This window comes from Ixodes scapularis, unplaced genomic scaffold (genome assembly GCF_016920785.2).
Source record: "Ixodes scapularis isolate PalLabHiFi unplaced genomic scaffold, ASM1692078v2 PGA_scaffold1__304_contigs__length_218370807, whole genome shotgun sequence".
NCBI classification, from domain to species: domain Eukaryota; kingdom Metazoa; phylum Arthropoda; class Arachnida; order Ixodida; family Ixodidae; genus Ixodes; species Ixodes scapularis.
In genome coordinates, this window is record NW_024609846.1 from 153,763,221 (window position 1) to 153,907,399 (window position 144,179).

General features: G+C 45.6%; 1 protein-coding gene across 1 annotated transcript; it reads right to left on the minus strand.

Annotated features, from left to right (window-relative positions):
- Positions 1–11,714: 11,714 nt before the first annotated feature.
- On the minus strand, positions 11,715–114,474 carry LOC120847851 (hydroxyacid oxidase 1-like). Its single transcript, XM_040219764.1, has 9 exons — positions 114,314–114,474; positions 30,858–31,012; positions 28,400–28,625; positions 26,900–26,935; positions 22,406–22,560; positions 21,439–21,530; positions 19,066–19,224; positions 17,062–17,131; positions 11,715–11,803 (listed from the first exon to the last, which is right to left on the minus strand). Exons 1-9 carry the CDS (start codon positions 114,472–114,474, stop codon positions 11,715–11,717), a joined length of 1,143 nt encoding a protein of 380 aa, XP_040075698.1.
- Positions 114,475–144,179: the final 29,705 nt, after the last annotated feature.

Sequence of the window (144,179 nt, forward strand, 5' to 3'; positions counted from 1 at the left end):
AGCCCGCTCAGATTGCAGATCTAACCCAGTTGATCAGGGAGTTTCGAACGACCTTTTCAGATAGGCCAGGAAAAACGACCTTGGTGGTCCACGACATCGAGCTAACTGTCAATCAACCGGTTCGTTCTAGGCCGTACAGAGTATCTCCAAGGCAAAGAGATAATGGAAAGAGAGATCAAGCGCATGTTGGAGCTCGGGGTTATTGAACCCGGGGACAGTGACTTCACATCGCCCCTGATCCTTGTTGAAGCACCAGGAAAAGACCCTAGGCCCTGTATCGATTACAGAAAGCTAAATGCTATCGCCCGGGATCAAACCTACCCGATCCCGAACATTGAGGAGAGGGTAGAGGTAGTTAGCGCGGCTAGGTTTATATCGACGTTAGACCTAGTGCGGGGCTACTGGCAGGTCTCTCTCACCGAACGGGCTAGCCGGTACGCCGCGTTTATCTCTCCCATTGGCACCTTTCGGCCGGTCATGTTGAGTTTCGGCCTGAAAAACGCGCCGTTTTGTTTTTCTAGCCTTATGGATCGTGTCCTTGGAGACTTTCGCGACTTCGCCCTCCCCTATCTGGATGACGTGGCTATTTTTTCGGATTCCTGGGAAACCCACGTGGAAAACCTTCGCGCGGTTCTAGAACGGCTTCGCCAGGCGGGACTTAGCGTCAAGCCCGAAAAATGCCAGCTTGGGAGAGCTGAGGTCAGCTATTTGGGCCATGTGATCGGACAAGGTTGTCGCCGGCCCTCTGAGGTTAAGACTGCTGCAGTTGCAGAGCACCGGCGTCCCAAGACGAAAACAGAAATACGTGCATTTCTGGGGCTTTCTGGTTATTATCAGCACTACATAGAGAACTATTCGTACATAGCAAGCCCGCTCACCGACGCCCTCAGAAAATCCGAGCCGCAAATAGTTCAATGGGACGAAGCAAAGGAACGTGCGTTCAACTCGTTGAAGGAGGCGCTAACAAAGGGGCCGGTGCTGAGGGCACCAGATTACACGAGGGAATTTGTAGTGCAGTGTGACGCCAGCGATCGCGGGGTCGGAGCTATCCTGAGTCAGACCGATGATGAGGGGAACGAGCGGCCCGTACTCTACATTAGTCGAAAGCTCTCCACACGCGAAGAAGCTTATAGCGCCTCAGAGAAGGAATGTGCATGTCTCGTTTGGGCCGTTCAAAAGCTTTCATGTTATCTCTCAGGCACGAAGTTTGTCATTGAGACAGATCATTGTCCATTGCAGTGGCTACAAAACATGTCGCCCAAAAATGGCCGCCTGCTTCGGTGGAGCTTGATCCTTCAACAGTATAATTTTGAGGTAAAGTACAGAAAAGGACAGCTTAATGGAAACGCAGATGGGCTCAGCCGTAGCTTTTAGCGAAAAGGGCGAGCCTTGATGAATTGCGGCGAATTTTCGAAATTCTCCGGGGAAGCATTCTGTTGTGACTCGCAAGGCGTGTTCAGAGAAATGACTATCTCGGTGAGCCGGCTATAGTGGGGGCAATTAATTTGCTTTGTCGTTGTTGGTTTTTTTCACGGGTGTCCGTTGTATCCAGCTTTTCAGCTTACAGTATTTCTAAGCTCTCTAGTTTATCTTCGTAGCGCAATGGCTTTGAGGAGCATTGATGAGCTGCTTGTTTATTTTGTGATGGTCTGGCGGACTGAGGGAGGGGGCTGGGTGTTCATCGGCCCGGGGTTTGGTCTGGTGTGGTTGTTCCGTGTGTCTACCTCTTCCCAGGATGAACGAGTGCCCGAACTCCTGCCGAGAACCACAGAGCGAAACCGCGTCTCTCGGAAGAGCGGTTGCTAACTGCTCAACCTCAAAACGCTCTCCCGGTTGCCGGAGGAGCTATTGTGAAAGGCTACGACACACCCGTACCACGTTTACGAGAGCGGCGCGTGTCCCTGGCTCACATGGACCAAAGCACGCTCTCGCACCGACCGGCGACTCGTGCGGGAGCTTTGGAGAACTCGGCTCTCGAGGCAACCTTTGTACAAGCTGGGTGTCTGCGTGTGCGTGTGGATGACTCTTCAGCGAGCGAGCCACCACGCCGAGAGACCCGCCACGAACTTCTTCGGCATTGGCTGGCCGTTGGCACACGAACTTCTTCCGCATTGGCTGGCCGCTGGCACACGAACTTCTTCCACATTGGCTGCCGAGGACCACGTAGGTCCCTGCGATTGGACAAGCCAGTGGACGGCGAGATGGCGAGGCGGATATAAAAAGAAAGGACACCCGTGAAGTTGGTGTGGTACGAACACTGAAGCGTGTTCTTTTTTGCTGAGCTCGTCGCCTCCCGGCTCCTCCAGCCTGTCTCCTACCCGGCACAAGGTAGGGTCGCCGGGCTGGGAGCCTACGTCGGAACCCTCAATCACGACAATATATATATATGTATATATATGTCATTTCAACTCAAATCGTGCCAGCGAAAAGAATCGAATTTTTAATTTCGCTGAATAAAATATATGTTATGGCGTCGTCTTTAAAAACGCAGTAGCTACAAACAGCAAGTTCGTCGGATTTTTTGTTCTCGACTTACGAATTTTAAGAGGCCGCGGCGGAGAGCAGTGGTTTTTACATCCGTCGTGGGTTGGATGTTTCACTCAATCTCCCGCCGTGGATTTTGAGTCCACATTGTATTAACTTTTTTCAAGCACTCTGTGAGCACATTTAAAAGGCTCTAATACCATGAAATAACTTTAGGCGTTTCGCTTTTTTTTTTTGTAAAAATGTCAAAAACGGCTTCTCGGTTAATTCTTGACGAACTTTGACAATTAAACCCGTACGGAAATCTTATATCTGGGCCATATCTGTCCATATCAAACATTATATGATTATATACGGCCTATATACAGCCTTATCTGGCGTATATACAGACTTATCTGGCGTATATACAGCCTGATATGGCATATATACAGTCTTATCTGGCGTATATACATTCTTATCTGGCGGCCGGTTTTCAGTATACTAAAAAGCTAAAAAAGTAAAACAAAATTTTTTGTTATCAAACTCTGAATGACTCGCTGTTCGCGAGCTAAATATTATCACAAATAATCCCAAACTTGAGCTTTGACAAGTTTGAGATTGTTTGTGCTAGTTTTCACGAGGATTTCACTGTAGCTTAACTATTTCAAAGTGTTAACATTACACCCGAATAGAGAATTTGCTAAATCACCCAAGCGCCTCGGCCCGTACTCTAGGGATCATGGGGACGGTTTTTCTTCAGCTACCTAGTGATCGAAAATTTTGAGCAATTCTATGGTTACACAGATTTAAGTATAATTCGGAGTCACTCTGAACACGTACCGTGCAGAAGCCAAATACCTGCCATACCACTTTTAAAATGTCCCGCCAATGTCAGTACTGTGCATTCCGGCCAACCTTCAACCTGGATGAGCGGCAGACATATCTTTTACATTATTATCATTCTCGTACAGCTTGAAAAACGCCGATATTAAGTTAGAAACGCTAAACATGTCATAAACAGCTCCGCTGAATCCGAGCTGAATCCCGGTTTTGGTTGTTGTGATTTCTCGACTTTTAAGTAATTCCTGCTAAAACAACAATGACGAAAATTATAATATGGTAAGAGATTTCGGCTGCTCAGCGTGGTTGAAGGTTGGACAAAATGCACATTATCATAAACGCTGCCATTGACGAGAAAATTTAAAAGTGATAATACAGGAACTTTAGCCCCATGGGACGCTTATTCAGGGGGACTACGAATTACACTCGAAACTGTGTAACCATGGAATTGGTCAAAACTAGCTATCACTAAAGGAGCTGAAGGATCACCGTTTCCATAACTCCTCGAGTGCGAGTCGGGCAGTTTGGAGAATGTAGACAATAAAAATATATAAAGTGCTGATTCAGGCTTGTGTTTTTTTTTTTAAATGCCTGGCCAGATCTGGAATTTTCTTATTTAGCCAGATCTGGGGTTTCCATACATCAGGCTATATCTGACATTATGAGGCTATATCTGGCAGATATAGCCTCATATCAGGTTATATGTGGCCAATTTTTGATATGGCCATATCTGTAATCTTCAGATCTGGCCAGATATAAATTTTTGTAAGGGAATACTGGCGATCTACTTGGGGTTACATCAATATTTTTTATGTCTACGGAAAGCCCAAACAAGCTCTTGATATATATTATAAAGTGACGGTTGTATAAAATATCCTTTGATGGACGTTTACGTTAATGTTATGCGAATACCAAAAAGTGCCAATTTTGAAATAAATTTTCTAAAACAAGACATTTTTAATGTTTTTTTGTTAAAATGTAGATATGATCGCTGTCTACTCGAAACTCATGTCGAGAATGTGTGTATTTTGTATGTATGTTCTATATTTAAGCCTCAACATCGGAAAAAGACATGTTCGTTTTGCAAGACCTAAGTCAGACATAGCGACCCGTGCGTTTCTAGGAATTGTAAAAACGTTTTCTTGAATTTTCGTCTGCGTTTTCTAATCAATTATGAACGCATTTTGTGGTATTGAATAGTTATTTATGTTTTGATAAGAGCAGGAAACTACGAGAAACATATCTAACCAAATCGACAGGCCCAGTAGACATTCAATATCGAAGATGCACAGACATTGTATTGTTTCGATTTATAAAACTTTCACTGTAAACTAGCATGACCGGCTATTAGCTGTCATATTACTAAAACATAGAAAGTGACAACATCGTTGATATATTACATACAATTCTTTCCGAAACCAAACGGTAGGGTTTGTTCCCCTCACATCGCACAGATCACCAGGGAATGGACTTTCACTTCCGTAATACACAAAAGTGATGACAATGAGACGGTCCGAAAAACACGGAGAGACTGTCGCGGAGAGGGTTAGGGAATAAAAAATAAATAAATAAGAATAAAATTACCTAATTCCGATCTTCACGAAAATTGCGTTAAAAAAAATAAACGATTTAGGTTTTTGTTTTTAAATTGATTTCAAAATTGGTACTTTTTGGTTTTCGCATAACATTAACGTAAACGTCCCGCAAAGGATATTTTATACAGCCGAGTCATTTTATACTATATATAAAGAGCTTTTTTTTGGGCTCTCCGTAGACATAAAAAATATTGATGTAATTCAAGTAGATCGCCAGTATTTAGTTGTCAAAGTTAGTCAACAATTAACCGGTTTTTTTTTTTGACATTTCTGCCGAAAAAAAGTAAAACGCCTAAAATTATTTCGTGATATTAGGGCATTTTAAATGTACTCGAAAAGTGCTCGAAAATAGTTAATAAAATGTGGGCTCAAAATCCACGCCAGGAGATCGAGCGAAGCATCCGACCCACAACGTATGTGCAAAAACACTGCTTTCCGCCGCGGCCGCTTTTAAACTTCGTAAGTCGAGAACAAAAAATCCGACGAACTTGCGGTTTGTGGCTACTGCGTGTTTAGAGACGACGGCATAACATATATTTTTATCGGCGAAATTAAAAATTCTACCCATTTTGCATGCCCGATTTTATATGAAATCACCCACATATATATATATATATATATATATATATATATATATATATATATATATATATATATATATATATATATATATATATATATCAGTGTGTCGAACCGAAAAAAAATACGGGTTCGGTTACGATTCAGGTTCAGGTAAATTTATTTTGCTCCGGTTCAGTTCCGGTTCGGGGCGCTGAACCGGTTCGCGAACCGGTTCGGAAATTATAAATGACAAATTGCAACATCAAAATAAATTACAAATAAAACATCTGAAATCGGCACATACCGAACGGGATGCATCGTAGTGTAAGGCTCAGGGATTTCTACCAGGAATGGTTTCTTTATGTGCACTCAAAGGTTACCTCACCGACCTTTACGCATTCGGACTTCATCTAATTGGGTCCAACGCAGTAGCTGTAAAATCCGCGACCTCCTTACAAACCCCCTTACAAGTAGAACTCGCTAACTATCCCGCCACCTCGGCGTGTAAGCAATTGAAGGAACAGTGGGGAGAAAATACAGCTTTCTTTATTTGAACTAGCCTTCGGTGACTCAAATTAGACCCTTAAAGGAGTTTTCATTAAACAAGATACGGAATATGAAAAACACTTCACCGAACGCAGCGCCAGAAGGACGTAATAGGAGAAATATTAAAATAGAAGAGTTCGCTGTCTCAGAAATATGTTAGCTTCTAAGTGCCTATACGAAACCGGATGCATTATTATCAAACTCCACAGCCTTTTCTTTTCTCATTCCGATGGAAGTAAGCTTCAAGAACTCGCGCGTTCTAGAAACGTGTTATGAAATGAGCACACAGCAGCATTTAGGATTGACGAGATTGTAAAAAAATTAAATCCCATGACGCGATTTTTTTTTTCTTTTTTTTTTTTTTTTTGCACAGCCTTCCAATTCTCTTTCTTCTGTGTAAGCCGCGACCAGTGCAATACTGGTTCCTATGTCAAGATTCATGGATGCAGCGTTTGTCAAGATACATGGATGCAGCGTTTATATTCCTAAGACTGAGTGGAGAAGAAAGATGTGTAAGCGAGGTGTGTGTCAGTTGACGGCACTCAAAAAACAAATGGCATTGATAGCACATTCATTGTCAACAGCGCGTGGCCGAACCGTTTTGACATGAGCCGGTAACCGTTATTTTTTTCCGGTTCAGTTCCGGTTAGGGTTCATCGCGATAACAATATAACGGTTCGGGTTCGGATTCAGTTCCGGAAAAAATACCGGTTCGGTTCCGGTTTTCGGTTCGGTTCGGTTCCGGTTCGACACCCTGATATATATATATATATATTGGGGCTTTCCCGATTGCTCTCGTGAGCGCGGCGGGTATGGACCAACAGGGTCGGGAAACCTAACTAAAATATTTTACTCTGCAAAGAACCAGAGGCTGGGCATAAGCAGTCAGCCGGAACTTGCAGTGCGGTCTCTTCACCGCCAGGCCGGTCGTTCTTCTATATCTCGCGCAGGGCTGCCTCGAGCTCGGGTCCTTCATCGTCTTCTCTTCCTTTTGAAGAACGCATACACTTCAGAGCATGGTGTCTTGGTATGCCCTGGTGGTCCTACAGGGACGCACCGCCACAATGTATTTCTCTCTCAAATTTCTTACCCCGGTTATATCACAAAAGCGGTAAACCTCAAGAGCTGCGCTCTAATCCCGCATTACAAAGAAGCGTTACCGTTTGTAATTTTTTAGTGATTCAAAACGTGCTCCGGCGGGGGCGGGCTGTATCCCTACTGAAAAAAACCATTTGGCGCCCATATGAAAATAAACGGGTCCATACCGGTAACAGTTTAACCATACCGGTCACCAGTTTGTCAAAGGGGTCCCCCGTATGAGCCATAACGGTCACCTATTTGGACAAACAGGTCACTTCTCTGGCAAACGGGTCGCTCGTCTGGGCAAATGGGCGACTCGTTTGGGCAAAGTTGTCGCACGTTTGCTCAAACCGGTGACCATGTTGCAAACTGTACCGGTTTAATCAAACGGCTCTCCGGAGCCCGTTTGATATTGAACGTACAGATCGGCGGCGTGGGCACGCCTAGCACTTCAGAAGTGGCAGCCAATGTTTCCGGAAGGCTGGGAGCGGCGGTTCATCGATTTCAGATCGTCCGCGTATTGCAAGTAATTATATTTATATTTCAATTGCGCTGATTTTCGATTATTCTGCAACAAAAACTAGCACTTTTTTTTACGTAAACGCGCGACGTTGGTGAGCTGATATTTTTGACAGAACTTCAAAACTTTGTCCATCTTTGTTGCCTGCCTCAATTTACTTATTCAGCTCGAATCTCTCTCGCAGAAGACGCGACCGGGTGAAAGAATGTAGTCTAGACTCCGTTTCACTTGAATTACGAACGCAGCGAAGGTAGCACGCGTACACGAAGCTGCAAGAACATCTAGCATTGCGAGAGCAAGCCCGCCGTTGCAGCACTCAAACTACGAGCTCGCGCTGAGTACTTTCTTCGCTCGGGCGCAAGCCGAGCTTCTGGCCGCCTCGCCGCCATTTCCAAGGTTCGAGCGTGCTAAAATGTGCGCGCGCGCGCGTGTTTGTTTTTCGAGGCTACAAAAACACATCTCACTGGAATGCCTGGGGAGAGGGAGAGGTTCTGACCCGGTGGTCCCAGCGCCTTGACCTCGCCCCCTCCCTCCTCTCTTGTCACCCCTATCACGTGACCCACAGCAGCGCGCGAGCTGCACGCTGATAAGCATCGAGATCCGGAAGGGCGCTCCTTGCAGCCGCTTTTTAGAGCGCAGCTCTTAGGGGCCCGTTCCCGGCTCGAGCGGCGTCGGCGTCGCCGTCGGCGGCGGCGTCGGCGTAACCAAGGTCATCCCAAGGTCACGTGGCCCCCAAGGTCATCCCAAGGTCACGTGACCCCCAAGGTCACCCCAAGGTCACGTGACCCAAAGTCACGTGACCCCCCGAGGTCACGTGACCCCCCCCCCCGGGCACGTGACACCCCCAATTCACGTGACCACCCCCAGGGTCACGTGACCCCCGCCGAGGTCACGTGACCTCCCCGATGACGCCATCGGCATCCGCATTCTCATCGTTATCATCACTGATGACGATGACGATGCGGATGCCGGTGACGTCACTGATGACGTCATCAGTGATTATGACAATGACGATGCGGATGCCGGTGACGTCATCAGTGACGATGACGTCATCGGGGAGGTCACGTGACCTCGGCGGGGGTCTCGTGACCTGGGGGTGTCACGTGACTTCGGGGGGCATCCGCATCGTCATCGTCATCATCACAGATGACGTCATCAGTGACGTCACATGACGTCATCAGTGATGATGACGATGACGATGCGGATGCCGGTGACGTCATCAGTAACGATGACGTCATCGGGGAGGTCACGTGACCTCGGCGGGGGTCACGTGACCTGGGGGTGTGACGTGACTTCGGGGGGGGGCATCCGCATCGTCATCGTCATCATCACAGATGACGACATCAAAAACATCACTGATGACGTCATCAGTGATGATGACGATGACGATGCGGATGCCGGTGAGGTCATCAGTGACGTCACATGACGTCATCAGTGATGATGACGATGCGGATGCCGGTGACGTCATCAGTGACGATGACGTCATCGGGGAGGTCACGTGACCTCGGCGGGGGTCTCGTGACCTGGGGGTGTCACGTGACTTCGGGGGGGGGCATCCGCATCGTCGTCATCACAGATGACGTCATCAGTGACGTCACTGATGACGTCACCGACATCCGCATCGTCATCGTCATCATCGCTGATGACGTCATCGGAGTCCGCATCGTCATCGTCACTGATGACGTCATCAGTGACGTCACTGATGACATCATCGGCATGGTCACGTGACTCCCCAAGGTCACGTGACCCCCCCAGGTCACTTCACCCCCCAATACCCTTCCCTCCTCCTCCTCAAGAGCTGCGCTCTAATTCGTTGTTACAGGGAGTTGTAAACGGCTTTCACTTTTTTTACAGACCCTTCCTACCATTAAAAAACGAAAAGTCATTTTGGAGGGCTTATGTCATTGGATAAAGGTGAGTTGCTTTTTAGAGCGCAGCTCTTAGGGGCCCGTTCCCGGCTTGAGCGGCGTCGGCGTCGCCGTCGGCGTCGCCGTTGGCGTCGCCGTTGGCGTCGCCGTTGGCGTCGCTGTTTTATGTATGCCGATAATCTCCCGAAAGAAAACTTCCCAGCCGGTTTTACCAAACTCTGGGGGAAACCGGAATCAGAACTCTCGTTCAATGGGAAAATAGCCAAGCTTCGCGGCGTAAAATTTCTGCCTATACCTTCATTTTGTGCTGACACAGAACACAGTGCAACGCGATAATATTTCGAAAGGTTGCTTCTTTCTTTGAAAACCAGGCACCCATAGACCCTTTCCGAAATGGTGAAATGACGCAAAAGTGGCCGCAGCCGACATTAATTGGCCTCGTCGCTTTTCGCATGACGTCCTCCTGATTGGTTCCGAGTTGGCGCCGAGCATTGACGCAGCACTCGTGTGGAATGTTCTTCTAGCCGAGTGCATTCCGAATGTCGCCAAACGGCTCGTGTGCAATGCGTGCTCACAGCGCACGACCAACTAGAGGCGTCCGCACATATTCTACGCAACTTTTCGAAATTTCGAAAAGGCTAATGTTCACGAAACTAGCATGTTATTAGGAAGTTGAGGAATCCCGTACCATTGTGCTATTTTATTCTACGTAACCCCCCGAGAAACACGGGTTTCTTCTTCAATACCGGACATTAACACCAAGGAAAAAAAGAGATCTAAAAGAAAAATTCACCAACAAATTAAAAAACATAAACCCCGAAAACACGAAACCCTAGTTATAACTTAGATGGAAGTTTGAAGTGCGAAGCGGCCCTATAATATCAATGCATTTAAAACGCCTTTGGGAACCGGCAAACAAACAGCACATTTTCATATCTTATTCGTACTCAGACACCAATACACAGCTGGCAATTTATATCAAAATGATCTAAGGAATATGTTGTACGAGCTCGCAGTATTTTGATGCACCAACAGTTTAGCCTCAATAAAAATATCTTATACGCCACTGTGGGCTGATTTGTGCGATATCGTTATACACTTGTATGCAACACAATGCGGAAGGTGTTTTCTTTGTGGCTTTGTATCTAACGCGTGGACACCAAGTGGCTCAACGTTTTGAGCAACTTTTGTTGTTCATAACATCCTCCAATCATAATGGGATCTAGTTTCTTAAAGAATTTTTGGCTTGAAAGAGAATCACTGTATATATGTAAGTTAGGCATGAAGAAAAAAAAAAAACGATGCGTGCTTTGCTGTACATCAAAGTGCTTCCCCCAGTGACACAAAAGAGGCTCTGAAAGAGGGGCCGAAAGTTGGTTCCGCTTCGGTTTTGTAAGTCGGCTTTGGAATTAGCCCCCTCAGGTGGGGCCCAATTAAGAATTCGACACGGGCTGCCCTCGGGGGAATCACAAAGGGCCTACCTGGACAGCCCACGGGGGCTCCCGTCGTAGAAATAACATTGTCTTCTTGGGTAGTCCATACGGGCTCCGTTTCTATCCCGCCCATACATCAAAAGTGCTTGGAAAACGTTAACTAACGACGCCACACGTGCCGGCCTGTCATGCTGTCAGACGTTGCGGTCGGAACGGTTAATGCTATACGTTTCGGCAAAATGTGCGAGCAGACACGGGTGTCGCTGTCATCGCGGTTTCCCAACTCTTGCCTGCCGAAGTTGCTGTGGGCTGTCAAGACCGAGAGAGGTCAGCAGACAAACATGCTTCATTCGCATCCACACCGCTGCCTGTGACACGGCCATGCTCACGGCTGGCGAAAACATGATACAGTACTTCTATTACGCCAAAAGGCGGAAATAGAGGGAGCCACTGTTTAAGCGCAGTAAGCACAGAAAGCCGGAGTCGCTTGCCATAACCATGTAAAAGAAAAAGAAAAAAAAAAGCTTTTTGAACGGAGGGTTAGGGCGCAAGCGAGCTGGTGATAGTTCAACAATTTCAGAGAACCGCTTTTACCTTATTAATGAAATGTTCTGATTACCTTGTTAGAAAAAACAAAATATCGCATGAGCACTGGCGGTAAACAAACTTTGAGACATGAGACCCAGAAAAAGATACATTCTTTATTTCAAAACTTGATTGAGCCCTCCTTGTTGAAAGGTTCATTTGCCCACGAGTAAGTTTGCAAGCAGAGAAGCCGGAAGTGATTGCGGCATTAATGGAAGACGTTTTAAGTCAGTACCTCGGTTTTCGGCAGCCTGTAGAAATAATTTTGATGAACAACCATTTCGGGTCGCAGTTGGTCGACGGAAGAGCATCCTGCATGGTGTAACAGAAGAAAGAGTAACAAAATATTTTGCGCATGTTTTGATTTAGAACTATCGCCATGAACTAATTTCCCAGCTTTTACGAAATCGTGAGCGGATATAATCTTGAACGTTTAGATCCCAAGTAAAGAATCTATCTTCTTCTCAGTTCCTCAAATTTTAAATGAAAAAAAATGTGGCAACCCGAGCGGGCGTGTCTCATCTCGTTTCACCTGCACACTAAAGTGTAATGTGCATCGCGCCAGACGCACAGTTATGGTCGGCTCCTTGCAGCCGCTTTTTTTCTTTGTCTGCTTGTTGTCAGTTGCTGCTCGAAGTTCGCTCGTCCTACCTGCTTCAATCTGTCGCCTAACCCTGCGGTCTTATTGGGATGTCTCTCGACAACGTATTGGAACTGCACCAAAGCTATCAGTGTTCGAAAAGTCCCACGTGTATATCGGCAACGAGCGATTCTTCAAAGAAGTCGCAAATTCTTGCGGTTTGGCTGGGTTCGGCAAATGACAGCTTGTGCGCCGCATCGTGTTGAAACTTCCAAGGAGCCGTTTCCTCTCGTTTGTGTTTGTGGGGTTGTCCTGCTTTGACCGTGTCGACAAATATCACGGATTACATCTTTCGAGTCCGCTATTGTTATGGTAAGTGCACTGCAACCTACGTGTTGGCAACGATTGACCGTCCTTCTACGCGTACTCTTCAAGATTATCTATAGAATTATGCAGCGCCTATTCGCGCGGCAGCCGGGAGAACAATTTCCCCGAAAGTCTACCTGTATAGTCTTCACAGATCGCTTGCACGTTTGTACTTGTCTACAGAAGAGGTAATAAACTTCGAGGAGAATTGAAAACAATCTTTTGTGTCGGTTTTCCTGTCCATTTACAAGCACCTACGCGAGCGCATTTGTTTTACGCGTTTTCTCCATGTTATAAATACGTTTATGAGTTTCGGGACGTCTTAAATATGTTTAAGATAACCAACCTCCCAGACAATACCCATTTAGGGCTAGCGCATAATTTGTTAATTCGAATGGCACGTTCGAACGTGTGGTCACGTGGCAGGTCGAACGGGTACTGGTATCATACGGGCACCCGCATCAAACGGGCACCTGTATCAAACGGGTACCCGTATCCCATAATCACGTTTGATCCAAACGGATCGACAAGTTTGATTCCAACGGGCGACCAGTTTGCCACCCGCTTGAATTTCCAATGTTTTTTTTTCAGTAGGGATGCCCGAAGGGGACTATATAGGCCTTTGAAAAAGTCGCCCTCTGAGCGCTACCATGAGCATGCGCTGTTGATCTGCTGTGCGGTATATCGGACGCTCAGCACAGGTCCACAGCTCAGTGACTCAACATTTTTTGCCCGGGTGATAAGTGATGATCGCTTCATATTATTCCCGTGTTTCAAAGCTGCGTGCACAGATAAGCCTCAGTCCCACTACTCATATAAAAACACGGTATTATATCGAGCCATAGACGACCTTGTAATCTTCGGACGCGGCATGTTACAAATATGTTTGCTTTGTACTTGTATTGCCTTCGAACATGTGTGAAGGCACTTTTTTATGTCCAACGTGACGGGGCCGTCATCCGGGGAAGAAGGACGCCCCAAGCAGTGTGAAAGCCGTATCTGTTTTCTTTTTCTTTTTTTTTTATTTAGTAGCGGTGTGCTTGCACCCTTACAAACATCTTGAGCAGTATCTGACGCACAAAATGTTCAAAGGGACAGAGGTGGAACTGTACAATCGTTAAACTAGACATATGTAATGTTAAAGTGCCCCTACAACGACTTTTTGACTGGTTTTTAATTTGCGCCGAACCTGAGCGTAGTGACTTAGTGAAACTTCTTTTCTCGAATTTTGCTTTATTTTAAAAGTTATAGGCAAATTAAAAGTATAAAATCAAGCAAAAACAATAACTTTCTTTATGACGTCCCTGGTCCTGGCTTGGGTGGCCGTGAACTAGAGGAGGGGTAGTGAGCTCAGCGAGCGCTCACGGCTGCCGCACTCCTTGTCGACGGGTCGAAAGGGCGCCTCTAAAGCATGTGCTGGATAGTCTGTACGAAGCGGGCTGCCAGGATGCAAGCATTGCATCTGCTTGCGGCCCTGCATTTGCTTGCCGCCCTGGCATTGGCGACAAATGACAGCAAACACGGGGTAAATATCAGTTCAGAGGAGCAAACACTTCGCGCTGCCAAACCGCCAAACCGCAAGCCGAACCTGCTCGCCGAAGACCTTCAAAACCCTCGGATCCGGTCGGATCCTCCAGACCATACGATCACAGCGCCGCCGCGTATATCCGGGACCTTTCTATGCCCATCCCTTCACAGCAATGCGTGGCACGCGTCGGCGCCTGATCCACCGTGGCCTGACTCCACTACCACTTTCCAGTATGCGCCGCCTTTTCCATCGCTTGGTGGCAGGTAGGTCGACGGGTCATTTCTTGTTTGCGTACTTTCTAAACTGCTTAGAATGGATGCTTGGGCGAGTTGGATATTTATATTGTAGGAAATAGCGCAAAAGCGAACTCAGTCACATTGAAAATACACACACACCAGAAAAAAGGTCACTCACGTTACGCTAACGTACAACTCAGTATGTATTTTCGTCTTCTTTCTTTTTCTTTTACCCGTATAAGGGCTCATTCACACTGGAAGCGGATCCGCGTTCGCAAAGCGGTTGCGAACGCGGTTGTATAAGGATTCAGTACAATTGCACGCGCACACGATGACATCAAATGCGCGTGCAATTGCACTGGATCTTTATACAACCGCTTTCGCAACCGCTTCGCGAACGCGGATCCGCTTCCAGTGTGAATGTGGGGTAAAAGTCGCCATATATCACTTTGTTGTCTCCTGTACAAAACAAGTACTAATGTCTATCACACATTATCCTTTGAGTGTCATGGTATAGCTCTTTATTTTCAGTAAGCGTAATGGATGGACTACTAAAACAAGTGTCACTCCTTTTCATGATGTTAGGTGCCTCAATTATCTCACGTGTTAAGTGGTGATAGTTCTTTCCAATTACGGTGCTATTTTTGAAGTCCGCAGTGCACCCACAGCCACGGCAGTGAGTTCCTAAAAGTCCTGAGTTTGCTATTCAGGTGTTCTTTTGTTATGATTCCTTAATCTGTCATTTATACATCTTCCAGTTTGTCCTATGTACTGACCGCTGCATGAAAGCGGAAAGGAATAAATCACTCCTTTTGAGCAAGGTATGTATGGGGTTTTATGCTTTTTAGTGCAGCAGGTAAGTGTTTTTGGTAAGGCGTTAACGTTTTTACATAAGCCTGAGATTTTGTTGAGGGCGGAAAAGACTACATCGATATTTGCGCGATTCCCAATCATCTTTAGGTTATGAGAAATATTATGAAAGGGGGGGGGGGGGTGACTACCGGTCTTTGGTTACTGTATCTGTCGCGTGACTTTTCTAAACTGCATGTGTTTCTTTTATGAACTAAAATACTAAACAGAAGCTGTGTTCACAGATAAGTGAGACGGTTTAATCCACTTATATTTTGTATTTCGACTAAAAAGAAGCTTTTAGCGGCTCTGACCAGTCGTAAGGCAGGAGCTGGCCAGGACCGACACCATCACGATTGCGTCACATGCCACGAGGCGCCCCCGTAGATGGGGGAGGCTTCCATGACGTCCAGTTAAAATATGACGCACTGATATTTAGTTACTCTCTCCGTGCTCGCTGGGTTGCCCGAAATACAAGAGATGTAGAAACCGCAAAAAGAATGAAAGCCGTTTACAACTCCCTGTAACGCCGAATTCGAGCGCAGCTCTTGAGAAGGAAGGAAGGGTGCTGAGGGCCACGTGTTCTCGGGGGAGGGGAGTTCACGTGACCTCGGGGGGGGGGGGGTGTCACGTGACCTGGAGGTGTGGTTCAAGGTCACGTGACCCCCTCCCCAAGGTCACGTGGGGGTCACGTTTTCGGCTTGAGCAGCGTCGCCGTCGGCGTAACCGCGCGGTGCATTATGGGTTAATTTTCCCGCTAAATCTAGTGGAAAAATCTCTCCGCTAAACCTAGCGGAAAAATTTCCCCGCTAGATCTAGCTTAAAAATTTCCCCGCTAAATCTAGCGGAAAAATTTCCCCGCTAAATCGAGCGGAATATTTCCCCACTAAATCTAGCGGAAAATTTCCCCGCTAAATCTAGCGCAAAATTTTCCCTACTATCTAGCGGAAAAATTTCCCCGCTAAATCTAGCGGAAATATTTCTATGGGGCGTCACGTGACCTCAGGCGTCACGTGACCCCCCGAGGTCACGTAACACTCCCAGATTACGTGACACCCCCAGGTCACGTGACCCCCTAAGGTCGCGCCCCCCCCCCCCCCCCCCCCGCCTTGGTCACGTGACCCCCTCCCCAAGGTCCCGGGGGGGTCACGTGACCGTGGAAATTTTTCCGCTAGATTTAGCGGGGAAATTTTTTCGCTAGATTTAGCGGGGAAATTTACTCATACTGCACCGCGCGGTTACGCCGACGGCGACGGCGACGCCGCTGGAGCCGGAAACGGGCGCCTAAGAGCTGCGCTCTAAAAGGTAGACGCTTAAATAGGATAAAACCGCAAAGCTTTTTTTTTCTTTTCTTGTCAATTTGTTGGGCCTGGTGACAGACCATATCACCAAACACTCACTTCATGCGCGCGCATAAAACTCAATTGTTTAACATTTCCTTTGCGTTTATTAAAGGTTACCATCAGGGGCGGATTTGCGAAACGCTGCCCAGATTTGCTTTGTTGACTCAATAGTAGTCATCTCACCAAAAACTAATATTTCTTCGTAAAAAAAGATTTTTGGATCAGTTTTTTTATTAAAATAAAGTTGACCTTGGGGACGTTAGGAGAGGGGGGGGCAGCAGTCACCCTCTTTCCCCCCTTGAATCCGCTTACGGTGACCGTTTGGTTCACAATATAAACGTTCTGTGCATACGCGCCACTACGGAAGCTTACTTGTTATGGCGGAAAGAAAGCAAAAGCTTACCTTGTTTTGCCGGTGAATAAAATCGGTGTTTGTTCTGATAGTCAGGATATAGTCACTTAGAAGGTGAGAACGGCAGGAAAGAGCTTCGAGCACTTGTGCATCTCGAGCTCGCGCGCGCAACAGAAGCACCACGGAAGGCATTAAGAGCCTGTTGAAGGGTGTTTCTTCAAGAGACACTCACTTCCATTTTCACTTTATCACTGAGTATAGGCCCCTAAGCGCACACATTGTTTTATATCTCTCTCGAATAAGACCTCCGACTTACCCATCAATGCGAGAGCCCGGTCTAGCTCCTCCCTTAAGATTTCGAGAGTCTGGCGCACGCCTGCTTTACCCTGCGGGTATCAGTACACACATTAGAAATTCTGCTCTCCCCAGGCGATGGCAAATATACGTATATATTATAGGCAGCCCAGAAATGAGCGTGATTCCTCACTTAAAATTAACGTCATATAAAACGATTGGGGAAGAAGAGCATAGCTACAAAGGAGTCGAGTATGAAATGTTACAGATGCCTGACCAACACCTCCTAGACGGCTTTAAAGCCTGCGCGTTACGTCTCATGACGTGACGTCCGGGGGTCCCGCACGGGTGCTGATTGGATGGGAGTGCCGCGTCAGCGTTTGCGTGGGACTATGATAGGAAACGAGCCCCACGCGAACGCTGACGCGGCACTCGCATCCAATCATCGCCCGTGCGGGACCTCCTAACGTCGCGTCATGAGAAGTAAAACGCAGGCTTTGCTGTCTAGGTGGTGTTAGCCTGAGAGACAAGATAATGGGGAGGCTTATACATTCAATTCCAATCCAAGTGATAGAATACTAAAATAGTATAATTTTTAACATGACGCAGAGAGAATAGAACAAACTCCAGACAACGGAGGAAGAGCATGTCCTTCACTCGCAACAACAATCACATTGTTGCGAGCGGTAAACGTGTTCGCGCCCCATTTCCCGAGTTTGTTTTGATCTTTCTGTGTCAAGTAGAACACGCCTCTGCAGTTAATTTAGAATTGTTCATCTTTGTGGCGGAACTGATTATATTTTCTTGAGAGACTCTGTTTTGTCTTTTTTCCGTCTCGAACAGTTTCGCCAATTTTAATTAAACAATGATGGCGTATGCGAACTGGTGTAGATGTGCTACTTTCCTAAACTACATAAAAAGGGGTTGAGAATACAAAGAAAAGTGAAAGAAATGAACAAAACGACAGAAGACAACAACACAATTGCAAATACTAGGTGTTTTACAACGGAGAATTATTCACTTTTTCCTCTATGTTCCATTCTATTCTCCTTAGGATTATTCTCGTACTCCACCCAGCCTCGGTGATTTAAGAAAATGGTAAACCAATATCATTTACTGCAACAAAGTAGTGACATTTTATTAACTATATCATTGTCAGTCGTGTCATGGAAACAACAGACGCTTACTTTCGAACAATGGTATTACTTACTTAACTCACTTATACCCGTGTTACGAGGGCACCCTTAACCGCAGTTAACTCACCTTTAACTGCTGTTACACGCTTCCACAGTCACCGCACTATACTCCCGGATAGCTATATTAAAAGTAGTGAAGACTGCACGCGTGCAAGCCTCTGATGAGTGTTCAAGACGCCCAGGCGCACATCTGCCCATGGCTTCGACTGCATTGCTTCAGAATGTTGTCCGCAAGTATCGTGTTGTACTGTGGGCTAGCGTAACTGTGGTTAATCGAGCCCGTGTAACAAAGGTATTAGAAAGACTGCGCCCATAAGAAGATATGTTCGATGTTTAATTGGGAGCAAATCCATCTGAGAGTAAGAAAACTTTTTTTTCTTTTAAGTATCTTTAAGAAGAACCAGACTCCTGATCCAGACAAAAAATTAAACCAGTTAAAGTTCAATAAAGATTTTGTAGGCTAAGGCTAAATTGAGTCTGATAAGCTTTTGCTCTTGGAAGCGGATAACTTTATCAGAGCTAATCTTTCGACTTCCTAATTAAAACGAATAATGATTCAATTAAGCGTTGAAAGCTAAACACTCTTCGCCACAAGGTTTAGGTGAATGGTAATAGGGTGATGTTGCCAAAATAATCATCCAATGCAATAATGAACCACCGAACTCCTCTCCAAAAGAAAACAAAGCTACTCAACATTTGATTGAAGGCGTAATTTTCTTACTGCTCTTTTATTTAGGTGAAAATCGCTGTGTCACTTTTATTGTGACTACAAGAACGTCTGATTTTGGAAGCCTTGAGTTTATGAAGCAAAAGAAAATGCGACGTCTTACGTTGTACGCCAGACCCCAGAGTGCTGGGCGTCCAATAAACACGGCCTTGGCTCCGAGTGCCAGCGCCTTGACCACGTCAGTGCCTCGACGAACTCCGCCGTCGAGGTAGACCTCGACGCGGCCACGGACAGCCCTCACTATATCGGGGAGGACTTCAATCTACAAGCAGAGCGAGAAAAGGGTGGATTTCACATTCCACAGTTAGTGTGCTGCGTGGACGTTTAGACGGCGTGAAGTTAGTAAGTTAGTAAGTCCAAGTGGGCATCTCGCGACTCCTTTGTAGATGAAAAATTTGACCAGTGCAGAATTACTCAAAGCGCAAAGTTTATAACCTGCATCACGAAATAGTAATTGTGCACAGCCGCACCAGATACAGTGCTTATTCTGATCTGATTGAAACGGACAGGGGTGGTAAGCGTATCCCAATACCCTTCGGTTCCGCAGTACGCGCTTACGTCCACGTGTAGCGAGCATGGGTAGGTAAGCGCACCCTGCCACCAATTGTTAACTTTAATGAAACAAACTGCACACCTCAAACATTGATCACATTACAAGTTCATTAGTTTCCTTGTACACAGCTCAGAAAGGTAATATTCTTACGCAACACAAAGAATAGAGAGCTCAAAAAAGCGTCCACAATACGTTCAATAACTCGAAACTGCGCAAATGATCCAATATTGGCAGCAATAAGAACCTGTGGCTTCAGTAATTTGTAATTTTGTTCTAATTTCTAACGTGCTAAATTTGTGTCATCTTCCCATTACGGAGGGTTTATAAATGCAAGCATATACAACATGGAGGTGTGGAGCACCAAAAGGGAAATTGACGACCAGCATTGCTTTGTTAACATTTAACATTCTGCCTGTATATAAACGAAAACTCCATTGACGATAAAGGCTAAATTGGGGTTTGTCATGCTAACGGTACTGTGGTTGGTAGAACATTCCAGGGATATGCATGCGTCGACGACGGTTTTTACAGGTTATAAAAATTGCCCGGGAGTCATTTGTGATGTTGACAGTTTCAGATGAAAGATAAAATACAGCACATTTCAAGCAATCAGGAGCTGCGCTTCTGCTCTTAATTATTACGCATGTGGGCAAAGTGTGACTGAATGCATTAAGCACACGCCGCACACCGTTAAAAATCCTAACTGGCCTTAGTGTGGCACTCCTATGGGCCTACCTTGGGTCTAATTGGGATTTTCTCTAAGGTGTTAATTATGGCAAAAGTATTTTTTTTTTGCCAGATAGCCAGTGAAATTTCATATGTAGCTTTTGTGTTGAACACCACAAAATTGCCAAAATGACAGATATATAAGCCAGAAATGCCATGCGATAACCCAACAACCAGAAGTGAAACCTGATGTTCATATTTTCTCGAGAGTTGTAGCCTGAAAATTCCAGATGGCAACAATTAAAACCAACTGAAAAGTAAAGCCTCACTCTTGCACGCGTTTGGCAATTTAGGCACAAAGATTCCAGGTTACGTTTCTGAACAACCAAAAGTGAAGCCTAACTATGGCGCTTCGGCAGCTCGGGACCAATATATAAAAATTCCAACATAAGAGTACCAAGTTTGGCTATCCTTTGTCTCATTCCCTCAGAACCCTAAATTGCCAAACACAAAACAAATTTCGGTCCACAGAACACAGCGACCTGGGACATTATTCAGATTGCTCCTCAATCCTAAAAAAAAGCAAAAGGGCATTTTGCAAGATTTTTTTTTTGTTATGATATTAAATTGTACCGATCACCGATATAGGTTCTCCAAAGATTTAGAAAACGTGCACTGTTTTAAGACATGCCGACCTGTAATTCTGTTGTAGAGGGACGATATATGATTAATGAAATCCGACGATTCATTTCTGCCTTCCACTGCATGCGTTTGTCTGGCGTGAACCCTTAAGCAGGGGTCACAATGCTCATGCATCATAGATATGACAGCCTGCAAACACAAGCAACCGTAATATCTGTGGTTCGAATGCCGCTTCCCATGTTTTCTGCTTGAACTCATTGCCAAGGGGCATTCGAAGCACGGATCTCGCGGTGACTCGCGTTTGAATCTGTATGCAGGCTATTTTGTATCATGTGTAAGCAGTGTGACCCGGCTTTAGCTCCCATTGAACGCGTAAGACATTTTCTTTAAAAAAAAACGTAATATGTACGCGATTACTTTTATTTAACATTTTGTTTAAATGTCTCTTCAATAAGACCTAAATACGTCGAGCTAGGCGCATTATATATAACCTTCGTTGCTGCTGCGCCGCTAAACCTCGCAACATCATTACCACTTCTACTCTACAGACCCGAAACTAACCAACAGCTTAATTAAAAGCTTAGCCTATAAAAAAGAAAGCGAGCACAAACGTACTGTCGAAGGTAATCCATCCAGGTGTCTTGCTCCATGATTAGAGACCAATATGGCAGAAACTCCGCAGTGAATGGCTTCCTCAGCATCTTCGGCTGTATTAGAAAACAAGATTTCTCAAATATACAAAAGCATTTACAAAATAGTTTATAAGTAATAAAGACGTTCTAATGGAGCAAATTAATTACTTTCATCTTTAAAAGTACTCTCTTAACTAAATATTTCTATCTGACAATAAAAAGTGCCGGCAAAGGGCCAGTCATTGCCTGCCTTCTACTGTGTATTTAGAGGTAAAAATAAGGGGGGTATAGAAGGTTAATGCTGTCATCTCGCAAAATCAGGTAGAATTTGTTCCATCCCTAGCATCTAATAAAAGTAAGACCATTATAATATTATATTTATTATGACAACTCGGAGCGGATTCACTGTTTTTTATTTCCTAACAGGAGACTTTGTGAAATCCCCGGGGTTTGTTGGCAGCCGGCTTCTCCGGAGTGGATTACCTGCCAATGCACTCTAGAAACCACGTGTAAGTTCACTTTTCTACAAAACTTGAAGACATCCAATCACGACGAGCAATTACAAGGATACAAGCGAATTACAAAGCTCAGGATACGAGGAGACAAAATTCAAGGTTCCGTGCGCAAGGACAAGGAACACGATGTTTCACTTCCGCCTATATAGCATTCTTTTTGGTCTAATATTATTTTGAGAATTTTCATTCACTGAAATTTTTGATTGGTATTCTCCGACGTAATTGTCCGTTTCCGTGTTCTGCAAGGAGGTAAACAAACATATTGCTTTATTTGGTTCATCCCCAATATTCCATATATTTAGACATCCTAACTCATGCACCTCTGTCACTTTGCCAACTCTCATTATGTACTACCTGCCGTTCGGTGACTCATTCCTAATAACAGCCTGGCGTGTGGATCATCTACAATGACAGTTGTGTGCAGAAGCAACGAACCTGTACAAATTCCTTTGGCTACCACAGGCAGCTTCGTGATGCCTCTCAGCCAGATGACGTCCGCCCAGGTGAGGGAAGCATCGCAGATGTCGTCACACACTGCAGCACTTGGGAATGCATCTTCGTGCCGGGAGGTTCCCAAAAAGTTGCCATATCTGCAATTTAAAAAAAAGTAGAGTTCCTGAAGCGACACTCATGGACGTTTTTCATGCTGCTTCTCGGTTTCCAGGACTTGATAGCGAACTTTAACTGGCGGACAAAGAAGTGCAGTACCCGAGTCTGCAATGGTTTAAGTAAAAGTGAGCATTATGAAAGAAGCTAAGGCTAGTTCACACACTTGCGTTTGGTTGCAACCAATTGCGTTGCGTAGCATTCTGCTCCCTTCTGACAAGAGAACATACCGACACCATCTATCGATTAGCTCTAGTATATTGGCGATTTTCGTATATTTCCGAATATTTTGCACCTTATCTTTCCCACCGGCTTAAAAAAAAAAGTTCCGCCAATGTTATAAATGGCCTATTGTCATATATCGTCCGTACATGTGATCTCGCAAATACAACAAACCCTTCATTATATCGTTTAAATACCGTTTCAGGGCTATATCACAGTTGGTGCCAGCGGGGCTTCGCATTCTTTCGTCGAAAGGGAGTAGAAGGCTGCACAACGCACTCGGCTACAACAAAACAGAAGTTCATAAACCAGCCTTTAAATGGATCCCGGTTTGTGAGTGTGATTGGCAGTCAACATTTGACTCATCAGAGAATCTGAGTTCCTTGGATGATGGCTACGTGTGGCGTAGTCATCATCTTAGTCATCCTATGTCCCATCTCATTTGTATGTTTTCCTAGTCTCGGCGCACTGCCGAATTTCGGCACGACTTAGCGTTCGTTCAGTGTTTAGAGCGCAGCTCTTAGGCCCCCGTTTCCGGCTTGAGCGGCGTCGCCGTCGGCCCAATCCCGCGGTGCATTATGGGCAAGTTTACCCGCTAAATTTAGCGGAAAAACTTCCTCGCTATATTTAGCGGAAAAAATTCCCGCTAAATTTAGTGGAGAAATATTCACGCAAATTCAGCGGAAAACTTTTCCCCGCTCGATTTAGCACAAAAAATTTCTCCGCTATATTTAGTGAACTAAATTTTCTCGCTAAATTTAGGGGAAGTATTTCCCCGCTAAATTTATCTGAAAAAATTCCCCGCTAGATTTACCGGAAAAACTTCCCCGCTGTATTTAACCGAAAATTTTCCCGCTGAATTAAGCAAAAACTTTCCCCGCTAAATTTGCCAGAATGAGCGTGAAAAATTATCCGCTAATTTAGCAGAAAAAATCTTCCCGACAAATTTAGCCAGAACGTTTCCCGCTAAATTTAGCAGAAAATATTCCCCACCAAATTTAGCAGAAAAAAAATTAACCTCTAAATTTAGCAAAAAATTTTCCCGGCAAAATTTAGCGGAAACTTTTCTCTGCCAAGTTTAGCGAAAAAACAATTCCCGCGCTAATTATACCAGAAAAAATATTTCCCCACTAAATTTAGCGGGAAAACCTTCCCCGCTAAAATTAGCTGAAACAATGCCCCGCTATCTTTAGCGGAAAAAATTCCCCGCTAAATTTAGCGAGAAAACTTTCCCGCTGAATTTAGCAGAAAAGTTTCACCGCAAAATTTAGCGGAAAAATGTCCCGCTAAATTTAGCGGACAATATTTCCCCGCTAAATTTAGCGGAAAAATTCCCTACTATTAGCGGAAAAATTTCCCCGCTAATTTTAGCGGAAAAATTTCCCCATTAAATTTAGCAGAAAAAATTCCCCGCTTAATTTAGCGGACACAATGCCCCGCTAAATTTAGCGGAAATATTTGCCCGCTGAATTTAGCAAAAAATTAACCGCTAACTTTAGCGGAAATTATTCCCCGCTAAATTCAGCGAAAAAAAATTTCCCGCAAAATGTAGTGGAAAATTTTCCCCTAATGGGAGGCGAGCAGGAGCGGAGCGGCATATCGTCCTCTCCGTACCTTCCGCTCGTCCTCCTCAAGAGCTGCGCTCTAATCCGGTGTTACAGGAGATTGTAAACGTCTTTCCTTTTATGTGAACTGATCAAAGTTAACTTCGACGTAAGCGGACAGCACTCCATGCCACAAAACAAATTTACAATCCTGGGAGAGAAAGATATGCAGGTGCGTAGCCCGCTAAGAAAAAGCTCCGTCCCGCTTTATTTTTTTATTGGATAGGCAGCGTGCCCCCCGCGGAAGTGTATATTACTACGCCTCCTGTTCACGTTCACTTAATTTAAGAACGCACTTTTTCAGCATATGGCAGCGTGCGCCGAGCAACAAGATTGTTTTCAAAACCATCAATATGCAGCCAATTTCTTTTTTTTCAGTTTAATATGGTTTTTGCTTGCCTCGGATAATTCGCTAACCCGATCCAGCCTTTACGTCCAGTGATTAATCTAGTTTTCTAAAATAGCCTTGATGAATTATTGCATGATCGGGATTGTGGGCTTTGTTTTCTACTGGCTCCTGTCTCAAGTTATCTCACACGATTTTATAGAATCAGGTTTTATTTGCACCGGCCTATGTGAAGTGAAGTGAACACGATAAAAGCAGTACGCTGCTTATGATTTATCGAGTGAGACCTCCACGGCCATATTGGTTCACTGAAAAGTACTGTGTTTGTACTAAGTGCAGAAATGAAGGCTGGATACTGAAATGACGCATTCAAAGTAGACTTCGTTTATCTGAAAAACGCGATAATTTATCCTAGTAGTGATCAGTCGATTGGCGTGTCAGAAAAGCTTATCACTTGCCTGCACTACCTCACAAGCAGGCGCCATGTGACGATGTCTACACCTTGGGCCAGATTCACCTACCTCTCGTCGAGCTCGAAAACATGGAAGGACGAAATTATGGTCTCGCTGAATCATCATCGAAATATACGCCTTTTGCTCCCACATGAAGCGGAATTTGCTCGTCGGACTGAGTACTATTTCTTCAGAAGTGGAAGGAGCTGAAGCACCCACGTTAGTCTTGTGGGCACTTGCCTGCACTACCTCGTTGTTTTACCTTGCAGGGGAGTTTAATATTGAACAACGCTAATCTGGCTCAAGGAAATATGACACTCTTAATCTATCGCACTAATTAAAAATTCTTAACTACCTTACTCACTTGCCAGGTTGTTAAATATTAAGAACAAATTACAAGTTCACGATTTTCTCCACTTCGACAAATGTGTCAAGCAAATTTTCTGTAATATCGAAAAAATTCTACGGATAATTTAACATTGAAACGCGCAGAACTATCAATGGGGGTATTCAGTATGTATTGTAGAACTGCGATTGTTCCAGACGAGGTTTTATTTTTTTTGCTTCAAAGTTTTGACAGCAGAATGTTCCTCTGAATATTTTACTTGTGCTGTTGAATAACTTGTTGAGGCACTGGGCTCCCTTTTATTGTTTTACACATTATATCGCCCTAAATCTATTCATGATTCCAGCTATTGCTCAATGCGCAGGAGAACGCTGGCGACGTGAGGGAGAATTCAGCTTAGGCTAGCGGTCAGCATGAACGTTTTCCTTCACAATAACAAGATGGCTCCCGAAACGCCATTTTCCATACTGCTGCAGAATATCGGGTAGTGTTTGGACCGGCACAACTCTACAAGGGGAACTTATGAGGCTAAGCGGGTAGACGACAATTGTGGCACTGCAGTCGACAGGACAGCAAAGAGCCATATATAGAGTGAGTTTGGTCAATGGGAAGAGCGGTCGCATCCAGGGCGTGAATAAGGCGCAAAAACCAGAACCAACCAGAAGCCGAAAACAATCACCTAGTGGTTGCAGCGTGAAACTTTTTTAATAAGTGCGTAAGAGTTAACCGCAGTAACTCTTCAGAGTTGGAAATAATGTACACATGATGTTTCAATTATGATTATGCAAAAACATGTGAGAGACGAATTCGCCGCTCGAACACTGTTCGGACGAAATCTGACCGCTTGGACGGCAGATTCCCGTCCCTCGGCACCTGGGGTACGGATTACGTCGATAGTTTTGCTAGAGTCTTATTGTGCATGGCCGTGATCAAAATATCACGTGCATCATATATTCAATAACCGAGAGTAACTCCCACGCACTTATTGACTTCGTTTCTCGCGACCACCGCATGGGTATTATTTCCCGCTTCTGGCTGGCCCCATTCGAATATGTGAAGGCGCCCTGGAACACGTCCAGCCCGTTTTCGGCCAATGGTCTCTCCTTATTTGCCTCCATTACTTCCCAATGAGTGGCCAAACTCTCTCAATATGCGGCTCTGGGGCAGAAGAAAGTCGCTGCAGTCCGCACGTCCCGCCGCACGTGCGCGTGCACGCGGTGCACGCGCACAATCACCACTATACTGACCCTACTGCCGATGCGCCGGTGTCGACACCTATCGTGATCTCCATCACACGCCTCACGTGAGCCGCTCAATCGCAACACTACCCCGCATTCTAGTACACTGTAGTACTTCCTCGTTATCAATTTATTTCTGAATTTTCCACAACTTCCGCGTAACGTTTCACAATGCTGACATCGTTTTGAGTTCAGAGCAAAAAAAGAAAAAAGACGAAAAAAAAGATCATACTGAGTTGACTATTTCCTTTCATGCCGTCTTTCACATTAAAAATATGAAAGACGTATACAATTCCCTGTAATGCTGAATTAAAGCGCAGCTCTTGAGGAGGAGGAGGGAAGGGTATGAAAAGGAGGGTACGCCCCTTTTCCTCCCCTCCTCCTCCTCTCCTTCTTCTTTCTCCCCCTCCTCCCTACTCCTTTTACTCTCCTCCCCTCCTCCTCCCTCGTGACATCACTCGTGAAGGTCGTGACCTTTACGTTACCTTTACTGTGAAGGTCGTGACCTTCGTCGTGAACTTCACGAGTGACCTTTGTAACGTCACGTGACCCTCGTGAAGGTCGTGACCTCCACGAGGGACCGTGACGTCACTCGTCACCCCAGTGATTCTCGTGACGTCACTCGTGACCCTAGTGACGTCACACGTGACGTCACGTGTGACGTCAATATAAGAAACGTCCCATAATGCAATGCGCGATTACGCCCACGGCGACGCCGACGCCGACGGCGACGGCAACGCCACTCAAGCCGAAAACGGGCGCCTAAGAGCTGCGCTCTAAAATATTCCTTTCAGCAAACTTGTCATTCTTCTTTTTTGTTGAAAGAAACCTTTTGAGAGACTTAGAGCGGCAGCCCACGTTTCAAATCCTTTTCGAGGCGCTGAAGAAGGCTCAGCGCAATGTTTAGGGCCCTATACTCGGCGGACACAAAGTTTGGACAGAAGTTTACGAAGCGCAGCGATCAGACGCTGGCGACAATGACGCCGCGCTTTTGTCGCCGAAGTCATATCGACGTGTTTCACAAAGTTTCGGTTCCAACTTTGTGTCTGTCGAGTCCAGAGACCCAGGTGTCATTCCGTGCATTCAGTGAAGTTCCTTTTGAAGTTCTTCCTGCGAACTTCAACTTACTCTGTCTCAAAACGAAACTAAGTATTATTTTAAGGCATCATCATCTTCTGTAGTTAGACTAGTTTTAGACCTTTGCTTCGATTTCACCTTGATCGCGACCGAGACAACGAGTTGATGGGCTGATGAAGCAGCGTGACAGGTGCAATGACAAGGCGTTTGCTTCCATTTTGTCCGACTGGCACGATTGACTGTGTCAATCAAGCGATGTGTGTACACCGTGGCTTTGCCCTTTTACTATGTTCGCCTGCGTTTGGGTTTTTTCAAACTTCGGCTGGGCTTTGAATTGTAGTCGATTGAAGTATATACCACATTTAACACGTCCCCCTTGTCGGTTGTTTTCCCATTGTGCAATGATACGTGCCTTTCAGGAGTGAAAAGTCACTTTGGAAAGAAATCTCCAAAGCTTGGTAAGTTTAAGAAGTGGCGCGCTCCACATAGTTTGAAGAATTTTAAACACCTTAGGTGCTCCGGTATGCGGAAGTCGGACATCTTGTCAAAGTTTTTCTGTCCTTCCACGGGCATATCGACGGTGAGCACGAGGGCGCGGTAGCCGGACCTCTCGGCGCGTTCCACGAGGTTCCTGGTGAACTCTCTGTCCCTGAACACGTACAGCTGGAACCAGCGGAGCCCTTCTGGAGCTCCCCGCTGCACGTCTTCGAGGCAGTCGTTGCTGAAGCTGCTCAGCGTCATGACTGTTCCAGCAGCCTGTGCAGCTGCGACAAGACGACGTGAGAAAGACAGCTGGCCTGAGCACACATCGCACTGTGACCTCTCAACTACACTCCTCAAAAGTGTTCAGGCTTTTTGTTTCCTCTCTACTTACTCGGGCGGTCACAGTAGCACTTCCAAGAGAGCAGGACCAACGTATAGCGTACCTTAATTTTCACCTCAAACATAAAGTAGGCATCGCCAAACGCTCAGCTTGTGCCCAAATATATCGCTAGTGGACCGGACCGGATGAAAAACCTTTAAAGCTTTTTAGTTATTGGTTCCAAAATTACCAATCATATTCGAAACTTTTCAAAGCAAAAAAAAAAAAAAAGAGAAAAAAAACAACGTGGCGGCGAACGAATTTCACTAACACACGAAGATGAATGGCACGTCGGATGCCGGAAACGCACTCAATATTGTACTTGGAAATGTACCAAATTTTCTTGTCACTTTTGAATGAGACCACGGTGAGTTTTGAAAGCTTGGCATTTGGCAGGAACCGTCAGCGCTACATTTGGGCAGAGAATGAACATCCAGCGGTGTACAGACCAACTCAAATCTCTGACGTCACGCCCTTTTGGTGGCGCTTCTGCCGTCACTGCGTATGCGCATACGCATTACTTGACGCGAACCTGTTTTCTGCACAGGCAGAGTGCTCAGACCCGATTTTGGCAAACACTGGCTTGTTTGTAGACAGTGTATTGGTGTTTAGTTGATGTCTGAAAGAAAACACAATTGTATATGTTTTTGTTTTTGTTTTCTACAGACCCCTGGTATACAACGACCTGACAGTCTCTGACAAGGACGTTCTTTTCAAGGTTCACATCCCCGACGAGAGAAAAGAAGCGCACAAACTAACAGGATACATCGTCATTCCAGCTCACGAACCATTACAGTAGAGCCACGAAATCAGCTGCGTTTATAGTATCGGAATTCAATTCCTCCAATTTCTTCTGGGCGCTGCCATAGCAGTGTTCAGCCTAAAACAGATGCAATGAGAGATTGTTGCGATTATAAAAAAAAGAACGGAGGTCCTGCGTTGTATGCAAGTTGACAGGAGCTTTAGGCGATAACGTTTCGTTCCGTCACGGAGTATTTTAACATTTCTGGACAACGAAAAGCCGTTACCTGCGATTTCATTTAAAACTCTAGATTAGTGGCAACAAATGTTTTCGGCTTCATTATGGCTAAAGTGACATCACTTTCCTCCAGGCAGCTTCGATGCCTGGAGCGCGTCTCCGACTGGTGTGCTTATCGTTCTGTCGCGCCTATGCATCAAATACCATCCCGAAGTTGCCACAAATTACGTCACGGAAGCCGGTGTGACATGCTGTCGGATCTCGCGATCCTGGCGGTTGGTCGTAGAAGGGCTGGCAAAAAGCACGTGCTAGCGCGAGTGTCGCTGTCGTCGCGGCGTTCCGAGCCCCGGCTGAAAGCTACCGTGCAATGTCAAACTTAAGAAATACCTGCATCAGAACAGGCGTCTGCCACACCCACCGCTGCTGCTGGGACAGCGTCAGGATCGCAGCAGGCGACAGCACGAAAATTCTTTAACCTCACCAGGCGGAAATCGAGGGTCCACTTTTTTGGACACAGCGAAACACACCAGTCGGAGACAGGTTAGAGGCACCGTGGCGTATAGCTTATACAGAATCTTTTGGTGCCCCAGGTTTCACCAGGTGAATTGCTCACAATTCGAATGCTTTTTCTCAAAGGCAATGCGGACAAAGGCACAGGCACATGAGCCTAGCTGAGTTAAACGCTGTGTTAGAGAACTCGCATACAGAATGCACTTGACAAAACCAAACGCTTGTCCCCGTGCGTTTGTCAGCACTGTATATAGGTATTTGTCAATTGGATGTGCCTCACAAGCCTTTACAGTTGTAAAGTGTCTGTCTAAAAAGAAAGGTCTAGTTGTTGTTCTTTTGTAGCGCCTGTATTAGAAGTGCATCGCACAGTGTTGGTCGTGAAGGTTGCAACCTAGGACCTTTCGTAAAAACAAATATTTAAAATAAAATAAATATACGCCATGTATTTCGTTAGAATGTCACCACAAGCCACAAGAGGTCGGGAAAAGTTCATATTTCATTATTTAATTAATTATTTAAGAACGTCTCCCGAGGAGGGTATTGAGGCATTTTAGTTGACACGAGTTTTGGACAAGAATAACGTCTTAAGTCACCCACTCCGGCGTGTGATTGAATCGCGTAGCAGATACCGCCTTTTTTACTCACCCTTCGCTACGGCGATTTCTCCCTCCGGATGTGCCATTTTTTGGAAAGCTGTTGGAGAGATACCAACCGGCATGGACAGCTTCTGGTCTCCCAGCAGGGTTACTTCTATCCGTCTTTCAGCTACGTTGCGGAGCACTCTCGGCCGCAGGCGTAGCCTGTGTAAAAATTTGTACAGCCTTAAAAACTGGCTTTTGCTTACGCGTTTGCACGTGACAGACAGCGTTGTAACTCGCTTGTGATAGCTTACGGCGAGAGACCACACTAGAGCGCTTTCACCATCTGGGAGTTAATCCTGAGATACTCCTGATCTTTGTATGACTGTAAGTTTTCATATAAACCATTCCCCGGCACGTGAGTCGCGCTCGTTCATAAACGGCAGTTTTAATACAAAAGTTGGTATGCTATTAAGTTGTACCTTAAGGCGGCGGTCCCACGGCCCCAACCATAATACCGATGGCAGCTGTGCTAACGCTCCTAATTGTGGTGCAAATGTCGCGTCTGTGCGCGTGCGACGTATTTTGTTCGTTTTGCAAATAAATTGCCAATTCTTCATCACTGTTTTAGTGTAAAATGTGATATGCATTTTTCAAAACTTAGCGAACCACAAAAAAAAAAAAACACGCAAGTTTTGATATTTTCAAACACATACCTCTATGCATTCCAAGTTTCTAGACTTTTAATTAATTTAAGACGCATTCTTATTTTTCCAATGAATAGAAAAAAGACTCGTCTGGTTCCGTTAATACGTGTTTTTCCTAATTGGTACACTCACTGTCATAGGTCGGCATTTCCGAACCCACTCACTCACCATCACATCACTAATTACAGCAACATCCAAAAGTCACAGCCCTTCACATCACAAAGTACATCGACGTCCAAAAGTCACAGCTTTTCACATCACAGAGTACACCGACGTCTAAAAGTCACGGCCTTTCACATCACAAAGTACACCGACGTCCCAACATCACAGCCCTTCACATCACAGAGTACACCGATGTCTAATATTCACGGCCCTTCACATCACAAAGTACACCGACGTCCAAAAGTCACGGCCGTTCACATCACGGAGTTCAACCGGACAACAAACTCATCCCCATCACGTCACCACAATCTCTGAACTCACAAAGTCATTCACCGTCATTTCACGAATCCGTCAAGTTCACGAAGTACTTCACCGTCACATCACGAATCCTATAGAGTTCATGAAGCATTCCCCATCCCATCACCGCCAGCTCTGAATTCACAAAGTCGCTCACCGTCACATCACGAATCCGACAGAGTTCATGAAGCATTCCCCATCCCATCACCGCCAACTCTGAATTCACGAAGTCGCTCACCGTCCCATCACGAGCTCATCGAGTTCAGCAAGTCGTTCCCCTCACGTCCGTGAACTGATCCCGTTCATGAAGTCGTTCGACCGGTTCGACTTCACGGCCCTTCACCGAGTCACAGTCATTCACCGAGTCACAGCCATTCACCTAGTCACCGAGGTCACGGAAAGCGGCGTCGGCCCCTGCAGCCGCGGCCACCGCCACTGCCTCCGGCTCTCAGCCATCCTCGAAGTTCTTTCGCAGCGGCGCTGACGGCTCCAGATGTGTGTGTCCACAGTTTATCATACACAGTTTGCCCACTGTAGAATAAGCCTGTGGTAATCGCAAACCACGTGATCGAGGGCCTTGTGTGAATGAAAGTACATTGTAGAACTTAACTCATGACATGTTATTCACACAATATAAATTATATTGATAACCAATTAATTCAAAAAGAGCGAAAGTTCCTCAAACAATTATTTAAACTCGTAAAAGCGCCCTCTCACCACGGATGGGGTAACTAACCACATTTTATGTTTCGTTTTTATTGTTTTGGTTTTCAAGATGGCGGCCCCCATGGCATTTTGTTTACCCGCTTTACTCGTCCGCTTGCGTTGCGTTTTCGCTATATTGTGACGTGCCCGCCGGACGACAATCACAGGTATTTTATTCACACAAGAGTTATTTCAAGCAGGCAAATGTTTATTTTCGCTCTACATAGTACAATTTATACGAAAACGTTACAAACAGCACATGCAATGATGCGGTTGCTGACGGGTATTATCGAACAGACACGGTAGTACAAACAGTTTGAATGTTAGCCTTCAAGCTTTGTGCATAAAAAATGATAAACCTAAGATCAACAAACATAGTCTAGGCAGGTAGAAATAAAGTCGCGGTAAAGGTATTTCAAAACAGCTATTCATAAACCATGCAAAAAAAAAAATAACTGCACAGACGCGTCAGTTTTACATAACGAGTGTGATTACAAACCAGTTGCTTTAAGAGTAACTACAGGCTAATGTGGAAAAGAATAAAGCTGTGTTTGGAGGTGCATTTGACCTGCCCGTCCTTTTCCCCGCCAAGATGAATGTTCAATACACCTGGGGGGCTATGTTCGACAAATATTTCGTTTCTCCTAAAAAGTAACGGAAGTGATCGAAGTGAGGATATTGCATCTGATCGGTTTGAGGCTCAAACGATGGAAGTTCCCTCTTTCGTCATATGAGCCTCTAACCAATCAGAAGCAATATCGTCACTTCCATCTCTTCCGTTTCTTGTCAGGAGAAACAAGACATTTGTCGAACATTGCCCCCCTGGCCAGTTTTCTATGAGATATGTTGGATCTAGCCAGTCAATTTCTTCAGCACAATGTTTAGCTGTTAGGTTTGATGACAGCGCGCCTCTACAACCCTCCGTCTCCTGATCTGCCTAACGGGGCTACTGGCCCTTCGATAGAAATATCACCTATCATCGACAAACTGTAAGCACCTAGAATGCCACTTTCTGACTAGCATCACCATCGAACATTGTCGTCCATGGAAGCAAGCTCCTGGTTGAGCATTCTTCACTCGTCGCCCTCGCCAACAACCTCACCTAATCCCGTTATTGCTGATCACTGGTTATGTACACCTGCCGGCAATATGAAGGTGAACACCTTACCTGGATTCTTGCCTGTTTTACGGCTCCCTAAAGCTATATTAACTCTCAGCGTCTCAAATGGTACGTGGCTTGGGGTCTGAACTTTGCGTTCTAGCCCTCTTTTGGAACAGAGATTGTTCCAAAACTTGCAGGAGCGTCAAAAACAAGAGGGCTGTTCACCTTCATATCGCTCACGGGTGTACCTTCAAACTCCGGCTCACGCCCAACCTGCCCCTGGTGTTCCCGGTCTGTGTTCGACAATGTCGCCACTCTCCAATGCAAATACGAAGATGTATCTCTCGCTTCTGTATCAATGCCTCTCTTCATTATCAACCGAGTGGCTCTGTGTGACGTGCCAGCTCCCACCCCTGGCCAATGAACTCTTCCCATCCCCTAAGCAGCACAGAGCCCCTGCGTACCCCACCATCATCGCCAGATCTACCAAGTAGTTCTCTGACCCGCCTCCGGCGAGCGACAACATTGGCAGCGTTCACCGTTCGCACGACAACTTCGCGTTTGGCATAGTTGTTGTGCGAAAAGTGCGCGATCGGAGTCTACAGACTCCAATCACGTTTGGTTTTCCAACATTTGCTTCCTAAAGAACAACCTTCCTGACTTTAAAGCACTGAAGTAATCTTTCCCGAATACAGTATTCGCTGTGTGCGAGACATGGCTGGACGCCCGTCTTCGGTGGGTAATTAATGGGCAATTAATCAATCTCACACAGTTCTCTTTATTCCAGCAAGACCGTACCTCCTTGGGGCGAAGGCGTCCGTCCTCGCCATGCCAAAACACCTGCCCTGCCAACGTTTCGACTACCTCACCCCTCCGGGTCTAGAAGCCATCTTTGTCGCGGTATTTTGCAAACATGGCAAGCTTCTTCTGGTGTCTACCTACTGCCCACCCTCCCTCCGTGAACAATCGTACGCCCTCCTCCAAGAGAGCCTACAGCGCGTCGACCCCAGCAAGTTCTCTGCACTGTTCATCTGATCCACTCGATGACATGCTGTTAGACGTATCGAAAACTGCTGGCCTCACCCAACTTCATGACGCCTCATTCTACATTTCTCGAAACAGTAATGCTACATTCCTCTACCTCTTCCGCACCAATAATCCCACCTTATCCTACTGCTGCACAGTGAAATCCAGCCTACCAGACAGTGATCGCAGTGCTCTCCTCACCAATATTCATTGCTCAGCCCCTAAGCGAGGTCATCAAGCTAAGAAGTTCCAGCAGTTCTAAAAAACCGATTCCCCTCATCTCAATCAGCTCATCCACCCCGCTCCCCGGTTCATCGTGTTTGATCACCCATTGGCTGACGATGCTGACAACCTCTCGCTCAACATATCAGCAATTGAGCACAAATGTGTTCAACAGGGGGCACGGCAGCCTTCCATGGATGACAAAGGAGATTGCAGTCTTAATCAGACGTAAACACCGGCTATTCAAAAAAGCACCTCTAAATCCCACTCATCTCAACCAAGCCCACCAGGCACGTACCGAAGTCAAGCATCTCATCCATATCTCCCATAACGATTACCTACAGCAACTAGGAGCAAAAGCAACCTGCCAGTTCAAACTCTTGGGCATGTTTTCACTATAAAAAAAAAAAAATGTTCCATGCGCTGGTCTTCACACATCACGGCAGGCCCTATTCTAATCTTGACGACATAGCACGAGCTCTTCTCTTGCCACTTTTCTCAGGCTGCAGCATTACTTGACCCAACCGCACCTAACCTTTGTCCCACCCAACCCACAACTCTGCCAGTCATGGCCACACCAGCAACCACACTCTTCCATAGTCATTCTTCAGTGTGAAACCTACGAAGCCCTTGCCTGTGTCAACTCCTCTCAACGCCCTGGACCAGACAGCCTCCACCCTGCATTGCTTAAATCCTGTGCTGGCCATATCTCCCCCGTCCTCACTCGCCTCTTCAACGATTTTCTCTCCCACAGCTGTTCCTAAATCCTGGAAAGTTGCGTCACTAGCGCCTCTCAAAAAGGGACACGGTGCCCCCTCAAGTCTAACATCCATTCATACTGACCAATCTCCATAACCTCCATCGTTTGCCTAACAATGGAGCCCCCACCAATACGGTTTCCGCCCGGCAGGAGCTGCGAATCGGCCCTAGCAGCCTTCACCGATGCACTCAGCACCAGCCTCGACAACCGAACACCGTGCGAGATCGTCCAGTTAAACTTCAGAAAGGCTTTTAACAGCGCAGACGACAGCTTGCTCCTATCCAAACTCCAACAGATGGGAATCTCCGGAATGAGGAATTAAAAATTTACTTTTTCTCAACACTACCTTATTCTTCAAGGGCTCTTTTCGTGATCTAGCACAAACTGGAAACACTACTAATAGGTAGGGTGTTCACTCAGCTAGGTTATGCGTGCCATTGCGTGTCAAAGGGGCCTTGAGCAAACTAATTGAAGAACACTTTGTCCAAGCTCAAGAGAAAAAAATCTTGTTCTTGACCACTGGCTAACACAACATGATGGCAGCAACTGGTTAGTTGTTTTCTTCCGGTGACTTCAGAACGAGGTCTACTGGCACGACAACCAGCTGTGGTTGTCGTGCTGATGGGAACAGTTCCAGTATTCAGGAGCTTGAAGTTCCAATTGCCAGAACTGCTCCATAGCTTGCATGCCCAATGCTGAGACCACTCGTAAAATACAGGACTTGATCTAAGTCGTCCTCACAGTTTGCAACCTGGTTCGCAGCTTGCAACTGCATAAGGTTTTCCTTCTCAAGTGCCTCATAGATGCCGGAAACTACTATGCGTCAGCGGTATCCCAGAAACTCTTTTTCAGACTAATGACTTGAAAGGGGTTTTCAAGACAGCCCTCCCTAAGACAGATCATGATGAGGAAGAGCTAGAGCCCTCCCAGCCAATATTTTTTCCCAGATATGCAGAACTGCCGTTAGTGCACTTACCCAACCATTTACGCAGTTTGTCATATGACGAGTTGCAGAATATTGTCAAGTGATCACTTGTGGCTGCGACATTCATAATTGCATAAGAGATCATAGAATAGATGCCAGAACCCTCATGGGGAATGTTATGCCGCAATGTCAATTTCGGTGGCCACATTACAGCTATAATCTGTTTCAGCCCAATTTGACAAAGAAAAAACACTGCCGCCCTTTGGAGCTAATCAGAGCAACGAAGCAAGTTTTGTGAGAGCTCTCCGTAGGAGGAGTATACTCCCACAATATGTTGTCCCGTCTCTCAGCTAAATGTTGCAATTGTCTCGTTTGTGCCATAGCTTTGGTAACGCCCTGTAAGCTGCAGAAGGATGAGTCAACCTAGTTCCAGTAACAGTTCACCTCAAGTACGAATATGAACAGCAAATATTCATGCCACCCAAGGACGAGGGTCGACAAATTTCCCAGCGTACGGTCTCTGATTTTCTTCTTGTGGCCCAGATGATGAGCTGCCTCTTGAGTTTTCTCACTTCATCCCCCCTGGTTACTGATGGTCCTTGTCTCTGGTGTCCGGCCCTTGCAACTTGCCTCCACACGTTTGTCGCCCTCGTGGTATTCCCTTTGATTCTCCGAGGAACCATCGTACTGGAACAGGAAAGTAACAGCATACAGTGAATGGACGAAGTGAGACGCACCTTATACTCAGGGGCAGATTCAGAACTCCGTTTTGGGAGGGGGAGGGGGGGGGGGGGGGGCAGACAATTTGTAAGGGTTACTATTCTCCCCTTCTTTTGTTTGCACCGGGGGGTCCAACCATGTCAAATTGCCCTCTGAGAAGGGGGAGGGGCATGACTTTGGAGCAAAGGGGCGGCCAAGGGGCCGCCCCGTCGCCCCTTGGCCGCCCCGTCGGAAGAGAACCAAGGGGGGGCGACGGGGGGCGGCCGCCCTCATCGCCCCCTTGGATCCGTCCTTGCTTATACTTCTAAATTAGATAAGTACTGTGGGTCTTACTGCATGACGTGCCAAGCGGAGATAAATTATGTCTGGAGCCTGACAGGGGGAGGGGGGGTCTCGACGCATGCTGAACGACAGGTGCCACATTGCTGCCATACCCACAGGGTATCCTGAGGAGAGAGAGAAGACAGGTGTGAGTCCAGGAAATTGGCATGTTTGAGCAACACTTTTTTTAGAGGCGCCTTCCCGTTGATTCCCTTCAAGGGACATCCATCTGACTAGTTAATTCAGAATTATGTTCAATGTTCAATGTACCCAGTCAACTAGCTTAGCCTGTTTGCAAATATGTAACTGGTAAATTCACTTTTTATAATGTTGCGTGTTTTTTTGTTTCGTTTTTTTATATGTTATACTATGATGCCAACTTCTCTTTTATGATTTTACAGATTAGCGAATCCCAGGTTCGGTCCTGATCCGCGTCATTTGCCACGATATTTATATTTTTCCAGTAAAGTGGTGTGAAAGCTCCGGTACGGGGAGGTTGCGCGTGAAGCAATTCATTACGTTCGACCGTTCTACATGTCACGTCCGACGTACATACGCCTCAGAAATTAACAGTCACATACACTGCGTTGGAGAAAAGACGATCGCGCCATGACCTGACGCGAAGGATAGCACGAGCACTTTTAAATGTTTGCACTCACCGGCAACGAACTTGAAGCGGAATCCCGGAATCTCGAACGGAGAAGAGAGCCCCCGGCTTTTTGGCTTCTTGCCTGAGCAGGCCCATTTAGAACACATTCATAGCGTGATTCGATAACTCACGTGACATTAAAACGCCAAGCGAGGATCCAACCGAAAGAAAAATGTACTAGAAAAGAGAAATTCGCAGAACAGCAACGCCGACAACGCGACCGGCGACGTTTAAAAACATGGCCAGACATGGCTTCGGCAGCTTCGGTTAGGGCAATGAACTTTTAAAGGTAACGGTAACTGCTCGATTTTTTCTTTTCATATTGGTTTATTATTATAACCTAGCTTATTATGTTTTCTAAAAATATTAACATTAACGCACTCAATTTAGTCAATTGCGATTCTTTTTGACTGTTTTTTTGTTTGTTTTTGTTTGACACCATCAGTTGTCGCCATCCGGCTTGAGGAGCGCTGTGTATGCGCGATTACCGGAAGTGGCCTTGAGTGGGACCACTGGTTATGATTTCACTGTGTGTGTGTCAGTGTGTGTGTGTGTGTGTGTGTGGGGGGGGGGGGGGGGGGGGGGTTATTGGGCTGGGCCGGGCGACGCACCCTGCACTTGTCATTTTCTTTGCTTATACCCCTGTCAGACGGCAGCTAAAATGGCATTTACGCCAAATGACATTCAGTGTAAATGTCATTTAGGCACTGCCACACGGCAACTCGAATGGCATTTAACTTAAATGCCATTTCGGGTAAACAGAGTTCCCCAAACTCATTTACGGCTCGCAAAGCGTACTCTCGATGGCAGCGCTCGACACATATTACGGGATTGTTTTAAAAACAGAAGGCATATATTGCGGAAACAATTTTTACATCGTTTTAATTACGAAAATAATTTCTTTAACGCGTATTTCGCACGCACTTTACGTTCCTAATTGTTTAACCTACTCACGACTCCAGTTATCCGGTAGGCCTAATGGCTCTGAACCGCTGAACCTGTCGCGCGCTCGCCTCGGTCGGCTCTCGGTTCGTTGGTTCCACTTGCGATGCGCTCCTCATTTACGTGTTTTTACGATGTGGGAAGGAGCGCCTGCCGACAAAAAAAGGCGACCTGTCCCGCGAGACGTCGGTACTCAAACTATGTGAGACGAGCACCTCGAATGTCTTCGGTAGCAGAAGCGGAACGGCGGGTTCTGCACCGGCCTACGGGCGATTTTAGAAGCCCTCCGTTTCCTCAAGATATACGTCGCACTCCATCACAATACCGAAACCTCAAGGAACATTTTTGGGTAAGATATAACTTTCACGGTGGGCATAACCAACAGGAGCACGCGAAACAATTAGCGGAGCGGACGGCCGTGTAGTATTCGTATTGTGTGTGTGGGTCGTCGCAGCACTGCGTACCTCGAACGAGTTCATATCACGACCGGCTTGGTCGTGGTTTATACTAGCTGACTTCGCCTAGCAGCGCTTTAAATTTCGCGTTTGTTGCTCTGGCAACAGCTCGCGAAGTTAGCTGAATCTTTACTTGGCTGCCGCGAAGTAGAGATTCTGGGAAGAATGCAAGACGACAAAAAGTGGTTACTTTTCTTTAAGTGGTACAAATCTTGTAAATGCCTTGTTGTAATAAACGTAGTGTAGGTATTCGCCACCATGACTTCTTACCGGCTTTTACATTCCCATTGACATTCTCCAAAAAGAAATAAAAAGAAATGCTGCGTGGAGCCAGTCTCTCAATGTTTACATTTCTAGCTTTCTTTGATGTTGGATAATCCCATACTGTTTCAAAGCGAGATATGTACGTGTGTTTACATGATACGTGCACAATTTTATTCCAAAACACCCTAAAAATTGCTTTAATAAGGTATTGCATCTATACATTGAATACAGTTGCTGCACAGTTGCTACTTAAGATATTTACGTGTTCCAGAAAACATCTGCTGCTGGGGGCCACCATAGAAGTAGGCAAAGTGAGCTGGCTACATTACAGAGGAATCTACAAGTTCCCGGGATCACTGTCTCTAAATAAGTGGCAGTTTCTTGCAGCCATTGCCACTTTTGTGACATTCTCCTTACTTGTTTTCAGACGTGCAGTGTGAAAGCATCGCAGAAAGCAACCTGTGTGAGGTACCTTCTAGAAGAGCAGCAATAAAATAATTGTGTGAGGCTGACGATGACAGTGCAATAGCCAGCATCAAGGCTGCCACTGGTATTGACCCCAAGATACCCGAGACTAGTGGCAATGTCAGTGATGATGCCACGAGTTCCAGAACAGGCCGATGAAGCAGTGGTATAAGGGCCGGCACAAGCAGTAATGTGCAGCTGAGCTGACAAGAGTGAAGAGGAAAAGGCCACATAGCCATAGAAGCTGCTTCGGCTTGTTGTTGAAGCAGCCCGACATGCCCCACTAGAGCACTCGGAAGATGCGAGTCGCAGTAGCAGTGCCACGAAATGTTGGAGAAGCAACTGCTCGCATTGCGCAGAAGGTCGAGTGGCTAACTACGTTCAATAAAGAAGGTGGTCATCGTCTTAAAGATGAAAATCGATTTCGTCGCTGCAAATCTTATGGAGGCGAAGGAATTGTGAGAAGGGAATAGAGTTGATTTGGGATCTAGGATGGATCAAGGAGTAAAGGAGGTAGCTATGGCTGTCAGTGGGTTTATAGTGCACAGAGGTGTGTCACCAGTGACTTTTAAGTCTAGGAAGTTGACAGCGCATTTCGATATCAGTGAGGTAAACTTGAGGGAGGGGTAGGCGTTACATAGTGCAGACCACCACGTTTCCACCCTTATCGGCTGGCTTGGTTACGAGGTTAGTGCGGTTTCGAAGGGATTTTAGAGCGGTAACTTCTTGTGGGGTTGCGTTCAGGTATTTAGAGATTAGTTTGCTAGAGGAGTTGGCAATGATGCTACGACATGCTTTGATTGAACTGTCAGTTTCAGGGTGTTTGGCGGGAAGCGGGGTCCGGATACTAGTCTTTGGGTTAATGGTGTCGAACATGGTGCGATTAAAGTTAGACGGATGCTGGGTGAAGTGGGCATCTAAAAGTAGGCATCGGAAGAATTGTTCGCTGCCCACATGTAAAAACAAAAGAAGGGTAAGGTCGGCTTTGAAGTGCAGGGACGAAGGACAGGCCCTTCGATAATATAACGTGTTCAGGGGCAGTGTGGGGTAAATCGTCTCGTATGGTGACATTATCATTGCGTTGGACGGCAGCCTCATCATTTAGGGGCAAGAGAGTGTCTAGTTTCCTTGATTTACAAGTGAGACCATAGGCATAGAGATACGAGTTGAATTCCAGAATTTTGTCAACAAGTTTGCATGAGTGTAAATGGAAAGATGAGTCAAGGGACTTGAGGAGTCTTAGCGACGCTGAGCGTTTGGCATAACTGGGCACAGTGGTCATTATCATATCTCAGATGTGCCTTCACTAGGTGGGGAGCAGCTTTATCTAATATTTGTGACACTTGTGAAGGGCCGGAGGAATTCTCACTGGCAGGTTGGAAGGAGGGCCGGTGTGTTTGCACGCAAGACATGTCGGAGTGCCGCACGGCGTGGTACCAGGGAGCAAAGTCTGAGGCTTTGTGGACTAATTGCTGCATACTGGAAGGGATCGTAAGTTGGGCTGCGATAGGAAGTTAGGGTGGGTGCTTTAGAAATAACTGTAGAGTCTATGAGGTGGGAAGTGGTCTCCATGATTGGTTTGCCGAGCCTGGGTACGGAGGGATGGAACGTAAAGATGAGGGGGTTTCGGAGTGGTTGCTGCATACTGGAAGCGATCATAAGTTGGGCTTCGATAGGAAGTTAGGGTGGGTTCATTAGAAATAACTGTAGAGTCTATAAGTTGGGAAGTGGTCTCCATTAGTTTGCCGAATCTGGGTACGGAAAGATGGAACACAAAGATTAGGGGGTTTCGGAGTGGTTGCTGCATACTGGAAGGGATCGTAAGTTGGGCTTTGATAGGAAGTTAGGGTGGGTGCTTTAGAAATAACTGTAGAGTCAACGAGGTGGGAAGTGGTTTTCATGATTAGTTTGCCGAGCCTGGGTACGGAGGGATGGAACGTAAAGATGAGGGGGTTTCGGAGTGGTTGCTGCATACTGGAAGGGATCGTAAGTTGTGCTTCGATAGGACGTTAGGGCGGGTGCTTTAGAGATACCTGTAGAGTCTACCAGGTGGAAAGTGGTCTCCATGATTAGTCTGCTGAGCCTGGGTATGGAGGGATGGAATGTGATGATGAGGGTGTTGCATGGTGGTTTAGATCTTGGTTGGGCAAATAGAGCGTCGTGTCGCTTTCAATAAAGAAGCTACTTTCAATAAAGAAGGCGGTAATCGTCTTAAAGGGGCACTCAGGTGGATTCTGAGATCGTCTATTTTTTGTCATAACTCAATCTATGGACTCTAAGCATCCTAAAAAACCCGAAATTACATACAAGGGTAGTCAATCTCGCTATTTAAAATTCTATTAAAAATTGTGGCATGCCCACCTTTCTGCGCCGTGTCGCAGAACGCCAGAGGGTGCCATCGAACGGGAAGGCAACAGGGGAGGGCACATGACAGCCAATTACGAATAATGGCTTCCCGGCACACTAACTTTTCAAACATGTGCGCCTTTGAAAAATCAGTCCGCCGAGAAGCCGTCACTCGTGACTGGCTGTCGCGTGCCCTCCCATGCTGCCTTCCCGTCCGGTGGCACCCCCTGGTGTTCTGCGCTACGGCACAGAAAGGGTGGCGTGCCACAATCTTAAATTGGATTTTTACTATGAAAATCGGCTGCCCTTGGACGCTATCTTGGGTTTTTTAGGATGCTTAAAGCCCATAGATTGAGTTATGCCAATAAATAGACGATCTCAGAATCCACTTGAGTGCTAATTTAAGCAGTTGACGGAAATCAATGTCGTTGCTGCAAATCCTGCAAAGGCAAAGGATCTGCAGCCTCAAACGCCTTTTTGAGCTCCAGCACTGGTTTGCCCAGGGGACGACGCTGCACCCTTTTGTCCAGGACACCACACACCAGACGGTCCCATAGCATGGCTGACAAGGTCTCACCAGAGTTGCAGTGTTCGGAGAAGCGGCGCGGGGCGGGGACGAAATTCGAGATGCTTTCTCCAGGCTGTTGGCTGCACTTATGAAACGCAAAGCACTGAACAATCACTGACAGGCACGGTGTGAAGTGGGCGGTGAGCTCCAACACAGTGTCCGCATAGGGAGTCCACTGGCACACACAACGAGCATACGACGGAGTAGATTGTCGGTCCACAAACGCTACACAGGACTGCGCATATTGGGGACTCCTCGGGGATGTTGAGCACAATGAAGAAAAAGTTTAGTCGCTCCTGGTACAGGGGCCACGTTTCAATCTTTTTGGGTCAAACTCTTCGAGATGTCTCAGCCGCCCCATGATAACAACGTTAGGCTCGTCCTTTTTCGCCATATGCTCTCGTCGTTGCCAAGTTGCCACGAAGCTGTCGTTGCTCAAAAAAGTGTGGTTGCGTGCCTCGGAGTTTGAATTTCTTCATTCTCGTTGTTGCCCAAAGCTTTATTCAGGCGGCCGACTTGGCCGTGCAGAAAAGAGGAGTTAGACAAGAGACACGTGGTTTACGACGAGTCCCCAGAATGACAAACGGTTCAGTAAAACCAGCTTGACTCGCCTTGGCTTGACTTCTGCCGACTCGCCGATGTTGCCAGATGCACACACACAACACTCACGACGCAAGATTCCGTTTCATTTTAAGTGCAAGATCCAGGCTTTCAATGTCGCTACCAAGCATGCACGATCATGTAGTGGTAGCATCGTTCAGGGCAACATGCTCATGCTCATAGCTTCAGCTTCACTCGCGCATGAAGTAAATGAAACCATAGCCCCTGTATCCACTCTAATTCTCCAAGTCAGTAGTAGGCTGAAATTTATCCATCACTACAAGAAGTTGGGAGTGATGCTGAGAAGTCTGGGAGGGTCGTCGCATGTACGGAATTGACTGAACGACGTGCCGTTCCCTGCAAGATGATGTCCTGGGTTGGGCAAGGTTCGAGCATGTTGGATGTTATCAGGGACACATGGTTACACAGGATCCGTGGGGACACGGCGGTCCCATTGACTGTGGCCATATGTGCCTGGGGCGTCACTGCTTCCCGAGTGCTAGCCAGTGCCAACCTCTGGAAGATGGTCACGAAACTGCCTCAGCATCCCAACATTGAGATACTGGAACTGGTAGCAGTGGTCTAGGAGAGCCAGAGGAATCACTGTAGTTGGATAGAAACATTGTAACAGATGCATCAGTCCTCTAGGCATAAAATATCTTACACCTTAGACATATTATTCTCGAAATTGTACATTCAATGGGGAAGCAGAGCAGTCAAAATTTCACCACACAGCTAGCTTGGAACATTTCTTGGAAACTTCACAGAATGACAAACATTCTATAGCTTATAAACATAGTATTTACAATGCTAGAAGCTGGCACTCTTGTCTCGTATTTAGAAACAGTTATTCAGTCATTTTCACCTCATCAAGGATGCACAATTGGGAAGATGATCAATCCAGTTGTTTTATTCACATTAAAACGAGTTAATGAATAACTTTAGAATGCTGAGAGGAGCTATATCAGTTAGTTTTGAGTGACATTCAGTAAAAGGAAGACAAGTAAATTTTTTTTTCTTTTTAATTTTGTGAGTTTCAAACAAGATTGCCTGCATTTTCTAAGGGCTAAAAAAACATGTAGGGATATTATTTCTACTAGTTCAAACATTTTTTTTCTTGTTTTTGTTTTTTTTTTTTTTGCAAAAAAGGGTACTTACTATTTTTATTGTGCTTTGGTAGCCGCTGGTGCTGAAACTTGATGTCCCAAGTGGCATTCCTACAGCGATTCCCTATGACCTGAGGGAGTCCTGGGGCAGTTCGGTTATCCCGTGTGTGTTTAACCGTTCAGCGGTCGCGGCGGCGCTCACGATCTCCGGCCAGTCGCGTCGGAGGGATGCGATCACTTGGCAGTGGTTTGCCTCACGACGAGCAAGTTGGCGATGGTTCTGTCCTCCGCAGAAGAGTATGGCTTTGCAGCGCCGACTCACTTTGTCACTGGGGTGGTTAGGTGCACGCAAGTCACCTGGCGAACCAAGCACTCTATGTAACACCGACACAGATTCACAAGGTGCCTGATCACGTCGCCGGCATCAGCCAAACGCCTGCTTGAAGACGCAGTAAGTTAGTAATTACGGTAGCCTGTCTTCAAACCGAAGCTCGCGGAATGCGTCTACGACGATGATGATGGACGGCCTTCTCAACAGCCGGAGACGCTCGAACCAAGATCAATCCATACCGCCGTGATAGTGACGGCGGAAGCGCAATACGGCATCCAGGATCCCTCGCAGACGTAGAAGTGAACACGGCAGCCGAAGATCGAGCGTGAGGGACAACCAGAGCAAGCAAGCACTACCGAAATTAACGAAAGAATTGTGCGAGCAAGCTGTCAGCTGTAGTGGCGGAGCGCGGGAGGCTCGGCTTACGGATCGGCTTATGACGACCTTAGGTTGGCTAATGGATTTCGCCCCACGCTTCGCTTAATTTTTTTGTCAGAAACTAGTGAGCGCAACTTTCTATCCCAGTTTTTTGTTATATTTTCTTGTCCCAGCAGACAACACAGACAAAAACAAGTGTTTTGCCGTGTTAAAATTGTTTATTGACGAAAACGTGTTCTATGTGCACGAGACGAATTTGCGATCGCAATCGTCATAGACATCACCTAAATGTCATTTTAGTTGTCGTCTGGCAGGTCCCATCGTGAATGTCATTTGAAAACCTGAATGTCATTTGGCGTAAATGCCATTTTAGCTGCCGTCTGACAGGGGTATTAGCTTGTTCCCTCTGGTTTTAGTTTTGTTGTCCCGTTTCTTTTATTTTCGTTTTGTTTCGCGCTTTCTTCATCGAGCGCGCATGCTGTGGAGAGCGAGCGGCTTCTTGACTTCCCTGCTCCGAACTTGGGAGATAAGGTGCTTGTTTCCGGGAGAGTTATTAGCCCCACGGATGCCCAGAACCAAAATGGCTGCTGGTTTGTGGGCGAGCGGTATTACAAAGGGTGGCATCACTCTAGCAAAGCGCACATGAAGGCTCCCTAGACTTCGCCTGGTTGTCGGCGTTGTGACTGTGGAGGGGACCCCACCTCAAAACCTTCTTACCTGTCCTTTTTTTTTTTTTACCTTTTGTTGCGGACGGTTTTTTCTACGAAAAAAAAAGAAGGCGCTTATATTTTTGCCAACGACCGCTCGCCGAGGGGGCAAAAAGGAGAGACAGACACGAACCTGCGTGCACGATTTTTGTGAAACATCTCACAAACATTAATACGAGTCCATATTATATGAACGAAGACGTTTTAGCGCATTAGAGTTTAGCGAATAGAGATCACATACGCGAGTCACCGTTTAGGCATTTGTAGGGGCGGCAAACTGGGCATCCAAACAGACCGCGCCAGGCGGTCTGTTCGGAACGATAGCAAGGGGTGCTTTGCTATAGTTTGGGGGAAATAATATGAACTGAAGTTCGAGCGTCCATCGCCAAAGGTTCGGCAAGCTCGAAAACAGGACAGCGGCGGCCTTCATTTTATCTATTCGGTCAAATGAACGCCGCCATTCGCTAAAGTGGCATTCGATGAAACGCCGTGGGCCAGGTTTCGCTCGCTAAACCGTCGTTCGATCAGTACAAAATTGTTCTGTGTATTTTATCTTAATAATTATGATCCATGGCAACCAGACTATCGTTGCCTACCTCACTTTACGTCGTAAAATAGCGCGTTGATGTCACTTTCATAAGAGATACCATAATAACGCAGTACTTCACAGCCGACCGCTGAATTACCCGTCTAATATTTTGTCACGGATTTCATCATATATATATATATATGAAGTAGACATTCCAAAAGAAGAGTCATCCATTCCCAAAAATTTCAGTGGACTGGAACTACCTTCCCACATCTTTTGCCACAATTGCCACTTACTATATGTTTAAAAATTGCCGTAAATAATCTATACAGCTCAGACTGAGCTCCAAAGTGTACAGCTTTGTTCTGTTCTCTTCTAACTCCCGCTCACCTCTGTAATGCTGATGGCCCTGAGGGTATGTCGGTTAAACAAATAAATAAAAAAAGTAAGTGCCTCGCCTGAAAAGCCTCTTAAAGAGGTCGCCTCTTTAAGAGGTTTGCAGCTTGCCGAAGCAATGAAATCTGTGTTTTATTCGAACCCGTTGGTCAGAGTACACCTCATCATTAATTAAACCACTCATTGGATCATTCACCTCAAAGCAATATGTTTACTTCTGAGCGTGTTCGTGTCGCTCAACCTACTTTGAGCGAAATGCAGTCGAGATAACTAATGATGGCGCTCGACTCCACTTTTCTCAGCTTTAAACCGAGGCGAGGCGCGCGACTCACGCGCGCCTCGCGCTCGTTGTTTTACGCCGGGGTTTGGCTGCGCATAGACTCGTATTAGATGTAGCGTACTGTGTTTTCGGAGTTCATGTTTGAATAGAATCGGAGCGTGTTTTTAGGAGTTTATTTTGTAGCGTAGTCTACACTGGCCGAGGCTGAGCAGTTTCGCGTGGCTTCTGGCGAGCCGTGCTGCGTATGCGCGAGGAGCAGTGACGTCACACGTGTCAGCACCGACTGGCCTACCTTCAAACTTTACCACAGTTCGACTAAACATCTGTTGGACAAAGAGTCAATCATTTGCTAAAGTCCGACGGGGCGGTGTTCGCGAATATAATAGACTCGGAAACTTGATGGGACGCAAGTTCTTGAAGCGGGAATCTCTACGAAGCGTTTTATTAAAGGACAGGGTCTTCTAGTTTCACCCCTTGATATTGCTTTCAGTCAGGATGGCACGCGCTGTGCGATTGATTGGGAGCTAGTGCGCCACTTTCCGCGAGAACACCAGTAATGCAGGCGGCTGCTACCAACGGAGAAAACTGCGAATGACAAGGTCTAAAGTATCTAGACTTAAAGGGGCGGTGCAACGATATTCAATTGGAATGTTTTTCACTTTACACGAGCTTACTGGCACTAGTGGTTCTCAAGGATACTCACACGCAACACCACTGGCCAAGAAACTCCTTTGTTGCGCTGTAATTTCAAGGACAAAACCGAGCGTTTTCATTCAATCTCTCCTTCGCAAAACCTGGTAACGTAGCTGGGCGGTAGCAGTACCGTGACGATATGTGAATGCGGCTCATAGATTGGACCCGAGCATGGCGTGGACACTCAATTTGGGCTCGTGATAATCGATAGCTCGAGAAGCATTCGGGTATGTCCGGTGTCCAAGCGCTGCAATGACGAAAACAGCCGAACCATAACAATGTCTGGAACGCAGCGCGTGTCCTGTGCTTTGCCAACCCCAGCGCGTGGCTATGATCAACACTGGCGGCATATAATCGGCTCCAGATCACGTGGCCGCTTGTTCTGGCTGCGAGTTGAGGGGTGAACTTTGCTCGTTTTTCTTTATTTTTTTCTACCACTTCGATTGTGTGTGGTGAAAAACGAACGGGTAATTTACAGGTCATTATCGTCAGGGATCCGTCCTAAGCGGTATTTGCGCAAAATACAAAAATCCTTGCATTGCCCCTTTAAAAATGAATTTCCTAACGTTATACTCACATGACGTGACGTGAGCATGTAAAACGTGGTGCTCAATGGCACCTCATTTCACATCATTTTTCCACTATATTTTATTCACCAACTCATGTTTACAAACAAACTGGAGCGCTCCTAGCCGACGCCACCGGCGCCGCGCATGCGCGATGGGGTGTGGGCAAGAAGCTCGCCGCGTCGCCGATAAACAAACCATTGAATTTATTTATTTATTTATTTATTTATTTATTTACCCTTAAGGTACAGAGTACATTTTAGAGGGGAGTGAGCAAACAATAAATAAACGTAATTAATCAACCAAGGGTGCTGTTAATAAGTGATTGCTTAAAGAGTGAAATATCATTAATATCTGCAATAGAAACGGGAAGGTGGTTCCAGTCAGTCGATGTGCGAGGTATGAACGAGGTGCTGAATTTGAAGGTGTTAAAATTAGGTATGCCTACCTTGTGAATATGGTCGAGACGGGATGAACGGTAAGAGGGCTCGAGCATTAGTTTCAAACGGAGAGATGGGATGTGATGATAAATTTTGTGAAACAGGCATAAACGAGCTGTTTTGCGCCGAGACGACAAACTGGGAAGTGACAAAGTTAATTTCATTGATGTTACACTGGCTGTACGATGATAGTTAGATAAGATGAAACGAACGGCTCGGTTTTGTGTAGCTTCTAATCTGCTGATAAGACCTTGGTGACCAGGGTCCCATATGGATGACGCATATTCTAATTTAGGACGGACTAAGGACTTGTATAAGGTTAGTTTAAGAGAAGAAGGGGCTTGAAAAAAGTTTCGTTTTATGTAACCCAACGTGCGGTTAGCATTACTTACAACATATTCGACGTGTGTATTCCAGGTAAGGTCAGAGGTTATATGGACTCCAAGGTATTTATAACATGTAACAGACTCAAGGGATTTATTGTTAATGCTATAAGTAGGACATAAACTGTTAGAGCGGGATACTCTCATTGACTTACATTTATTAGTGTTAAGTTCCATTTGCCAAGAGCTGCACCAGAGAGCTATGACGTCAAGATCAGATTGCAAATGAATTACATCAGAATGGTCAGTTATATTGCGGAAAAGGACACAGTCGTCAGCGAACAAGCAGATCGGCGAGGAAATATTAGTTACAAGATCATTAATATAAATTAGAAACAACAGGGGACCAATTACAGAACCTTGCGGTACACCGGAATCGACAGGCACCAAATGAGAATTATTATTATTTACGTTGACGAACTGGACCCGATGAGATAGAAAGGTGATAATCCAATCAAGCACATAAGGATCAATGTTTAGAGTGCGAAGCTTATGGATTAGTAGCTTATGGGATTCTTTATCGAAGGCTTTTGAAAAATCTAAGAAAACACAGTCAGTGCTAGAGCCGTTATCAAGGGAGGAGTGGAGCTCATGAGTGAAAGACAATAATTGAGTATCGCATGAAAATGGCCTTCTGAAGCCATGTTGAGCGGACGAGAAGAAACTATTTGATTCAAGGAAAGACACTAAATGGGAGCAGATGATATGTTCGAGGACTTTACAAGGAACACTCGTTAGAGAGATGGGACGGTAGTTGAATGGGTCATGGCTGTCACCTGATTTATGCAACGGTACCACCTTCCCTGTCTTCCAATCATCAGGTATGGACCCTGACTCAAGTGATTGGGAGAATAGTTTAGAAATAATGATGGCCGAATACATTTTAGTGCTTTTTAGAAATTTAGAGTTAATACCGTCAACACCTGCGGCTGATGAACACTTCAACACATCTATTACCTTAGATACTCCTATGACATCAATGAAAATAGGGTCCATTGGTAAAAAATTCCGAGAAGTTAGAGGAGGCACATAAGTGTTACTAAGAGCTGAGAATGATCTAACAAAGACATCATTCAACACAGAAGCACACTGGGCAGGTTCCACAATTATCCCATCAGAAGAAGTAAGAGATATATTTTTGGTTACGCTATTGCTGACAATATTCCAAAATCGTTTAGGGTTATTAAGAAGCATGGATGGAAGCGTATGGTTCAAGAAAATTTGTTTTGCATTTTTTACTGTTTTGGCATACTCGTCAGCAATATCGTGATAGGCCTGCCAACGCAATTCAGATGAAACGTGTTTAGCGGCACGGAACAATCTTCTCTTTTTGTTGGACAGTCTTTTCAGCTTTCTATTGTACCAGGGTGCGTCAGCATGGTGGCGAATATTAACAGATGGAATATAGTTTACAGTCAAAGAATCTACAATAGTTTTAAACAGACTCCAATTCGTCTCGAGAGAGCGATTCTGAAACCCTTCTAAATATTCATCAAGAAATTTACACAGCCAACCGCCGACAACAATTGCATTGTTGTCGGCGGTGGTGTGAGTCCCCGTGCACTTTTCTGCGTTGGAATTGTTGATTCTATGTCTTCCTGGCAATGCCTGACTATTTGAGCAGCCTCAGCAAAATTACCGAGGCTCGCTATACACCACAAAACTTCGCGTGAATAATGTGACATGCGGCGATTCATTCCGCGTGGACGCCGCAGAGGGTACGCTAAAGCCTGATTCGCATGATGAAATTTCGGTCGCAATTTTCAGTCATGACGTCGCTCGGGTTACAACAGCGTGAACCGTAGCTGAGATGTTCAACATCGATACTGAAAATCGAAAGCAGAATCGGACCAAGTGAATGAGGCATAACAAGTCGTTGATGGTCACTGGCAACAACGATCAACATCTCCTTGTATCCACTCTTTACATCGAGCCTGCTTACCAATTTTCAAACTTGAGTATTTTGAGGCCTGCACTCACTTCTTATCGCAAGTACCGGACCAACATTTGGTCCACGGGCCGGTGTCGTCTAAAATAGCAGACGACGAGCAGAAGCGTTTGAAAGAGCAGACAACAGTTTCAAGCGATCAGGCGGCCGTTCGATCTTGAAGACGCACTGAACGTCCGCATGCAGGCGGTCCCAACAACTTGGCGGTATTCCCGCTTTCATGACGGAAGAAAACAAATAAATCAGATGACAACAAGTATCCGTGAATTTAACCCAAACTGCTTCCCGCCCAAGCAATCGTGGTCCGACGGCGACTGGTTTTCCATTTTCACGGCACATATCCACGTTCTCGGGCGAACCGAGCACATGAAAACTGATCTTCAAACCTTTCTCGACTCTCTTGGTGCAGCCTCAGTCGCGGCGTTTTGACGAGAAGGCAAGTTTTTGTCAGGTTTTTTTTGTAATACAACCCTAGAATACACGTCTCACATAGGGACTTCCGCCTTCAGCCCCAGACAAGAAGTGCGCCCGACGCGCGACCACCGCGCCGTGATGTAACAGAGATGAGTTCGTTGGTTCGTTATAGCCAGAACATAATTTCGGCGACATATTCACCTATGCATGAACTCATCTCTGTTACGTTACGGCGCGGTGGTAGCGCGTCGGGCGTAACAGAGATGCACCTTAAAACAAAAACCAAAAGGCTCCTTAAAACCAAAACCGACAGACTCCACACGTAACCCGTAACAAAAAAGAACAGGTCACAACGGGTCGACAAAGGACGTAAAAGGAAAAACCTGAACAGCGAACTTTTCCCTACACTTGGCAAGGTCAAACTTTGTACCTACAGGTTGCCTCAAGCTTGAAACACAAAAGCTTACCCCAAGCTTGAAACACAAAAGCACTAATCACAAACGAGCGTGTTGGGGACGAATTAGGTAAGTGCTTATACTTCCTGTTTACACCTCTAAGAAACTAGGGAGTTTTGTGTATTGTTCCAATAATCCCTGTAAGGATACCCGATACTCCTCTGTCGTCTTTGTGCATGCATAGTATCGTTATGGGGTATCGTTACCGAGCACAAAAACCTTCTACAAGAACTCCCTACCGTTTATCGTTTTTCTAGTGAAATTAAAGACGACGTTGGCAAGGAGAAGCAAGCTAACTAATCTCGAAGGGAAGGGAAACATAGGTCGTCTTCGCTCCTTCAGCTCCCCTTGATAACCGGTGATTTCTTCAAGAGACAGAGTCAGTGAGGACGCCTTCAGCGAGCTTCAAACATAGTCTTTGAGATGAATAGAGGCAGGTTCTTAATTTTGTTTTTTTTACAAAAGAAGGGTCATTTTGGAACAAGGTCTGGTGGGATGCAAGATGGGAGGACGGGTAAGCAGCTCGTCCACACTTTTAGACGGGGAACACAGCCTGTCAGAAAAACTGGACATCACCGGCTCATCTGACAAAAAGGTCCAATGTCAGGCTCTAAAGAGCGTGGGAAAGTAAAAGCTCTTTGAGTGAACCGACGATACGTGCGTCAGAACAGCACGGCGACGTGCATGGAGAAAGTTAAAAAAAAACGCGGCCAGCCCGGTTCAGTAGTTTTCCATGTTTAAAAAATAACAGGCTTATTCAGCTCTTTGCGCACCTCGTGTGTTTGTTTACTCCTCAGACGCTCTGACGTACCGCTATTTACACCTCGTTTTGACCAATGATGGCACGCGCTTTTCTGTCTCGTCTTCGCGCGTTCTGTGCGCGCCCTTTATGTTTGCCGCTGACTGTTGTGCCATTCTTCGTATTTACTTCTTTTCAATGGGTCACGATAACGTTCGCAAGCGCGGAAGACACGTTTTGGTACCCCTACTTGCACGTCGTATAAACACTTACTTCGAATTTGACTTCGACCTCGACCGCGCACCTTGTTTTTCACTGGTAGCCTGCTTGCAACAGCAGGATGACGGTGATGACAACGCAATCGCGGTCTGCTTGTGGTCCTGTGTGATGGGCTCTCACTTTCGATCGAAGTGAGAGCCATTCGTATCGCTCCGACGCTGTTGAAAAAACCCAGCAGATCTTTGATTGAGTCACTTGCTCAGGAAAATAACGAGAAGACGAATGTCTAAGCACTTATGTAAGAAGTGTGGTCTCGATTTTAAATGAAAAGCACTCCAGCGAAATGTGGCCGATATTGTTCGTATGCAAAACCAGCTAGCATAAAAAAAAGATAAATTCAGAAATGGGGACGGCCTATCTGTCTCCTCCCTTGGAAAATATTTATATCATTTTATCAAGAATCTTTGAACACTCGTACTCCGCCTTCGCGTTCGAAGCGCTGTTCACGGAGTAAGGCTAGGCTGCTTAGTGGATTGAGCTTCGCCACGTGTTCGTCGCATAATTTCTGATGGGGCCCGGCTTTTACACACAAGTATCGTGCCAGTAGCTGACTTTCGCTCAAATAAACAGAAACAAAAACCTCTTCAGTCAATATTCACGTTCAAGGGAAATCGAAGAACTCTGTTCGTATTCCTAGAATTCAAGAACTCAGGAATATGCACGACTGTGATGAACACTATTATCGGCAACATCAAGCGAAGCCCCCACCTAAAAGGGGCACTGACACATCAAAATCATATTTTTTTTTATTATCCGAAACGATTGAAAACGATGCCGGGACATTACCCTCAAAATTTGAAATTTGGGAATTCAGTATTCGTAAAGTAAAAAAACAATTTCCAAATGCCGAATTCGAAGTTCCCGCGCGATCGGCGCCGGTGCCTTGACGTCAAAAATTGCGGAGACCTGAGAGTCCCCTTTCTTTCACCCCTCCCTGCTGTTGCCATGGCGACCCAAAGCGAGGGGGAAAGGAGCCAGCGCCGGCGTTCCGGCGGACCGGTTTTGAGCGGTCTCGCCTGTTTCCCGTTGGAGGATACAAATCCAGGAGACGGCACCACAACGAGCTCCCGATTTTTGGTATTTCAAAAAGAAGGGCCGTAGTGCGTTCGCAATTGCGTTAAAAAACATGTTTTAGGATTGCCGTAATTAAATGTTATAGAGATGTCGCCTACAAAGCTTCTAAATTTCATGATTCTTGACGTCACCGATCAAAAGAAGCGAGGAGGCGAGAGGCGGGAAAATCAAACGCCAAAAACAAAAAGGCGCGCGCGCGCGCGGGAAAATTTTTTTTCGCGATGCGGTTTTTTTTGCGTGTCTATGACTGCAACTTGCATCGTTTTAGACAATAAAAATAAATACGACCTTTGGGGTGTCAGTGCCCCTTAAACGCCTGAGAGCACGTACAATCCTCTCCACCTGTTATTGCAACGGACATGTCCGCGCGCTTGTTAGGAAACGTGGGCTACAAACCGTGATGCCAATCGGCTGCTTCCTCACATTTTAAAAATTATCATAATTCTCTGGCATATGGATAAAGCCCGTAAAGTTCCGTGATTTTTCTAGAATAGCGTCAAGCCTTCCCGAGATCTTAGATGCTAAACAGCGTTTGAAAAAATCCGGAAGCGGCCGAGACAGATCAAATCCAGCGCACGCTTTTTCGTGTGGACGGATAAAAACGAGCGTATGTCGCATATTACCAGCATCATAGAATATATGTAAGCATTATTAAGCGAGAGCGAGAAAACAAACATTGTATAGTCCAGTTAGGGTCACACCAGTACTCGCGTAAAAGCTCCGGGAAGACGATTTTATTTGTGTTTCCTTGAGGGGTGCGCGCACGCACGCGCTTACAAAAGACAAAAACATGCGCGCACGGACGCACGCAGATGCAATCAACGCGAAGAGAAACCCTCCCGTGGCAGAATAGCACAGTGGCAAGACGACACCTTCCCCTGCCCCCCACACACAATGACACACACAGACACACACACCGAAAGGAGGAGCCGCCAAGCCGCGCCGCGTAAACGGAACCCCACGGCCATGCAGGAGGCTCAAACGTCTGCCGCGCACAGGCAAAGCCCCCCTAACGTTCGCTAAGCTGCACATGTACTACGCGACGCGGGTACGCACGCCCGCAGTATCTGGGCAGAGGAGCGGAGGCCCGCCAAACTCGTTGGAGTCGCCGCTGAGTCTGTGCCGGTCCAAACATCCCCCCCCCCCCCCCCCCCAATCCCCATCTGGGAAGCGCTGGTGCCGCTTCGTCTGCAATACACAGTCCCCTCCCCATTTTCAATTTCTTAAGCCGCGCACAGTCGCACACGCAAAATGTCACATCCTCTCTCAAAGTCCTCCAAAGCAAACGCCCCCTGCAGTTGCTTCCCCCAAACGTTACCAGACCACCCCTACGAATCTCGTTCTGGGCTCTAACAGAAATTCCTTCCAAGTTCCTGCTCCGTCTGCACTCCAGTCCATACTAACCGCCACAGCATGTTTGTGCGTGTAAGGGCAGCAACATGCTGCAGACACTACCAAATGTCAAGTCGGCTGTCAGTCGAGAAGGGTACGCACACGCAAGCAAATTCATACGGACATCTGAGTCCTGACTCCTAGTTCACGAACTCAGTCCCCATCACATCACAAATTCAGTTCACGAATTCATTCACCATCACATCACGTATACACCAGAGTCACGAAGTCCTTCACCACTGCATCACGGGTGCGTCAGAGTTCACGAGGTCACTCCCCGTCACATCACGACTCCTTCCGACTTCATGAAGTCACTCCCCTTCGCATCACGACTCGTTCCGCGTTCACGAAGTCACATCCACTTCACATCACGGCTTCTTCCGAGTTCACGGAGTCACGCCTGTTCACATCACGACTCCTTCCGCGTTCACGAAGTCACATCCCCTTCACATCACGGATTCTTTCGCGTTCACGGAGTCACGCCCGTTCACATCACGACTCCTTCCGCGTTCACGAAGTCACATCCCCTTCACATCACGACTTCGTCCGAGTTCACGAAGTCATTCACAGCCCTTCACCATGACGCTGTGAGCGTGAGTGAGTGTGAGTGAGCCAGTTCGTGAGTGACTTCGCCGAGGTATGCTCACTGTTTGTAATAATCTTTCAAAAAATGCTTTTTTCATGCTATTTTTAAATGTCGTAACTCAGTTTCAAGTGATAGGGCAACCACGACATTTAAGGGAATGCTCCTGGTACACTTAGGAACTCAACATAAAAAATAATAAAGTGCAACTCTAGCATAATAAAGTGCAACTCTTCACGCGTTCTTGGTTTTCTCAGTAAGCGTTCAAGCATCTCATCTCTTTTTTTTTTTATTTGTATGCTAGAGGAACTGGGCTATTTCTCTGTAAAACTAGTTTTTGTTTTTTGTATCTCCATTTAGATTTGTTTAAACAAATTTTAAATCGTGGGACCATTTTCAAGCTCGACTCTGTATACAAGAAACCGGTTTCAGGCAAGAGTTATGTTGGTGAGAGTGCACAAGTGCACAGTATAGTTGGCGCTTAAGCCATGTTGGTAGTAAAAGTCTTAGTTTATGTAATATGACGATTGATCGTGAGAGAGTCAAGCATATTTTAAATACATGAATTGGCGAGTGCAAATTCTCGTGAAACCATACTCCCAAGAACTTCGTGGACTCAACCTTCACTAATTTGTTTGAATTAAATTTTATATTAATGTCATAATTAAGTGCATTGTTTTTCCCCCTGAAAATACTATATTTAGTTTTAGAAATCTTCAATTCAATCTGGTTTGTCACTAGCCACGTGGATAGTTCTTTAAAATAAATATTTTGTGTTCAAGAGTGACACCGCTGGGCGAAAAATGTAGTGCAGCTCAATTAGGCGAGGGTTACCTAGGGTTACCGCGGAGTCGGTGATGGTTTCGATGAGTTGAGTTTAGCAGACGAGAAGCTCGTAGGCTCTGCTAAGCGCAATTCGCTCACTCCCGAAAAGCCGCTGTCGAGATGAAACTTATTTGTCATTCATAACTTCTGAGCTTCCCCAAGAACGGTGTCATTAACGGCAATTTTCCTTTGTTTACTCCACTACGAGAGAAAGCTTGCCAGGTCAGCCGTAGGTGCCCCGGGTACGTTTCGTATTTTTTCTATTTGGCGTTCGAACGTTTGGCAAATACCGATTCGATCTCCGAACATCCAACATAAGGATCGCAGCACACCATAAGATACTGGCCCCCGATCATAGCGTATATTCTTCAATATTTTTACTTTTGTGCGTTTCTCCCATAGACTTGCGTGTATTGCCTGGTGTCAAGCAATGGCCGCCGGTGTCGACACCGACAGGCTCCGAATCCGCGATCCAGCCTACTAGAATAGAGATCAGTGGTTATGTCCAAACCGCAATGACTGGGCCTCACGTTAAGGCAACAAACAGCTGGTCATCGTGGCTCAAATCTAAGACTCAGGAAAAGGGCCTAATAAACCCCTTTCCCATAAAGTGTGCAATCAAAAGCGTTGCACATGGGTGAAACCCTCCCTAGGTCGTCTTCCTTTCGATTATTTTTTATTTCATTTATTGGAATAAGAATAATGCCAGACCATCAACTTTCACTTTGTTGGTTTAATAATGACCCGACTCCAAGCTTCCACTTTGCGCCTTACACCAACCATGACTCTGCCCTTTGCAACTAATGATAAGCAGCCAGGGCCGACTTGCTGGAAACAGCGTCTCAGTTGAGACTGGGAGAAAGAAGGCTTTGGCAAAGCCAGCGCAAGAGCGTAGGGGGTCTCAAGCTGCGTCTCAAGACAGTCGCGCGCCCCACCCTTTCCAGTGCTTTCTTTCGCTCAGTGTCACCTGAGACGCTGTTTTAGCAAGCCGGTCTAGGATCACAACTTATAAAGTTTCCTCGCGCTTTCGTTTCGTTCTTGGGAGTCCCACAATCAGTGTTGCGAAATAAAATCAAGCGAGATGCTCAGTGCTGTCTTGCCATATTCTTCGATCACCGCGCTAGAGAGCGGTTTGCGACCGTATGCCATGCCCAACGCCGCCTGAGCCATCCTGAACAACCGTTTTCTTACCACTGCGATTCAAAATGTGTGCAATTATACTTGCTTAAAATAACTGCAGTTAGCCAATTGGATATGTTTGGACTTACGATAATTAAATGCTTGTCAATAGAAATACGTTCCTTGAGGAGGCAAAGAAAAAAAGGAGGTCCGCATAAATCCCTGCAGGCAGACGCCCTCATAGCCTGTGGGTCTAATTACTCTAGAAACTTCTACTCAGCCCCAGAGAAAAGAGGACAACACGGTAAGGAGGAAGAGCTTTTCAGAAGGAATTAAAGCGCTGTAGGTGCGGTAGGTGTTCGGAACGTTCGGAACGGACGACTGCCAAGTGACAGCAGCCCAGCTCGTGACCAAAACCGAAAAGCCATTTTATTTTCACGCGCCGCTCCTTATATAAGCCCTCTATAAATTATGGTGTCCTCTGGCAAGCAATAAAAACAACACCATCACCTCGGTAGTGCCCACTAGATCTCCCCTTTTAAGATCTACAAGTCCAATTGCCTTGGCGGTCGAATCACACGACCACAACCTCTGCGTCTCAGCCGAAGCCCTCTTTGCTGAGGCTCTGGCGATGATACTGGTTGACCATCAACAGGCGTAGAATGCTGTGAACTGGCTGATGGTTCCTCTGCTGACTGGCCGTTTGAGAAGGAGGCAAGATGCCGACGGTTTCGCTGCAGAGTTCCCCTGGGCGGTTCCACCAAATATGACCGTGGTCGCTGAGCGGGGCTGAGTATACGGCCTCGGGAATTAACGTCCTTAACCCGCACGTCCTCCCCCAACTTCTACGGAGTCAGAAGACTTTAACTATGCCGGCGATTGCAGTTTTTTGGCTGCTGGGAATTGTTTGTGGCATCTCTGGACTTGAAGTTCTGATGGCTGGGCGATGCTGGCTCAAGCCGTTCGGGTAAACTAGGAAGTCGAGTTAGGAGTTTTGTTCCCATTAACAACTGTACAGGAAACACGCCTTTGACACCAGGTGTGTCTCGGTACGATAGGAGAGCCAGGTACGGATCAGAACTTTTTGCAAAGAAGTCATTTACGGTACGCCCCACACGCTCTACTTTGCCGATACCCTAAGGGTACCGCGGGCTGCTAGTCTCGTCTCAAAATCCGTACACCTGAGCGAAGTTTGCAAACTCGTGAGATACGAACTGTGGGCCGTAATCTGACCGCACGACGTCCGGGATCCCATGGCGAGCCATACAACTATTGACAGGCGAGATGACCGCTTGCGCAGATGTAGGTCCGAGAGAGACTATTTCAGGAAACCTTGAGTAGTAGTGTACAATCAGAACGCATTCACGTCCTTTTAGCTGGAAAATGTCTACCCTGAGGCGCTGCCTTGGTCTTTTTGCCTTTGGAGTCGGTATCATCTGCTCGTAGTGTACCAGACGAGTCTCGGCGCGCTTGGCACAGTCTGCTATAAGATGTCCGATGTGTAAATTGCAGTGAGGCCACCAAACGCTTTCTCTGGCGCGTTCTCGACAGTGACGAACCTCCTGGTGCCCTTCATGCCGTAAGGGCAGGATGCTCTTTCGGAGAGCAGACTGAATGACGATGCGGCGATCCAGGTGTAGTACGCCTTTGTAGACGGTCAATCGTTCTCTTTTTTTCCATTACGGAGCAATATAAACTGGCACTTTGTTTTTACTGTACCAACCTCTTCCACAGTAGGTTACTACCAAGGAACACTCTCGATCGCGCGTTTAGCGCTGGCGGACGTCTTCCAGCCGACTTGCCACCGCTGGCGGCCGGTCTTTGAAGACTTCGCCAATGAAGAGTTCCACACTTCCTACTTCTTGCGAAGCTGGTGCGTCACAAGCTGCTCGTGAAAGAGTGTCTGCAGTCGCCAAAAGCTTCCCCGGTACATACTTCACGTTGTACTGACAACGCATCAGCTTGATTCGCATGCGTCGCACCCGTGGTGGCAGAAGCTCCAGCTTTTTTCCCCCTGCTTCTTTCACCCGGGGTGGCAGAAGCTCCAGCTTTTTTCCCCCAAGAAGGGCGACAAGAGGAAGGTGATTTGTCTCGACCTCGAATATACTTATCGAACCGTAATACGGCCCACGTTACGGCTAGAAACGCCTCCTCCGTCTGACTGTAGCGACCCTCCATGGGAGTGAGGGATCTGGAAGCGAAGGCGACAGCACGCCGAGTACCCCAAGGCTGATCTTAAAACAGCACGGCTCCCAAACCATAAGAAATGGCATCCGCAGACACCGCGGTCGGCTAGCGCGGGTGGTACTTCGCCATGCATGTTTCAGAGCTAAGCAGTGACTTGAGGCGGGCGAACGCCTCCTCTTCGCTAGGACCCCACATCCAGACGCTGTTCTTGTTTAACAGAGAGCGAATGGGTGCGGTAACGTCAGCAAGGTGTGGAATACAACGTCCGATGTGATTGGCCATCCCGAGCAACCGGCGTACACCGCTGACATCTAGTGGTGGCAACAAATCATTGATGGCTTTGATCTTGTCTGGATCTGGCGAAATTCCTTTGGAATCCACGACAACGCCTAGGAACTTGACAGGGGTGACGCAGAATTTATACTCTTTCTCGTTAAGTGTGACCCCAGCTTTTTTCAGGCGACTCAAGACATCGGCCAGATGTTGATCATGTTTGGGACGATCCCTCCCAAAGATAAGAATGTCGTCAATCATGTTGACGACACCCAAGAGACCTTCGAGAAGTCTTGACATCAGGCGTTGAAAGTAGTCCTGTGCCGATGCGATGCCAAATGGAAGACGCTGGTAGCAATAACAGCCAAAAAGAGTGATGAATGCCGTGAGCTCTCACTGTCACGACTAAGTTTCACTTGATAGAAGTTGGACCTAGCATCGAGCTCAGAAAAAATCTGAGCTTCACCCAACTGACCCAGGATGTATTTCGCAGTGGGCAAGACGTAACGTTCTTGCTGAATAACTTAATTCAGTTTCATTAAGTCCACGCACAGTCTGTGCCCACCTGATTGCTTGGGAACAACGACTAGACCAGGACACCACTGAGTTGGCGTGTCAATTTGCCGAATGATACCTTGGGCCTTCATGTCATCCAGTTCCTTTTTCACATCTAGCAGAGAGACCGGATTCCGCCTCGGAACGCTCAGAAACAATGGACGAACATTTGGCTGGAGACGGATGCTATACTCCTCTTGGAGTTCCCCCAGGCCTTGAAAAATCTTGGCTTGAGTTAATGGAACGCATTCCGTCAAGTCCAGGAACTGAATAACGCCCAGAGCATTAAAGGGATACTGAAGCGAAACTTGAAATACACCTATTATGGTCAGAAATAGGTTCAATATGATCAATGATATTCATAAATCATAATCGCGCGTTTGTATTTTGAACAGATGGCTATATTTTTCACCCTAAGAGGCCCGATTGGGCGCGCGCTCAAAAATCGGCCATCGGAGAGCGCGATGCGTCTTGGGATATTGGGCGCATTCGTGACGTCACTTGTGCCAGACGGGAAAGGCTACGGCGTGAATGTTGTGGTTACGAGCGTTGCCACTTGGTGGCGCGTCGACGATTTACGACCTACGATTTACGATATTCTAAGCTTAAATGGTAAAACAAAATGGCTAGGTGGCGTAAGCTACCGCCCGATCCAAAGGGCTCAGCCGTATTCATCCATCCATCCATCCATCCATCCACCTGTGACTACGTGACCGTTTGAGATGTGCAACGGCTGCACGCGCGCTGCACCACGGCAAGTCGGCAACCACGGCAGCACTGACAAAACCAGCTCTGAGGCCGGATTCTCAAAGCGAACTCACGACGAAAAAAGTGCGTACGACAAATTTGAGAAAAAACCCGTACTCTCGAAACGAAATTGTCGTAACTTTTGCGCAGGTTACGACAGAATCCTACGACAGCTCCGAAGCTGTCTTACGCACTTTTTACGATCAAATCAACAAGGCCGACAGCGTCGCTCAGTTACTTGGTAGAGGCCACCAACGGACATTTATTTTTCTACGTGCTCTTCTCGTGCGTCCCGACTTCAAGCAGCAAGAAAAAAGGAAGGAGTACTTAAAACAGACCACGACGATCAAGAACGCAGGATCCACAAACACACGAGAAGAGCTACAACTGCTACAACGGCCACGATTCTGCCGACCGAGCGAGCTCGGCAGAATATAGTAGGCCGAGAAGCAACATCGACTCGGCGCACCGTTGCTCCGGCGGTCCTTCGCCAAGACCGTCTGTCCATGACCGGCTGGCCTGCTGAATGGAATATGCCCGCGCGACCCTTGTGGACCCTTCCCGGATGAGTAGTTTGATCCCTGAACTAAATTTCAGAGGTCAATATTTTCCCCTTGTCATCTCGATCGCCTTGTTTTCCGAGACAGCGGTGACGAACGCTGTCGTCGAAAAAGGACTCTCACTGATTCGATCTCCTTGTTTTGTGTGATATAGAGCTCAAATAAACGCCATACGGATTACCTTCGCAACTCGGTATGTACACTCTGTTATTAGTAGGCTATTTTTATTCTGACACGACGCTACGTCACTGTCGAGCTATAGCAGTTCGTGGGAGCTACGCGATGTCGGTCTAACCTTTCTTTGCCGAGTCTCATGTCAGTATCGAGTTGCAATCGTAAAAGATCGGTCCAGAAGCGCTTACCGAAACGCGGTCTAACAGAGCGAATCCAGCACTTCGATCAAACGCGCGTGTCCGCTCCGAGTGTGAACAGGTATTTGCGTGGCTCTTGCTGACACCTTCGTAGTTCAAACATATCCTTTTTAACGTCGGCTCGCAGCTCGTGACTCCCAGCAACTAATACCGGCCGTGCCAGAAGTATGCTCGGGTCGCGTCGTGCAAAGAGCCGCAACGAGAACGAGCTCACTGTGGCCAACTACGCTTTGGCTTTCTCCGCCAAGGCTTTGCAAACGCGTTCAGGCCTAGGCGAATTCTGCCGGCACGCCGTATTGCCGCAGAACGGCGCTGCTCGTATGCCACAAGTGATGTCACGAGAACTTCCCCCCATCCCCCAGATGAGAATTTGAAATCGCTTAATTATGTTTAAAATTAGTTCTCCTGTGTTTTACAGCGCGATAATTATATTTCCGAGGTGGTGCCTGTCCCTAGCCCATATTTATGCAACACGATCGGCGCTAAAATTTCGTTTCACTACCCCTTTAATGGCAGGCAGTCCCAGAAGAGACGTGTGTTGATTTTTCACGACGGAGAGACGCTGGACCGCGAACTTGCCACGCCACTCCAAGGTAGCCTTGAAAGTCCTCAGGACGTGCAGACCTAGGTTGCCGGGACCCGACACCTCGCCTCCGGCTTCTTCCAGGACAAGAGGAGGCCCCTGGAAAGAGGATGAAACAGCGGTGACCTCCGCACCTGAGTCAATTTTGAACTTGGAAAGATGACCATTCACGCGCACCTTGGTGTATCTTGCATGCCGTGTGCTGACTGCGTGAAGCTCCACGGAGCCAATAAGTCCTTTTCGCTTCTTACCTTTGCAAACTTCTGCGAAATGGCCCTGCATTTTTCAGAAATGTAAGACGATTTCCGCGCTGCACAATCTTTCCGCAGGTGAGGCTTGTAGGGTTCTCGTCCGATTCCCCGGGCCTCTGTCTCCGGATGAACGTGGCACAGCAACACATAGCTCTCGGCAGTAGGGGTTTATTCCAGTCACATTCTGCTGGGTGGTTTCGGAATCGGTACAGGTGCTCGAGGAAGCCTGGAAGGGGTGCGCCGCCACTGTATGCTGCATGCCGATCGTCCGTGCGGTGCTAGTCCACACCGCATCCTGTGGACGTCGCCGTCGAGGGTCAAATCCGGGGTCTGAGTCTGGACCATGTCACCGGGCTGTCGCCCGAGCCGGCGGCGCGATCGCCCCCAGCGCGAACGTTCATCGTGGCCCGTTTCCCGCGCAAGAGTCCCTTCCTCTCTCCCGTCGTCCGTCGTCCCAGCTTCCCTCTTTCCTGCGGTCGCCGCGCACCAGACGGGCGAGAGCCTCCCGTCTCCCATCGTGGGCGGTCTCTCGTTGGAGCTCCCCGTCCGGCTCTGCCGTAGCACGTGCAGGTTTTCGGCCGCCAACGCTGTCCGGGAGAAGGGTCCTTGGAGGTCCACCGCCGACACCGCCAACGCCTTCAAGATGGATCCCGAGAAAGGAGGAACTCGCGCACCAAGCTTCAAAGGCGCTGTCTTCGCCATGGCAGCATCCGAAAAGGAGTCCCCCGGCGCCGGCGTCCGGTTGTCGACCAGATGGGGGCTGAAGGGACCTCACACCATCCCCCCTCAAACCAAGGCCTGGGGGTCATGAAGTTCAGAAGTCGAGGTGACGCAGATGACCCAAATACCGCACGGTAGCTCAGCTGAGTGACGCCTATAATGACGATCACCTTTGATGATCGCGGCGAGGATGCCAAACGAGGCAAGCCCATGGGGACCGTTCATTCGCCGGGAAGCCCGACCAGGTAGCGCACAGTCCAGAAGCGGGCCCAGAGCACCACCGATCACAACGCGCACGGGCACTAAGTCGCACACAATAAACCAAAATTAAAAGTTCCTTCCACCCCAGTGTTTCAGACAGAAAAACAAACGCTAACAAATCGCGGCACTGAATATCGTACAGCGTGACGAAACCAAATCATCAGCTCAGTGGGCATGCCACAAGATACAAACGAAGCTCTTCGTTCTAAAACTAAGCATACACTCATCAAGGTCGTCACGCTACATGTTCAAACGGTGTACCCCAAAATAAAACTAATCATCGATTCAGGAAGCATGCAACAACACTAAACAATTGTCAAAATATTTAATCATTAGACAAGCATTGTTCTTACACAAGACAACGCAATCGCTCTCTAGTAAAATGTTAAAAATCTGCGAGAGCGCTAGAGAATCGCTTCTCCGACAACAGAGTTCGCCTTACTCACAGCTTAAATCACTTGTGATGAAAACACAAAACATCAACATAACAGATTACCATCTGCACGTCACAAGCAGCTATAACTCCTACACCGATCGCGAGGTGCGATACACAATAACCATATGAACAAAACCTACCACTAACAGTACCAATTAACATTACGCACATTCACGTAGACATCGTTCGCGACTCTTGTGCCCTAAGCAAGCCACTGCTACGCTACGCAGCATGCCGTCATCGGGTTGGATAACCACCACACCGAGAGGCCCGTGTCCCGCGGTACCGGCCATTGAGGCCAGCGCAAGGGGACAACGTCTTGATACGCCGGATGGTGCGCCCAGCAAGTCTAATGGACGTCCTTCTTACAAGGCTTTGTCCGCAACTTCTGGCCGTGTGCCAGAGATTGCCGCGTCACTGATCGGAGATAATCTCCAAACAAGAGCGATGAGCGTGCAGCGGGGGTACGCACAGAAGTGTAGTGGAGTAACCACTGGGAGTCCTGGCCCTGCGCAAGCTCAAAAGTTGCGATCAACGCATTGACGCATATTCAAGTTCTCCCTCGGCCAATCCACAAATACCACATGACTGAAACGTCTTCTTGCGACTGTCAAGGTCGGCCAGAATCGACCAATGAAGGTACCTCATCTACGCGTCTTTCTACTCTTCTATTCTCAATCCAAGCAACGATCCCTTGGATGAACACAGCAGGCTAGGCACAAAGCCCGCCCCAGACCAAGTCAAAACAACGCATATCTCAAAAGTTTTCTTGCGTCTGGAAAGACTGGCCAGGTTCGAACAATGCAAGCACCCCGCACGCGCCTCTCCTCTTCCGCGCTATAAGCACGACACCGAAGTGCCATATAATCTAACCGGCCGATCTTGGAAATGGACGAGTCAATAAACTAAAGTTGCTTTGCATAAACCGTTTCCGCAGCATCGAAGTGTTTACCGCATTTACAGCTGGATTCCAAGACCCGCTGGTCATTCATGCAAAGGCTGCAGTTTGCACAGCGACGGGCTGACCTAACGCACAACAGTTATAGGCTGCCGACGGCCATGCCGCTACCATGATTTCTATGCTTCCCGACCACCTGCCGGCGTGAACCGTACGGTTTCCCGGGCCTCCCGCGCAGCTGTACAGGATAAAACTATGAACAACTCGTCCCATTCTCGCAAGTTTGCCATCTCCCCCGTGCGGTTTCTCGCTACGCGAGAACGGCTCCTTCCCCACCTAGCCGTCTTTCCGCCTTTAACTCTAACCCGTTATCCCTCCGCACGCCTCGCGTCCCAACGCGTACCAAACACGGTGGAGGACCGGTACCATACCCAGCGGCAACGCAGGGCACGCACTCCCCCGCCCCCTCTCCGGGCATGGGGACAACAACTCGAGAGTAATCCCCGCCCGAAGCGCAAACCCCGATATGGCGGTGTGATGGCCCGGCAAAAACTGCACGCAATTAAGCGGGATCACCCTCACGACTCTACAGCCAGGGACCAACAGAACATGACGATCGCGTCGACCTGGACCGCGTGCAGTTTTTGCGTGCGATACGCAGGCCCCGCTACGAGGCACCGCTGAAACTCGGCCCTCCGGGAGGTGCGTGCTGCAGTGTTTCCAGATGGAGTCGTCGTAAGCACAGAGTAGGTCGTGCTCTAGGGCGTCACTAGAATTCCTGTATAAGCTCCCTACGAGAGCAAGAGTTGCGCGTCGGTTTTCCACGTGCCGCCGCGCCGCTAATCGCCGAGATCCGATCACGCGAAGAGCCGGATCACGTGCCGTGCAGGAAAGTAGACGTTGCACATGTCCCGCCTTACGTACCCCTGTTTTTTATAGCGCCGCGCGCCTCCAACGCGCGGCGCCGCTATTCGCCGAATTCAGTCACCTGAGCAGCAGGATCAACATGCTGTGCAGGAAAGACGGCGCTACGGGGATGAACGAGAAACTCTGGCTCCCATAGGAAGCCTATAGACGCTTTACACACGCGCCAAATTACAGCCGCCATTGCTGACCATCTCTTGTCTTACCGAGATGCCGAGCAACTGAAACGGTAGTTGACGATCCTCTACAAAGGCCGATGCTTTAGAAAAGGACACAGTTGAATCTAATATGGCAATAACCTGGCCTGCTATAGTAATGATGAAATGAAATAAACGAAATAAGAGGAAACAAAAACTAAAGGTCAGTTATGGCGGCGTCCATGCACAGCTGTGTCAAAGCGTCTATACAGGAACTCTAGGTCACATGAATGAGTGCCGCCATCTAGTGGTTGAACTAATGGCTTGTTCAAGATGGCCGCCGTGGGACCGCCACCTTAATGTAAGTCGCACATAGTTGTGGGGCAATGCGGAGGATAGCGCGTGGAGTCACAGCGGCTGGGGAACTATGCTTCAACTGGAAATACCGCCCAAATTGCGAAGACGAGGAGGCTGTAGACGGGACAAGCGCTCAAGAACAGGCAGGAGACGCGAAGAAGAACAGGCTATCGGCGGATGATCCACCTGTTTCGAATGACCGGTTTGAGCTGAGCTGGTTTGTACATGTCTATGAGGAAACAGCTTGAACACAAAACACTTACACACAGACAGGACAGGACGTACACAGTGCTGACAATCAACCATTTAATACTTCTTCCTCCACCTCCTCTCCTTCTCAGTCCCTTCGAGCATTCAACGATTGCGAGATAAGATGCACTTATTAGGTTTATAAAAAAAAAGAATAAAAAGAAGTGTATATAAACAAAATCATAGACGAAAAAAAACGAAAAACAGAAAGGTGAAAAATACACTACATGAACAAAATTGAAAAAAAATTATCTGCAAATGCCCAAGTAACCCCATACATTTCCAGCTCGAGTCACTGACATCAGTATAACGTGTATATTGTTTTGACATAGCCCCCTCTATACTGACTAATGACAAAATCTGGCAGATCGTCGCGTGGCGCGGCCGCCGAAAGTGAAAAGGTAGAGCGGCAGACAAGAGTCTAAAGCCCCTTCATGTTTCAAAAGTTGCACAAAGTGATTCGATGTACAAGGCACGTGCAACGTGCAGCCCTTGGGAAGATCATGGCGGCACAGCGCAGCACTGAGCTGGATTTCAGGCGCCATGAATTTCCCAGAATTGGAGCGCGGCACGTGCCTCGAGTGTGTCTACAACAATGAATGGCGCCACTTTTCCCAGGATAGAGGGGCTTTACAAGAGTCTTGTAACGAGCGTCCCGCTGCGGCGAGACGCCGAAACATACTTGTCCCGAGCGATGGAATGTCCGGTCGTGCTTCTCGCTTTCCTCGCGCTACCGCTTCTTTTCTCGTCGGGTTTGAAAACCACGTTTCGGGTCCTCGCCACTGCAAACGCTGTGCGCTGAATACTAAACTCGCCGATAAATTCTCTGAGCTACCAGATCCTCGCACACCAAATCTGCGACGGGGCAATCTATGGTTTCATCACCGAGCTGCCAGGCTTTCTGAGTATAAAGGAGGCTATGGTTTTGAGAACTTCTTCCCAAGACTGTCCTCATAAGTCACTGACCCAAAACCGTAACACACCGGGGCTATTGTTTTCTTTATTGTGCAGCGTGATGGACGGACAGCTGACACACTCCTCTCAACTCTCTTGCAAGGCTAGTGCCTCGAGCATCTTTCGCATGTGTGGATTTTTGTTTTTTTTGCAAGAACGCTCACGGTGGTAAAGGCTGGTTTACACTCACATGTCCTTCAGTGGGCTGACAGATGGCCTGCTGATGTGCACTTCACTGCCACTGCATGTTTTCATGTTCTATTCTTGATACACCGGCCCCTTAGGCCAATGTAACACGTCCCGCAAGATAAAGGAATGCTGTAAACAACACCCGGTTCCGTTTTCACTGCTATTGTGAGCGTCTCGCTATATTTTGATTTCAATCAAATTTCTCACTTCTCGAGCCAGGGAAAAATCGCACGTCATCTATTTTGACGCATCGCTCACCGATTATGGCCGCCGAGGACCTTCCTTCCTTCCGGCCAAGCCCCCACACAAACCGAATTGGAACAGGATTCAACGGGTATGTCGAGCTCCTCAAGCACCATATCCTACTACGAAAGTATCTCTGATGATCATGATATGAATTCAGAGCCATATCAAATAGTCCGGGCCGAAAGAGAAGCAAACCATCTACTAGCTCAGACTGCAGCAGAAAGACAGTCAAAACCATGAGCCAGGCTCATCCCGGCCTTACAGCGATAATCAAGCCCAAAGATCCAGCAAGCACGATTGCAACAATTAACCCGATGAAGATTACAGAGAAACTTGAAATGACTGCTTCAGGTGGGGTCATCTTAATTAGGCAAAATCGAAGACTCGACGTGGTGGTGATTGACACAAGAAACACTGAGGCCACGAAAGCGCTTCTTCGACTCACCTTATTATGTCGAATTCCTGTCATCGCTTACGGACCACGTCCACGGGAATTGGCGGCCAGGGTGATCTAACAGGTACCAGCAGACATTACCGAAGCCGAGCTACAATCGGCAGTCAGTGCAACTGCACCCGTCATCTACATTTCTCGACTGGGTAAATCTGAGTATGTCAAAGTCGTCCTCAGCTTGGACACACTACCGGAATATGTCACCGTGGGATACGCAAGGTTTAAGTTGCAGCCGTACATAGAGAATTACCACGTCAATGCTGGAAATGCGGTTGTTTTCGACATGTCCAAACCGCCTGCACAAAGGACGTGCTCTGCACTTGTTGTGGAAGAGCACACTACCGCATGATGTGTGAAGCGGTGGACCTGCTCTGCACAAATTACGGAAAAGAACATGACTCGACATTCCATCTGTGCCCTGTGTACCAAAGGGGGAAGAAACTATACCACCACCAGAGTGAAGCTAAAGTTGGGTACACGACAGCAAAAGCGGCCCTACTGTCACTGAAGGTGTCACTGAAGGAGAAAGTGTTCCAAGGTCGCTCTAAAACAGATGGTACAAAAACGAAACAAGATCTGGGAGCTCAACAACCTCTACAGAATGGGATTCACGATCCACAACCGCTTTCGTCAACAAAGCTGTCAAACGTTAGACAGGTCCAAACACATGTGAAGCCAAGAGACGCCCAAGTCTCCACCATGGAGTTGAAGAATGAAAACAAATTTCCCAGACTCCACAGTTCAGCTTTGAATTCTGATGTAGAAGTCAAAGAAAACAGGCAATCCAGGCAGGACAAATCAAAGGCATTAGCCAAAGATACAACCGTCTATTTCTGGAGACAAGTTTCAAATAATCGTCAATGTCATTCCTAGTATCCTTTGTACATGGGAGCCTCCCCTATCTTAAGCACTGCAAACTGTGATCGATGCAATACTTCCACATTTTAGTGAAAACGCGAGACTGAGGTATTGACAGACGACGACAAGGAAGAGAAAGAGAATGTCTCAAACACAGCTAAAGCTTTATTCAGGTAAGAACCCTTTATATAGGGTTGAAAAAGAAGGAAAGAAAGGGAACCCTTTTTCTCATCACCTCTCTCCACAAAAGACACGACACCGGACCTCTAACAATGGTGTCAAACCAACAAAAAAACTGACAGCACAAGAGTTGACACATCATTAAAAAACCGCTAGGAAAACTACTGATTGCACTGGACTTTCTACTGAGAAAACCAGCTACAAAACTCCACACATCCAAAAAAAAGGAAGTAATGTTAACAATACCATTAGAGATTTAGGAATCGCTTCCTATCCGCATCTAAAGACAAAGAATGCTTGTTCACTGCATTCGCGTGCTTCGTTATTGCGATTCACTCTTTCAGCAGGCGCTTAAGGTCGTTTTGTTCTGTTACAATTGTGGTTGTGGAGTTCCATAAAGGCACGCAATTCCTACACTCCTGAATATGCTTGGATACCTCAGAATATGGATCCTTTGTTTTGACACATCGTTTATGTTCGGCTAGTCTATCATAAAGACAACGCTTCGTATGACCTATATATAGCACAAACCACAATCAAAAGGGAGCTTGTAGACTATAGCTGAAATACATGTAACACACTTTTCCCTGCGTTTTTTTAAACAACCTTTCTGGGCGGAAGCGAACGGAGTCAACCGTTCCAAACTGCTACCTGTGCTAAACGCCATGCATAAACCAAACCTATCACCGACTGATTCTAAATTGTGTGAAGTCTTAGGGAAAAACGGTACGACTACAAACTTTTTGTGCTAGGGCATTTTTTTAATTTTTGTGTCTTTTGCAACAATGCATACAAAAGCTGCTTGAAAATAAATTTTTGAGGATACTTTGCAACATTTAGCCGGGAAAACACAACTTCAATTGGCATCATAACGGAGTGCCAACATGACTTCTGAACCGCGTTGTCAATCATGTTTCCTACCAATCCTGCCTTGACATGCTTTAAATAGCAAGTATCAAAGAGAAGTACTGGTTTAGTTGATGATGATGATGATTAACGGTTTAATGGCGCAAGAGCGACGAAGGCCATGCTGCGCCGGACTACAAGACTAATGCGACTCACAGTAACGGCAATTGAGAGCACACATGAAGCTGATGTTTTATATATTTATGGTGAACAGAAAATGCAGTACTTAAATTTTGCGAAGAAGGTCACTTGCTTGCAAAAAGTTGAGGACCCGATTGAATGGAATGATGGGATTCTCGCTTAAAAAAGTGATTGATGGAAAGGAATCTGATATCTTAAAAGCTCTGGAAAAAAGGCAAGCCGGTTCTGCTCAAAGCCTGGACAGGCACACAAAATATGCAAAATTGTCAAAGGTTCACCGCAATTCTCGCAGCTTGGAGCGTCTTCTCCACAAAAAAGATGTCCGTGAGTCAGGAAGGTGTGGCTAATTCTAAGACGGCACAAGAGAACCTCATGAAAACGGTTTTTAGAAGATGAATCCTCCCACAACCCCAAAACTGGCTTAATAACATGCAGCTTATTTGCACTCTCTAGGTTCCACTCAGATTTCCAAGCATCGAGGAGAGCTTTCCTAAGGAGGGGTTTGATATCTTAAAAAGGTATGCCCCGTCGGGTTTCTAGTAGATTGCTCGCGGAGGTAGCCAGCTTGTCTGCTTTCTCATTTCCTTTGATCCCAACATGGCTTGGGATCCAGCAGAATTTGATAACGAACCCATGCTCTAAGCAGCGTATGATTTTATAGCGTATTAGCTTAGCGAGCATGTTTTTTTTATCTCTTAGAGAGCAGAGGGCAACGATGACACTTTGGGAGTCTACAAACAGAATTGCCTTCATTGTTTTTCTGGTGGTGATATACTCGATCGCAAGGAGAACACCGTATAGCTCCGCAGTAAAAATACTAGCCATGCAGTTAAGCCGCTGGGCTTGTATGAAACCTTCAGAATAAACAGCCGATCCCACTGCTGAAAAAGTCTTGGAGCCATCTGTATAAAATTGAGTATAGTCGTCATATTTATTTTGTACGTCAAGAAATTCTTGTTGAATAAGCAGAGGGGAGACATTATGCTTGCTATACCGTGTGAATGACCAGTCGCATGATACTGGAAGCATTTACCAAGGAGGAATACTCTCGGCCTTTTGGAGAAGGTTAATGACATGAAGGTCTAGACCGAGAGATGACTGATCACTGTGAACACGAAAACTCAATGGCCGCACAATGCTTGGTTTTTTTTTCAAAAAGACGAGCAAATTGAGATTGCTGGAGAGCAAAAAAGGTTGGATGGTGAGGATCAGACAAAATCCTGGAAGTATAGCTCAAGCCCAGGTACTGCCGTCACTTGGAAAGGGGCATCTGGTGAGAGTCTGCGTACACGCTTAAAACAGGTGATGTACGAAATGCACCAGTAGCAAGGTGCAAGCCAAGGTGGTGTACCGGGTTCAACATCTTCAGGGAGGATGGTCGCGCTGAGTTGTACACGACGGCACCATAATCAAGACGGGATCGTACCAAAGCGTCATACAAGCGCACCGGACATAGTCTGTCAGAGCCCCAAGTTTTATGTGACAAAAGTTTTAGGATGTTTAGGGATTTCAGGCACTTTTGTTTCAGTTCCTTTAAGTGAGAGATAAAATTCAACCTCTTATCAAATATGACTTCCAGAAACATATGCTCGGCTTTAACTGGTATAGGTGCTCTGTTCAATTCCAACACTGAATCAAGGGACAGCCATCGTCGAAGAGAAAATAGAACGCACACCGTTTTTCCGGATGAAAACCTGAAGCCATTTCCGTCGGCCCACTTACTGATCTTATTAATTGCTAGCTGCAGCTGGCGTTCACAGCTGGACAGATTACAAAAGGAAAATGATGTCTGTAGGTCGTCGACATGCAATGGATGTTCAATGGAAGGTTGGTAGTATTTGAGCTAGGGTGTTAATCTTTAAAACAAATAATGTGACACTCAGGTTGCCCCCCTGAGGAACCCCATTTTCTTGAACAAATGTGTCGAATAATCTGGTGCCTAATCGAGCCTGAAAGGTGCGCCCAGTCAGAAAAAGCTGTTATACAACGCAACATGCGGCCCTGAACTCCGCAGGCATAAAGGTCTCGCGTGATTCCATATCTCCAGGTCGTGTCGTACGCCTTCTCCAGGTCAAAAAACACAGACATACAGTGCTGCCTCTTTACAAAAGCCTCCCGGATCCTCGTTTCGAGGCGCACGAGGTAATCTAGAGTATACCGACCTCGGCGGAAACCACACTGATTGTTATCAAATAGGTTTTGTTCTTCAAGAAAAAACACCAGCCGTTTGTTGATAAGTTTTGGTACGTCTTACCAAGACAGCTCGTAACGGCAATTGGGCGGTTGCTCGAGGAAAGAGAGGGTCTTTGCCAGCTCTCGAGAGGGGTATAACATGTGCTCTTTTCCAAAATTCAGGGAATTAAGCTCTTTCCCAGAGAAGGTTAAAAAAACTAAGCAGATGTTGTAGGGGCAGCTTACAAAGCATCTCATAGTGGATGAAATCAGGACCTGGGGCAGACTGTTTCCTGATGTCAAGAGCCAACTCTAGTTCACGGAGCGTAAAGGGCCGGTTGTATGGTGTAGAGGTTGCCCCCGACATAACTATTCGCTCGCATTCTGCTTTCATTATGAACTGTTTAAAAGTGGCACTGTAGTTTTCAGAACTCGAAACGCTTTGGAAGTGAACGCCAAGAGTATTGCCCAACTCTTTCAGTGATGTGGGAACAGTCTTGAACAATGGAGGGATAATAAAACAGCGGTAATCCCCCTTGATTTTGCGATAACGGCCCACACCTCCCTTGCGGGGACAAAGCTGTTCAGTGAGGAGACATATTTCGTTCACGATTTCGTTTTTGCTTGCCTTCTAGTCCAGCGGGCTTGAGCTTTTCGCCTTTTGAATTCGATCTTGTTATCTACAGTGGGGTACCGTCGAAATATGCCCCAAGCTTTGTCTTGTTTCTTCATTGTCATGGAATATTCTCCACCATGTCCTGCACTTGCTTGGTAATTTCCCAGAGGTGCGAGGAATAGATTGTTCTGCAGCCTCAATTATCTTCTCAGTAACATAAGCTGTAGCATCATCCTGAGACAAGACTGATAATAAAGAAATATCAAATGTTGCAGATGAGCAAAACAGTTCCAAATCCGCTTTCTCAAGGCGCCATCTTGGCGCACATTCTAAAAGAGTACTAACAGCAGCAAGGCTCTCTACGACAATCCGGAAGTGGTCGCTCCCGAATCGGTTTTCTAAAACCTTCCAAGAAAAACAATGAAGCAGAGATGGCGATGATAAAGATAAATCGATGCAGGTGAAGGAGTTATGTGCGTCACTAAAAAAGGTTGGAGATTTCGTGTTTAAAAGACAAAGATTCGATGACAATAAAAGTCGTTCCATGAGTTCTCCACGCGAATCAACTCGAGCACTGCCCCACATGGTGTGATGAGAATTAAAATCCCCTAATATTAAAAAGGGTCGTGGTAGTTGGGCAATGAGCTTTTGAAGCTCACGTATGTGCACTGTGATATGTGGCGGAAGGTACAATAAAACAACGGTGGTTAAACGGTCTGTCAGAACCCTCACAGCCACTGCCACGAGCGGAGTGTCCAGGGGCACCTCGGCACATGCCACCCGTCTCTGCACGACAACTGCCACACCACCGGCTGAATGAGATGGTGGGCGGTCTTTACGAAAAGTGTGATTGGACCGTAAAACATTTGAATGACTGGAAGTCAAATGAGTCTCCTGCAAAGCCAGAGCTATCCCATGCAGCACCGAGTTCTGGGCCAAAACTTGGCTTGCGTCTGGCAGTTTAGGGCATTAAAAAGCCCGAAGAAGCCAAAGTAGTGCCAAACCTGACCTCCCTTGGCAACAGTCTGGGTATCTTGGCCCTAATTCGCCAAACAAGTGCCAAACTTAGGCTTCGCTGCCGGGTAGTTCGGCTGTCGTCTGGCATCTTCGGGCCTAAATCGCCTAAAAAATGCCAGATTTAGGCTTACTGCCCGGTAGTTCGGCAGACCTTTGGCATTTTTAGGCCAAAATCGCCAAACTAATGCCAAAGTTAGGCTTCACTTTTTGATAGTTCGGCTATCACCTGGCACATTCGGGCCAAAATCGCCACAGATGTGCCAGAGTTAGGCTTACTACCTTGTAGTTCGGCAGAGCTTTGGCATTTTGGGGCCAAAATCGCCGAACTAATGCCAAAGTTAGGCTTCACTTTTTGACAGTTCGGCTGTCACCTGGCACATTCGGGCCAAAATCGCCAGAGATGTGCCAGAGTTAGGCTTACTACCTTGTAGTTCGGCAGAGCTTTGGCATTTTCGGGCCAAAATCGCCAAACTTATGCCAAAGTTAGGCTTCACGTTTTGACAGTTCGGCTGTCACCTGGCACATTCGGGCCAAAATCGCCACAAATGTGCCAGAGTTAGGCTTACTACCTTGTAGTTCGGTTGAGATCTGGCATCTTTGGGCCCAAGTCGCCAAACGAGAGCCCAAGTTAGGCTTCGCTTCCCGATAGTTTGGCTGTGATCCGGCAGCTGCGGGCCAAAGTTGCCAAACAAGTGCCAGAACTAGGCTTACTGCCTTGGAGTTCGGCTGATGAAATATTTGATGTACGCGGGTGGTCTTCATCTTAATTAAATAGAAATCAAGTTTTATTCGGCTGGCAACTTTATCCTATTTTGGGTGTCTCTTGATTTCTGCAGTCCAAAGGTTGGCTGAATGTTTTGACGCGGCTGGAGCAGGCTTTGCAAACGCAAATAAATTGTGCCAGAGGTTGCACTCGCGCGTAGGTAAACAAGCCAATATCGGGGCGCGCCGTGAGACTGGTTCGACATTATGGCGCGTTCACACCGGCGATGCGATCTAGTCGCGCCATAACTTTCATCGCAAAAGCGACCATCGCGGGCAAAAAGTGACGGGTTTTGAGCAGTCGCTTGCTGACCCGACTTTTTACGATGCACTCTAGTCGCGGAAAGGCCGAGCCAACCAACGGCGTTCGGAGCGAGAGTTTTTGAGAAGCGACTCGCCAACGAAGGCGTTGGACTCGCTCATCGCGCACGCCAAATTGACCAACCAATTACTTTTATTTATTTTCTTTTTTTTTTTTTTGCGATGCGATTTAGTTGGATCGCGCGACTGCTTACATCCCCGGTGTGAATCCGCCTTTACAGAAAGTGCTGCCATTGAGCTAACACTGCGCAAGACGGATGTACGCACGTTTCCACAAGAGATATCATTATTAGGCGGCGCATTGCAAAAGCGAGCGTGGCTCTGTGCGTGTCTTGCATTGTGATTGAGCACTGTCAAATCCTAGCGATAACAAAGAGCGGAAACGACCGGGGCTCCGTGGCGCGGCTCCCGCATCACACTTGGGGAATGAAAATGTAATCCCGGAAATTGTACTATTTTAGCGTGTTGATACTTTTTCAACATTAAAAAGTGGAGACACAAAAGGGACGATACAGACAGGACAATCTGAACTTTAAAGGCCGCTGTACAAACGGGACGTTCTACGGAGAACAACCTTCTCTCCCGAAGCTAGGGGACGGGGAGGGAAAGGGCCATCGTTGGGTGGAAAGAGCGTCTAGAGAATGGGATTAGCCTCGGGGCGAGCCATCCTCTCGAGAGGGAGTGGGGACGGAACAAAGCTGCCGTGGGGATTCCGGCTAAAAGGGGGAAGAAAGTTAAGCTTGTCAAACGGCGACCTCAGATCCGAGGACGGGCAGGTTAGAGAATTTGAAAAAAGCTGCTTGATTAGCCGGACGACCCAGTGCGGTCTACTGGTTCTAGAAGGTGACTCGGATGAAGAAAACTCGTTTTGCTCAAAAACTCTAAAAGCATTCTGGACGTGAACTCTTGCCACAAATAAAAATAACATATGCATGAAAAACTACGAAGGCAACTAAGCTTTCTCCTATGATGGGAGAATGCGTGAGCATTACAGGCAGAGTTATGTTGGCGCAACTTGCAATAAAGAAAGAAAAAAAAAGTTATGTTGGCGCAACGGACAGCGCGCTAGTTTCACGATCAAGCGGGCCTAGCTTCGAAACCGGGATGGTTTTTTTTCTCGTGTTCTTTTTTTTTATTTCGTTTATTTTTTTTATTTTTTTTTGTTTGGTCACGTAACAAGAACAATCACCAGAACAGAATTTTTTTTTGGCCACGTCACCAGATTTTTTTTTTTATTTCTCCTTTCCTTCAGTCTTTCTTTTTTCTTTCCTTTTTTTTGGTTCACGCTTCCTATCGCAAAACTCTTTGCATCTATTTCGCGTTAAATTGGCGTTAGCCAAATCATTTTATTTATGGCAGGGAATTCTGCCGTACGTACCTTATGTTACTATTACCAACCCTGGCTTGCAATTTCTGCTATCCAAAGGACTGGACTATGCCCTTGCTCCACGGTACGTTCCAAAACCTGACTTCATAATTGAAATTGAAGAGAAACTCAGACATGTGCACGATGTCACCGGGGTAAATCTCGCGAGAAGCCGCGTTGTCAGTGTTTCGAACAATGTGAAACCGGCCGGGTCAAATTTAGATCAACAAGAACGCATTGCTCTTAATGAGTTGAAGTCAGACAGCTCCATCATGATTTTAAAGGCCGACAAAGGAAAAGGAACCGTTGTGCTTGGTAGGGATGACTACATGAAGATGTATGAAGTTATAAATGACAGTCGCTATTTCGTGAGGCTATCAAGAGATCCCGCTGCTAAGTCCGGAAGAGAGTTAGCTTCGGGAGCTGAAAAAGAAAGGACGCATCAGTGACGACCTATACCGTCGTCTCTTCTCCTTTGACGCCGCGACACCCAAGATGTATGGACTCCCCAAAATTCACAAACCGGGTTGCCCCCTACGCCCGATTGTATATGTTTTTGGTTCATCCACTTACAGCCTTTCCAAATATCTGGTTATGATTCTGAGCCCTCTTACGGGAAACAATGAGTTTAGCGTCCGGAATTCCCATGACTTTGCTGAACTTATACGCGCTCAGACCCTGCTACCGCACGAGGCTATGGTATCCTTTGATGTGATTTCATTATTTTGCGAATGTCCCCAACGCCCTGGCGGTTGATGTGGCCCGTGACCGGTTGTTGGCAGACCAGTCGTTGTCCACTCGCACAACCCTCCTTGTTGATGACGTTATACTCCTTTTGCGTTTTTGTCTCAACCAGTGTAATTTTAGTTTTAGTGGGGACATATATCATCAGGTCAGCGGATGCCCTATGGGGAGTCCAGTTTCCGTAACCGTCTCGAATCTCGTCATGGAATATGTTGAGGAAAAGGTAATGTCTGGCATTGATTTCCCCGTGAAGTTCTACCGTCGCTATGTCGATGACACTTTTGTAATAGTTAACAGAGAGAACGTAACCGATTTTTACCGCAATTTGAATAGTGTCCACCCCTCAATTCAGTTCACCTGCGAACATGAAACCGATAGTACCTTGCCGTTTTTATATGTACGTGTCCATAGAACTAGTGAATCTTTCTTTAAGATGGAGACATCCGTATATGGTAAACCATGTGACAGACAAAACTTTCTTGACTACCACTCTCATCACCCTACTCAACACAAAAGCTCAGTTGTGAGATCGTTGCCTTCATCGTTCAGAAACAGTCCCATCTAACTCAACACTTAGCGATCAAGAACTTAGCCATGTGCGGGAGGCTTTGAAGAAACGTAACTACCCCGACCGGTTTATCAATCGCGTTAAGAAACAAATGTCCCGTCGGCGCCCGGATCGAGCCGAACGAACACGTGACGTCGTGTGCATCCCGTACGTTAAGGGGGTTTCGGAGGCATTGGGACGCGCCCTTAGGCCGTTGGGGGTACGAACTGTATACAAACCCTACAGAACAATTGCCAACGTTATCTCCAAGCCAAAAGACCCGACCCCGCCAGAGGCAGAAAGGGTCGTGATCTACCAGGTGCAGTGCAAGGAATGTGACGCTTCCTACATTGGAGAGACGGAACGAAAAAGAAAAACAAGACTAAAAGAACACGCACAGGATGTCGCCAATTCCGCGAACGCCACCCGCTTCAAGTCCGAACTCGTCGACCATGCATGGACGTCGGGACACCAATTTGACTTTGACAAGGCGAGGGATAAAAGGTGGGGACCGAGGAAGCTGCTGGAATCTTGGTTCATCCAGAACGACAAACGCGGAAGTGATTCATCGCTGGTAAACAAGAACCGTGGCCCCCTGCCGGACGTGTACACAAACTTTATGCCTAAATAGCCGAACTTTTTTGTGCGACTCTCGCTCTGCGCTCTACTGAAGATGCCTCCCGTATGGGAGGCGAAACGTTTAATTAAATTGTTATTTTTGTGATGTCAAGCCGTTTTTGTTATTACATTTATCATGTCTTCGCCCGTCTTCTGGAGTATTTTTGCGCTCCTAATTTCACCGGTACGACAGCCATGGGAGGCCACTGCGAGCGAGTGGGGACAGAAAATCAGACTTGGACGTAGTTCAACTACTCTACTCAAACTACATTAGTTTAACTACTTTTTCGAGTAACTTGGTAACTTTCAATTACAACTTGATTTGGGTAATTAGTAGTTTAATTTAACTACTTTTTTCAGGTAACTTCTACTCAAATTACTAACTACTTTCGAAATTATATAATGCTAATTTTGCCCATCACGAAAGTTTGAGCGCAGAAATGAATAAGACGCCGGCAGATGAAGTGGCATTCTCGAACAAGGGACCCCCTTGTTCGGGAAGGCGTCCTTGGGCCAAGGTGGCGACGAGCAGCCAAAACATAACACCGGCACGCACGAACGCAGGAAGAGATGCTTGCTGAACAAGCCTTGGTCGGGTATTGACCTAATCCGGTAATGCACGCAAGCGCTGCGTTTCGAGCTGCAACCGTGAAAGACGGGGACACTCTGAGAGTTGTTGTTTTCGTGCTGTCTGTCTTTAGTGAGTTCTGACTCAAGCGGTAGGTTCCACGGGAGGCGCCACTGGAATGACCTCGCAGCTGGGCGCCTTGTCGTCAGCGCATACGCCTTTGCAAAGCCGGACTCTCCCGCGCACAAACCCTGGTACGGATAATCCGTTCATGAGAGCACGTTCACGCTTACAGCGACGATGCTTGTTCACGTAATCCTTCGCGTCCTTCCGACCATCCATGCCTGGGAGACCTCCTCTTTGATAAAAATGATTCAGGCGAGTCAGAATGTTGTAGTCGCCGGCGAGGATTGCGAGTTACCCTTGGGAGATCCTTTTGTTGGACCCAATTTTTTTTTCAGTAGCGTAGCACTACGACGTGACGCGCAGTCGTCCGGATGATCTCATCGTCGTGGCGCGAGACTTGAACCCTTGACGGTCTGGTGCACTCGCCCAGCGTACTCTCAGAACGACGTCGGAATGAAGAGGGGCCAGTCATAACAATCTCAACTTGACGAAGAAAAAAAAAAGGAGGAAAGTTTGTTATTAAAGACCCTCTACCCGAGGCAAACCGCACAAGTTTCGTCATGGACTCCTAAGATGCCGACACTCGCTTACCCGACCCCGCACGGCCTGTTTCACAAATTCAACGCTGCCGTTCCATCCAGCCCGTCGGCGGAACGTCTATTTAGCTGGGCTGGGGACGTCTTGAGAAGGAAAAGGGGAAAACTCTCCTATCAAGAACTTTGAAAGTCAATTGCTTCTGCGAGCGAGTAAACTATTTTGGCGAAAACGCAAGCCATAAATAGACTGCATTTATTTTAGGCTCGCAGGGTTTTTCATTGATCAAAACTGCTGTTCATTTTGCTACCACAAATATATAAAAAAGTAACTTCGAAAGTAACCTCAAAGTAACTCGCTACGTTTTACAGTAGTTAGTAGTTTACTCAATTACTATTACGAATGCGTAATTTCTACTCTACTCCAATTACTTTTGGCGCCGATACTCACTAACTTAACTTAACTACCTTTTTTGAGTAATTTGTACATGTCTGACAGAAATAATGAGGCTTATCGGATGGCGACAAGCCCGAAAAACATAACCACCCCGTCCATTTCGCTCTCAAGAAAGGAGATTATCTTCCTGAGGCCCTCAATGGAAGCCGAACGCTGACAGACTAGGCAAGGCGACAAGGTCACCGGCAGAAGCGGCCTTTCCTTTTATACGTTGTTGATTCCCCTTCGACCTCGCCTTTTGCAAATCCTCCCCACCTGCTATTGTGTCTTCGTGTGGCTGTCAGCGAGCGCGACAGCCGCTTTAAGCAAATCAAAAGGGTGAAGCGAAACGCGTGACCCAGCGTGACCTCTCTACGTAGGACGCGTAGGACAAAAACGTTTGGACGAAATTTTTTCACGTGACTTTCTCTGTCACGCTGATGGGATCTCTGGGGCTGTCGTTTTCGCCGTTTGCCTAGTTATAGAAATAAGCGGGCCACGTAGGTCCGGTTTTCGAACTGCTCCTCAGTGTTCTGTTGCTTTCGTGCGCTGAAGACGCGACTGTGTTTTTTCGTCGTAAACGGTCGGAATACGTCCATGCCAATTTTTCGGTAACAGCCATTTTTTGCACCGGAGTTCGTGGAATACTTGTGATGTGTTTGTTGGACACGCTTCGACAAAAACTGCTCTTCGCCGACGACGAGACGTCAATCCTCGAATCCTCGAATGTGTTTGTGGGGTGCCTGAGTTGGATTATTCATCTATCAAGGATTACATGATATCGCTCTTTTATTAGTAAGTGCATTGCAAGCATGATTCTGATAGTCGTCCTGCTTTCCTCTCAATCTCCGCGGTTTTTGTGTGATGAGTTTTGCTTGGCATGAGGACAGTGTTAATTGTATTTTATAATTTGCTTTTCGTTTTACAGAGAACTGTGACCTTTGTAAATATGTTGAGAATACACTGTGTGCAATGATAGTTGTTTAATAAACTTCTGGGAGCGATCGAAAAAAATTTGTTTGTCCGTATAAGTGATTGGATATGCAACAAATGACATGCAACGTACATATACTTGCACGACGTTCGGCCAATACGAAGCAGACGCATCGTAGAGTTTTCGCACAATATTGCGCGAACGGTAGGTCGGGGCGAAACAGCTGTACGGCAACACCCGCCGGGTATCAAACGGTGGTACAAAACTGGACAGTTGAGCGATATTGGAACCGACTTTCGGCCGGCACTGGCACGATACTGCAAAGTATTGCCGTGCTGCTTGGGAACGGAAGTGATGACATCTTACCATCGTGTTTCAACGCTTGTTTAATTTATTTCTCTTCTGGGACGCGTGAAAGAGCACTTCTGTGACACACCAGAGATATTCGAAACTTGGGCTGGCCTCTCGGCTTTCTTTGCCAGGCACTTATTTGGCACTTCAGTGGGTAGCCAGAGAAAAGCCAAACTTCGGCATGCCCCGAATCGACAAATTAAGATTTACTGCGGCAGTTATGGCTCAAGTCTGGCACTTACTTTGGCGCTCCTCTGGCGGACCAGAGAAACGCCAAACCTTGGCACGTCCCAAATACCGAAATTAGGCGTTTCTCTGGCAGCTATGGCTGAAGTATGGCACCAACTTTGGCGCTCCTCTGGCGGACCCGAGAAAAGCCAAACTTAGGCACGTCCCAAATACCGAAATTAGGCGTTACTCTGGCAGCTATGGCTGAAGTATGGCACCAACTTTGGTGCTCCTCTGGCAGACCCAAGAAAAGCCAAACTTTGGCACGTCCCAAATACCGAAATTAGGCGTTACTCTGGCAGCTATGGCTGAAGTATGGCACCAACTTTGGTGCTCCCCTGGCAGACCCAAGAAAAGCCAAACTTAGGCACGTCCCAAATACCGAAATTAGGCGTTACTCTGGCAGCTATGGCTGAAGTATGGCACCAACTTTGGCGCTCCTCTGGCGGACCCGAGAAAAGCCAAACTTAGGCACGTCCCAAATACCGAAATTAGGCGTTACTCTGGCAGCTATGGCTGAAGTATGGCACCAACTTTGGTGCTCCTCTGGCAGACCCAAGAAAAGCCAAACTTTGGCACGTCCCAAATACCGAAATTAGGCGTTACTCTGGCAGCTATGGCTGAAGTATGGCACCAACTTTGGTGCTCCTCTGGCAGACCCAAGAAAAGCCAAACTTAGGCACGTCCCAAATACCGAAATTAGGCGTTACTCTGGCAGCTATGGCTGAAGTATGGCACCAACTTTGGTGCTCCTCTGGCAGACCCAAGAAAAGCCAAACTTTGGCACGTCCCAAATACCGAAATTAGGCGTTACCCTGGCAGCTATGGCTGAAGTACGGCACCAACTTTGGCGCTCCTCTGGCGGACCAGAGAAACGCCAAATCTTGGCACGTCCCAAATACCGAAGTTAGGCGTTGCTCTGGCAGTTATGGCTCAAGTCTGGCACCAACTTTGGCGCTCCTCTGGCGGACCCGAGAAAAGCCAAACTTTGGCACGTCCCAAATACCGAAATTAGGCGTTACTCTGGCAGCTATGGCTGAAGTATGGCACCAACTTTGGCGCTCCTCTGGCGGACCCGAGAAAAGCCAAACTTAGGCACGTCCCAAATACCGAAATTAGGCGTTACTCTGGCAGCTATGGCTGAAGTATGGCACTAACTTTGGTGCTCCTCTGGCAGACCCAAGAAAAGCCAAACTTTGGCACGTCCCAAATACCGAAATTAGGCGTTACCCTGGCAGCTATGGCTGAAGTACGGCACCAACTTTGGCGCTCTTCTGGCGGACCAGAGAAACGCCAAATCTTGGCACGTCCCAAATACCGAAGTTAGGCGTTGCTCTGGCAGTTATGGCTCAAGTCTGGCACCAACTTTGGCGCTCCTCTGGCGGACCCGAGAAAAGCCAAACTTTGGCACGTCCCAAATACCGAAATTAGGCGTTACTCTGGCAGCTATGGCTGAAGTATGGCACCAACTTTGGCGCTCCTCTGGCGGACCCGAGAAAAGCCAAACTTAGGCACGTCCCAAATACCGAAATTAGGCGTTACTCTGGCAGCTATGGCTGAAGTATGGCACCAACTTTGGTGCTCCTCTGGCAGACCCAAGAAAAGCCAAACTTTGGCACGTCCCAAATACCGAAATTAGGCGTTACCCTGGCAGCTATGGCTGAAGTACGGCACCAACTTTGGCGCTCCTCTGGCGGACCAGAGAAACGCCAAATCTTGGCACGTCCCAAATACCGAAGTTAGGCGTTGCTCTGGCAGTTATGGCTCAAGTCTGGCACCAACTTTGGCGCTCCTCTGGCGGACCCGAGAAAAGCCAAACTTTGGCACGTCCCAAATACCGAAATTAGGCGTTACTCTGGCAGCTATGGCTGAAGTATGGCACCAACTTTGGCGCTCCTCTGGCGGACCAGAGAAACGCCAAACCTTGGCACGTCCCAAATACCGAAATTAGGCGTTGCTCTGGCAGTTATGGCTGAAGTATGGCACCAACTTTGGCGCTCCTCTGGCGGACCAGAGAAACGCCAAACCTTGGCATGCCTCGCATTCCCAGATTAGGATTTACTATGGCAGTTATGGCTCAAGTATGGCACCAACTTTGGCACTCCTCTGGCGTACCAGAGAAGAGCCAAACTTTGGCATGCCCTAGGATCGCCCAACTTAGGCTATAGTTAGGCACCGTACTTTGGCACTGATGAGTGCCATGGTGCAAAAACCTAACTGCGCCAAAGTTGGGCCCTTATGTTTGCCAGACCTTTGCCCAAGTTGGGCATTCCTCTGGCGTGCTACCTGGGATCGGTCGTAGCTCCCTAAGAAAGAAACTAATGTCAATAATGTTGCGTAGGAGACCTCAACAGTTCCATTGCATAAAAGAGAGATGGCCTATAAAAAATATTTAAAATAAATATAAAGTTGTGGGCAAAAGTGCATAAAAATATCGGTGTGGCTGCCTTTTAGTGAAATTCCCTAAAAACGCATAAAAAGTTAAAAAAAAATACCTATATATAGTTAAGCTAATTTTCTTTCGGAGCTAAACTCCGAGGAATATTTCGTTTTTTTCTAGCATTGCACTTCTGTCGTTCTGCGGGCTCACCCGCGGAAGAAGACAAGGACTCCGATCCCGAAGGAAGCAAGTCGTCATCTGAAGCTAAACTGGCCTCTTTCATTTTCTCTTCCGTTAATACCTCTGGGCCCTTCAACGAGACTGCCTCGTCAGAGTGACCCGGCTTTCTCGGATTGTCGATCAAGCGAGTGGGCTGCGCCCGGCCTCTGCCTGACGGGCCGGCAGGCACCTGGAATGTCTGCGCTGTTTTTTTAGGGGTGCAGAGGAGACACTGCTTGCCTTCGAGCATGAAGGCTCAGGGGTGGCAGTTTCCATGCTACCCTCAGTGGATGGGAGAGGTTCCGTCAGTGACACATTGACCTCCATGGCTTCCTGCACCCCCTGTGTAGGGGAAGGAGCGGATCCCTTTCGGACTTGGGAGCGGGTGGGGTCAAGCACCACCCGAACCTTCGGGGCCAGGCGTTGCGGAAACGCCTTGGACTTCGTAAACTTCTGTGGGGCCTCAAGCGTCTGAGATCCCACAGAAGTCTCTGTAGGGGTGGGGGGACTGGGTGGGCACTCAGTGTTTCGAAGGCTGTACTGGGTACCCCCTGATGCCTTTGACAGCGACCTATTCCCCCTGACGGCCGCCTCGGCGTACGTTCCTCCTTGAAGGAACGAAAAGCGTTTTCGTGCTTTATAGTAGGTAAAGTTTTACATTGTTTTTGATGTAAAAATTTTATTCTCCTCTTTAAACTTTGGACGTGATCGCGAGTAAGCAGAATGGGCACCAGTGCAGTTTATGCACTTACGGGTTGAGCTGCCACACGTACCTGTTGGGTGATCTGTGCATGCACACTTTGTGCAGGCTGTTTTTCCGCGGCAGGTGACAAAGCCATGACACAACCGTTGACACTTGAAGCAGCGTCTCGGGTTCGGGACGTATGGGCGCACCTTACAGTGTAGGTAGCCCACCTTGATACTTTGTGGCAGCATCATGGAAAAGATTGTAAGTACTATATGTTCTGTTGGTCGCCCGTTTCCGTCTTTACAAAGCAGGATTCGTCGTACTGCCATTACTTCATGACTGGAAAGACCTTCCAAAATCTCCTCGTTACTTGACTCTAGCAAGTCATCCTCGGAAATTACTCCTTGGCAACTATTTAATGTTCGATGTGGAGTGACGGAGACCCATACTCAGAAATCTTGTTTAGGTCCAAGAGGGCAGCTCTATGTGTGCCATTTTCCACTTCAACAAGCAAGTCACCAGATACTAGCTTCTTGGCTTTGAAGTTTTTGCCTACAAGGGCTTCTAGGGTTTCTGCGATCAAAAAAAGGTGACAACTTCGCAAGAGGTTTTTCTTCTTGCTCGGAGTGCATAACAAGGAATCGGCTAAAGATGTTCTGAACTGGTGAAGACTTATCATTTAGTTCTACTTCGGTCCGACCCCTTTTCAAGGGCCGATCAGAGGGTTTAGAATGGAGAGGTGCCATAACAGGGCAAAGAATGTTCAGAATCCGCAGTGCACCGCCCACCACCGAGCCCAACAAGGGGTTAGGTAACGCACCATAACAAGAAGGGCTAGGCTGGAGACGTTACGCTGAGAGTGCTGCCGGGAGACTATACCCAAATTTGGGTCAAGACAGAGGTCTATTGCCACCCAAGGTTAGCCCTTGCCGCCAAAGAGGGGTGAAAAAGGAGTAAGAGAAATGAGAGAGAAGTAAAAGAAACAGGAAAGGCAAAGGTGAAAGATTGGAGGGGATAGTAGAAGAAAAGGCGACTAGACTAATCATCCTGGCCGGGCCTTACCAGGACTCCCGTCTACGAGAATCGGGGGCCAAAGTGGTGTATTGCCCCATCCGGGGGGCCCCGAAGGGTCCAAACCTACCCCGGGCTCGGCTCAACCACCAGGATGCCCTTTTCCCTGGACACGGGAAAGCCACGCGAAGCCAGACGTGGGCGGGTGAACCCGCATGGCTTGGGGTCCGTGGTGACGTCACTCACTAAACACCTGCTTTCACAGGTGCCCCCTGCGGGTGTACTGGTTTAGCCCTTTTTTGCCATGCGACCAACATAAACCGGGAAGCAATCCGAGCTGGAGGTCTAAATACTGAAGTACGTAGTTGGCTGGCTTTTCAATATAAAACTGCAACTCGGGTGCCTCCCGGTACACGGTATTCTCGATGGAACGAGCAAGGGCTGAGTCATGGACACATACCAATATGTCATCCACGCATCTTCTAATAAGTACTGAGCTCGGGTGATAATGTTTGATCATCTCATGCAATTTTAGGTATAAGCTACGGAGGTATATTTCTAAAAGCGCCGGGGCGACAGCCGAACCAATACATACTCCTTGACGTTGAATGTATTTCCGCTCATCATAGTTTATCACTGTCAACTTTAGATACACTTCAAGCATCCTTAGAAAATTATTGATCTCTCTACCAGACTGAGACTGAAACCGAACTACTAAATTCTCCTCTAGAAACGAGCGGGCCCTAGAAAGCAAAATGGCTGGTTGGTCGTATGGCAAACACACCTGCAGATATGACTGACCTCGTGACCAAAACCTTGCGTCCGCAAAAAATTGTTTGGCGACATTTAATTTTCGAATTCGGTCCTCATGGCATTTTCAAAGTGAAAGTTTCTACTGACACTGCTAAAAATATGTTGAAATGGAGGTTTGGGTGAGCTGGTGTTACATAGTTCTCCACAGCACGAAAAATTCGATACCACGCACAGGCAAAAACACAAGGAAGAGACATTCAAGCAGCACAGACTTGCAACTCAGACTTGTATTTTTTTCTTTTTTATCGGCGCCTGTCTTTTAAAACAATAAGACATTTTTTGCCATTTCTGGTTCCATCTGGATGCAAGATAATTTAATTATTTTTCTAATAAATTTAGGCAAGGCTTAGTGACACAGTTTTCTTCTAACCTCGATATCTTTTCGGCTTCAATAATTTCCCTAATTAGTAAATAATTATGTTTACTTATTACGGTGCAGTGTTTTTTAGTTCTGCTTGACATCTGGAATCTTGGCAATGTATGCCTAAATGTCCGGAAGTGATTCTGTTTGTTGTAGTTTTGTTCTCCTAGTCTATGTCCCTATTGAAAATTCCATTAAGTTACGTAATTTGGGACACTGACTGCCAGTCAGCAGCCTTGGTGGAACGTGATGGACCATCAGACGTCATCTGATGGTCCATCAGATGACGTCTGACTGCCACTGCCAAGGAAATTTCATCAACAAGGGCAGGATTTATATCAATGTAAAGCTATACGCACTCATAAATATCGCCAAATGCCTTGATAAAACAAAATGTTCGAAAAAAAAGCAGGACCACCGCACATCGAACCCGCGACCACTTGCGTACAAATCGAACACCTTAACCCCTATGCTATGCCACCTTTTTTTTTTTTTTTCTTTATTGCATGATGTAGGTCAAACGCACAAGTTGAACATGCACACGCACATAAGACACTAAGAGACCTCAGCCGACTTGGCTGACGTCGGGAAATGTTAAAAGTCCTTGAGGGCAGAGAGCCCATCAAGAAGAGGCAACCACTCTGGGGGTGGTTGCAGTGGTTTGAACATTTCCTTCAAGAAGCACATGTGCTCTACATAGTATTTATAAACAGGACGCACATCAACATCTGCGTGTCGCACAGCCATGCGGCATCGCCATATGCTGTGCAGGCCGAGCAGCAGGAGCATGTCGAAAGGAACACCATTTTCATCTTCTACAGCTAAGTAGCGTATGCCATGTGGCGTTAATGGGAGGTCTTTTTTGAGGGTCCTTTGGAGGACATCCCAAAAAAAGACAGCGTCCCAACAGTCTAGAAAGACGTGTTCAACGGTCTCTTGCTTTTTGCAAAGGATGCAGTTGTCAGACCATGCAACTGGCAGGCCTTTTTCGACCAACCAGGCTTTGACTGGAAGCGTCTGACTGTGCAGCTTGAAAAAGAAGGTTTTCACGTTCGGGGGCACCAGCATTCTTTTGACACGTTTTAACACGTCCTGCCCTGGGCCTGCACTATACAAAAAACGATACATGGGAATGGGAAAAAGTACATCAATCAAATCTGTCGTTAGTCGTTTACGTGACACTTCGGACAAGTATTCAAGCGAGAAACGAGTGACTAAAAAACAATACGCCCCCGCAACTTCTTTCAAAAAACCCCGCACACAGACACTGAAGTCCTCGCTCGATGAAACAACAAAACTAGGAATCGCTCTGCTTAGCCGAACTTGAATGATGGTTCGCAAAAAAGGGTCTTTTTGGTCGCGGAGAAAAATAAATCTGCTGACCAACTGCCTCACAAACAAATGAGACAGGCCGAGACCACCGGCTTTGACACTACGAAAAAGATTAGTGCGGCTCGTACGCTCCCATACAGAGCACCAAATAAAAACTGCAAAGACACGGTGCATACGTTGTACGTTGATTCGCGAGCAGTGCAGCACCTGCAAGATGTACCACACTTTGGCTGCAAGAAACGCATTGCAGACAGCTGCGCGAGCGAAGATTGATAACCCCCCACCTTTCAACTTGGTCGCCTTTTCGCGTAAAGCTTCAACTTGACCGCGCCAATACTCGTCGTTGGTGCGGTAGTACTCGAGGGGAACCCCAAGATAGCGAGGCGGCGATTCGGTCCATACAACACGTTCAAAGACAACCGGCGTTGAAGGCCAATTGCCGTGCCACAACCCCAAACACTTTTCCCAATTAACAGAACTACATGTATTGTCACAAAACATTTCCGACAGCTCTATGGCTTTGATGACACTTTCTTTGTCCACACAAAAAATCGCCACATCGTCCGCGTACGACAAAATACGCACTTCAGTAGCTTGTAACTGAAACCCCCGGATGAACTCACTCCGAATAATACTTAAACAAAACGGCTCAAGAAAAATACAAAACAGCAAAGGCGAAAGTGGACAGCCTTGTCGCACTGAAGAAAAAAGCCGAATGCGCTCGCTGACAGACTTGTTTACCACCAGTCTAGTCGCAGAATTTTTGTACGCCATGCGCACGCCATTACACAGAACAGAGCCTAAATTAACATAGCTTAAAAGTGAAAACAGAATTTCGTGCGACACGCGGTCGAAGGCTTTTTCTAAATCTACCTGTAACATAGCAACCCTTCGCACCATAGCGTCACAACACTCCAAAATACTGCGGGCGACATGTATGTTTGTAACTATGCTTCTCCCTCTTATTCCACACGTCTGGTGTGGGCCGACGATAACTCCTATAACGCTTTGCAAACGTTCCGCTAAGACCTTCATCAGAATTTTTTAATCAACGTTCGTTAGTGTGATCGGGCGGTACGAACCTACGAAACGAAGTTTTATAGGGTCGTCACTCTTCGGTATGAAAATGGTGTGCGTGCATAAAAACGATGGAGGCAAAACATTAAGTCTGTACGCTTCACGAAAGACGCAGTGCAAAAAAGGGGCAAGTTGTTCTTTAAACTCTTTGTAAAACTCGGCGCCCAAACCGTCCGGTCCTGGCGCTTTTCCGATCTGCAAATTGTCGATCGCCTTTTCAACTTCCCATAACATAATGGGCTGTTCCAACTTTTCCTGCAATTCATCCGAAAGGCGCGGCATTAACGGTAAATAATAGGCTTCAAACTCATCCTTTTTGGGCGCGCGGTAGCTGAAAAGGTTTTTATAGTAGTCGACAAAAGCCCGTTCGATTACTTTTTTATCGCGTGACAGAACCCCTTGATACAAAATCTCGCCGATGTCATTCTTACTGGCGTAAGTCTTTTCCACCCCTATCGCCCTTTTCGTGGGTATCTCACCGCACGATAACCGCCTGAACCGCGCACGTACCATAGCCCCCCTATACCGTTCGGTATCAAGAACCTCGAGGCGTTTCTTGATACTAGTAATCTCGTTGAAAAAGATACCAGGCGAAAGGCATTCTTCCTGGACCAAGTTCTGAAGAAGTTCGTTTAAATTACGCGTTTCTTTTTCTTCATCGTGCTTCAAGAAACTGGAGCGTTCGATAGCTGCCATCTTCGTTTCCTGTTTAAATAATTCCCATTTAACGCCGAACGCCTCCCCTTTCGCGCTTGCCAACTCCCCCAGCTTTTGGCGCACTGCCTTAGAAAAACAGTCGTCCTTAAGAAGCTTGGTATTAAACTTCCATAAACCCCACACGAACTTCTTCGGAGCCTCTTTAGGGGAACAAATTTTAAAAGAAACAAGAGCATGGTCACTGAAAGAGACGTGGTCGACCGCATACTGCCTACACGCTCTAACAAGGTCGAGTGAAACGTACGCACGATCCAAGCGCGCATGACTGGCGTTTTGAAAATGCGTATACTGCACCTCTCTCCCACTCGACGCGCAAAGTGCAACATCTTCCAAATCACAACGATCGACCATGCCATTTAAGAAATCTGTACTGTTATCCCTGAACCGCATACTGTTCGATCTGTCTTCCGCTGCACAAACACAGTTAAAATCCCCTAACAAAATAACGATGCGATCCGATTGCAGATACTGTTCGATGAACTCGAAAAAAAAAAACCGTTCATCTGCCTTCGTAGGGGCGTAAATGCAAAGCACGCGAAACTTGACATTTGAAACAAAAAAATCGCACAAAACAAAGCGCCCCGCATCACAGCTAATAACTTGCTCTACGGTCGCCATTGACTTCTTTAAAAATAAAAGACACCCCCCCGACGTCCCCTTAGCGTGGCTGACGCACACGTCATACCTCGCTTCAAAAAGCCGTACCATGCTCTCCGTCTGAGCCTCGCTTTCCATTTTCGTTTCCTGAACCGCGACTATGTCCAGGTCCTTCTCAATAAACAAACGGTTCACCTGGTATTGGCGACGCCTGGCACATAAGCCGCGCACGTTTAAAGTGCCTACACGTAAAGATTGCTCAAGGTTCATGAACGGTTAATAAAAAAAAAGGGGGTGGGGCAGACAAAGAGCGAGGTAAGAGCGGAAAAAAAGGAGAAGTCACGCGTACAGAAGTAAAAGAACTCGGGTAAAGCACAGCGCTAGAGACACGTACAGACGGAAAAACCATACACTCACAGGGAGTCTTTTCGACGACGATCGTCCGGCGGGACACGCGGCTTCACCGCGACCTTCGACTTCTTAGACCCTGGCACAGGCACCGTGTAGGGGTTCGGTCCGCAGGTGCTAGCTGGCGCAGCCACAGGTTCCCTCGGACGCTTGACTGTCTGAGTGAAGTCCATGGCGTTGTCCTGCCCGTCGACCACTGCTGCGTCGTTATTCTCAACGATGGGAAGGCCGCTCGATGCAGCCGAAGGTCCACCTTCGAGACGTGCTTGCTCCTCGGGTAGGTGTTTCGTGGCCGTTGCGCCGGGGGTGGCTGGCCCCTCCGTCGTGGCCCCGGAGTTTCTCTCTGGAGACGTTATATCAGGGTTACCGTCGTCCTTGGTTGCAGACATTTCACACTGTTCCGCCGGTTGCAGGGCGGTTGGAGGTGACCCTCCCACGGCTTCCTCCGCCTCGACGCCATCCATTAGGTATTCAGAGTTGTCGTCCAACTTGCGGTCCCGGGCTATCGAGGCGTAGGTCTTGACACAGTCTGCTGCGTCGTGGCCGTAGCGGTGGCAGTCAGAGCAGCGGGGGACGCGGCAGTCTCGGCGAATGTGGCCCGTACGACGGCACCGAAGACAGAGCGGAGCACGGCCAGGCACCACGACCAGGACCTTACAACCTTCCAGGCGCATCTCGTGGGGGAGGCTGTCTACCGTGTAGCCTTCCTTGAGGGTCAGGCGTACACTGCGGGTGTTGGACTCGACAGCCTCGAACCCCTTCTCCCGGAAAAAATCCCTCGCTACCTCGGACACCTCGCCGTAGCGCTCCAGCTCCTTCTTCACGCGGCCGTTTGGCACGTCGTACGGGACCCAGTGTAGCTTAAGCTTCACAGCTGTATTCGCCGGGTCGATGACGAGGCACCGCCCCCCCTTGATCTTCAGCTCTTGCGCCTCCACTAACCTTTGCTTGGCAGCAGGTGACTGCATCCTCAGTAGCCACACGTGATTCATCTGATGTGGCCCAGCGGAGGCCAAGTCCTTCAGCAAGTCCAGCCGTTGAAGTTCCAGGCGGAAGTCTTGAATGCGATAGGGCCGTCCTTTTACGTCGCAGTGCAAAAAGACCGCGTTGGTGACAACATAACCGGTAGGCAGTTGGGGCAGGATAATCTTATATTCGTCAGCGTTTTCAAAACCAGACGTACCACGGCCTGACGCGGCCGTTTTCACCGCTCCGCCGGAGCTCATGATTATCACGTCCGTTCGCCTCGGCGCCCGGAAGTGGAGTCCTATGCTATGCCACCGCTTTGGAAACTAGATTTGACTATTCGTTTTATACGAGATGCTTCGGCTGCAAATGCAGTTAAGCCGTCAGCATGTTATGCAAAGCGCTCGTACATCACTCGTCGTACCTCAGTTCTACTCACCTGCCATATAGAGTACTTTCGCGTCGTAGAACGATCCTTTTGTTCGCGCGTCACCGGCCCAGTTGACCTGGTACACCTTGTCGTCTTCAACTACACCGCTAAAGTCCCTTACATCGTCGAAACTCACAACAGTCTGGGTCTTGTCGAGTAGAAATTCTACTAAAACATAAGACATTGTAGAGCCCGCCCGAAGGAAAAATCCATCAATGTAACGCTGTTTGGCAGTCAATGTTTTCTAGTGGACCGCTGACTGTGCCTGACTGTACGTCAAGCATGTCTGATTGGCCAACAAGTTACTCTGACCTACAGTCAAACTCCAGTCAGACTCCGCTTGTCGGCTTTCTGATGGTTTCCTGGTGGCAGTCGGCCGCCGCGAAATGCCATCAGGATGTCTTGGTGGCGATTCTGACTGTACATCGATTGTCTCTGACTGTACGTCAAAAAGCTTTGACGTGCAGACAGACGTACGGTCAAAGCACGTAAAGTTCGTTCGGATACCACTATTTCGTCAAATCTATGAATACAAAAAGTAATATATGCACGAGAAAACGATTTCGGGACGTGAGCCCATAAAACCGCTGACGTTAGAGATATGACACGCAGCAGACCGACAAGCTTGGTCAGAAACCCTCCGAAGCGCCGAACACGACACTTCGCCGACTTCGCTTCGCCCATAGAGACGTCGCCGAGCTTTCATGAACAATCGCTCTCGACTCGTTTTGTTTGCCCGCTTGCTTTAACCTGTCGATCCTGCCCGGACTCTACAATGTCTTATGTTTTAGTAGAATTTCTACTCGACAAGACCCAGACTGTTGTGAGTTCCGACAATGTAAGGGACTTTAGCGGTGTAGTTGAAGACGACAAGGTGTACCAGGTCTACTGGGCCGGTGACGCGCGAACAAAAGGATCGCTCTACGACGCGAAAGTACTCTACATGGCAGGTGAGTAGAACTGAAGTACGGCGAGTGATGTACGAGTGCTTTGCATAACACGCTGACGACTTAACTGCATTTGTAGCCGAAGCATCTCGTATAAATCGTATAGTCAAATCGAGTTTCCTAAGCGGAGGCATAGCATAGTGGTTACGATGCCCGATTTGTATGCAAGTGGTCGCGGGCTCGATGCGCGGTGGACCAGCTCTTTTTTTTTTTACTTTTTGTTTTATTGAGGCATTTGGCGATATTTATGAGTGCGTATAGCTTTACTCTTATATAAATGCTGCCCTTGTTGATGAAATTCCCTTGGCAGTGGCAGTCAGACGTCATCTGATGGACCATCAGATGACGTCTGATGGTCCATCACGTTCCACCAAGGCTGCTGACTGGCAGTCAGTGTCCCAAATTACGTACCTTGATGGAATTTTCAATAGGGCGGGCAGGATCGACAGGTTGGATCAAGCGGGCAAACAAAACGAGTCGAGCGCGATCGTTCATGAAAGCTCGGCGAAGTCTCTATGGGCGAAGCGAAGTGTCGTGGGGCGGGCTTTTGATCAATGTTGTCGGTCGGTTGCGTGTCATATCTCTGATGTCAGCGGTTTTATGGGCTCACGTCCCGAAATCGCATAAATTACTTTTCGTATTCATTGGTTTGACGAAATAGTGGTATCCGAACGAACTTTACGTCCTTTGACCGTACGTCTGTCTGCACGTCAAAGCTTTTTGCCGTACAGTCAGAGACAATCGATGTACAGTCAGAATCGCCACCAAGACATCCTGATGGCATTTCGCGGCGGCCGACTGCCACAAGGAAACCATCAGAAAGCCGACAAGCGGAGTCTGACTGGAGTTTGATTGTCGGTCAGAGTAACTTGTTGGCCAATCAGACATGCTTGACGTACAGTCAGGCACAGTTAGCAGTCCACAAGAAAACATTGACTGCCAAACAGGGTTACATTGATGGATTTTTCTTCGGGGTGACATCAGTATATGGGAGGTCGGGGGTGGGAAGGGGTTGCGTTTTGGCAGTAGAGCTTGTTTCCAACTGATTAGAAGAATTTCGATGGCGACAATGAAGCCTGCGGAAGCCGAACGTCTGCTGAGCAGCATGAAAGAAATATATTCCATTCTGTTATCTGATGTGGTTGTGCTAGCCATGTTCCAAACAAAAATAGTTTAGAACGAACCAGTTGGGTTTCGTAACGTCAAGAGGGGTAGAGTTTCTATCATGAAGGAAGCCATTAGAACGCAGATTTTGTGGGACAAGCGAAGGCGGCGGAGCTTCCTAGATTTCACTCTTCACCCCACACAGCCATGCCGCGCAGCATATTCCAGTGGCACCCGCGGCTGTGAGCAAGTATGTCAGGGAGCCTTTAAAAAGGTGGGTGGAAAACAAATTTTTTCAGCGACCGAATTGAGGAGACTGATAGCTTAATGTACCGACATCTAGATAAGTAACCCTGGTTTGCAAGTTTTGTCGTGGGAGAGTTGGTATTAACTAGAGTGCACCGGCAGTTGTAGAGCATCTAGAGTCACACCGCCCCATTCAGCTCAAGAAACCTCGTCTAGGCATAGGCAAGTCCTTCTGTAATCGTAGGGACTACAAATTAATTAATAAACTTGTGTCTGGTTACTATTTCTGTTTCTTTTGACTTCCTGAGAATAGAGAAAATCAGCAACCAAATTTAATATTTGAATTAGTCTGAAAACTGATAATTTAATCAAAACAAGCTCTGAGGAGCATAGAATTTCTGACAAAGCTAAGCTACACTAAACACCCTCCAAGTCATTTTCAAAAACAGCGCGAATACCACACGGACAAGAAGGAGGAACACACAGGACGAGGCGCTGTGTGTTCCTCCTTCTTGTCCGTGTGGTATTCGCGCTGTTTTTCAAAATGAATTCATACCAACTCGCCCAACTTTCCATTCTAGTAACCCTCCAAGTGCCATAAACGATAAATTATGGAAACACACAATGCCACTACAGTGATGCTGCTGCATGTCACACTAAGGGTAGCCAGGCAGGCTCAGGTGCAGCTTGGCTATGACCTTTCTCGCAAAGGGGAGTTTTGGCGTTGCACATGAGGCGATGCTTGCCTAAGTCTAGAGGTTACCTTGGCAAGGTAATAAAAGCACCTACGCTCACAAACATGGTAACGGCCCAGGTCATCGTGAAAGGTCTTCAGCACAAGGCAGACACCACCGTCTGTCGTAGGTATGATGTGCTGCAATGTTTGATGGCACAAATTGCAGCGAAACAAAGCATATTTTCCTGTGAAACAGTATCGATAGCTGCAATATTCGTACCAGCAGATTGCATGAGTAGCTAATCTTATCGCGCACTTCTTTCTACATTAGAAGCACAGTTTATCCTGAAGGCGTCAGCATATTTCGGTTCCACGTATAAAAAGTCACTCATACAGATCTGAGTAGAACAAACATATTTCACCACGTCGGTGGCTGTTACAGAAAATACTAAAAAAGGCGAGATAAATCGACGATAGCATGCTTCAAACGGTCAGAGATGGGAGGAAAGTTCCCTAGAAAATTTCCTCCCAATTCTCCTCCTCTGAACAGTAAGGTCGAGGGAGCCCACCAGTGGTGCAACCAGTGGCTTGTACGCGGTGCTCGAACGTGATTAATTTACGATTTTTGGATACCATCATTTCACTTATGTTGCGATTATATGGATACCTAAAAAACTGTCAAACGCCGAACAAAATAAATTGTACCGGCTCATTCACGGCTTTGTTAGCTTCGGTCGCTCCCATTACGGAATAAAGGGTTTGTTCACCAAATAAACGACGCGCTCCCGAACTTCATCCAGTTCGTCTCTGAAGGATTTTTTTTATGTTCGAAGCAAGATCTTTGCTCAAAAAGCACTTCGAAATTACAAACAAATCCACTCCGACACTCGGCAACCCTAATCTCATTGAATCGCAGTGTTGTTTTCGCCCAAAGGAGCCGCAAGTAAAGACCCTTGAGAACAAAATAATTATCTTTAAAAGCTAGACACCGTGCATGCTTCCGGCATTTGAGAACAAGATATTTGACGTCTTTCGGAGAACGCTACAAAAGCTTAGTCAAGCTGTTCCAAGAACAGTTTAACTAAGCTGTTCCAAGACAGTTTTATGTTTAAGCTGTTCCAAGAAGAGCTTAAACGTAAAGAAAAAATTCAGTTTTCCGCGTATCTGACTCAACTGGGCGGAGCACACCAGTACGAAGCGAAAAATGCGAATCCACAGCATGTGTCGCAAACTGCTCTGTGCGTCACGCCGGAGGAGCCATCTTTCCGAATGTCTGCACGCTGGCTCACATCCTATCGACGCACGTGCTTCTTGCATTTATTGCTTTGATGGCAGCCTTTCAATTCTCAGAACAAAGCGTCAATTGCTGGCTGACGCTAACACTGTTCACAGACACGGTTGCTCAATGCGAAGTGTAAACGAGTATGCCCATGACATGGTCGAAAGGACAGCCTGGCGCCTAGGCCGTACGGCCGCGCATGTCCAATCAAAGTTCGCAGGATGCTGTACGCAGACTGCGCGACATTTTAAGCACTAGACACTATAAAGGAATAAATGCACCTTGATCCTACGAGTAAGCTAATATGACACAGACTCTAGTAAGACTTGCGAAGCCTGTAACTGGGTTCATAAGCTTTTAATCACTCCCGTGATACACACCTGCACACAATGTGTCATCCGACTTTACCCGTTGGACCAAGGTACATTAATTTTTTTTTCCGCTGCCAAATGGAAGGCAATGCGCGACAACACTATTCTTCTGTCTTACCCTAGCGTGAACTAACTGGTAATGGTACAATCACAAGCGAGTTGCTTTCATCGCTGACCCTCTTGCTCGAGCTCTCAAGCATCCAAACCACGATTTAGAGCTGCGAATGTCTGTACCTGTGAGGCGCGAGAGAGAGATGAATGTTGCTCGTCACAACTTCGACCACGTACCGGCACCGGTGGCGAAGAAAAACGTCGCACTGTCATTCCTCCGTTCTCTGCAGCAAGTTTTGTAAACGTGGACTTTATTTCATGAAAAAGAAACACAACACAGGAGTGTCCAACGCAACTTCATTGTTCGGAAACAAACACTAACAAAATTGGATAACATTAACCAGAAAGGTACAAATGCAATGCAGGAGTCTCTAATAGTACGGCGCAAAGAGTTTAAGATTGTTTCCCGTGTTTCGATAGCAATACCTCAGTGGACACCCGTTGGAAATAATCGAAGCGAACATACTTACTTGTTTAGTGTGTGCCACAATGACAGTAATTATGGACACGAAATGTGTGGGTACTGAACTGCACGTATGGCATCAATCTCTTGCGGCGATGAAAGCATGCGCTTGAAGTTCCACGTCCGTGCACCAAGCATGCCTATTTGGGTCGTAATCCGGAACCGAAACCAATTTTCCCGCAATGTCTGGCTACCGCTCTCGACAAGCATCCAAAATAATATGAACAAAATAGAACATTTTATTTATTACTGTGATAATATATTACAATATTATTTTGTGCACTTTGTAGAATGTAGTGAATTTAATATCACGAAAACTTGAAATACTCATCAACGTGATTTGGCAACCATGGCAGCGCACCGAATCTTTCCGGACTTTTCCGACTCGCTGGAGATTCGGCTACTTTTCCGAATCTTTCCGAATCTTCAGATTCGGCTCCGAATCTCAATTCGGATAAAGATTCGTCCGATCACTAGATAGAACCCAATCGAACCCCTAAAAATAAGTCAATAAAATTAGGTACTTTTTGTACTCTCAGACTAATCTTTGAGCCAATATCATAAAGTATAAAACAACATTCTAGCTAAAAATAGATTCTCAAATTGAGCTATAATTAAAAAAAAAAACTTTGCTATACTGAAATTAGTATAATTTTTATGGCGTCACTGTGTTGCATTCATAGTCTGAAAAAATATGTTTCACACGAAGTTTGTTGGCCATATTCAAGCACCTAGCCACTCATCAGGGAACTGTCGCGATTGGAAATTTAGAAGATCTGACTATCAGCCGCTTGCCGCTGATTTGTTTGTCATAAAGTGCATCCAAATAAATTCACGGCAGGTAGTAATTTAAAATCGTTTGAGGAACCTGAAAATTCTTCTGGCACTCTCTGCGTTTGATATCACCACACATCGCGACTCCAGTTCTGCGCGGGGATGTCCATGATGAATTGCCGTTGAAATTCGTAGGTAAGTTAGTTTAACACGTTAGACTATCTGCAAAAAACAGCTCTTTAACCAAAGCAAAATACCGAAAAAAGGAAGCAGACGACGGATTTCACCGGGCAGCCGCGGTCTCTATACGGGAATTGGGATGAGTAGAGGTGCAGAGCTCACCAGTGCCAGCCAGTCCTTCCCTACGAACAACCGTCAGCCACAAGGGATGACGGGTAGTCATTATGGGCGAGGAAGTAGACGGCGAAGGGGCAGGCGATAATGGAGGTTGGGTTGCGGGGGCTACGGAGCTAATGTCATGGCCCCCTCCTACAATTCTATCCTTCTTGGTTGTAGGCATTTCTTCAGAATTGCGAATACGTCAAAAGTTAAACTGTGAGGGGGTGTGGCGGGCCGCTACAAAACACTTGAGGCCCTGGCTGAACAAAAAAGGCCAGGCTGTGCTAGCGAACCTCATCTATGAAAAGCGACAAGCTTTCATGCCATTTTGTTTTTAGAGCGAACAAGTTGTAATTGTAATTGAATTAAATTTTACGCACTTTACTCACATATGCAGGGTATGTGTGGGTCTCCATCGACGGGATAAGTTGTCTGCGTCATAAAGACCTTCCGTGATGTTGTGCGACATGGCCAATTACCGTACGTGTGATCATGGATGCCTCGATCTCCCTGCAAATGTAGTCCGTAGGCTACAGCAAGTATTGCCTAGTATGCAATGCCAGGAAATAATTTCAAAGGAAAGGCCGTTGCCAAGCTGCTCCAGAAAATGCATGGCGATGCCCTAGTATATAATACACTAGAGTGGCTATAGGTAGGGTTCCATGTTTTCAGAATATACTTTTTATTGAAATTCCAAAGGAGATTTCTTTTTTTGCGCAAGTAGGGGGTGATATTTTTGTAGCGTACTAAGAAGTTCCCATTGAACACTGTATCCGTGCTATTTAGGAGCACGGTGGTAGTGTGACGCTCTTCTTGATGCGAACAGCAAACGTGAGAAAATACTTTCCGGTGCAGCCCAGAGTACTGACTCGGCAAAGAGGTACACAGTTGCTAGGCTCGCACATAGAACGTTGAGTTCGCACACAGCACCGATTTAATTGAAACATACAGGGAGGCCATTTTGCTTCCCTATGGGTTGCAGCTGACAGATTGCGAAATCTTTTCTCGATGGGCTAGGTCCGAGCGATGCGATGTTGCGTTGCACCTTGTCACTGCGTCGTAGTGATGCCACATGGTAAGCGTTGCCGGATGCTCTTTTGATCATACAGTGTGTTATATACCTAGGGCTGAAAACATGCAACGACCGATCACGTTGTGGTACATCGACATGGATTACCTGGTCGGTCACAGAATCACACGTCGAATGAGAACACATAATAAATGCAAATATAGGGTTCACTTAATAAAGCTAGTGAAAGAAGATAAATGATATGCCTCCCCTTCAGGGGATCCAGCCCACAGCCTCTTGACTATGAGCCCGATGTTCTACCCCTGAACCGCTGAATGGCGCAACGAACGGCGTCCGCGGCCGTACTGCCTAGGCGCCAGGCTGTCCTTTCCACCATGTCATGGGCATACTCGTTTACGCTTCGCATTGAGCAACTACGTCTGTGAACAGTGTTAGCGTCAGCCAGCAGTTGACGCTTTATTCTTAGAATCGAAAGGCTGTCATCAAAACATTAAACCCGAAACACATGTGCGTCGAAACGATGTGAGGCAGCGTGCAGACATTCGGAAAGATGGCTCCTCCGGCGTGACGCACAGAGCAGTTTGCGACACATGCTTTGGATCTCGCATATGTCGCGTCCTACTGGTGGGCTCCGCCCAGTTACGTCAGATACGAGGAAAACTGAAATTTTTTTACGTTCAAGCTGTTCTTGGAACACTAAGCTTTTGTAGCGTTCCCCGAAAGACATAAAATATCTTGTTCTCAGACGTCGGAACCATGCAAGGTGTCTAGCTTTTATAGATAATTATTTTCTTCTCAAGAGTCGTTACTTGCGACTCTTTTGGCCGAAAACTGTGCTGCGGTTCAATGAGATGAGGGTTGCCGAGAGTCGGTTTGGATTTGTTTGTAATTTCGAAGTGCTTTTTGAGCAAAGATCTTGCTTCGAACATGAACAAAGCCTTCAGAGACGAACTGCATGAAGTTCGGGAGCGCGTCGTTTATTTGGTGAACAAACTCTTTATTCTGTAATGGGAGGAACCAAAGCTAACAAAGCCGTGAATGAGCCGGTACAATTTTTTTAATCGGCGTTTGACAGTTTTTAGGTGCCGATATAATCGCAACATAACTGAAATGATGGTATCCAAACATCGTAAATTAATCACGTTCAAGCACCGCGCACAAGCCACCGGTTGCACCACTGGTGAGCTCCCTTGACCTTACTGTTCACAGGAGGAAAATTGGGAGGAAAGTGTCTAGGGCACTTTCCTCCCATTTCTGACCATTTGAAGCATGCAATCGTCGACTTATCTCGCCTCTTTTTGTATTTTATCTCACAGCCACCCACGTGGTGAAATATGTTTGTTCGACGCAAATCTGAATGAGTTACTTTTTATACGTGGAACCGAAATATGCTGACGGCTTCAGGCTAAATTGTGCTTCAAATGTAGAAAGAAGTACACGATGAAATTAGCTACTCATACAATGCACTGGTACGGATACTGCAGCTATGGATACTGTTTCACAGGAAAATATGTTTTGTTTCGCTGCAGTTTGTGTCATCAAACATTGCAGCACATCATACCTACGACAGACGGTTGTGCCTGCCTTGTGCTGAAGACATTCCGCGGTGACCTGGGCAAGTATCGCCTCATAGTCCACGGTTACCATAGTTGTAAGCATGCGTGCTTCCATTACCTTGCCAAGGTAACCTCTAGACTTGGGCAAGTATTGCCTCATATGCAATGCCAAAACTTCCCTTTGCGAGGAAGGTCATAACCAAGCTGCGCCAGAGCCCGCCTGGCTACCCCGAGTGCGACATGCAGCAGCGTAACTTTAAGTGGCATTCCGTGTTTCCAGAATTAATTATTTGTGGCACTTGGAGGGTGTTTTCTGTAGCTTACCTTCGTCGAAAATCCTATGCTTCTCAGAGCTTGTTTCAATTAAATTCTCAGTTTTTCGGAATAATTGAAATATTAAATTTCCTTGCAGATTTCACGATTCTCAGAAAGTCAAAAGAAACAGAAATAGTAACCAGACAGAAGTGCATTAATTAATTTGTAGTCTCTATGATTACAGAAGGACTTGCCTGTGCCTGGACGAGGTTTCTTGAGCTGAATAGGGCGGTGTCACTCTAGATGCTCTACAACTCCCAGTGCACCCTAGTTAATACCAACTCTCCCGCAACGAATCTTGCAAACCAAGGTTGCTCATCTAGATGTCGGTACATTAAGCTATCAGTCTTCTCAATTCGCTCGCTGAAAAATTTTGTTTTCCATCCACCTTTTTAAAGGCTCCCTGACATACTTGCTACTCACAGCCGCAGGTGCCACGGGAACGTGCTGCGCGGGATGGCTGTGCGGGGTGAAGGGTGAAATCTAGAAGGTTCCGCCGCCTTCGCACGTCCCACAAAATCTGCGGGCTAATGGCTTCCTTTATGATAGAAACTGTACCCCTCTTCACGATACGAAGCCTAACTGGTTCGTTCTAAACTCTTATTTGTTTGGAACATGGCTAGCACAACCACCTCAGATAACAGAATCGAACATATTTCTTTCGTGCTGCTCAGCAGACGTTGGGGTTCTGCAGGCTTCATTTGCCGCCATTGAAATTCTTCTAATAAGTTGGAAACAAGTTCAACTGCCAAAACGCAACCCTTTAACACCCTTGACGTCACATACACTGATTTCCCATAGACTAAGAAAACACAACTACAACAAACAGAATCACTTGCGGACACTTAGGCATACATTGCCAAGATTGCAGATGTCAAGCAGAGCTAAAAAAAGAACTGCACCGTAATAAGTAAAAAATATAATAAACTAATTGGGGAAACTATTGAAGCCGAAAAGATATCGAGGTTAGAAGAAAACTGTGTCACTATACCTTGTTGGAATTTATGATTAGATTATCTTGCAACCAGATGAAACCAGAAATAATAAAAAAAAAGTATTATTGTTTTAAAAGGCAAGCGCAGATATAGAAGAAAAAATACAAGTCTGAGTTGCAAGTCAGTTCTGCGTGAATGCCTCTTCCTTTTGTTTGGGCCTGTGCGTGGTAGTGAATTTTTCGTGCTGTGGAGAACTATATAACACCAGCTCGCCCAAACCTCCATCTCAACAGATGTTTTGTGCTGCCAGTAGAAACTTTTACTTTTAAAATGCGATGGGGACCGAATTTGAAAATTAAATGTCGCCAAACATTTTTTTACGGTCGTAAAGTTTTGGTTTCGAGGTTAGTCATATCTACTGGTCTGTTTAGCCAAATTTGAGGCGAATTTGTGACATTGAAAAAAGTTAAGGTATACTGCTGCTACATTCCTCTTAGCCTCTTTAAGAGGTAAATAATTGAACTGAACTTCTACCACATTGTATTGTCTCATGACTGATCCAGGTATCTTCTTCTTTTTCTTCAAGACAGTTCGACGTAGGAGCTGCCAAGGCGTCCTGTCTCTTTCATGAGAACAGTGGCCAGCACTGCAAGAAGAAGCAATCTTTGGACTGCTGTATCCATTCTTTGGGCAAGTGAATAAATTACTTTGAAGCAGAGACATGGTGTTTGCACAGCAGCTCCACAGAACAAACAACACAAACACAAATGTTTTTCTGTGCCCAAAGCCTTCGTAGCTGCTTGAACTTATTGATTTGAGCTCGTAGCTTGCAATGTTAAGGCATCATGCAGATATAGTTAACGTCTCGACAAAAGTTTGGGCACCTTATGCTTGGATGTCTGAATTGATCAACTTAGACCGTCCAGCCGAATTGAAACAAGGATCTAGCTGAACTGAAGCATGCAGCCGAATTGAAACTTGTAGCCGAACTGAAAGTTTAGCCAACCTGAAGCATCCAGCCGAATTGAAACTTCTAGCCGAACTGAAGCGTCCAGCCAAATTGAAACATCTAGCCGAATGGAGGATGTAGCCGAACTGGAACGTGCAGTCAAATTGAAACTTCTAGCCGAATTGAGGCTTCAGCCGGATTGGGACGTAACCGTCTGAGGTACAGGCTAGTGGACCCTGAGCGATTTCACCACCTGGAGATATTACAGGTTGGATGGCATCGGAAGTGAAAGATCCTCAACGACTACCGAAAATGCACCAGAGATCATCTACGAACTGTGAGTCAACTCGCGGATCAGTTGTGGACCGCTTTCATTGCAGAACATTTTCAAGCTTCGACTTTATATACTCGGGGGCAAGCTGTAAATTTGAAAGACTGTAATACAACTTTCCGGTCCCTGAGGCAGAAAATAAGAACAAGCGAGTCACTGAAACCTGGGTTCATGTCAACTGTTACCGCGATAAAAACCGTCCTTGTAAATCCCTTTGGCGTACAGCACGCCAAACTGAGAATTGTTCAGCCAATGGTCCGAAGTTTTACGTGAATGTGAGTCCCTCTCCTTTGGATATTTGTTCTACAATTAACGTCATGTGTAACGCTGTGTCACAACCAGCTGAGAAAATCGCTCTTCTGTCGACGGCTCTTAAGAGAATCTCGTCCTTAGTAGATGCTTCGTGCAGGTCAGATGTTAGAAACTTTAGGATGATCACCCGGGTTAAGAAAGAGTTGGAAGAGAAAGAGGTGAAGCTTCTTGAAACAAACAAATTGGGGCTTTTTGCTGTTCTGCCTTCCAATAAGTCTCAGGAGAAATGTAACCTCGGCGTTTCTGGGTCATTTCGTTCTTTAGATGGGAATCTGGGCCGACGCAAGAGAGAAATAGTCAGGACTTCTAAGGACAGTGACTTTACGTCCTTGGCTTCCAGACTGAATGGTAAGTTAAAAGATGACAAGGTTGCCCTTCCTCTGAGAGAAGTTATCAACGAATATGGCACGTGGCAAAAAACCGCCTCCACGTTCCTTCAGAATGGTCTTTCTTACCTAGATTTCAAAAGCCCGTTAGCATTGGGTTCTTCCATGGATTTGATATCAGATATTCAACCGTTTCATGGTGAAATTTGCACGATTTTTTCCCTGGATATCAAGGATTTGTATTATTCACTCAAACCAGCCATTTTGCTTTCTAGGGTCCGCTCGTTTCTAGAGGAGAATTTAGTTCGGTTTCAGTCCCAGTCTGGTATAGAGATCAATGATTTTCTAAGGATACTTGAACTGTATCTAAAGTCGACAGTGGTAAACTATGATGAGCGGAAATACAATCAACGTCAAGGCGTATTTATTGGTTCGGCTGTCGCCCCGGCCCTCTCAGAAATATACCTCCGGAACTTAGACCTAACATTGCATGAGGTGGTCACACATTATCACCCGAGCTCAGTACTTATTACAAGATGCGTGGATGACATATTCGTATGTGTCCGTGACTCAGCCCTCGCTGGTTTCATCGAGAATACCGTATACAGGGAGGCAACCCAGTTGCAGTTTTCTATAGAAAAGCCAGCCAACAACGTACTTCAGTATTTAGACCTCCAGCTCAGATTGGTTCCCGGTTTATGTTGGTCGTATGGCAAAGAAAAGGCTAAGCCTGTACTTCCCTTTGATAGTTGCCCTTCAAATCATGTCAAGGCAGGATTGGTTCAAAACATGAATAACAACGCGGTTCAAAAGTCATGTTGGCACTTCATTATGACGTTGATTCAAGTTGCGTTTTCCCGGATAAATGTTGCAAAGTATCCTCAAGAATTTATTTCCAAGCAGCTTTCGTACGTTGTTGCAAAAGACAAAAAAAAAAAATTAGGAAAATACCCGAGCACAAAAAGTTTGTAGTCGCACTGTTTTTCCATAAAATTTCACACAATTTAAAATCAGTCGGTGATAAGTTTGATCTACGTATGGCGTTTAGCACAGATAGCAGTTTGAAAAGGTCAACTCCGTTCGCTTCCGCCCAGAAAGTTTGTTTTAAAAAAAACAGGGAAAAGTGTGTTACATTTCAGGTGTAGTCTACAAGATCCCTTTTGTTTGTGGTTTGTGCTATTTGGGTCAAACGAAGCGTTGTCTTAATCATAGACTAGGCAAACATGAACAATGTGCCAAAAAAAAAAGGATCCATATTCCGAGGTATCCAAGCAGATTCAGGAGTGTAGGAATTGCGTGCCTTTATGGAACTCGACGACCACAATTGTAATAAAAAAAAAACGACCACAAGCGCCTGCTGAAAGTGTCCATCGCAATAACGAAGCATGGGAATGAAGTGAACAAGCCTCCTTTGTCTTTACATTCGGAATGGAAGCAAAACCTCTAATGGTATTGTTAACATTATTTCCTTTTTTTTTTGTGTTTGTCTGTTTAGTTTCATAGCTGACGTTCTCAGTGAAAGGTCCAGTGCAATCTGCAGTTTTCCCAGCGGTTTTTTTTTTCTTTTTAATGATGTGTCATCTTTGGTGTTGTCTGTTCTTTTGTTGATCTGACCCCAATGTTAGAGGTCCGGTGTCGTGTGTTTTGTGGAGAGAGGTGATGTGAAGAGGGGTTCCCTTTCCTTCCTTTTTCTTTTCAACCCTATATGAAGGGTTATTACCTCAATAAAGCTTTAGCTGTGTTTGAGACGTTCCCCTTCTCTTCCTTGGCGTCGTCTGTCATTACCTCAGTCTCGGGTTTTCACTAAAATGTTTTATATACACCAGCTCAGTTGCGCCCTTACGTTCTGCTCAGCATTACTTCCACTTAGCAAGCTATGGTGTCATTAGAGAAGCTTCGTGGTGAAGCCACCGTCCTTCAGTGGAACGCGAGAGGTCTTCGAAATCGACTGTCGGACTTTCGTCAATTTTTGTTTAAATATCAATTTCTTGTAATTGCGATTTCAGAGTCGCGAGTGTCTCACAACACCAGGTTATCAGGATATGAACTGTATCATTCTCACAGAGGAAATGAGCTCAGCAGAGTTTTACTTGGCGTTCGGAAGGATCTGACATTTGTTCAACATAATATCCGACTACACCCTACAAATAAATATATCGCAGCAACTATTAGAAAAGCACAACTTTCCTTCACGGTTATTGCTGGCTTCATACCCCCTCGAGCACCCTTTGACGTTCAATGGCTCGATACTATTCTACAGTAAACCCCATCTCCTCATATTCTGACGGGCGATTTCAACAGTCACCACGCATAACGGGGAAGTAAAAAGAATAACACTCGAGGACACGCGTAATTTGACCTCACTCTAAAACATCATCTTGTAGTACTCAATGACGGAAGTCCGACGTATTTAAGAGGGGCATCTATGAGTAGTCCTTTAGATGTTTCGTTCGCATCTTCAACCCCCTCTGGGGAAACAATGTGTTTGCTGATATTGAAACATGCGGTAGCGATTATGTTCCTACATACACTACAATTCAAGAATTTCACTGCACGAAGCGGAGTGCCACAATGTGTTATACTGACTGGGATGTCTTTAAAACTAAAATGGAATCTGAATGTATCGTGGTGACCGAGCCGAAAGGTCTTGCTGCCGGCTATAACCTCTTCAATTTCTCATTCGACTAAAAATGTCAACATGACAAAACCTCATACAGCAGTCGATGGTGAATATGAGCTTCTTCGGGCCATTCGTCGATGAGCAGAACGCCGGGCAAGGGAGACAAATGTTGAGGATGTTCGGGCTTCTAGGCGAGCACAAAAACGGGTTCAACGCCACTTGGACAAACGTTCCAAGAGACGCTGGAGGTCACTTAGTTCCAACCTCGACCCGAGAAAACCACTTAATCGAACGTGGCAGATAATGCGAAGCCTAGGTGCAAGGCCACAGCAAGTCAACCCGTTCTGCGCCATCAGTCTGAGTTGTCAAGTATCAGAAACAGCTGTAGCCGAAGAGTTCTGTATCAAGATCACTTCCTGCTCTTCAAGGCCCCATGACAAAGTCAGTGCACAGGAGGGACATGTATCCGTAAGTGTATGCAAGGCTATTGTTACATATTTTACCTTTAAGGAACTTTGTATGGCGCTCGAGACGTCTAACGTTATGTCATCCCCAGGCACGTATGGTGTACGGTATCGCCACTTGGGGGAGGGGCGAGGACCGCACTGCTACAAATATTTAACTCCTCGTGGGAAACGGGTTCTGTACCGAAGGAATGGAAAATTGCTCGAGTTCTACCAATCTTAAAACCTGGAAAATCTCCTTTAGACATTAACTCCTACCGTCTGATAGCATTAGCAAGTTGCATAGACAAAGTAATGGAGCGAATGCTGCTTACCCAAATGGAATGGGATCTAGAAAATAGAGATCTATATCCTTCGTCCACAAATAAATTTTGACTCGGAAGGAGCAGCATTGACAACGTTATTGACTTAGTAACAAGTATTGAACAAATGAAGTTAGTAAATAAAATAACAGCTGTATTTGTGGATATAAAATCGGCTTTTGATTGTGTAGAACACAATGCTATTCTTCAAGATATGATGGCCATTTTATTAGAAGGACGTGTATACAAATGGATAGCCAATTACTTAAAACAAGAAGAAGTCTACATATCGACACCAGACGGCAACACAGGTCTTCATCATATTAGTGGGGAAGCAACACAAGGCGGCGTCCTCAGCCACATGCTTTTTAGCATATGTCTCATAGGTATCCTGAAAATTCTCCCGAAAATCGTTCACGTGTTCACGCGGAAATCGTTCACGTGTTCACGCGGATGATATCTGCTTCTGGACTTGCAGTAGATTTTTGTACATCAACAAAGCAAGACTACAGAAAGAATATAACATTACCGCACGGTACCTACACCTCCCTGGTCTGCCTATATCGCCGGACAAGTAAGCAACGATGTCATTCACAAAAAAAAAACAAAAAAACACCTGGACAAATACTTAATTGAATTACACGGAGAAGAATTTCCCTGGGTCACAGAACATACTTTCCAGGGTGTCACTCTCGATAGGCAGCTCATCTGAAGCCCCCATGTAAAACGCCCCAAAAAGAACCTCTCCTCTTCCATCAATATAATCAGGATGAGTAGTGACACCAAATGGGGATGCTTTCTCTCCGCACTCCTTGCCCTTTATATTGCCTTATTTCTCGGACTTCTGCGCTACAGCCTGCCTGTTATGCATAACATCTCACGTACTCTTCTAAAAGAACTCGAGAGTATTCAAGCAGAAGCTCTTCGCATATGTTTAGGGCTGCCGAAAGGCACTTCTAATTTGGGATCTCTTGCGGAAGCACGAGCGATTTCACCAGCCGTTTTAAGAACGCAAGAAACGTTCTTTATGTATTTATTTCTTTATTTTTTTATTTTATTTATCAATACTGTAGGTCATTGATAAATCATCTTCGTCACAAATATCGAACATATAAGCATCAGCTCACAAACATTGTAACAGAGAGACCATCATCTGTCTTTGCGCAAGATATCACGCTTTTGGAGGATTACTTCCCTACTTCTTTTGAAGCTGCGGTAATTCCAAGCTATCCACCATGGAGGTACACTCACTTAGAAATCAGAACAAGAATTCCGGGAATCGCTTCAAAAAAAAACAATGCCCGCCCTCATGATTACGCAGACATTGCTGGAATACATAAACCGAACTTATGCCTCATCTAGACATGCCTTCACGGACGGGTCTACAATGTCAGCGGCATCAACCCTGGGAGCCTACATTTCGTCTCTCACGCATGCATACAGGCAAGGTTAAGCCACGTTACGTCGTCAACAGCGTCGGAATTCGCAGCAATTCGAGCAGCTATTGCACACGTGGGCGCCGAGAGTCCTGGTTTTTGGGCTATCTTTGTGTACTTTAGATCTGCTCTACACACCCTCTCTACGGTGAAAAAATGTAGCCCGAACTTGCAACTCGTACATGATATTCTGGAAGCATCTCGCCAGCTTCAGCAAAGGGCACCAGTTTCTTATACATTGGATTCCTGGTCACTCTGGTATAACCGGGAACGTTATCGCTGAAAGGGCCGCTCGAAACGCTCATGAGAGCGCTATTGCTGTGTCAATTCCGTTATCTAGGTCAGATGCAAATGACAATATTACTGGCCAGAAATAGCATCTTTTCTTCGGAGAAATCCTCAATATCATTACTCCTATCTTTACAATATCGATCCCAACCTTACATTTCGGGCACCACGAGGAGTACCAAGGGCAGCCGAGACCGTCCTACATGACTTGAGACTGAATGTGGCATACACCAACAGCTACCTTCACAAACTCGGTAGAGCTGAGTCGTCTGAATGTGCTTCGTGCGGAGTCACGCATAACATCGAACATGTACAGTGTGAATGCAAGTGCTACAGTCGGGAAAGAGAGCTTATGAACAAAGGCCGGTGGCTACAAAATGAACAAGACGTAAGCATTCGCACTCTGCTTGGTCCATGGAGTTTTGCTGCTGAGGGGTATAAAGCTACAAAAGCTCTGCTGAAATTTCTAACAGCTACTCAATACAGAAGAAACTGTAGGAAAGTATATGAACAGCAATAGCCAATGAGAATTTCCAGTGAAACATTTTTGTTATTTTTTTGTTGTTTTATTAATCCCTTAGTATTTTAGTTTTGTGTGTTTTCTCGCTCTATCTTTTTCTGTTGACCTTTCTTCTATTTTTTTATGATTTTCAATTCCGTTCATCTCACAATGTAGCAAACCGGCACCAGGCGCTTGTTGGCATCATTGTTTAATAAACACCTACCTCTCTCTAAACAACACCTGTTTTACACTGGGCATATCGCGTCCTGTGGGCAATGTTGCATGCCTTTTTCTGATTTGTGTTTTGTTATTTACTCTGCGGCATAATGTTTTGTCGTTTTGCAATCTTTTTTTTTAATTATTGAGGGATCCCATGTTTGTATGCAATGACCACGATTGGATTTTGAGTTTTGTCTGCCTGAATTTTGTCTCTGCTTCTTGATGACACGCGCTTGAGTCTTTTGCGTATAGTTTCACACACATTTACCAGGAGATCGTTACGATATCCGGATTCTTTTAGATTAAAAATTGGTCTCTCAAAACGTGCCTTATCTGATAATTGAACGATTTTTTTTTATGGCAGAGATAAGGGCCGTGGCGGAAATACTGCGTTTAACGGTTTTTTAAGTGCACGGAGTCATACGGAAGAAACATTTTGCATGAACGGGGTTTGCACCTCCAGAATTCGGGATTGTTTCTGAACTCCAGAGTCAGGTCGAGGAACTTGATTGAGTTTCCTTCCAGCAGCTCATGAGTAAAAACCAGATCCGGAAAACAACTTTGGAAGATTTCTAAGATCTTCTCCGAACAGGCAGTTCTGCCGTCTCGAATATTTGTATCGCACAGAAGCAAAAAATCATCGAAATACCTGAACATTGCGTTAGTATTTTTGTCACTCAGGTTTTTCTTGATGATTCTGCCACATGCTACCAAAAACACATAACATAGATGTGGAGCAACCTCAGAGCCGATGCACACACCACTCTTTTGAACATATTGTCGGTCTTCATAATACCACTGTCGCCTTTAAATACACACCTAGTTGTTCTAAGAAGGTGTCCGAACTTATCCCTGCATGGTTTTGAAATGTTGTGATGCATTGTTTTTGAACGTTTTATCGTAGAATTGATATGAGGCTGTTCTGTGGAATAAAATATTACATATCATGTATGTCTATAGAAAAGCCAGATCTATAGAAAAGCTATGGTTTATTTTTATATGTACTCCTTATTATGCTTTGTTCTTTTAGAAAAAATCTAAAATGTGCACCTTACCTCGCAATCGTGGAATGCCTGAAGGGACTACGAAGAATTGGAGGTGGATGAAGAAGAAGTATTAAATAGTTAATAGTGAGCTTTGTGTATATCCTGTCCTGCTATGTGAAAGTGTTTAGGAAACAGCTTGTTCAAGCTGTTTACTCATAGACACTTTTTCTGCTTTATGGTAAATGTCAATACATGTTGCAAAGTTAAAGCGGCGAAGCAACAATCTTTGTACTTTTTGGCAAATACCGCTTAGAACTGTTCTTTAACATCCATAACCTATAAAACAAGGGTTAGTTTTTTTGTTTTTTTTTCTGCGCAATGGCAGTCGCACGGAACAATTTCGAAGAAAACGAGTAGCGTTCACACCCCTGATTAGCAGAGGAAACATGCAGCCACGTGAACTTCAGCCAATTATATGCCACCAAGGCTTGTCATAGCCACACGCTGGTATTGGTAGAAGACACGTAGGAATATTTTAAGCAGAAAGAAAATTTCACGATCTCCGCCAAAATTTCCCAATATGTCCCTACACCCATATCGCATCTTTACGTTACACCGCTTTTTGAGTAATAATTGTCATTGTATAGACTGATCTCTTCAGCCCACGTCTTGCTATACGAGGCAGAAGTTTTTTTCTTTAGATTAGGTTAAACAAATCTACTGATTAGGCTAAAGGAATCAAATGCACCAACACCTTCTTAGGGCAGCTTTGAATTCAAGCGATGATGCACCTACCCGACCCGGCCCGGGCCCGGTCCGGGTCAGGCCCGGGAAGGGCCTGATCTGGTAGGCATCCCATTTGGCAGGGTCCAGGCCGGGCCTGATCAGGTGGGCATCCCACCGTGTCGTATTCGGGTCGGGTAATAATAAGATTTGGCGGGCACCGGCCGCGCCGTTCCTCAAGAAATAAGCCCGTGCATTGAGTGCTCTACCATACCTGGAGAAAGCCGCGACATTCTCCCTAAGTGTCGTCTCCAGTTCGATGCCGCTGTTGTAGTAAGCCCGGCCGGTTGCATCAAACATTGAGGTTCCAAGTCGCTCGATGTCTTCAATCGTAACTACGACGTCATCTTCACTCGCAACACCCATCCTCGTCATGTTTAAGTCGACCGTTCTACTCGTATCCGTTTTGATAGTTCAGAGCAGATGAGTGATTTGGTTTTAATGTTCCGCCAGACGCAGCTGCTTTTAAAGGGCATGCCTGGAGACAGGTGGTTTACATTTACAGCGTTCGCGTATACGCCAATCAGGCGCCAGGTATGAGATTGGCCACATGTGCCCGATGAAATCAAAACACTTTAACTTCCCCGGGATGTCACGGGAGTAAAAAATAGGTGTCGCAGAAAAGCGCCGAAGCGATTGAATCCCTCTTTAATTCATTGCAGAGTCTCCATATAGTCTCCATATAGGTCCCATATAGGCCCAGAAAGTAGATAATGCATTTTGTTGTCTCCTTGCGTCGCCTATCGGGAGATGTCACCAGAAGTTACACCTATCGCTAACTCTGTTGTCTGCGAACACTGTAGTTGTTTACACTGGCAAGTCTGCTGCTCTCATCTTTCACGGGAACTAGAAGCTCTCCAAATTTCACACAATAAAATTCACTACTTCATGCACATTCGGTAAAATTGTAAGCTTTCATTGTGCGGGCAACAATTTTGCCAGTTCGTTTGTCAGCGGAATGACCTATTGTGGCAACCTCATGAACATTCAAAAGGAGGGGGTGTAGTACTTACTCCCCTAGTCCCATACATAATAGCCCAAAACTACTTTTCAACGTTCAGTTTACTGACGTCGGACTGACAATACCAACTTTTTCAAGCGGTTTGATAGCAGTGTGAAAGGATTTACTAAATAGCTAACATACGTATCAAAGACTAAAATAAATATTGAGGTTTCACAGAAGTACAAACAAAACCTGGAGTGGTTTCTTGTACTCTTTAATGCGTATACCAGCTATTTTAATGAGTTGTGCCACTCGACTACCAAGCCGCTCGTGAAAGTTGGCATGGTCGGTTTGATGTTAATAGACTGAACGTCGAATTGTAATTTTGGGGGTGTCAAATATGGGACAAGGTGTGTCGGTACTCCACCCCCTATTTCTGAGAGTATACGTCTATGGAAAATGCTTGACAAGACATACCTCAGTTGAATGTCAGCGCTCCGTATGTGCTCCTTTCTTTCCTGGTCGTCCTTATGTGCACTGTTTTCATCGTTTGAAACCCACTAGCGTTATCATTTTTACTCCTGTAATTTTTTAGCACGATGCTGGATATTCGCCGAGAAATATTGGACGCGTACGTATTTAACAAATCGCCCTACATGCTGGCGGTATGTTTTAAAAGACAAATAGAGTAACCGGACGAAGAAGAAAAGACTGAAATTTATACAAACTTCGCAAAATCAGGCATTTGTTCAGCTTTTTTAAGTACAACTCTCTAGAGGTTTTCTCCGAAAAGGCTTCAGGACAAAAAGGCTACTGTAGGGACGTTTGATAGGGTATAGGAACCCGTTACGTACGTATCAAGAGGAAAAAAAAATTAGCATTCTACGAGTCATACATCCAACAGTGAAAAAAAAATCAGCACGAACAAACAATGCCTCGGGATCATGCAGACGTGCAGGATATGACCGGTAGTGGTACATTTCCTGAACCGCGTCGGCTCCATTTCTTTTCTTTTTTTAGATTCTCGCATGTGTTCGGCAAATGAAATCGAAAACTATTTTTAACAAGCAATCGCTGCGTATCATACATAAATGTGGGGCAGCAAAAAAAAAAAAAATCTATGTGGACTAATGTGCGTGTTGGTTTAACTAAAACGAATAAAAATAATTATCACTCGCGACAAGTGTTAGAATTTACGTATTTATTTATTTGCTTAACGGCGTGCTAATTTTTAGAATATTTTGAAGCTCATTTCTGTCTGTAAGCCGAAGCTTGTAGATGGCCGCTTATCGTCCCTCCTTTGAGTTAACCTTTCATATCCTTATCTGTACTGTTTATTTTATAAAACGATATACGACTTAAAAATTAGCTTACTTCTTCACGAGCATGATGACTGTTAAAATGTGATTGGAGCCTGGGACAATCATGGCAGCCATTTCGGGTCTTTGACTTGTTCCCCGGCAGCTGGTAGAAGGAGGTTCGACGGCTCACTGTTTCGGTCGCAGCTGGTCGCGGAAAAAACATCCGGCGTTTGCATACTATATGTTTCCCTTCATTGCAGTATAAATGGTAACGCTTTTAGGAAACCTGCCGTAATAACTCAGTCCTCGCGAATATTTTTTTTTCTGGATAAGCTAGGCTTTACTTCTTTCGGATGGTAACAACAGTGGTAATTGCCATTTGTGTGTTTCATACCCATCGTTTTAAGACATATGACACCAACTAGCCGGAGCTTTAGTCTTAAAAACGTTTGAGATAATATCATAATTTAATTGTCTTCGAAGGTTTCATAAGGCATCAATATCGCCACTTTGAAGAGCTTGTACTTTAAAAACCACTGAATGTTTTCGAGGCACGGAAATTGTAGAAATTTACTTCAGAGCCGCATTTCCACGCAGCAATCTATGGCTTACTCCAAAAGGGCGGCCCTGCACCATCAAATCGTCTTTCAAAGTGGCTACCTACGGTGGGGAAGAAGGGAAGATGTGAAACTAGCTCGCTATGCAAACGAACTATAATGTAGTGCGACCATAGGGCCAGCAGAGTTGCGTAATACATGGGTTGACAGCCGCACAACTTCCATTAGCGATTCAGAGCTACTATCCCCTTCCACTTTCCGGCGCACACACATCTAAGAGCGTAGAGTGGCGATGTTGCTGACGCACATCCGTGACCACCAGTGATGAGAATATTGATCGAGCACGTGGGCTGACGCTGTCGGCACACGTGTGAGAGTGGATATTGTGGCAAATTATTTTCAAATCAGCCAAGGGTTTGTGGAATAATCTATGACTGACTTGGATCTTGGAAATTTTGTTCGAGATGGGTACTGAATGGTTTGTGCCGATAATTTTGAATGTTCCTCGTACGGATTGTAAGGTCTCAAGCAAAGCAAGAGATGGTAATCATTTAAAATATCCGGTCATTCAAATTCCTTGTCGCGCGCCAAGAGTTGGCACACTTTACTTGGTCATTCCCACTGGAAATTTTGTCACTGCGACAAGCCTAATGGTATACAGCTTTTAGTTTATTACTGCATCTTTCATTGAGTTATCAACATTGACGTACGTGCGCCTTTGCTAGTGACTGGTGTGCAGAAACAATCAACTTCTACAAATCTTTTTTTACAACCACAGGCGATTCGTGATTGAATAAAAGGTTAAAAAGCGCGAACAAACGAGGACAAAAAAGAAACACGGACGACAGGACAGGCGCTTCACTCTCAACTGGTTTTTATTAACACCATTGTCACCTATATATACACATTGCACAAACCACATCGGATTCAATCGCGACAATCAGAGCCAACCTTCCAGAAACACCATCTCACTCTGGAGCAAATACAAAGACGGAGCGCTGACGCAATTGTTTTCTTTCTTTTTTTTTTGTAGAATGCCTCTATAATCTTTCTTTCCGTTTTTTCCTTTGCCTTTCTTAAAACTATTGTGCCAGTCAGGTCAGGTTTACATCCACATCTCCTACAATGGTCAGCGAGATGGCCCCCCGCGTTGTTGTGCACACACAAATTATGTTCACGTGCTCTATCATAGAAGCAGCGCCCAGTCTGCCCAATGTAGACTCTGCCACAACTAAACGGAATCTCGTACACCACATTGGTGACGCACGCAGTATATTGCACCGCGTGTTTCTTGGAGTACGGTGCCTTCTTCTGCCTTGTCAACATCGGACATATCCTGGCAAGTTTACACGGTGCAGAAAAAACCACGTTAATGTCGTATCTACCAGCTACCTTTTTTAGATTATGAGATACGGTATGCATGTTCGGAATGACTTCCACTCGTTTCCTTTCTTTTCGTGCCTCGCTGCCTTTTTTACTTCTTTTTAGCTTTTGAAGAAGGCTCTCACAACAACTAGAGATTAGATTAGGGGGTACCCCGCGTCTGTTAACCTTTTTGATTGTCGTTCAAAACTGATTTTCATCTGCTGGTTGCAACTTTTTTCCAGAGCCGCACTTAGACATGTCAAGGCTATATCCCTCTTTACCAGTTTAGAGTGAGCACTTTCAAACAACACCAGGCTTTTCTTAGTGCGCGGACAATACTGCCAACAGACATGTTCTTCAGAAAAAAGGATCAAAATGTCTAAAAACTGAATGCAGTTATTCACAGGCAATTCCGAGGTAAAATTAAGTCCGCCCTACACCTCCCTAAACAGTCCGACAATCTCTCAACCGTTTTATCCAAACCCGAATCTGTATCTAAAATTAAAAAATAGTCATCTACGTATCTGTACGTCTTTAAAACATGGAAATCCGCAAGTCTATCTGAAATTTGCCGGTCCAGTGATGCCAAAAAAATGTTACACAAAACAGGGGCAACTGTCGACCCAATGCACACACCAGACTTTTGTACAAAATATCTCTCGTCAAAACTGACGGCAGTCGACTGAAGATAAAAGACTAGCAGCTCCAAAAAATGATCACTGCTAACGCCCGCGGAACTGTGAAATCTAATTTCTCCAGACTCGTTGATCTTATCCCGAACAGCCTTGAGAAGTCCATCGCGAGGAACGGAATAATATAAGTCCTCAACATCCACAGATATTGCAGTGACAGCATTCTGAAAACCTTCTTTAAGTTCATTGACTATTTCTAGCGAGCTTTGCACCAAAAAAGGGTCTTTTAGCGCAAGAGCGTCCAAATGGCGCTGTAAGAACCGTCTGATCTAAACCTGCCAAGTGTTCTTTTCTTACACAATGGCCCGGAAAGGACACTCAGCCTTCTGTGTTTTTCCCGCGAAAAAAATTTCCAAAATTCCACTTTCTGCTTTGTCTACGGCTTTCCTTAGCATGTCTAGGTTCAGACCCTTTAGCAACTCAACAGCCGCAGATTTTTTAGTCTTTTGTCGAAACTTAACTTCTTTGGAGCTCTTATCTATTGCTCTCAATGCTTTTTCCTGGAATTGGCCCTTCGACATTACAACAAATCCCCCTTCCTTATCGGCCTGCACAAGCGAGAGTTCGTTGAGCTTGAAAAAATCTACAACCTTAGAACAATGTTGAGAGCAATATATAAGAACTTCAAAGAAGTTAAGTTTCGACAAAAGTCTCAAAAATCTGCGGCCGTTGAGTTGCTAAAGGGTCTGAACCTAGACATGTTAAGGAAAGCTGTAGACAAAGCAGAAAGTGGAATTTTGGAAATTTTTTTCGCGGGAAAAACACACAAGGCTGAGTATCCTTTCCGAGCCATTGTGTCAGAAAAGAACACTTGGCAGGTTCAGATCAGTCGGTTCTTACAGCGCCATTTGGACACTCTTGCGCTAAAAGACCCTTTTTTGGTGCAAAGCTCGCTAGAAATAGTCAATGAACTTAGAGAAGGTTTTCAGAATGCTGTCACTGCAATATCTGTGGATGTTGAGGACTTATATTATTCCATTCCTCGTGATGGACTTCTCAAGGCTGTTCGGGATAAGATCAACGAGTCTGGAGAAATTAGATTTCAAAGTTCCGCGGGAGTTAGCAGCGATCATTTTTTGGAGCTGCTAGTCTTTTATCTTCAGTCGACTGCCGTCAGTTTTGACGAGAGATATTTTGTACAAAAGTCTGGTGTGTGCATTGGGTCGACAGTTGCCCCTGTTTTGTGTAACATTTTTTTGGCATCACTGGACCGGCAAATTTCAGATAGACTTGCGGATTTCCATGTTTTAAAGACGTACAGATACGTAGATGACTATTTTTTTAATTTTATATACAGATTCGGGTTTGGATAAAACGGTTGAGAAGATTGTCGGACTGTTTAGGGAGGTGTCGGGCGGACTTAATTGTACCTGGGAATTGCCTGTGAATAACTGCATTCAGTTTTTAGACATTTTGATCCTTTTTTCTGAAGAACATGTCTGTTGGCAGTATTGTCCGCGCACTAAGAAAAGCGTGGTGTTGTTTTAAAGTGCTCACTCTAAACTGGTAAAGAGGGGTATAGCCTTGACATGTCTAAGTGCGGCTCTGGAAAAAAGTTGCAACCACCAGATGAAAATCAGTTTTGAACGACAATCAAAAAGGTTAACAGACGCGGGGTACCCCCCTAATCTAATCTCTAGTTGTTGTGAGAGCCTTCTTCACGAGCTAAAAAGAAGTAAAAAAGGCAGCGAGGCACGTAAAGAAAGGAAACGAGTGCAAGTCATTCCGTACATGCATACCGTATCTCATAATCTAAAAAAGGTAGCTGGTAGATACGACATTAACGTGGTTTTTTCTGCACCGTGTAAACTTGCCAGGATATGTCCGATGTTGACAAGGCAGAAGAAGGCACCGTGCTCCAAGAAACACGCGGTGCAATATACTGCGTGCGTCACCAATGTGGTGTACGAGATTCCGTTTAGTTGTGGCAGAGTCTACATTGGGCAGACTGGGCGCTGCTTCAATGATAGAGCACGTGAACATAATTTGTGTGTGCACAACAACGCGGGGGGCCATCTCGCTGACCATTGTAGGAGATGTGGATGTAAACCTGACCTGACTGGCACAAAGTTTTTAAGAAAGGCAAAGGAAACAACGGAAAGAAAGATTATAGAGGCATTCTACATAAAAAAGAAAGAAAACAATTGCGTCAGCGCTCCGTCTTTGTATTTGCTCCAGAGTGAGATGGTGCTTCTGGAAGGTTGGCTCTGATTGTCGCGATTGAATCCGATGTGGTTTGGGCAATGTGTATATATAGGTGACAATGGTGTTAATAAAAACCAGTTGAGAGTGAAGCGCCTGTCCTGTCGTCCGTGTTTCTTTTTTGTCCTCGTTTGTTCGCGCTTTTTAACCTTTTATTCAGTAATGGACCAACTAGCCCAAACCCAAGTTTTAATTCGTGATTCTTCGCAGCCACGTCACGTTCTTTCACGTCATGGAAGGGTCAAATATACGGTGCCACTGTCTATCACTTTTGGGAGCATCTTTGCGCCTGAAAGTAGAAATTTGCGTGGGTTCGGGCTAGCATAAAAGCACGAACCCAAAAGTCGGGTCGGGCTCAGGCCAATATACGAGAGCACATTTTCGGGTTCTGGTCGGGTTCGAGCCGATTTATCCCGAACTGCGTCTGTCTCGGTTCGGGCCCAGTCGAAGCATCGTGACCCAACACTCAACCTTGCCAAATATTTCGGAATTGGGGTAAATATTTATTTTATATTCGAAAAGCACAATAATTAGCGGAAAGTTTGCTTTAACACAAAAAGCGTAAATCTGGATATTGTGCCGCGGGTCATTCGGTCGATACAAATCCCGATAAACTAGGTCAACCGTCTTGGTGAATAGTTCTGAAATTGGAGGCAGTGGCCCCTGCGAAGGAATTTCCAGAATCCCGGAAGCCTTGATTATGGTGAACCTGGCAATAAATTTGTGTAAATATGTTTTGTTTACGTCAGTGAGAGAACGTCAGTTTACATGAGCAATGAGCGATTTAATATTCCTTTATCCTTTCACAAACATAATTACACCACATCTTTCCCTCTTCCCACATGGCGGATTCTCCACTTCCGCTGATACCCAGAAGCGGTCCGTGCAACATCAATGATTGAGAACCACTGGTCTAGGACAAAGTTATCAACATCAATGGCTCCGCTCCACTAGACATCGCGTTTGTGTCGAAAAACGCCGGTGCGCACACTTTCTTGCAGAACACGCAGGAGTCAAGCCCTGCGAAAGTCTTAGCGAATGACGAAGCTCAGGAAGGGGTCAGACCTAAAAATACAACGTGCAGATTGAGCTTATAAAAATTAGCAAGCTGTTTGTTGCTATTTTCTTTTATGTCGTCGCGTATTTCAAGTATTATTCTATTCTGTGCTACATCATTTCCCATCTTCCGTCCATGGGGGCTAAGTTGGGCATCTGCGAGTTGGTCCAGGGGGTGTTAGTTGGTCGAAGCGGGTATGCCGCCCATTGCGATTGGTCAGCACCAAGTCTTAGGTGACCGAGAATGCTCGGGAAAGTCGCAGATATACCGGTCACATCATCATGACGAAAATCTCACAATCTTGATAGGAATTGCTTGAGACATGACCCTGATCAATTGCGACAGGGGAAAACTCGCCGATCAACTCGGTATGCGTAGCTTTGACCTCAATACCTCCCCACTCGTCCCGCGAGAAAGTACATTCCATTTTGTTGAAATCTGTTGATCATTAAATTATTCATTCACCGCTTCAGTATTATACGTAACCTCATTATTCGCTACCGACTACTCGAAGTCTGATAAATTAAGCGATTTCGTTGATCTCCCGGCATAAGATGCGATAATTTAAAAGGATGAAAACATTAGACTTTCTGCCTATTGCTTGCTTTACTTCAATAGCTTAACACACAGAATTTATATAAAAATGCATCATCATTCTAGAAGCAGCCTCATTAAATAAAATGGCTGTGCCGAACTTTGAAACAAAAGTTTTTAACTTCCGAGATGGGAAATTGTTCTTTAATATGAAGTGTTTCCTGTAAAACAAGGGTAGAAGTAATAGAAAAAACATTCGGGCTCGGGCCGCGTTTGAGTCTGGTTCGGCGTGTTTCGAGCCGGGTGAGGGTTGGATTCATGCCAAAAAGAGCATCAGGCCGGGTTCGGGCCAAATTTGTTTTTGGTCGGGTCGGGCTCAGACTTACGTTTAAAAAGCTCACTGGGACTCGGAACGGGTTCGGAATAACGGTTTATTGAGACGGCTCGGCCGGGCCTAAACTTCCAGCTATGTATCATATCTACATCCCTTTAAAGTTGCCATACCTTCCCTAATTGAAAATGCGTCTATGAAGCCCACCAGGATTTCTTAAATGTTCTGACGCACCTATCAAAAATGCTTATGTGTTTGAGATGTTCGTCAAAGTTTTCTAAGGGGCGTGACGCACACTTTAGGAATTCCGAAAGGGTGTAGGAGACCGTCATAGCTTTCTTAGAGGCCTATGGGCACTGCTCCAATCCTGTCCATAAAACCACACCACCCATAAAAATTGCTTTATCGGGTTTGTGGTGGAGATAACTCGAACCTGCAGTTTATATGCGTCGGGAAGCCGCTTAACCACTTTTGGATCGGGTGGCCACGGCGAGTTTTGGAAATTGAGGAGACGTTAGTGTGGGTGTGGGGAGAGGGAAGAAGCAATCTTGGGTGTGGGCTCATGGGCCTGTCTGTCATTGTCTGGGTGTCCGGTCGCCAAAAAGGCGACCGGGAGCGAATGTCCTATGTGGAGAAATGACGAGGCGCCGGCCGAGCGCCGTTGTAAGGCTAACGCAGGAGTCGTGATCTCTGTCCGCTGGTCTTATAGTGAGCCGAGATATGTCCACGGCGAAAGCCCCCTGAGAGCTTGCGCTCCATCTGTGGGGTGCGCCGCCAAACTTAGCGCGGCAAAGGAGGGCTGCGCTTCACCCCACCCGGCGCTGGAGACAGGGTGCAGGAACAACCAAGCTCTTCTCCAACGGTCGGCAGGGTAGAGTAGTGCGAGGAAGCTGGCGAGGTTTCGATAGCCATTTTTTGTTCCCTCGAGGACCGTTTGCTTGTTGTTAACGCTGTAGATGTCTGGGGTGGACCGCTTTCCTACAGGAAAGTGAGCATGGCCTTGAAGGTTCGCTCCTTGGTCTGATTTCATCCATTCGGTCGCACTGCTTTTTTCCTGTTTCCTCAAAAGAACCTCAGTCCGTCGTAAGCCACCGTGAGCACCGCCCGAGCATCATCGTGTTTGGCGCATTCTAGGTGGAGCTGGCCGGTGTCGGCCCACTCACCGCGGGGGTGGCAGTCTGGGTCAGGGTCCCACCGCATTTAGTACCTGCACACCGGGGTCATGGCACTGTGGGCCCGAGACGGTTGATGACGGTCGCTGTCCGGCGCTGTTTCTTGCACCTATTTGTTCGTCCAGCTTCAGAAGCATCTAGAAAGTGAAAAATGCGCTGGAGACGCCATGGTGTCAGCATCAGGGATGACACCGTGTCTGTGTTAAGGATTTTTGAACGGCGGCGGATGTTGCTCGCGCGTTCATGGATTCAATAAAAGTGCTCACTTTCAGGGTGTATGTTTCCGTGTTTTACACCTGCTTGGTTTTATTAGTTGAAATACCATATATCATAAATTTACCAACCGGCATTTTGACCACTTTCAAATATATTTTTGTGACAAAGAACTGGGTCGTCTCTATTTGATCTGATTCCTCTCGACCACAGCTGCATGCACCCGGGTACGAGCAAACGTTTGTTCCCAGTGTAGTTTTGAGTTGCAACATGCGTGTAAAACTCAATGTCTGAAATTCCAATAACGTTTTAAACCGCATTTTTTTCTATGGTTCTCAGTCATTTGGGCGTCTAAGGGGTTGATGGGCTGAGGGGATTTGGGCTGAAGGGTCTGACGGGCTGAAGGGGCTTGAAGCGCTGAGAGGGTCCCATAAGACATCAGGGCTGAAATCTTCCCAAGCAGCACACACATGGACGGCCAACCGACAGGTGATGATCGTATGGCCAGGCGCTTCTCGACGGCCGATGTCTGGTCAAAGGCATCGGACGTCCAATGTGGTCCTTGGCCGTCGATGCCGCCAGTCGGCCGTTTTTTGGCCAAATGACTTTCGAGAAGTGGCTGACGTTCTCGTACTCCCGGCCACGGACGGTCGAGTACAATCCGCCCATTGGCCGTTCACCTTGGCCAGATCTCGGCCGTTCATCTTTGGCCAGGGTTCAGCCGATGTATCGTCAAATAGCTGTGCAGGACGTCCAATAAGAAGCTTGACCGTGGGTACCGTCCTTCGACCAAAGGACTTTCGAGAAGTGGCCGACGTCCTCATGCACTCGGCCACGGACGGACGAGGGCACTCCGCCCTTTGTCCACCCACCTTGGCCAGAGCACGGCCCTTTATCTTCGGCCAGAGTTCCGCCGTTCACCTTTGGCCAGAGCTTGGCTGTTCACCTTTGGCCAGAACTCGGCCGTTTACCTTTGGCCAGAGCTCAGCCGAAAAGATATAGAGCCTGGGAGTTTCGGTACTCTGTGAACATTCAGGGACTATGGGACTAGCCATATCAAGCAACGTCCATGTTTCAACTCGTCGCTAATAGCCAATTCACACGACGGACTGATCCGCGGACAGATTCATCACGTGACGACATGTCCGCGGTTCGTCCTTCTCCCAAGCGCGTTCACACGAGGGAGACAACGAGTAGACGCCAGCGAGGACAGACCGAACCTGTTCGTCACCCCACAGTGTCGCGAAACTCCAACATCGCATCGTGGCACCGTTGTCCAAGAGAGAAATCAACGTTTGCTACCGTTATAAAGAATCGTGCGCCGCTGGTACGTACAAATCGAGACAAGACACAGGGACAGGCTTCGCGCGAAGCGCCACTAACTTTACTAACCCAAAACATGATATTGACACAGACATGGTCCGGCTCGAGAAAGCTTCGGCGTAGACGCGGCGAAGTTCTGGTCTCGCTGAGGGGAGTTTGGAGATGCCTTCACCGCAATCCGCGCTCGTGCACAACACTCAAGCACACCACATCCACAAGAGAGGTCTTGCTCGGTGAAATCCTGATTGGACGTGCAAGAATTATGGCGGCGTGTTAGACGCGTTTTGACGGGAGCTTCTTGACACGGACTCGGAGGAGCACCGGAACCTGCGTCGCGTCAGCCGGACAAAGTTTCTGGAGTTTCTTTCACGCGTGGAACCAAGAATCGTGCGACAAAATGAACCAGCGAACGCACAAAACACAACAATGCGTCATTTTTGTTTTAAACGCCCAGAAGCAAAAAAACAAGAAAACCATGTACCGTTGCCAGACTAAACGCTTTTCAACCCAATCTCCCGCCAAAAGTCCGCGTCCGCTCGACTTTATCAGTTTGCGCGTCCGCGGACGAGGCGCGGATCGCAGGAATCGGTGACGTGCCGGTCACGTGCTACACGGTCCGCGGACGAAAATCACGATTCGGTCCGTCGTGCGAATTGGCTATAAAGGGTGGTGCTTTTATCATACTTAGCTGGTCCGTTCACCTTTGCCCAAAGGTTGGCCGTTCACCTTTGGATAGAGCTCTGGTCGAGTCGCGCAAGTGCGCTGCAGCCATCTCGAAGTAGGTGAAGTATCGCATTCGATACCGTCCTATGTTATCGTTCAATGCTTAACTTTTATCGGCCATTTTGGCGCTGAAACGTATACAGTGGAAGGGGTTTCAGGGCAGCCAAGCTCCGTCTCCCAAGGGGACGCAAAGCGATTAATCGCCGAAGTTTGGACGCACCCAGGTCAGGACGCGCTACCTGAAGTCAAAGGTAAGACTTGGCTGTATAAGAACATTAATAATTGTGCCGCAAAACACTGTAAACTAAAATTTTATGCAAACATCACGCTCCTGTCATTTCGTACTCATCTTCAATGAAATATTCTATAAAAACAACATTTTCCGCTTGTTTTGTGCAAAAACATGATTTGGAAAGGCTCACGGTGACCGCAGTATACAAAAAAGATGGAGCCACCATCTTGGCACCTCAAGTCTAGGAGTTTCGGTACTCTGAGAGCATTCTGTGACTCTAGCAGTAGCCATATAAAGCAAAGTTCATGTTTCAACTCATCGCTAAAGGGTGCCACTCTTATCGCAATTAGCTCGGCCTCGGTGGACGCCAGCGCTCTAGGTTTCAAAGGTGAGTTTTCCAACTTAGTATTTTAGTAACGTTGACTTCTGGTAAGAGTCTGCATCCGAGTGAACCCCCCCCCCCCCCCTCCAAGGAAACAAAAAAACAAAACAAATAGAAAACGTTTGCATCCTTATCAGGTTTCCGTTATTTTTCTAGGTTTTGGCGTTTGGTTAGTTTTCTATTGTCCTTTTACTGTAAAAACTTTCTCATCATTTTACGGGAAATGTTGCCGGTTGACAAGGAAACAGCGCACCCTCAAAACAAGCACTCTAAAGTTTTCATTCACACAAAAGTAAGAACCACTTACACAGCGCTGCCTGGCAACTCTAGGTTATATTTACAAATTTCGTTTTCGTCTTTCTTTGTGGACTAGGGTTTCTATGGCAAAACTTGCCCTTTTCTTCTTCCTTCTTCTTCCTGTGTTTTTTGTAATAGGAAGCTAACCCATAAAATTATTGGACGGCTAAGTACTCTATTTCTTTTTTGGATAACATTATGGAAGGAGTGCTGACACATCTCTCCTTTTGTCAGACAATGTTCTCTGCTTCCATGATTTCTCTTGTTAGCTTGTCGTAGTTCCTGCCTAACACTTTTCATTGCTCCAGCTGTGCTGAGCAGCCACAGTCTCGACAGTGAATTCCCAGGTGTCCGGAGTTTTTGTTGGTGATAGTGTAGTTGTGCTCACGAAGGCGATCGTTGACGCACCGTCCGGTCTGTCCTATGTATTGTTGTCCACATGATAGAGGGAAGAAGTAGACCACCTTCTCGGTACACTGTACAAAGTTGTTTTTATGTTTCTTCGTGCACCTGGACTGTGGTTAGTGTGGGTGTATTTACTTTTGCACAGCCTATGAAGTTTGTTAGGGGCTGAGAAGACAATTTCCATTTTAACTCTATTAGCTATTTTCTTTAGACCGTGGGTTTTCGGTCTTTTCGATTTCTTGGCCCTGTCTTTTTCCTTTTGTTTAATGTGGTCCCCTTGCTCGATGTCTTAGATGAGTCGTTCGGCGACTGATGTTAGTAAGAAGGTTGGATATCCTGCGCATTTTAATCGAGAGACTTGCCCGTTGAAGCTTGTTTGCATGGAATGGCTGCATGCTTTTGCAAGTGGGTTGTTGAGACTTAACCGCGCAATGCTCCGCTTAACGAGTTTCGTGTGTGCCGAGTTGAAAGGTAGAAGCGGCTTTTTCCCCCTGGGCTTATAGGACCAGCAGACATGAGAAGGCAAAATAAAAAGACGCAGATCCAGGAATCTTAACGAGTGTTCAACTGGAAGTTATTGCGTAATGTCTAAAGGGGTGAAGCTTTTAAGCTTCACCCCTTGAACCCAGACATTCTGGTAACCTTAATTGCCATCTGTCTCTGTCAAGCGAGAACCTTTCGGTAGTGTATACGAGTACAAATTTTGCCTCCTGAGGTCAAGGCCCTATTTGGAGGTTTCTATACCATCCGTAGGCCATGGAAAAAGGATCTGCAAAATACTTCAAGCCGAATGGCATCGACACACACGGCACTACCGAAACTGCCTGTTCTAGCAACTGCGTGAAAACAGGAACCATCTCTTCGGAAGAAGAATATGGCGCGATTACGTCTCCCTAACAGAAAACATGACTGAATATCTGTGGAGACTCACTCTATGGCACCTCCGCATCAACAAACCAAAAAAAAGAAACAGCTTCGAGTAACGAAATGCGCACAAAAGGCTACATCCATTTACCGGACTGTGCAGCATGTTCTCAGTCTAGGCCCGAAGTTCGCGGTGGAACCTGAGGGGACGAAGCCAGGGCCACCTTCCATCGTCAGGCAAGTGTCAAGACGAGCGCCTGAGACCGAGATTGATCGTTGCACCTCTGAAGGAGTGGACATACTTCTTCGGAAAAAGCCATCAGTTACTCCTCTACCCATCAAGAAGGTAGAAACATACCTAAAGGAGCACTCACTATATCTTGTTCCCGCTGACAAGGAAGTAGGTTTTGTCCTCATGCAGGAGGACACATTTCGAAAAAAGGCATTAACCGCAATCGAATCTGTTTTCTGCAATTACAACGAGACATCTCTGGAAAAAGTGAAAAGGGAAGCAAAACAATTTTGGGGATCGAAAATTTTAAAACAGCTCTGCTCCTATATTGATCGCAGTAAAAAGTTGAGCCTAGAATTATTCTTCAGCGCAAAAACTCACAAACCAGACTGCCCCCTTAGAGTTAATATTTTTGAAAGTGGAACGTGGCTAAAGTCTGTCACCTTATATTTACAACAAGGACTGAATATGCCCACCCTTGACGATCCGTACCTGATCAGAAGTTCCTACGGCGCCTTCACCTTCTTCCATGAGCATCAGGGCCGGAAAAATCTCAGTGTTCTTCATCGATATTAAGGACCTATACTATGCCCTGCCCAAAGACCGTCTTCTACAGTGCATTGAGGAGAGCATCGACAAATATGGCACTATTGCATTCCAGAATGCATCAGGCATATCCCAAGGAGAATTTTTGAACTTGATTAACCTCTACCTCAAATCCACGTTCGCTATTAGGGATAGTCATGCGTACCTACAAAAGCAGGGAGTCTGCATAGGATCATGCATTGACCCTGTCCTTAGCGACCTCTGTCTTTCCCACCAAGAGAGGCAGTTACAGGACACCTTGGATACCTCCAAAGTTATCAAAGTCTTCAGGTATGTTGACGATTATTTAAAAGTGCTAGAAACCGGTGATCACGACTTTACAACCATGGTTGCCAAAGTTCTAGACAGCTTTAATGGCTGCATTAACCCTTTAGATATTACGCACAAACTTCCAGTTGAACACTCGTTAAGATTCCTGGATCTGCGACTTTTTATTTTGCCTTCTAATGTCTGCTGGTCCTATGAGCCCAGGGGGGAAAAGCCGCTTCTACCTTTCAACTTGGTGCACTCGAAACTCGTAAAGCGGAGCACTGCACGGTTAAGTCTCAACAACGCACTTACAAAATCATGCAGCCATTCCATGCAAACAAGCTTCAACGGGCAAGTCTCTCGATTAAAATGCGCAGGATATCCAACCTCCTTACTAAAATCAGTGGCCGAACGACTCATCAAAGACATCAAGCAAGGGGACCACATTAAACAAAAAGAAAAAAACAGGGCCAAAAAAACGATCATTGTGTCATATATTCACATCTTTTCCCACGGTCTCAAGAAAATAGCTAATAGAGTTTACCTGGAAATCGTCTTCTCATCCCCTAACAAACTCCATAGCCTTTGCAAGAGAATAAATACACCCACATGAACCACAGTCCAGGTGCACGAGGAAACATAAAAACAACTTTGTACAGTGTACCGAAAGGTGGTCTACTCCTTCTCTCTATCCCGTGGACGACAATACATAGGACGGACCGGACGGTGCGTCAACGATCGCCGTCGTGAGCACAACTGCACTATCACCAACAAAAACTCCGGACACATGGGAATTCACTGTCGAGACTGCGGCTGCTCAGCGCAGCTAGAGCAATGCAAAGTGTTAGGCAGGAACTAAGACAAGCTAACAAGAGAAATCATGGGAGCAGAGAACATTACCGAACAAAAGGAGAGATGTGTCAGCACTACTTCCATAATGTTATCTCAAAAAGAACTAGAATACTTAGCCGTCCAATAATTTTATGGTTTAGTTTCCCACTACGAAAACACAGGAAGAAGAAGGAAGAAGGAAAGGGCAAGTTTTGCCATAAAACCCCTAGTCCACAAAGAAAGACGAAAACGAAAATCGTAAATATAACCTAGAGTTGTCAGTCAGCGCTACTCTAAGTGGCTCTTTCTTATGTGTGCTTGAAAGCTTTAGAGTGCTTGTTTTGAGGGTGCGCTGTTTCCTTGTCAGTCATGAGCAACCAACTCGCCCGAACCTCCGTTTTAACATGTTGCCGGTTCAATAGTCCCGACATGATTTCTGTAATCTGGAAACTGGACGTCTGTAAAAACAAGGCATATATTTCGTAAAATCACAGAACGTCTTTTGCCGAAATTACGGACAGCTATCCGTAGGAAATACGAAAGCTGTTGGCACTAAATAACAAAGCACTATACCTTTTCGCCTTATATAAGGCCAAAGCTACGCGACATCGGTAGCTCCTGCACCTCCGATATATCAGGCGACTCCCCTGGCAGAGCTCTGGCTCTGCAAAGGGTGTCGCCTGATTTATCGCAGGTGCAGCATCGGTGCGGATGGCTCGTAGCTATTGCCTTCAAAACGACGGAAAGGTACAGTGCTCCGTTGTTTAGTGCCGAACAGCTTTCATGTTCACACAGTGCGAAGTCGCATGAATTTTTGGGGTACAGATTGGTATAAAGACTTCATTTCTCCGTCATTCAATATATCAAATTGTATAATTTTTTACCCTCAGACAAAACATGCAAGAGTTAAAGTTTTGCGAAAGAAAAAGAGCGTACAACCTGTACTACTCATTGCCAAGATATTGCTTGTGTGAGAGCAGCCGTTCTTTTTTATGACAGCTGAACAAACGAGCCAATTAAGAAGTTTAGCCACAATACCTTGATTGGAAGAACGCATGCGTTGTTTTAAGTTTGAAGAAATTTTACATTATAGTTCTCCTTGTGCTGGCCGTCTAGCTGCCCCTCTATGCATGAGCTTATAGTTGTTCTATTTCAGAACTCTTTAGTATCTTCATGGTGCATGTAAGTAAGCTTGAAATAAAGAGCAGAAGAGGATTCGAGATTAATATACAATTGCAACAAATTGCATATGACATACATGGCTAAAGTAAGCGAGCAACGTGCTTACCAACTAGCCCAACTCCCCACCTTTCTAATGTACATGATATATAAAACTAATTTCCCATATATTGAACCAAAGTAAAAATTTGCATTGATTTGAATACCCAACACAACAAGTGCTTGGAAATAAAACTAGCAAATTAAAATTGCGTTACCATTCAGTGATATTAAGCACATTCAATTGAGCCACATCCCCTTTAGTGTATACAGTAGGCTCGCGATACTTTTGTTTTTTCGTCGAAAGTATTTTAGGGAAAGGCTAATGCGGTTATGACAGGGAATAAATGAAACAAGAGATAACTGTGGCTGAAGAACTCACAATGAGTTACCATATATTTGCGATATTTCTTTTGTAAAAAGCACGCTAGCTTTAGAGATAGTCATTTTTATCCCGGATCCTGGGCTTCGCCCAGTGAGTTGTTCGGAGATCCGCGTCGGGGCCATCCTCTACTGCACGGGCGCCCCTGTTAGGGCCGCGGAGCAACCGGCGGAGCTGTGGCTGACCCGCTGCATGCACTCCCAAACTAGGCTTTCTCAATCCTCTGTTCTCGCAACTTTTTTCGCGCTACCGGCTAGGTTTCCTTTCTCTTTGACATTTAACACGTGCGACTGGTGAATGCGGCGATGAAGGCGGTGGAGAAAGACAGACTATTTTCGTCATTCTTGCCCAGCTGGCTTGCACCTTTGCATTCAATTGCATTATAATCATAAAAAAGATGCTTGTCACCTGCCGTAGGGAAAAAAACGAGACGGGAGGCATTTCTTCTTGTTCTTCTAACAAAATAATAAAATCTCATGTGTGCAGGGAACTTAAGCGTGATGTTTCTCTTTCTTACTGCTTGGGTGTACGTCGCATTTTTCAGATCTAGTCATATTCTGAGCATCGTCATTGGCTAGAATATTTTCATTGTTCTTCTTGATTGGCTGCCTCTGCGTGATGCAGGAAAGCGAACCCACATAATTTTTTGTATGGTGCTGGTATTGACAGTCTACACGTGGAATATCTGCTCCATTCTTCCATCGAATCTCATACGTAACAACTAGCTGATAGTTCTTACGTATGTTATTCATGAGCCATTTTTTTCCTAAATTTCTCCTGCCGTCCAATAGAGCCGTGGAGCCGGGAAGAGTTTTTTTGGTAATCGCCTAGGTAAGCGCTTGCAAACTTCTCTGGTGTCGTTCCTTGGCCTTCGATGGATCACTACACAGAAAAAAAGTTTACATTTTTAAGGGTCTTTAAGGGGGTAAAGGTGTTTTGTAGCAACTTACACCCTAGGCTACACCCGTTTATTACTCTTAAATATAGTAATACACCCTCGATTTAGGCATACCAAGGGGTGTTGTTTCGTGTTACACCATTAATTTAGTGAAGGATGTTGAGGAGGGTGCTAAATAAATAATATGAACAGGTTTTGGAAAGGTTATATATCGATCTCTCCATAAATGTAGAGGTTAGATTTCTGGTTCAAAAGCAGTCGCTGTTAGCAGTCTAGTTTTTTTGTTTTTTTTATAATGTCTGTTGCAATTCATGCAAATAGTTGATAATGTCTGTTGTAATTCTTTCAAATAGCTGATAATAAATTGCCTCTTCTGCATACGATTTTTATATTCGCGAACAAAACTTCCTATATCAGTTGATACTTATTTTCTTATAAATTATTCCATGCTCAGAAATTGGAACCAGGGAAAAATGCTCAATACTAGCATTTCTACAAATATTTATTGATGTAAGCATAGCAGTAAGAAAATCAGTTAGTCTCGAGTTTACATGTGACAACACAACATGAAAATAAAATATAATAAATATGTTTGACGAATATTTATGACATGTTGCTAGAACTTGTCACATGACAATGTCAACCTAGGCAAATTATTCATTTGAGAAAATGATGATATGCACAACTCAAAAACATGAAGAGGCAGAACCCATAATAAACCAGTCATAAGAAATGGTCTATGGTCGTCTACGGAAGATTCTATAACAAGCTATCACCTCCTATAGCCCTCTATGGTCGACCATAGAAGTTCATAAATACAACTACAACCAGCTATAAAAAAGGCTATGGCCCTGTGTATAAAGATGGGGAACGAATAAATTTTCTTCACCCGCCTATAGAAAATTAGATGGTCCGGAGTCTAAAAACTGGGAACCAATAAATTGTATTTACCTGCCTATAGAAAATTTTATGGCCCTGAGTCTAAACATGCCCCTGAGAAACATGCCCCTGAGTCTAAAGACTCAGGGGCATGTTTCAATAACAACAACAATAATAATTATAATAATAATTATTATTAGTGTTATTATTATTAAGTTAGTGTTTTTAACAGTGTCCAGGAACATCCAGTTGGTCTTCTTGGTGGCGCAGTTCAACAGAACGCAGAAACGGACGCTTGCGCGCGCGCAGACACGCACATAAAGCGAGCACGCACGTACACACGCACACACATGCGCAAACGCACGCGCGCGCGCAGACGGACACGCGCGCACAAGCGCAGACGCACACAGGCACGCAAGCAAATACGACGAAGGAAACGTTGCTCGAGATCGTTTCGGTTTTTCAAAAAAAAAAAAGAAAAAAACTTTAAGTTTAAATAAAACCTAAGATTGACTCAATTTTTGAGAATTTTTTTTACATTCTCGACTAAAAAAATAATTACCGGAATATTTTTCTCATATGTTTACTGGACAAAATTTTATGTGACTTCTTATATGAAAATCGTACATGAACTGATATAAAATATTTATCATATGAAAAATCTTACATGATGCGACCAATAAACATATCAGAAAATATTCATATAATTTTAACTCATAAGATTTTGTTTATGTTTTAGAATCTACCTGATTTTTGTTTTCATAGCAACACACAGTATAACTATTGTGCATAATAATGCAAGAAATAACTATGCAGGTGAAGAGGCATAATATGTTTATTAGGTATCGTAGATACCTTCCAGTTTTCTACAGACTTAGCTCTGTTTTTGTCCTGCAGAAAACTGGCAATAAATTTATTGACCTGGGGAAGACGAGCTTCTATCTCTGTCTTCTTCACATCCTTGCTTTTTTCCTTCGGGAAGAGGACCGTATACATCTGGAAAAAAATTGCAACACACGCCATCAAACGCCAGAAAAAAGCAATTGTAAAAAACAAAATGGTGGGCATTCCACGGCAACTAAGGCTATAGTATTTCATCACTTCTTGAGGACTAGGCAACCGAAATGCTTAACATTACATTGTAGTATACCTGCGACTCTATGGACGTCTCTTTTCTCCACAATCTCGGCGGCAATGCTTATCAACGAGACCTTTTGTGCGGCTGTGGTGTACTAAATTTCTGTGCACAAATATGAAGAACGAAAACATCGGCAAACGCTGCCTGTTACCTGTGAGTAAGTGAAAGAGAGTACGCTGGCTAGGGTTACCAGTGCTTTAGTGTGTGAGGCTGATTTGCTAATCTAACTCCCGTACCATGCTGCGTAACTATTATAATACTCGAGTTTCGATACTCCAGCTGGACACGTACTCAAAGAAACGGCCTGCCAGCTCAGTCGCTTTGTTTCATTAAACTCTCGATTTTCTTATGCGGAGTTGACGCGAGTCAATCGTAGGAAGCCCTGCAGCACTGCGAATGACTGAGTGACGTAAGGTTTCGTCACTTTACTTTAGGAATCAGTACAGCATTTTAGATGCCAATCGATAGAGTGCAAGATGCAGTTTGGACGTGGAACGTACTCTGAACTTGGGCATTCTCGTACGCTGAAATATAGTGACCACTCACCGGAAATATTAGATGAGCGGTACGACATCCACGAGTGTCGCAGTGGGTTTTCTAGATGCATGAAAAATACGTTATTCTTTTTTCTTGCATTTGCGTTCACAGTTACGGACAAATTTAAGACGCAATCTTCAAAACGTGTCTTGTTTAAATAAATAAATTTAGTCGTGTGTCTGTCAAGAAAACTTTGAAATGAAGGGTGCATTTTTCTTGCCTTGGTGGGCATGATTGCACTCAGTAGTAATTGTTGATATTTAAATTAAATGCACACAATGCTTTGTTCCAGAACATGCCGTGTAATTCGATAAAGTTTGGTGCTACAAGATTCAGGCTTTCACAAAGGAAACATAACAAAATTTCGACCATGTTAAAGCTGACCGGCCTAGCCGACTAAATTCTAGTTAGTCAAGAAAGCTGAATCTGTCTCAATATTTGCGCGGTGGGTGACAATTCTAAGAGCAACAAAATTATATAATAAGTGATTTTTGTCGTTACAGTCCCTTAGGACTAAAGCTTGGTTTCTGGGTTTGATTTTGAAGTGCGTATAATTGTTACGAACCGCCAAGGATGCTTTTTCTGCGCTTTAGAGATAATATATATAAAGCTGAAGAAAAAAGTACAACGTCCTTCCTTTTTGTTACTGTCGAGGTGCGAGCTTTATGGAAGGTATTTCAATTCTCACATATTAACGTTACCAGCTACTTACGTGCATATAAAAAAGTACAATTTGATAGCTAAAACCTATAAACATGTGTCATAGGAGCGAAACTATTTTTTTTAACATTGACATAGTAATAATTTTTCACAGCGAAACTAAAAAGTTTTAGGAGGTAATTAATCCAAAGACAGCTAAACCTCTTCAGTTAATGGGTGATGATCGCATACAATTTTTGAACGAACAAAGTACCAACAGCCTTAGTCTTTATTTCAGCTCAGTTGTCATGTCAGACGACCACGACATGACTCATCTTCAAGGTTATCTCCATCCACCCATGAACGGCATTGAAATAACCTATTCAGGAATTATAAGCTCAATAGAAAGAATACGGCTATCATTAAGTTCGGGCGACAAAAAATGAATTCCAAACTACTAAAAAGCACCAAATCATATTCATCTCGTTTTCTATTAATTATCTTTTAACTATCCGTATCTTCTGACTAGCTTCCAACTGACTGGAAAGTTGGCAGAGTTGTTTCCATTTATAGATCAGGCGATCAAACTTCACCATCTAACTATATTCCCATTGTTCCGTGTAAACTTCTCGGAGATGTCATTTATTCGAACGTGATGATGCATGTCGACAATAACCGCATCCTTTTTCCAAATCAGGTTGAGTTCCGTAAATCATTTTCCTGTTTAAACTTAACTGGCACAGCTCGTCCATAATATACAAAGCAACATCAATAATATCGGACAAACTGCCGCCATATTTATTGACTTTTTAATACATTTCATAGGGTTGCCCAAACTTTACTCATGCTTAGACTAAACCAACTTCATATTCATTCATTAGTAACATCGTGGACTAGGCAATTTTTACCCAATCGTATTCAGCACACTGTACTTAACGATTCCTCTCTTCATATCGTCCTGTAACGTCCGGAGTCCCCCAAGTCAATGTTCTTGGGCCCGTACTGTTCCTGTATTTGTAAATGACCTCGCCGTTCAGCGAACATCCGGTATAAGACTTTTCGCATATGAATGCGTAATTTACAGATCCGTGTCTCACCTGTACGAGCAAGAATCTCTACGAGCTGTCCTCAACATTATTGCCGACTGGCGTAAAATGTAGAAAATGACAATTAAATCTTCTAAAACACAACTCGTTTTCTTCACACGTGCTGACAGCCCTATCCCGTGTACCTATACAACCAAAAACCAGCCCATTACCAAAGGTCTTTTGTACAAATGTATGGTATTCACTTATCTAGCAATTTCGCATGAAACACTCTTCTAGCACACCCTGTCTAACGCTAACCGCTCGTCGGGCAATCTTCGACGCAATCTAAGACTTGAACCGTCGTCAGTAAAACAGCTAGCTTACACTACACTTGTGAGGTCTTAATTCAAATAAGCGGCATCCATTTGGTCTCCTTGACAACATTTATTGGTAACAAACATAGAGGCAGTTCAAAATCGAGCCCAATCAAATTCATATTTTCAGAATACTCACGAGACACCAGTATCACTTCCCTAAGAATAAACTCTAACCTCGATCTACTTTCATCCAGAAAAGCATTATCACGCTTTTCCCTTTTTCACAACGTCTACTGTCATAACAGTGACATCAGAACTTCATTGCTGCTTCTATTCAATCGCATATTTCCTCGCATTGATAGCTCCCGATTTTCGCTTCATCTGTTTCTTTTGTTAACTCCCCTTTGCCGTTAATGATAGTAGACTGGAATAACCTGTCTCACACTATTGTGACCCCGATAGATCATACCACAATCATATCGCAATTAAGTAGCCATCTGCAACTGGACTAATATTTCTTTTTCTTATTATTTATATGTTTGTGCGCTGATTTCTGTTTTGATATGCTAGCAACTCAACATCATCGAAACATCTAATAATGTTGCAATGCCCCCAACCCATTGTGTAATGCTCGTAAGGACTCTCAAGGTTTAATAAGCGATGATGATGTTGATAATATATATCAAGGCTTAATAAATGATATATATATATCAGGGTGTCGAACGGGAACCGAACCGAACCGAAAACCGGAACCGAACCGGTATTTTTTCCGGAACTGAACCCGAACCCGAACCGTTATATTGTTATCGCGATGAACCCGAACCGGAACTGAACCGAAAAAAAAAAATAACGTTTACCGGCTCATGTCAAAACAGTTCGGCCACGCGCTGTTGACAATGAATGTGCTATCAATGCCATTTGTTTTTTAAGTGCCGTCAACTGACACACACCTCGCTTACATATTTTTCTTCTCCACTCAGTCTTAGGAATATAAACGCTGCAGCCATGAATCTTGACAAACGCTGCATCTATGAATCTTGACATAGGAACCAGTATTGCGCTGGTCGCGGCTTGCACGGAAGAAAGAAAATTGGAAAACTGTGCAAAAAAAAAAAAAAAAATCGCGTCACGGGATTTTATTTTTAAAAAATCTCGTAAATCCTAAATGCTGCTGTGTGCTCCTTTCATAACACGTTTCTAGAACGCGCGAGTTCTTGAAGCTTGCTTCCATCGGAATGAGAAAAGAAAAGGCTGTGGAGTTTGATAATAATGCATCCGGTTTCGTATCGGCACTTAGAAGCTAACAGATTTGTGAGACAGCGAACTCTTCTATTTTAATATTTATCCTATTACGTCCTTCTGGCGTAGCGTTCGGTGAAGTGTTTTTCATATTTCGTATCTTGTTTAATGAAAACTTCTTTAAGGGTCTAATTTGAGTTACCGAAGGCTAGTTCAAATAAAGAAAGCTGTATTTTCTCCCCACTGTTCCTTCAATTGCTTACACGCCGAGGTGGCGGGATAGTTAGCGAGTTCTACTTGTAAGTGGGTTTGAAGGAGGTCGCGGATTTTACAGCTACTGCGTCGGACCCAATTAGATGAAGTCCGCATGCGTAAACGTCGGTGAGGTAACCTTTGAGTGCACATAAAGAAACCATTAACTGGTAGAAATCCCTGAGCCTTACACTACGATGGATCCCGTTTCGTATGTGCTGATTTGAGATGTTTTATGTGTAATTTATTTTTATGTTGCAATTTGTCATTTATAATTTCCGAACCGCTTCGCGAATTGGTTCAGCGCCCCGAACCAGTTCGCGAACCGGTTCGCGGATCGAATCAATCGAACCGGAACTGAACCAAAACAAAATAAATTTACCTGAACCTGAACCGTAACCGAACCCGTATTTTTTTCGGTTCGACACACTGATATATATATATACATATATATATATTTATATATATATATATATATATAAAAGTTGAAAAAAGGAGAACGTCCATCTTTTTTTTTTCGTGAGGTGCGAGCTTTATGGAACTATTTTGATTTTCAAATCTTCACGTGTACTAGTAACATGCATCGTATTAAAAAACAAGTGTATATGCGTATAAGTGCGTCCAAAAATGCGGTAATTCATCTTGCCTTCTTAGGAGTGATAACTTGTTAATTCTTCATTTTTTATTTGGGTAAATAATCTCACGAGTAAACACAAAATCCCAAATATATGGTTGTGCTACTCTAAAAATGGACGTGGACAGGAAGGAATGCACGACGCTTCCGCCGGACGCCCTCCTTGAGTAATGCAGAAAGAAGGCAATGTTCGTTTCTTATTTCTCAGAATAAAATTATTAGCATCTTACGACTCTATTTTTTTTTTCCTGCTTATTACTTTAATTCTTCAGCGGCAATGTCTAATTTTGTAGTTCCGCGCAGCGCAACTCGGCTTTGATTTATGATTCTTGAGATTTCATTTGTCTAGGCAACTGCTATGTGTTTAGTGGAAAACATTTCTGCAAGCTTTATGCAAACTGTAGATTTGAGGTTAAAAAAGTAATAATATATGCTAGAAATATGTTTGCCTTGCGAAACAAAAACACAGTCAGGAATATCGGCATATATTTTATGCCGGTACTGTTTACAGCGTAAGCAAGCTAGCGATTAAATTTGATTGTCCATACATCACCAAAGTAAGGGGAAGTGGAAGAGACAGACGGTGTTTTTTTTATCTGCCAGCCCTCGTTGCTTTCTTGGTGGATGCAAAATTAAAACGTACCGCGAGCTCGCTTATTTTTTATTCTTACGGAGCTTTGAGTTCGGGACTCCGCCTAACCGAAAGTGTGATGTGTGTTTCATGTGAGTTACTTTATTTTAATATAAAAACGTAAGCTTTATTTTGCTTAGTGTTTAACATCTGGCATACTTCCCAGTTCATATTGTAGTGTGTTAATCATTAGGAAAAAAAGTTGTTGCTCCACGTAGATTATTTCGTTTGTTTATCTTCCAAGAAGACATTTTAGCGCGAATGAACCTTTAACTCCCGCGCCAACTAAATCTTCCTTCCTAGATTGCTTGAGGCAAATGACTTTAATTTCTCTGTTAAGTGAACTAAAGCGAACATTTATTTAGTCTGCTTGGACCCAAGTTTTTATCCTTGACTGGTGCAAATCTGCATGTACTTTTATGTTTATCACTCAAATTCACCAAAAGATACTCAGCTAGAAATGGCAGCACAACTTCAAACCAGAAACGAATCATAAAAAAGACGATAGTTATGGTGAAGCTTCGGTTGTTCCCACATTAAGTTGGGTAAAAATGTAGTACATAAATTAAATGTTTACGCACTCTACTACAATTCTTAAACCTGATATTTTTTTAAGTACGTACGAAATTTCTGGATGTACTTTTTGAATCCAAGTTCCAAATGTCAAATGTTACTTTGGGCACAGAATACCCAGGTATAAAAAAAAAACGGTTCCCTGTGGCATTTTACGGGAACATAAGGCACTCTTACTCAAAAATTAAGGCTTATAATAATATTGTAGAATATCTCAAGAAATACATTCAAATCGACAAATTCTTGTTGTGTTCACAGTAAACCGGATCTAAAGCGATTAATCTAAAAATTTGAACAAGAAAATTTGTATAAAATTTTTCACGTCTAAAACATAAAACTTGCCGGATGATAATTGTAATTTACTCTGCAAGGTAATATTTCAATTTTTAAATAAACATTTATTTTATAGGCGCCTTCACACATTTTCACCGTTCTTTGTAGCTTCGGATTATAGTGAATTTACCTTGTATATTTGGGACTCACATGTGTATAACATTTACGTTTTGTTAGCAGTATATATAAGAAAATCATTAATATAGTTTGTTTAATGATAAAAGTGCTGGCCTAGAAAACAGAAATTGCTTGTGTGTAAAGCTAGAGAATCAACAAAAATGCATACACAAACAAAATATAAATATTTGGCGCTGTCATCAAGTCGTCAGTTTAAAGAAAAAATGTGAAATGGTTGATTATTTATTGCCAATATACGTGATTTGACATTCAAAAAAGGCAAAAAAGCAAAGAACATGTACGAGTGGCGGATTTGTTTCATTTATAAACTTTATAGTGTGTAATAATTTGCCCTTAACCTTTCTATATTATGGTTTACCCCAAAAGACTACACAAGAGAAAAAATACCTATTGATTTATAACTAGAACCACGTGGACTTTTTGTAGATTTAAACATTTGTCCCGCTGACTAGTAATGACTATCGACAAGGGTGTAATTACATACTACGTTACATCTGAAAATGTAGTACCTAAGTGTTGATTAAGAAATGTTTCGTATCAAGCAGCTGCGGGTATTCACTACCTAATATTCCGTGGACTGGTATCCATCCAGCAGTCGTGATATTTATCGACGTGTCTTTTTTTTTTTTTTTCAGGCGGTTTGTATTGCAAACACATATGAAGTATAGACGCTTATGGCAGAAAGCTATGCATCGTGTGTGAAGAACTCGCCTAACTTCGTCGACTTTGTTGTCTACTTATGAAGTTAAACATGGTGGCGCAAATCCGTGTTTTATGCGATGTAGCTGCGCATTCATGTTTCTATACTCACTAATACATTAAAATGCGCGAGGCGTGCTTAGTCTTTGGTTTTATTATTATTTTATTTATTATTATTATTATTATTATTATTATTATTAGTCACGAGTCTTTTATCGCGCAGCAGCCAATAAGGTTAGGGCAATCGTTGATAAGAACATCGAAGAGCAAATCCCCAAGCAAGTACCATGAAAACTATAAAAGGAATCTCCGAGTTTCTCCAATCGTCAATGATTATACCCACCTGGCCATCACTATTCTCGAAAATGTAATTACAAAAGAAAACATTGATAATGTGTCTATAAACAACGCCCTGTTTAGGCTTCATCTGCATAATTCCCAGGCTTAATATTTATATTCACAGTATTAGACTGACACATACTGCCAAGCATTGTTGTGACCCAAACAAGAGAAGATACTTCACTTAAAGATAAACTAACCAACTTTAGCTGTTGCACTTAAAGCGTTAGCAGTGATTTGTTTCGACTATTTTTATATATAAATATCCTATTTAGTTCTTAATTCTGCTTGACACGTAGTTTATGATCCCTATTGTTTTTGTAGCAATTCTTGGTGTGTTTTTTATAATAAAGTATTCCACACCTTGTCATTAATGAAATTCCTCTATGAACACTCGAGATATAATAATCAATACTAAGATTCTGAGGCAATCTACATCGTTAGAACTGTTCGCAAATAAAATTTTCTAGATAAAGAGTTCGTAAAAGACGCCAAAAATGAGACTAACGTGGCAAACATACGCCACCCTCGTAGAACTGTATTCCCTCGTGACTTTGAAAGTACAACTAACTTGCCTCCTGGACTACCTGCGTCAACATAACTGCGTGAAATTTGTTTTTATTTTTGTGAACCAACACGGTTGTAAATCAAATTATGATACGCACATGCTTATTTATTATCTAGTAATTTAGAAGCCCAGCGTCAATACTGGGCTTCCTTACCTGATTCTGTTTAGCTATTAAAGATGATTCTCCTATTGGTGCGCAATCATTCAAAAATTGAAAAAAATTTTTTTTTTCACGTCTGGCCTTTTTTTTATTTGAGATCATTTTTTGTTGGCAAAAATTGACTATATTTAGTTTTGTAGCTAACGTTTAGCGCTCTCCACCCAAATATATCCGATGTGTGTGCCAATGGGTACTTGCGCCCACAAGTCTTCACGTAGATACAAATGTAACTCTGTTACGTGTATATACAGCCGGCAGTTAGTCTGCCTTAACTGGCATCTGGTGACTCAGCTGTAGATAAGATAAGTGGTCGCACATTGGTACGATGCTCAGCCAGATTGAAACAGAAAGAGGCCGAAATTGAGTGGTAAAACGTACATTGAAATACATACGCGCGCACCGTTCGCATTTGGTCTAGTAATAACCGCGCTGTTCACGAACAGAGCCCGTCGGCCTGCCTTCCCGCGGAGCATTGAAATAGGAAATAACCTCGATTGCAAAAAGAAAAAACAAAGGTCCGTGCATATTTAAGCACTTTTTATGACTTGTGAAAGCAAAAGCATCAGGGATGGGCAGTATTTCAAATACAAGTATTTGAAATACGTATTTCAAATACTTTGTATATTTTGCAATTGTATTTAATTACAAATTTGGTAATATATTTGACATGTGTTTTTAAATACTAAAACGTGGGTATTTCAAATACAGTTGTAATTAAATACAATTTTTGTGGGCGAAAATACACATTGTTTTTATGCATGTGGTTGTAAGATATAGTCACCATCCTTTATTCGGCCGTGGGGCTTTTTTTTTTTTTTTTCTCCGGCTTTACTTTAAAGGCACTGTCCAGAGTGGGAAGAAAACAACTTTCTTCACCGAATGCAGTGTCTCTCAATCAAGCACAAGCGTTTAGTGCCTTTGTGATTACGGTGCTAGTCCAGGGCAAGAATAGAGACGAAATCGACGT

Excerpts from the sequence above, each read along its gene's own strand:
- LOC120847851 (XM_040219764.1), bottom strand. The coding sequence starts at position 114,474 with ATGACGAGGATGGGTGTTGCGAGTGAAGATGACGTCGTAGTTACGATT. Across the intron at positions 19,225-21,438 it reads TGGATGGATTACCTTCGACA|ATTGAAGTCCTCCCCGATAT; the intron begins GTACGTTTGTGC and ends CTCTGCTTGTAG. Across the intron at positions 17,132-19,065 it reads TCTGGGGTCTGGCGTACAAC|GGTAAAGCAGGCGTGCGCCA; the intron begins GTAAGACGTCGC and ends TGATACCCGCAG.